Raw genomic sequence first — 119013 nt, 5'->3', positions numbered from 1 at the left:
ATGGTTATGTTGACCTGCCCCCCCCCAAAAAAAAAATGGCCAATGATAGGCCTGGAGGGATGTGAAGGGAGGGGGACTTCCTGATCTTAATCTGCATGACTGTACCACTTCTAGGGTTTCTCAACACCTGAAGAATGTTTCAGGGGTTTATCAATGGTAAAAAAGGTGAGAAAGGCTGGTATATATATTCTGTGCACTACCGCAAATACATAGAGCACTATAAGATATAATTCTTAATATTAAGTGTATAACTAAGCCTTCAAATAACCAGTTTACTCCTGGGCATGTACAATTGTCTCTCACCACCATGGTTGAAACTTAGCCAGCCCTTGTGTCTCTGGAGTGAGGGGAAGGTCTGTCCTTTCAGCCTTCTTACTTTGTCCTTAGGATGAAGAACAACACCCCAGGTGAGCCTGCCAAGGCTTTTGGAGGACAGCAAAGTGGCCATGAAGAAAAGGGGCACAAAATCATCACCACCCCACCGTGGCCAACTTCCTGCGTGGCTGCTGTGCAAGTAGCAAGGGAGGCTGTACTCTTGCCTACTACAAGTTTGCGTCAAAGAGCCTCATAAGCCACTGAACTCAAATATTAAAGTCTTAAATTTAGCTGCTGGACATTTTTTATTTTTTTAATTTATTTTTATATCATTACTTTCCCCTAAATTCCCTGTTCTGGATCTTCATAATAAGATACAGGTAATGAGCATTTTTAATCAGAGCTGCTTCTCTGGAAAAAAAATATTGTGGTAGTTTGTGTGCCTTTTTAAACAGAATACCTAGTCCACGGATATTCAGAAGGGACAGTATTAACTTATCACTTCCCCACACCAGGTAAAACCCGCTTCATTTCTGTTAGGCAGCTGTTAAAGGCAACGAAGCCCTGCCAGCAACACAAATATTGGCAACACTAATTATAGCCACCGTCCCACCAAACATGGCCAACACTGATGGCATGCCCCCATGATAACTGTCCCCAAATGGCTGTGGCGAACAGAGAGCTGGTGAGTGAGTGCTTAGACAACCAATTAGGAGGACAAAAATACCCGGGGTGCACTTCTGTGGGTGTCAGTTTCAGGACTCCTACGGAAAGCAGGCGTCGTTTCCCAGAGTGACCACCAGGTGTCACTCCATACAATGCTAAGAGCGGGGGTTGCGCGACACATGTAGACCAGGCGCTTTACGTACCCTCCGTGTATGTCTGCAAATTGCTCCTGGCTGACGGGTTTTTTACAGGGGAGTAGGAGGGAAAAGAGCCTGATTTGCTGCAAATGCCCGAAAGAGCCAGGAGGCGTCTCAGATGGGGAAGCCCAGCCAGCGTCTGTGTCGTTCGCTGTCCCTCCACCGTTCTCCTCTCGGTCTGTTCTCTCCCTAGTTGCTCGCGTGTGGGGTGAGGAGCTCGGAGGAGGAGCCGCCGCCGCCGCCGCCGCCTTCAGGACCAAGCCTCTCTCGCGGCCTCAGCTGTGCGTGGCTGGCCGGCCGGGCCGAGGGAGGCATCCATGGCTACTCCACCGCCCCGGCTCCTGCAGTGCAGCGTGAAGCTGCTTTTCCTCAGCGAGGAGCAGTTCCTGGAGGGGCTGCATCTCTCCAACCCCAGCCAGAAAGCCTTCCAGCTGGAGGTGCTGCCGCGAGAGGAGGTCGCCGATATGACTGTGACAGACGGTAAAAGTCTAGGAGCCGGGCCCGGGGGGGGGGGGGGTAGGTGTCAAGCTGGGAGCCGATTGGGTCGGAGGGAAGATTTTCCTGGGTGTACCGGGAGGGGGGTTGCTGCTCCAAGTTATTGGTTCGTCGTGTGTGCGTTTTGCAAGTAGTGTTTCCATTTTGGTGTTTACTCTTTCTTGGTTGATACTTTGCAACCTACCTTGGCCTTCTCCGTGGAAAAACTGATGGGGTCATGGACTTTAAATAACTACTACAGTTAGGGGATTTTTTAAAAGGGATTATAAAAGCGCCTGGGGAGGCTGCCTTGGTAGGCTATTCCCCTCCTCCTCTCCCCCCCCCCCCGTCATGAATTGTGCACGTGTCTGTAGGTAATTGCAGTTGGAGTTTCTTCACCTTTCCGTATATATATCCGTATACCTAGTCGCATAAGTTTGCACGTGCATCGTTTGTTTGTTTTTTATGGGCGGGAGGGGTGGCTGCTGCCTACTACCTTACGGAGCAAAAAACTTGCATGGGCAACCGCTATAAACAAGCAGGTCGCTGACTTTTGGCCAGTGCTCGGTGAGATTTTCTAAAATGAGAGGTGTCACAACTCAAGTCAATGTGTAAGGCACAAAGCCTGTCCAGGAATCCTTTCCTTTGTAATGGTTGGCTGGGTGTTACCACTGGGGTGGAAAGGCAGTTTGCACATGCTCAACGTTTGCGATGTGTGGGTTGCTAGTCTCCCACTTATTGCTGGAGTGGCCCCCAGTTTGCCTAATGAGTAAGGAGAGGGCAAGAAGACAGTGTAGTCTGTCATTGGTCAGTTGTGGCATGCTGCAGGCTGAATTAACCACCAAGGATGCCTCAATCACTTATTATGGCAGCTGGTTGTCTGCCACAGAACCGCTGGGAGTGGACCAGAGTGGAAACTGCTTCTCTATGGTTTATAAAATAGTACAGTCCAGGAAAAGATTATATGTCTTGCTGATTCTTTGCTGTGGACCTCCATACATTGCCAGCTGATGGAGCAAAAAGTGTTACTAGGCCCCAAGATGGAACTCGTAGGATATGAGTTCTTACTCTGTGAGCTTGTGGTCATTGATTAAGTATCATAGCTGGAGGAGATATGTGTCCCCAAATCAGCCTTGTGGGACCTTGAGAGTTTGGGAATACACTTCATATAACTGGCAACCTCTGAATCACAAACTAGCTGCAGCTGTTGTAGGCCACCCTTCCTTCCTATTTCACCTGGCTTCCCTTGTTATCAGCATCATAAAGTATTTGCAGGCTTGAGTGCCAAACAATAAAGTTGTATTCTGTTTGGAAATTATCTTGGTATGTAGTTGCTTCCTGCTTTGGGCTTTATGCTAGACAGAAGAGATTGCTCCTTCAAATGTATATCTAACTTCCAAAATGCTTTAGAATCTTTTGTACCATTATTTTCAATTTTGAGAAGTTTAGGAAAAGTGATTCATATGAAACCAGAAATAATTTTATTAAACTATTCCCCTAATCTGAAAGGAGAATGTCTGTCTGTGGTCCTCCATATGTTAACAGCAGTATGGATGGTTTTTGCTACAGTCTGGAAGAATAAGAAAACACCCAATTTGAATACTTGGGGAAATAGAGTTAAAGATTGAATTGACATATCAGAAGAACAAAAATGTAGAGCGATCGAGAGTATCTGGGGACCCACTATGTTAAGAATGGAGAATGCATTAAATGCATTAGATTTTGATTATAGGAATGTATCTAACTAGGATTGGGCTTGCTATTAAGTGTCCTGTTAAATCATTATTTTATTTTTGTAAATTTTGTAATCTTGTATGGATTACCTGTTGTTATTTTGATGTAGGTGGAATGCTGTTCTTAATAAATATATTTTAAAATATTTTGTACCATTATTTTCAAGGTCTTGCTAAAAGAGTACAGAAAATGTGAACTGATGCTCAGAAAGTTTTCAGGAGGAAGGAGACATTTTGGCAGATCTTGAGTTATACTTAAAATTGAGGCAGGGTATAAATGTTTTAAATAAATGAAATAACATCTTAGTGGTTTAAAAGAGTGATTTTTTGTCACCATAACAAAATAATACATCATTTAAAATTATGTATAGACAGCTGTGATAGCAATGGTAACTGGTTTCACTTCTTTTTGAAGTAGAAGATTCCCGTTGTATACAGTTGTATTCATACTGTGTACATTTTTATTATATATTTATTTTAAATGACAAACTTGAAAATATTGCATCTTCCCATATGTATTGTTCTTAACTTAATGAGATGTTGGTTAACTTATAGAAGGCTTAATATTCTCTTTGGTCTCTTACAAATTTGGAACATGTCAACAGGCAAGTTTTGTTATATAAATATAATATATTTCTCTGCCATCATCACATCTACATGTAATTGTCCAGCTGAGCTATTTCCTGTTTTGGGGGGATTTTTACAGGAAGATAAGCCGCAGTGGTAGGTAGGAGAAAAGAGTAAGGAGGTGCAAAGTTGAGCTGTTTTATTAGATCTTCTATACTAGCTCTCCAGATGTCCATGGACTACAATTTGCTGGAGCCCCTGCCAGCATGCAGGGCTCCTGGGAACTGTAGTCCATGGACATCTGGAGAGACACAGTTTGGTCATCCTTGAGCTATGGTATCACATGGACTATGCATAAAGGACATATAACACGGTCAGATCCTAAGCTGTCTCCTGCTTGTTTAACACCAACTATGTGTTTTGTGCATGCTGACAATGTTATAGAAAAATGTTTATTGTCAGTGTTTTCATGCTTTATTGGGGTATGTGGGATTCCATGATTAGCTTGAGTTTGCAAATACTGAATCTATTTAGCAGAGATTAATATTAATTATGATGATATCAGAGCTTTCCCCTTTGCCCTGAATTCATAGATGCCATGGGTTTTTTAAAATTATATAAATTGGGCCTTTGTTTTAAAAGACTTATCAGTGGATAAGATGTTGATTCCTCTCGAGGGGTTGGGCTTTTACGTGGATGGTAAAGGCCACAGGAGTTGTAAGTCTGGAATTAACATATCCCTCAGAAATGCTCTTTTAGTCACTTCAGATATCATTGCGAAAGCACACTGTGGCCCTTTTCCAAGGAATCCTTTTATTTGCCTCTGTGGATCATTTTACATTCCCTGAGCTGCACTGAAAGCTGCCTCTAATGCTTGTCATCTCTTCCCCATGCAAAGTTTTTATGAATAAATAAGTTTGGGTTTTTTTTAGAAATAAAAACTTTGCAGAGCAGCTTGCTGCTAAGGAAACTAGATAATACTTCTAGTGGAAGTAAAACGTTTCTTAATATCCATGCCCATAAAAATTAGTTCCTATGTTGCAGGGAACTGATACCATCCATACCACCACTGATGTAAGGTAAAGGTAGAAGTGGTATATATGCAAGTGAGAGGTAAGGACCATTAAAAACATTCATTCATCAAAATATGCTTATAGATCCAATTAAAGAAGTTTATTCAATGGATATGGAGTCATTAAACTGAAGTTATTCTTTTGATAATACAGAGTCCTAGAGCACAAGGGGCAATGAACACGAGGGGCAATTACAAGACAACTTATTATAAGTAATGATCAAACTTTACAGATACTCAGCTTCCTCCACCACAGTCAAGGACATGCTGTGAAAGCAGGCAATGTCATAAACCAGTGCTCCCCAACCTTTTTATCACCGGGGACCAGTCAATGCTTGACAATTTTACTGAGGCCCGGGGGGGGTAGTCTTTTGGCGAGGGACGTCGCCGCCGCCTGACCCCTGCTCCACTTGCTTTCCTGCTGATGCCCCTGTCTTCCCACCACCCGCTGGGGGGCGCTGCCAACAGCAGCTGCGCAGTGGCACACCGATGGGGAGCCCCAGCCATGGTGGCCACTGGAGAGCACCAAAGGTGAGCTGGCAGCAGAGTGGCAGGGCAGACCCCAAGGCAGCAGTCGGGGAGGAGGAGCCGTGGCCCAGTACCATCTGATCTACGGACTGGTCCCTGTCCCCGGACCAGGGGTTGGGGACCACTGTCATAAAATAAACTGTCATAAATAAAAAGTGTCATAAAGTGCTCATGACTCTTCCTTGGGAGCTGATGTCCTTCATTGTATTCCTGATCTCATTATACAAACCATCAGTTGAATTTATGCATAGCTATATTTGTTTAAAGAATGATAAAGCCTCTCACTTAGCAGCACTTCCACATGCTGTGAACACCAGTACTTACAAAGCACTGCAAAAACTGTTTGGTCTGTGATTGGAGTAGAAAAGGTAAAATTGATGTGATCCATTGGATCAGAATCATCAGGCCACTGTAGGGAAACCAGGGCTGATTCTGCACTTACTTTGTTTATTCCATTGTCAATCCTGCTGAATTCAGGTCATTTTGAACCCAGGTCTTCCTCAATGCTTTCCCCCAACTTGAAATATAAAGTGTTCTGCACTTCATTGGGGAAGCTGAGAGGAGGATGGTGGAGGAAGTTGGCATGTTTTATTTCTCCTCTTTTGACTGCCAGTGGAGAAGTCTAGTGCAGCAAGAGGCTGCTAGTCTCTTTCCTTAACAAGTGGTAGGGGGAGCTGTGCCGAGCCAGCCAGCACAGCAACAGCAGGCTTTCAGAAGACAAGGCAAATCTCTGCTGATTCTAGAGCGCAGTCACTGTAAAACAGATTCTAGAGGGAAACAGGGAGAAAAAAATAAATATTGGGGGGAAAGTTTTGCAACCAGGAAGTCATTGAACTGGTATCCAGACAATCAGGGATAGACTGCTTCTCTACCTCAGTGGCTGGATCCATTATACCGAGTTATCTCCACTCTTGGATATTGCGGGAGAAAGGTAGGGTCACAGCAGCTCAGTCATACATGTTTCAGATGGAAATTTTTTAAATGCCCAAAATCAAAAGTCTAATTCAGCGTAGACGGCAGGGATTTTTTTGGACTGGGAGTGGATAAAAAGCCCGTGCAGACTCCACCCAGGTAGAGAAACCTCCCAACCCCTAGCTGCTCAGTGGTGTATCAGCATGAGCAAAAAAGGAAGGAAGATGCCATTTCTAGTTACAAAATGCCAAACTCCACCCCCCCCCCCCAACATCCCCAGGGGATGCTAACGAAGGGTTGGCAACTCAAGATGTGGCAGGAAGTGTGGTCTGGTTAGACTTTTGAGCCAGGGGTGAGGTCACCCAGATACAAACCCCTAGTCAGTTTGGAAACTACCTGGGTAGTGTCAGTAATAACCCGATCTCATAGGTTTGTGAAGATGAAATGGAACAGCGTTCTGTATACCACCTTGACTTTTATGAAGAAAGGGTAGTATTAGATATGTTAAGCTAGTATGCTGTTTTTTTTCAGTTCTATAGTGAAACGACACAGAAAATGGGCTGCTGTCAATACCTTTGATTAAACCAGCCTCTTCAAATGTGCTTTCTGGGGATGTTTTCCACATCATTGAGTTTTCCAAGAAACCTCTCTGCATTTGCCCCCAAACTCACACTTATTTCTGGAAATTGTGAGCCATGTTTTAGGGGGACACTCATTTGGTGCATGGCATTCATTAGGCCTATTTGGCTTTACTGACATGCTGTCTGAATTTAGAGGGTACCTTTGAGCATAACCTCCATTCAGGTGCCTTTCAGGGGTCAGGTGCCTTTCCGGGGTCCTGGAGGGCTAAGAATTGTTTGCTGCTTGGAGGCACACACATAAGAATGAGGATCTTAAATGATCTGTGAAGGGATTACTACTTTGCCTCCACAGCCTGCGGTAGGCGTCTGTCTTAAAATGTATGCCTTGTAAAAGGCGGCTTGCCTCAAGGAAATACTTGTTTTGATTTGATTTGTTTTTACTTTCGGAAAGCTGAAAACAGCAAGCAAAAGGTGAACAGAAACAGTCTTACATGCCCAGATTCATCCCACACGAGAGTGAGAGAGCGCCTTGGCCTTCTTGAGCTTCTGGCCTTGCCAGGCTCCCCCTTCTGTGTTCTGCCTGGAAAACTTGTGCTGCCGCCACAGACCATGAACTGAAATAGCTCCTACCTGAGTGAACTGAGGCCCTCTGCCCTCTCTGCTGCTGCCTTTGGAGGCTTCAACTTGACTGCACATCTGTGTTTCTTGCGTTGGGGCTGCCCAGACTGAGCTCCCTCTTGTCCTCTCCCTTGGTAAAGTGATTGATTTGGGCTTTGTGGTTGTAGAGACCAGTAGGTCTGTGTTTAGAACGAAAACCAGTTTAATAAAGGAGTAAGTGCTGCACACATCCTTTGCAAGAGCAACAAATTTAGTGAGGATTAAAAGAAACTGGGAGTAAGCCACAAATCCTCTTTCCCTGCCACTCACATGCCCTAAATTATGTTAAAAATAGGATAGGATAGGCTGTTTATTCTTTGAATTGCACGTGTTCAGAATCAATCCATTACCTCGGTTCTTTTGTTTGGGATTCCCCCATCCTTCTTTCTCCTACTCCTTGTGGGTCATCCTTTTCTCATGTCTGAAGGGAAGGGATACTGTCTCTTTTTTTCCACTTATGCTCTTTATTCTACCTCGGCCACAGCCGCCTGAATTTCTACGACACTGAAGTACCCTGCACTCAGTAAGTGAGTGACGTCCTCCTGCATCTTGGCTTGGGAACCAGCAAGGATTCCTTTATGGCTTTAAGCCTGTATAGCGTGGGTACTTTAAGGGTATGGTCTTTAAGCCTGTACATCTGGGGTGTAAGGCATTTCTACACAGAGTAGAATTAAAACAGATAGTTAGGTTTTCTATTTTGCATATATGAAGAGAGAGTGTGAGAGAAGAATGAACACACACAGTTTTCAATTGTGAAGAATTGGGCTTTTGTTTTTAGATTGGGAAAACTGTTTTGTTTCCCCCAAAAAACAACAGTTGATCTCCCCCCCCCCCACGCCCACCCACCCACCCACCCACCCAATAGGCTTTGCCCAGCCTGGCAATAAGTAGGCAACTGGAAAACCCTGGAACAGATGTCGTACTGTTTTATTTTTTTAATAAATTATCCAACCAGCTACTGCTTAAATGATCCTGATGAAAATGCTCCTTTGGTTTCTATGTCTAAGAGCACAGTGTGGTGCTTAAAAGTATAAAAGGAGTTTGTGAAGGATGCCATTTATTTAAGGAAGGTATAAGTTTAAGAGCTTTTTCCTCAAAAATAAGTGCTCTAGTTAAGCTTACATTCTTTTTTGCTAACTCTTCTACTTAGAAAAAGGAAAGGTCCTATTAAATGAATGTACACTTACATATGTAAGTGGCATAATGAGAATATATAGACATGGTGCTTGTGAAATAGTGTCATACCGTATTGATTTGTTACTGTGCTGGCATAAGAAAATTAATTCAGGTATGTGAGGTAATAGATTGAAAAGGGCTGTGGCTCAGTGAAAGTGCCTCTGCTTTCCATACTGAAGGTCCCAGTTCATTCCCGATCATCTCCAGTTAAAAAGCACCTGGCAGTAGCTGATAATTATTGTAAATTTTATTGGTATCCCACCCTTCCCTAATTGGCTCAGGGTGGGTAACAACTGACTTTCAAACAATAACAATTTATACCTTTCTGATGTGGAAGTGATGTGCTAGTGGGTGAACAAGCCCGTAGGCCAATTGCAGAAGCACGACGAAGGAACTGGCATGTGCTAGTGGGAGTAGACAGTATTTATTTATTATATTTATATTTACGGCCCTCCTCTGAGACTCAGGGTGGTTTATATAGAACTTAGCAGGGAACAGTACAGATAATAGTCTAAACAGTAACAATAAATTGACAATAGAACAGTATGATGAAACAGTAGAACAGTAATTTAACTACAGTGTACTGACGGCCCTGTGGGTTGGAAAAATCGGCGGTGGTTTTCATGGGAGAAAGGCTTGAGGGCCAATGGAAGGTGATTTGTTCAGGTTGATCTTGACTAAATGCCTGGCAGAGGAACTCCCATTTGCAGGCCCTGAGGAATTGTTCAAGTTCTGTCAGGGCCCTGATCTCCTCTTGGAGCTCGTTCCACCAGGTTGGGGCCAGGATGGAGAAGGCTCTGGTCCTGGTTGAGGTCAAGTGAGCTTCCTTGGGGCCAGGGATCAGCAGACAGTTGGAGGTAGTGGATCGTAATGTTCTTTGAGGGGTGTAGTCAGAGAGGTGATGCCTCAGGTACACTGGGCCCAGACCACGTATGGCCTTAAAGGTGATTTCCAGAACCTTTAGCCTGATCTGGAATTCAACTGGAAGCTAGTGCAGCTGTTGAAAAGTGGGCCAAATGTGGGCCCTCCATGGTGTTGCTGTGAGGATCCTAGCTGCTGCATCTTCAACCAGCAGTAGTTACTTGATCAAGGTTAAGGACAGACCTGCATAGAGTGAGTTGCAGAAATCCAGTCTTGAGGTGGGTCACTGTGGCTAGGTGTTCTGGGGCCAAGTGGGGCACTAGTAGTTTGGCTAAGTGAAGGTGATGGAATGCCAGCCATGCTACTTTCATGACCTGAGCCTTCATTGAGAGGGAGGCATCAAGAATCATGTCCAGGTTGAGCCACTGATAGCTATACTCTGTCTAGGTTGGGAAGGCATGCTTCCTCGTTTGGACCCTTCCTGCCGAGACACAGGACCTCCATCTTTGAAGGTTTGAGCTTCAGATGACTCTGCTTGAGCCACCTTGTCACTGCTTCCAGGCCTCTGGTTATTGCTTGTGGGGGAGAATCAAGGCGGCCATCCATCAGGAGAAAGAACTGGGTGTCATCGACATCCTTCAGTGGTATACCATTAGATGAGACCGGATCGATCCCATTCCGAAAATGAGGTCCAGCGTGTGGCCTGGTTGATGGGTAGGGCCGACAACATATTGCAAGTGCCCTAGCGTTGCCATGGCTGACACTAGGTCCAGCCATCCAGGATTTCTTTCAAATCTTGCTGAGGACTTTGGAGCCTGAAGAAGACTCCTTAATTTTTTCTCCTCCTAACCTAATCAGGTAACGGGAAGAATACACAGTAATTGAAACAGAAAAATACAGTCTGAAAACCTGGACAAGAAAGTGTTGTCTGCACCATTGCAGAAATATTTTGCAGCATTCTGTAGCTTTCTACATGTTGTTTGCTTTCCAACTGTTAGCTTTGTTTCGAAGCTATGCCAGACATGCCCTGCTGTTGTGTTACATTTTGACTTTTATTTTCCTCCATTAACTATCTCCCTAGTAGCCTTCTGAATAAGAAGCTGCAGTATGGCTCTAAGTTCTTGCTAAAAGAAGTGATCTTTTCACTGCCTCTTCCTTGTTTTCAGAGAGCTTTCTTTATCCTTATCAGACAGGAATGAGAGAGAACAATACTCTGTGTAGTCACTAAATAAGGATACATGTTGAGATCATAGTAATCTAATCTTATCGAAATAGACCATTTATGTGTCAGACATTTCTGGCATCTGTAATGTATACTCTATAGAAGCTGTCACCCATTAAAGATTATCAGACTTTCAAGTCTGACTTTTATTTCTCATACAATATTAGGCTGCAACATATCAATGTGATAAAACATTTAATGACACTGCATTAGGTTTCTGAAAGATTATAGATGGTTTTCTTCAAAGCTGCCATTACGAAGTGTGAACTGGATAAGATGGCTTGGAGGTCATCACAAGCAAAGTTTGGCAATGAAGTTTGGCTCTTCCCTATGAACCTACCCTTCCTCTCTGGTTATCTTTGGAGATGCAGTTTTGGGTGCTTGCACCATCTGAGGCTAGACAAGTGGCAAAGGTTCTTCTTGGTCATGACATTAAAACCTTAGAAGTCCTTCCCCAAGAAAGATTAATCTGTCTCTCTTTATTTTTGCGTTTTCCCAGCAGGTTTTGTTTTGTTTGGCATTCCCTCCTTAACTCACATTAGCTCACCTCCTTGGTTCTGTGCTGTTATGTTTTGTTTGATCATGTAAGTGTATGTGTGTGGATGGATTTTAATTACTATAGTGTTTGAAAAGTTGTAATGTTTTCTGCCTTGGGGCTGTGGGTTGAGTTGAAAGGTGGCAACAATAAAACAAATAAAGCCTAGTACCTCAAGTTATCACTTACCATCAGGCTTGCCAACCTTCAGGTGGCACCTAGAGATCTCTGCTGTTACAGCTGATTTCCAGACAACCAAGATTGGTTTATCTGGAGTAAATAGCTGTTTTGGAGGGTGGATTCTGTGCCATTATACCTGTTGAGGTTCCCTTCATTCCCAAACCCCACCCACCCCAGGCTTCACCTCTTTCGGGTATTTCCCAACCCAAAGCTGGCAACTCTAAATCTTGCCCTGTATAGAGTATACAGTAACTTGATACTTAAAGAAAGCAGCATTCATGGTTTCTTGTTGATTCTTCTCCATACAGACCTTTCAGTATTTAGAGCAAGCCATGTTAGTCATATGAGTCCCTTGCATTTCATGGTAGATTAAAGAATGTGAATTGTCACATGGAGTCATATCCATTTCTTCTTTAGCAGCCTTCTTAACAAATCTTCTTACAAAAATTATGTTCCTCAATAGCAAGCTATTAACTCTCTGTATTCCGGTAAGATTTGACAAGTTTTGTCCAAGATATGCACTAGTTCATATTACTGCTACATATAGCACCCCTTATTCTAAATAACCAAAGGACTTCTCTTATACATAGAAATCTCTTTACCATGCATTAGAATAAGAAGACCCCTTGCTTGAGCAGATTGACACCAGACCATAGTATCTTAGGATACTAGACAATTTCCTGCTTATCTAACATTAAAAATCAAATGCCGTTCAAATTTGGTTTTATTTAAATTTAGTATTCTTCAAGTTAAAACAAGGAATGTGAAGCAGTTTGGGGGGAGCTGAGAACAAGAACTTTAAAACTTGGGAACTTTGACACAGTATTCTACAACAACCTCACAATTCAAGGTGGCTCACAATAGTAGCTTAAAAGATTCTGGTGTAGTCTAGCATCCCTTTTTTGTAGGTCTGGGAGGTGGGATACAAACTTGGAAGTTGGGAAGAGTTCCAGGTTTCTTCGTGGAATTGATTGTTTAAATATATGTGCATATTGTGATTTTATGTATTGGGGTTTTATTGTGAGCCGCAGTGAGCCCTTGTGGGAACGGCGGGATAGAAATGTAAAGATAAATAAATTAAAATATATGTCTGATTTTGACATTTTGGGTTGCCAGCTCTTGGTTTGGGAATACCTGGAGTTTTGAGGGTGGAGGCTGGAAGACTAGGATGTAGGTTGGGGAAGGGACCTTGGTAGGGTACAATATCATTCAGTCCACCACCTAAAGCAGTTACTTTCTCTAGAAGTAGTAGAATAAATGTTTTAAATAATAAGCAATTTATGCAGTATGAAGATAAGTTGTGATTCCAAGAGCTCTCCAGCCCTTACCTGGAGGTTGGTAATACAACCTAGTGCAATTGCTGTGTCTTTGCCTGAAATAGTTCATTTCTGCAAACTGTACATGGGGTGGTAGCTCATCCCCACTTTAGACTGAAAGGGCCACCAAATATCTTAATATACAGAACAAAAGGAAAATAATAGAAAAATACAAACTGAGACCCACCAGGGCTTGAGAGGACCATCTTATTTTTCCTTACCCCACTTTTTCCTCTTTCTTATTCCTAAAAGCCTCAGTAGCCTCTCCCCTTTTCCTACCTCTCCTGATCCACCAGCCAACCTACCTACCCATATTATTCTCCACGCCCGTGCCTCCTCCCCCCCCCCCCTGCAGCTCGGTGCTCCCTGCGCTGGGAGCGACTGGCTGCTTCAGATGCCGAAGCACTGAACCCTTGCAAGCCCTCAATGGACTGTGACCCTCACTGATATAACTCCTGATGTCTGCCAAGTGTTTTTAGAAAGTAAGTGGGGCCAGGTGGAGCTTTTGCCCAGCAAGGCTTTTGATTGGTTGTACAGATTTCTGAAAAGGTTGCAACTGCTACCACAGCACAACAATATTCAGTGTATGACAGATGATAACCTGCAGAAGCCATTTTATACCCACTTCTCCCTTCTACAGCAGCTTTCTTGTGGCAGTCATTTTGTGGTTGCATCTACCATGCTGTTTCAAAATGCCAAAGATGAAGTTTGGTTCATGGACCAATTCGTGCCCATCCCTATTGGCTACCCATAAAAAGTAAAATAAAATAAAAATACCACACAGACACCCCCCCACACACACACACACACAAACCATAAATCCAATTACAACTTTAAGGAATATCCGTCTTTTTTTTTTTTTTGCACATTTTCAAGATGGATGTTCCATAACAGATTTAATTGGAAGTAAACATCCAAACCCATTGCGACCCCATGGACAGTGACCCCATGGACAGTGACATAGGTTGAATACGACCTCGCACCTAACAACAAACATCCAAATGACAAAATTGATCAATTTGTTCCAAAACTTGTTATCCAATTTTCCAAGTGAACATAGAGGTATATTACTCAGGAAAAAAAATACAGATTTTTTTGTTCCCGGGCACCACTTTGGTGATCCATGGACTAGTTCTTAGTATAGTAAACTGGTGTCTGGGATGTACTGCTTCATACTGCAGTTGTAAAGTCCTATAGTCATTCTTACATAAAATCTTCTGTACATTCTTCTGCAAAATCATCTCCCCACAAATCACATAGAAAACTAGAAAACTAGTTGTGTGGGAGAAGGGTCTAGGGTCTAGGCTTTTCCTTTTCTAGGCTTGTGTGGGAGAAGGGTCTAGGCTTTTCCCAAATGTGCTAGCTGCTCAGTGAGTAGGGCTTGTTGTTTTCTATATGGAATCATGTCATCCTCGAATTCATAAAGGTACTGGAACCACACTTCCGAAGATTTTGCATTGTGAATCAGCAAATTAAATAAGCTTAAGTTGTACTGCAACTAGTAGAATGTTGGTTTTTCATTTCATCACACTTATCTTTGATCACAACTTTTGATATAGTCCTCATTAATCCTGGTCGTGTTGTTGGTTGTATATTTTCTCTATAACTCACTCTGAGCCAGCAGGGAAGGGCAAGTCGTAGAAATAAAATGGTTATTATGAAAATCACATTGCTCTGTATCATATGTAATCAAACTGTGTAGATTTTAGATGCTGCTGCTGCCGCCTCCCCCCCTCCCAATTTTATAAAGCAAGTGGTTGTTTATAGATGGTATAAACTCTGATCAGAGAGCTAATATAGTATAGTGTTTAGAAAGCTGGACTAGAATCTTGGAGAAGCAAATTCAAATCCGTGCTGTACCATACAAGTTTTCTGGGTGATCTTGGGCCAGTCATATGTTCTCAATATAACCTATGGCATTTATTTCAATACAAGGCTAGGTTTCTTCCAGATATGTCATTTAAAACAAATTGCTTACAAGTTATAGCTCTTCTCCCCAAAAAACCATGTTGAGTGTATTACATTTTTAGTGGGTCTGTCTTACATTCAGGGTCACCTTCCTTTCAAGTAGCTATGGCACTTAATAGGGCTGTTGTGATATAATGGAGATGGAGAGAATGTTGAAAGCCACTTTAACGCCCACATATCAATAAACTGAAGCTAAGGAAATTTCTTTAAGTGGTCGTGATCCAGTCAAAGTTAGTAATGAGTAGCTGTTGCTTTCACTGGAACATGCAACACAATCTTATGGATATTTATTACTATTAGAAGTAAATAGTACAATGATGCCTTAATCATAAGTAAGGTTGTGCTGTGTAGGTGTCACTTGTAATATTGGTTGAGGAAAATACTATTTAATCATTTTAAACAAGAGAGGAGCTTTTCCCCTAAATGCAGTTACAAGATATGAATACATGAGCGTGCACAGGTTTTCAGCCCTAGCCTCATTTTAGTAGGACTACTGTCTAATTTCTCATCCCTATTGTTCTGACTTAAAAAAAAATTCAGTGTTGCTTTTGGGTTTATATCAAACTAGCAAGGCTTTTTATGATATTTTGTTTCTTCACATCAGATTTCCCCTATTAAAACAGGATATATTGTTTTCAGGATTGTTTGTAGATCATCAATACCTATAAATGTTATAAAATAAGGCATCAACAAAAATGAGTAGTCTGAAACTGTTCCCAGTGCCAAGATACAGAAACAACAATAAACGAGGTAATTCAAGCACACTTGTTCATGCTGGAGCATCTTAGCTCAATTGTAACCATAGCATGAAATTCTTCTCGCAGTAATGCTTCAGGAGAGTACAGCATTTGCTGCAGCACAATCAGTAATGCTATAGTATAGAATCCCAAGTAATTTACCTTCTGGTCTTCTCTACCTTTCAATCCCAATGAGTGCCTTTGGAGAAGAGCTTGATCATGAGAGAAAGAATATGGCTTTATAGCATATACTGAAATATGAATTGTGCTTCAGAATCTGAATGATAAAGCTGTGTTCTGCTTGTGTTTCTATGAAATTAGCCTTAAATCTTAGCAATAGTGCTGTGACCTTGCACTGTGTGCTGTTCTGAGTTGTTTTTACACTGGCATCCAGTGCGTCTGATGGTTTATTCACTAAACATTCTAAGGACAGGCACTATCATTGTCCATGTTTCTTAATTTTTTTCTTGCATGACAGAGATTTTTCTTAATTAACAAAGCACATATTTAATCCTTTACTGTCATGTAATTACTGCAACTCCACACTCTTTAAGTGCAGCTGGATGCTTCTGGGTGGCAAGCTTACAACTTCAAGCTGTTCTCGAAGCGCAAAATAAGTGGGCACAGCCCTCCTAGGTGGGCCTGTCTGGACTTGTGCGTGTCCCAGTTGGCCTGTGGACCAGTTGTGCCCACCCCATAGACTTGCAAGCTCATGATTTGTGTGATATTATTTAGATTTTTGTTTGTCAGAAATAAGTTTTCTTATTCATAATTAAGAATTCTGAGGCTATTAAATTAAGAATTCTATTATAATCAGTCTGAACGAACACTTCTCAGGAAAATATGTGGTTCCTACTGTACAGGGGAAAGTAATAGTATGTGACTCTACAGTTACATAGTATTACTTTAAACCTTCCCTAAATAAGAAAAGTGTGCTCAGGCTCTAGCATTTCTCTGTACATGGTGAGGAACTTTAGTCTTGAACCAGATGGAGCATTAAGCTAAAAGGATTCTGGTGATTTCCTTCTCAGAACTGCTTTTGGAGAAGTGAGAAATGTTTCTTATTATTCAGTTAGATTGGGCATTCATGCTAGGGTTCAGCAGATACAGCTGTCACTGTATCTCCTTATGGCCACACTTTTTGCCCTTCCACAATAATTTTTGATTATATGTACTTGCTTATCAAAATATGCCATTTTGGTGCACAAAGAATGGTCATTCTTCCATACCTAATTATAGACCCAACTTCAATTTAAATGGGGGCAATCAATGCTAGTAGGTGGTGATTTTTCATTAATGGGATTCCTGCTCCATGCCTGCCTACAAAACTCAGATTAGAGGTCCATCATAGCCAGATTCAGGTGAGTTCAAATTTTGTATAATGCCCTACTGTGTTGGGAAAAGCAGCAGCAGCAGACTCTCCATCTTGCGTAGCAGTAGTAAATTTTGACAGTCGCCTCTTTCCCTCAGCTGGTTATAATCTGTAAAGTGAGAGTGAAATAAAAGCCTCCATGTCCTTTACTCCATTCCTAATATGCACACACATTTCTGTAGGCATAATATCTGTTGTGTTTGTGTTCATGCAGTATTTGAACAGAAATCCAAAATCGTAACACATTTTGAATCCTCAGAGTGGCAGGAAAAAACCTGCTTCAAAATCTGTCAGGGAGTTTGTTGGCAGCAATACAATACATTAGCATCATCATAATATATAATTTATTTTGTTCTTGCATTTGTGCTCCTGGTAAATTCGTTGATATTCAGATAAGAGATTTATATTTTTTTTACATTTAACTATAACAGTTATTTCCTATAGAATAGTTTTCTGGTGAGCTAAATTGATCATTCTTTGTTCTTACAAAAAATATGTAAGCAGTCCCATTAATTTCTTTTGCAGGTCTTATTTGATATGCTCATTTGTAACTGCCGTGTTTTATTTTTATTTATTGCAATGATGCATCCTACAGTTTATGGCCATGTGTAATAAAAGCTGGAAAAAAAAGAACCCATGGCTTCATTTTCTCACTGGACATTAAAAATGATGGAATAATCAAAATAACTTTTCCGTGATGTGATGACATCACTTTCAGGACATGGTTTGACCCCAAAAGGAAAAAAAATTCCAAAACTGAATGTGTGAACTTTGTCATCATCCAAACATGAACCTCAAATACAGGGTGTGGGGGGACACACGACCCTTTATCTCCCAATTAATTTTTTCCAAAGTGAGTCATAACTTAAGCATAACGAAGGTTATAATAGCACATGTTTTCTTCTTCCCAAAGAAGAAATTCTTGGGTTGCACTTTAGATTGGTTTTCATTGAATGGGAAGCACTGAAGGCTTAGGCAAACTTTGTAATACTTACATTATTTTCTAATATAAAGGTAGGATATACATAAGGTAAAGGTATCCCCTGTGCAAGCACCGAGTCATGTCTGACGTCACCCTTGGGGTGACGCCCTCTAGTGTTTTCATGGCAGACTCAATACAGGGTGGTTTGCCAGTGCCTTCCCCAGTCATTACCATTTACCCCCCAACAAGCTGGGTACTCATTTTACCGACCTTGGAAGGATGGAAGGCTGAGTCAACCTTGAGCCGACTGCTGGGATTGAACTCCCAGCCTCATGTGCAGAGCTTTCAGACTGCATGTCTGCTGCCTTACCACTCTGTGCCACAAGAGGCTCAAGGATATACATAGAGGCAAATAAATACTTGTATTGGGCAGCAGATCACTATCAGAACCCTAGAACTATTTCATACCCCATGAATACAGAGCACTCAGTGTTTAACATTTATATGTCACTTCAGACTTGTTCAGTATATTTTACAAATGCTACCTTGGTAATCTTTGTGGTGCAGGAGGAAAGACAAACCATGGTAGCAGCAGGCCTTTCACCACCTTTTGAAGTCATGGCAGAAGTGAAATATCAACCGAGGTCTTCCTGGCTCACATGGATCAGACATGTTGCACTACATTTGCCTCTGTTCTGGGAATGGGAACATGTTGTAGGACTAAAATATAAGACCCATGACATAAGTTGTAGTTCAGTGAGAACGTATTTCAGCAGTCCAGTGGCTTTTCTAAAGGTTAACCAAATTTATTGTAGATTAAACTTTGATGACTTAGCTGGGAAATACCTGAAGATTTCTGGGTAGAACCTGAGGAAGGTGGGGTTTGGGAAGGGAATGGACCTTGTTTGTATATAATGCCATAGAATCCACCTTCCAAAGTAACTGTTTTCTCTCAGGTAACTCATCTCAGCAGTAGTTGTAATAGTGGGGGAACTCCAGGTATCACCTGGAGGCTGGCAACCCTAAGATTACTTCATCAATTATATGTGATGGAGAGATCTGTACCTCTCAAAAGCTTACACTGAAGTATATTGTTAGCTTTTAAAAATGCCACTGCACTCATTTTGTTTTATTGGCAACTCATTTCAATTACCATCATGCTGCTATATACTCCTCATTTATTTTGAAATAAACTCTCTAAAGGATTTTTTTTTCTTCTTCCTTGCAGCTGAGGGAGTCTGTGTGTTTAAGTGTTTGGTTAACAAAGATACCGAGTACTGTCGTGTGGGGAAAGAGTCTGTTTTGATAACACTTGGGTACACCAGTGCCTTACTCCAGTTCAGGTCACATTCTGGTAAGTATTAAATGTATTCGGTGAGTTTGACAATCCATCTTTTGACTTCTCTGATTTTCTTCATTGCTAGAACAGCTACCTTGATACATTTTACTGAGATTATTAATGATAATCAGTGGATCCTGCCTTGGACCTCAAGCTCAATCTCAGCAGATCCACATATACAACCATCAGAATAGAGAACTGCAGTTCAAATGTAAGGGGCATAATTTAAAATTTTATCATTTTAATTCTGTATCAGAGAATTGAAAAGGGCATGATTGTATTTTCGTTATTTTTAACTTCATTGAGAGTATTGTTATTGTTCCAGACTTTGTTTCATGGAAAAATTGGGTTTTAACATGCAGTACTCCCAATTTAGTGAAAATGGTAAACTTGCCCTTTTTGCAGTCACCAAAGGAAATTAAAATGATAAATTTGAAAATAGCTTCTCCACTATACTCCCCACCCAGTGCAGCAGAAGCAGGAAGGGAGAAGGGGAAGGAAGTGTGCCCATGCCTTTCAAGTGCTTCATGGTACATCAGCTCTTTACATTTTAAAGGGCCATTTTCTGTGGGTAGACTTTACTACTGTATAGCTTCAAAAAATCATGGCTAGGTCTTCCACCCATAGAAAATAATAACCCTGTCTACAAAAGTAGACAGGTTTCAAACATGAAGTAATGGTTTGTAGCAAATCCTTTCTGAGTATGTAAAGTTTCCATGCACTTACGAAGGCCCTTCATTACTCTGTCCTCAGACATGTAACCTCTCCTAATTTGGAATACTTGCCATGGAGCCTTCACATGCCATGATCCACAATGACTGATATCGAGCCGCCTCGAGCCTTCGGGGGGAGGCGGGGTATAAATATAAATATAATAATAATAAAATAATAATAATATTGCGCAAAATAGAATTTGCTATAATAGCCATACTACTGCTTTAATTAAAGAAAAGACAACTATAATATTTGTAGCTATCTAGAAACCTTCTCTGGACTTTCTGCATGATACAAATAAAAGTAAAATGATGGTTTATGACTTCTTATTTTGTAATTTGCATTTTTTTCCCTTAGGGGCAGTATATAAATTGAATGAATGAAAATCTTAAATAAGAGTTTTATAATCACATTGACTAACGGCTATTGTAATATTCCAGACACCTAACTTTAGAAACAGAATCACACAGAGCTGTAAGAGACCACGAAGGGCCATCTAGTCCAGTCTGCTCCCAATCTCAGGGATGTAAAAATCACATACTCCTGGCAGGTGCTCATTCAGTTCCCTCCTAAAAACTTCCAGTGAAGGAGGCCCTACCATCTTCAAAGGCAGCATATTTCTTCTACAAACAGCCCTCACCATCAGAAAATGCTTTCTAATATTTAAGTGGAATCTCCTCTCCTGTAATTTGAATCTATTGCTCCTAGTCCTTGGCTGATTCTGCACTTTCCCCCCCCACTGTAGATCCTGCTGAATTCAGATTGATTTGAACATGGGTCTTATTCTTTTCTCCCCCCCCCCCCGGAATTGAAACAGAAAGCCTTCTGCACTTGTTTGGGAAAGCTCGGGGAGGGGAGCAGAGCGGTGGTCACAAAGCTGAACTACTTTTCCTGAACTGGGGGGGGGGTCGGGTGACTGCAGCCGGCACTAGTGCTTAATTTCTTCTCTTTTGACAGCAGCAGCCTCTCAGAGAATGAGGCAAATCTCTGCTGAGAGAAGTGTGGGTGAAAGCTCACACCCTGAATAAATCTTTGTTGGTCTTAAAGGTGCTGTTGGACTCTTGTTTTTGTTGTGCAGACCAACACACCTACCCACTTGAATCTATCCTTCTGGAACACAGTCACTTTAAAACAGGGAAGGAAGTCTTGCAACAGGAAGTCTTTGAACTAACACCCTGGCCAATCAGGGAAGACTGCTTTGCTACCAGGCATAGAGCAGTAAGTTAATTTGCAAAAAGGAGACATCTACACTTATACTGGTTATCGGTTTTTCAAATATTGATGCTTATATCCACTCCTGGATATTGCGGAAGAAAGATAGGGTCAATCATGCATGTTGCAGAGGGAAAATTTAAAGTCTCCATAATCAAAATTGAAATCAAATTTAGTGTAGATGGGAGGGGATTTATTTGGACTGGGAGTGGATAAAAAGCCCTGTGCAGGTTCGACCCTTGTCTCTAAAGCTGCAGTAAATATGTTGGCCGTCTCTTCAAGATGACTGCCTTTTATGTAATTAAACATAGCTATCATATCACCCCTTGCTCTTCTCTTCTCCAAGCTGCACATACCCAAATCTCTCAAACTCTCCTCATAAGGCATGGATTCCAATTCCTAAACTATCTTAGTTACCCTTCTCTGAACACATTCCAACTTGTCAAAATCTTTCCTGAACTGTGCTGTCCAATACTGGACACAATATTACAAATAAGGTCTACCTAATGAGGAGTAAGGTGGTATTATAACTTCTCTTGTTCTAGATTCTTTGCTCCTAGCAATGCAGCCTTCTGAGCTGCCATATCTCACTGTTAGCTCATATTCAGCTTATTGTCCACCAGAATTTCTAAGTCCCTTTCACGTGTATCCTTCCTGTTCAAGCAGAACTCAATCTCCTCATATAACTACTATTGTAAAAGAAACTTTGTATCCACCCTCCAGTCTCTCCTTTGTAGTGTGTAATATTTTTTAATGTACTAAACTTAATGACATCCTTTCTCAACTTTTTTACCATTGAGAAACCTCTGAAATATTCTTTAGGCTCAAGAAACCCCAGAAGTGGTGGGATAATATAGAATATGGTTCAGAAGCATAGCTGTGTACATGCCCACCTGGGGCCCTCCCCTTTCCACCTCTTCCAGGCCCATCATTGACCATTTTGGGAGGGGAGGCAGGTCAACATGTCATATCACTCACTAAATGTTTAACAAATTTTAAATATATATTACAAATTAATTAACTCCCACCTATTTGGGAAACCCTTCAGAGACATCAAGAAACCACAGGTTTTCACAAAACCTTGGTTGTGAAAGCCTGCTTTATGGGGAAGAGGAAGAGAGAGACTTGCGGAACTACTATATACAGCAGCAGCCATATCCAATCAGTCCGGTGGTCTATTCAGGGCTCTGAATTGTCAGCCATCAACCATGATACAACACATTGCTGGTGGACTTTGTGCAGTTTAACATATCCCAATGTGCTAATTTAAAGAGAGGAAATAATATAGATTAGAGTAAGCCATTTCCATATTTGCCTTTCAGTTGTGAAGAAAGTTATACACGAAGAGAGGCATTCTACAATTTGCAGCTGATGTACAGTGGAGAATTTATTTTGGTTTTATTGTAAATTGAATTTCTGTGTAGTTTGAGATTTTTAACTTTTTTTTGGATTTACAGGGTCCTGTTCACTCTTTATGATGACATATATCTACAGCTAGCTTGTATTCATGCAGAAAGGTGCTATTCTTGGCCATCTCACTTGTAGCATTTAGACAACCATAAATTATCAGTAGTAGTCTCTGTTTCCGGTAGAACATGTGTGCAACATCTGAATAGTATCAAGGAGGTCATAAAATTGAATGTCTACTAGCTAAGCACTTGTCTTTTAAAGACAATGGTCATCTATTTAGAGCAGTTCAACCAATGAATGTACAGCCCACCTACTGTTTTTGTTCCTACCTAACAAAAATACTATTTAATTAAACAAATCCTTATTATATTTATTTTATCCTTCTTCTAGGGTACTTGGGCCAATGTGCATAATGTCTCCTCATTTGATACTCTTCACAAACCTGTGAGATGGGTTAGAGTGTAATTCTTAGTTCAGGACCAATGTTGTTTGGTCGCCTATATGGCAGAGTGCATGTACGATGTTTTTCCCCTCCCTCACAGGATTTCTCTTTATATTGTTCTTAGCTAAGCAGCCCATTTTCTTTCTTCTTTGTTTTTCTATGGCTGTCCCAACCAGTCATTTGAATATATACTGGCAAAGGATGACACAGTCTAGGGAGCTGAGGGGAGAGACTAAAATCCTTTGTCTTTGTTTTATAATGGCACACAAGAGGCTGGTGGTAAATCAAAAGTAACAAACCGTTTTATTTCACTTTGAGAGAAAAGGGCCATGTAGGAATCAGGTTTTAGACTTAAGAGGTGAACAGGCAATAGGGATGAGGTAATGTCATAAAAATAAACTAGATAATTTGTCACAAACAACTGACTGTTTCTATTATTCATACACATCTTTAAAACTTGAGGAGAGAGATTTCTTGGCAGTCTCTGCTTACAAAAACAAACAGTAGTTAAGTCATTCTGTTCAGCATGAGCAGAGATGAGGTGGCTCAGAGCCCTGAGTCCACCAAACACCCAAATCCCATTAGGAGAGAGGTGGTCACAATGGCCCATTATGCACGGCCGCCAAAACGGCGATTTCGGGTCACATGGAAAACGCGGAGGGGGAAGAAGCGAAGCAACTCGCTTATGCACGGGATGGGACGCAACGGCGGCAAAACCCAGAGTAACCAATTATGCACGCGGCAACCCTGGTGCCGCTTCTGGTTGCGCCCCGGTCACCCGGAAGCTGTGCTTTCTTCCGCGTTTTGCTAACGCGGCTTTTTCAGCGGCATGCACCGAATCTGCGGCCGGTTGCAGCTGGCTCCGTGCGTTATCGGTGATTTTAGTTGCCGCCATTCCACCCCAAATGCGCGCTATCCCCCCCGTGCATAATGGGCCAATGAGGAACAAACAAATATATTCTGCTTTTAACAATATTAACATCCAAAAGAAGACAGGGTGCGGAACTGAGCTTAAGGGTATATGTAACATCCTGATCCCATAGACTAGAATGGGAACTCTGTTATTGGCAGCCAGCAGATTTGGAGGGCTCCTATTGGTGATTCCAAGACTAGAGAATTCCCATCCCCCCTATTGCTTTGTAGTTTAGTAGACATTTTGATTGTGTGGAGACAGCTTATGTGGAATTGCATCAATTCACAAATCACCATGAACTGCTTGAAAGTTCAAGGAAGTTTGTGCTGGTTGACCTGCTATGAAGTTCAGTTTGCAAACCAGTCAAGATTCAATATGAACTTTAGTTCATGAGCCTGTTCATGCACATTCATATTCAGGAACAAGCAGCAGTTTAACACACGGATGTGGGGGATCAGCAACATAAAAAGCTTGCTAGGAATAGTAAAGAGAATTGATCCAAGTGTGAAACATACTAAATGGCTTTTCGGTCCTATGACCTGGATGTGTCATTTATAGCAGCCAGTGCTAGTTTTGTGAGGGTAAGGGGTTAATATTAAAGAAAGGTTGAGAATATCTGGGGAAATGGTGATCTGTTTTTAAAACAGTGAAACAATAGGAGCTGGATATGGAACAATTTATTTGGACAACTTCTGTGCCATCTCTGTATATAGTCTGCGGAAAGTTACTAAAAATCTCAGCATCGTGATTGTTAGCCTTATTTTTGGTCTCTGGAAAGATGATATAAAAGCTTTGAGGCCATAAAACAACATGAAAAAAAAAGGGAGGAAGGATGACCCGGGAAACTACAGACCAATGAGTCTGACCTCTGTTGTGGGGAAGATAATGGAGCAGATATTAAAGGGAGCGATCTGCAAACATCTAGAGGACAGTTGAACCAAGGAAGTCAGCATGGATTTGTCTCCAACAGGTCCTGTCACACCAACCTGGTTTCCTTTTTTGACAAAGTAACAGGTTTGCTGGATCATGGAAATTCGGTTGATGTCGTTTACTTGGATTTTAGTAAAGCTTTAGATAAGGTTCCCCATGATGTTCTGATGGATAAATTGAAGGACTGCAGTCTGTATTTTCAGATAGTTAGGTGGATAGGGAATTGGTTAGAGCAGTGGTCCCCAACCTTTTTATCACCAGGGACCAGTCAACGCTTGACAATGAGGCCCAGTGGGGGGGGGGGTAGTCTTTTGCCAAGGGACGTCGCCGCCGCCACCTGAGCCCCTGCTCCACTTGCTTTCCTGCCAGTGCCCCTGCCTGGGGGGTGCTGCCAGCAGCAGCTGCGCAGTGCCACGCCGAGGGGGAGCCCCAGCCATGACAGCCGCTGGAGAGCACCAAAGGAGAGCCAGCAGTAGAGTGGGGTTGGACTAGATGGCCTGTATGGCCCCTTCCAACTCTATGATTCTATCAAAATATGCTGACCATGCTGCCCAAAATCCACCTAACTAATTCATTGGAAGTAGGGAGTAGGAGGTGGTTTCAAATATATTCATTTCTACATTTTTTGGAATTAAATTTAAATTATGACATGAAATTCCTACTATGTATTTATATATTCTATGTTTTAAATGATGTAATCTGCCCTAAAAGAGTGGAATATAAATCTATAAATAAATGATTACAAGGCATTGTATTTTTCTGCCCTCGTTCTGGCTTTGTTCCTTTTAAAGGTGTTCATACTAAACTGCTTTGCTTTTGCAAGTACAGTACTCTGTTACTGCATATTTCACAGTAATGTGTTTATATGAAGCTGATTCAGGGATGATATAAGACAGCTGAAGGTCATTAGATTGGAACATTTTCCAGAGTAAGGGAGAAAATCTCTCTCTCTTGTGATTGCATACTGGGCTTTCACTCGAGAGAGAACGTTTTTGTAAAGTTTCTCTTGCATAAAACCCTTTATCAGCTGACTCTTGAGTGTGGCTGGCACAGCATCAGTTTAACATTTCAGTGGGCTAGAATAGTATTGCCAGACCACCCAGTCCTCTGCCACCAATCAGCTGGCCAATGGGGGAGGGAGGATTGCCAGTATTGCACAGAAAGTGATAGCATCACGCCAGAGACATCATCACGCCAGTCGGGCAAAAACTCTATGGTAGAAGCCCTGGAGAAAACGGCTTTGAAAGGTACACTCCATAGCATTATAGTCCACTGAGGTCCCTCCCCACTCCAAATCCTGCCCACTCCCAGTCCCCCCCAAAGTATTTCCCAAATCAGTGCTGATAACCCTAGTTTCCGCGTGTAATACTAGTTAATAAAAATCCTATCCTATTATGAAGCATGACACAAATCTATGAGCAACTCAGACATAAGTGGAACAGTTTGCTGGTACACTTGCTTGTGTTGTCATACTGTTCTGTGCTTCCACTTCCATAGGTAGTGAGAAGTCTCAAGGCAGCCTTCTACCATAACTGTTTGGGGTGAAAGTATTGCCTTGCAATCCTGTGCACTGTTTGCTTACAGTAGACCAACTATGCTTAAGTCTGCTAGAGGCAAGTATCACAAATGTCATTTGTTTATAAATTGAGCAAGAAGTAAATAATCTGGCATTATAGGTAAGCAAAGCTGTCACAGAATCCACATTTGTACCCCAAAGGAGCCCCAGCTAAAGCTTCAGCTCACAATCTTAAAACTTCTTGCTATGACCAAATCTGAAAATCCAAAAACATTCTTTCCCACACTGTTGCACACCCTAATGAGTTATTCTATTTGAAGAAAAAGAACAGATAGATTAATCAACATAGAATAGAACCAAGTAATGGAAGGTTAGTAGAATAAGATATTTCATGTTATCTTTTGCACTGTATTTGGGATAGCTCAGTTAGTTACTTTCTAAGTCACGGCCTGCAGCTACAACCTGATGGTAACTTGTATAATATGGGTAATTGTTGTTGGCAGTTTCATATAATTCAAGCTATTTCTTTTAGTTGCCTTGGCCACACCTGCTGTGAATTTGTGTTGCCTACCACCTTGCATTAAATTGCTGTCATTTTAGTTTTGTTGTTTCTCTTTCAGAATATAGCTTGTTTTCAAGTGCACTCAAGAACTGCAGGAATCAGAAGAAGGAGAACTCTGTGTTCAGTCAAAGAACAGAAGATGCCTCTGCAGCTCAATATTTTCAGGTAGCAGTCCATTGCATCACAATCCTATCAGAGGTAAATTCAATATTTCCCAGTTTTACTGCACTTCCTGATCAGCCCTCTTGGATTGCTGGCTTGGGTTTTTACCATGAAGCTTTTGCCCTTGTTTTGTGTAGCGCAGCAGGCAGATTGTAGAAAGCAAACTTTTATACATTTTCCTCCTTGTTTTCCCTCCCCTTATTTCCTTTATAGTTTTATGGCTGCCTGTCCCAACAACAGAATATGATGCAGGATTTTGTAAGGACAGCCACGTATCACAGAGCAATACTACAGAACCACATAGATTTCAAAGATAAGGTAAGCCGTGCTAGAAATCAGATGGCCCAAGTCCAGATATTTGCACTGGTCTCTCTGCCTGCAATGCTAAACATAATGTTGTGATGAGAGCATAATGTCACATCTTCTGGTGCAGAGCTGATAGAGCTATTGCCACCCTTCGTTCTAAATATTTGCATGTTAGCACAGCAGGTGTGGATTTAAATATGGTGTCTTCCATGTGTGGTGCTGCTGGAAAGCTCTTCTACTTACTGATGCTCTATGTGGCTGTTGCAACATTTAAAATTATTTAAATCTTAGACATCTGCAGTATTTGCATACCAGTGCACCTGACACCTGAGTCACAAAGTAGTACAAATTTCTTAAATGTTTCAGTGGCTGGGTAGAAATATGTTAGGAACAGGCTTTTTAGTAGTGCTGAAAACCAGGGACATCATCTTCAAGCTGGCTTTTGGAATCATGTTCTTGAACTCTCCAGTTGACCACATTCTAGGACAAACATAGTATGTCTGAAATACTCTTATATCTTCAGTTAGTTCTTAGTTTACTTTCAGTTCCTGGGAAATTCTATGCTGCTGATCTCAGCATATGAGAAATTGAATGAGAAATTTGTCTGTAGTTGGTCCAGAACAAATTGGTTTATTACTTGATTGATTGATATTCTTTGATCACTTCAGAGAAAGACTACAAGTGCTACACCTACCTTGAATGCATAATGCTTCAGCAAGGGGGCCAATGGGCACAGAGGCAAATGTTATGTCCCTTTAACAGAGATTTAATGAATGGAAAGGAGCAGCTGAAACTTTTCATTAAGTCTCTACTAAAGGGGAAGGGCATCTGTGTCCTGGCAGCTGGCAGTTCCAGGTCTCAGTTCCAATCTCCAGTACCTCTATTTAAAGAATCATGGGTAGCAGAGTTTTAGAGTGTTGTCATTTAGGGGAGACAACACTAGGTTAGATGTATCAATGATTTGACTCAGTATGGCCTATTATGCACGGCTGCTGAAATGGCGGCATGGAGAACGTGGAGGAGGAAGAAGCAAAGCAAACCGCTTACGCACGGGACGGAACACAATGGCGGCAAAACCCAGAGTATCCGATTATGCACGTGGCTACTCCAGAGCTGCTTCTGGTTGCGCCCTGGTCCTGGGAAGCTCCACTTTCTTCCGCATCTCACTAACACGGCTTTTTCGGAGGCATACATTGACTCTGCGCCCGGTTGCTGCCTGCAACGTGCATAATTGGTGATTTTAGCCGCCGCCATTCCACCCCGAATGTGGACCTTCCACTCCGTGCATAATAGGCCTAAGAGATTACTTCATAAGGTCCTAGATAAAGTGGCCTTTAGTAGAACATAGATTCTCTGTTTTATTGTAAAATTCTACGTAATTTATTTCCATCCTTCTAAATCTTTAATTTTTAAAAAAATCAGCATTTGGTATCAGTTGTTTTGTGACATTGACTTCTTCAGCCATAGAATGTGAGCCAGTACCTAGCTAAAACAATGTAATTTAACCTAACAGCAATCTTAGCATGGGCAAAATAAAAGGGAGCTTAACTCAGTTCTGTATAAGGAATTGAAAATAAGCTAAAAGAAATAATTTCAAACTATGTAAAGCAGCTAGGCACTATTTGTAACTCTTATAATTCACTGTGAAATCAGACTGGTTATTGTTGCAACAGTGGCTGTGAAACACAGTCATTAGACTTCAGGACCAGTTTTTACAGAAAGCACATTTGAAGAGTAGTAAACAATTTCAGTTTCCTGGGTAACACTAGTTTTCTTATGCTTGTAGAGAAGTCTCTTTTTATTTCTCAAGGTTAGATGCTGCACTAAAAGTTGGGACTTGAGCAAACTGAACAACTCTGCTAGTGAAAAGCAGAGGTATTAACTCAATACTGCTGTCTGTTTATATTGAAGATAACATGCCGGAACGTTATGACTTTCCAGAACCACATGGCATGAATGCAGTGTAGCATGCTTATAGATTTGCATTGTTAGGCCATTCAGTTTTCTGGGAAAGGAGTTGCTGAGGATTTGGCACATCTTGTATTTCACTGTTCAATGAAGATGTAAAAGTGACTTACTGAAATTCGGGGGGGGGTGTATTAGTTATAGCAGTTTCATTACAAAATGTTTATCTATTCTAGATTTCAAAAAGAGGCTTGCTTTGCTTTAGCAGATTATAAAATTAAAGCAAAAGTGATTATTCAAAGTTACCAAAAGCTTTTCTTTATGTAAATCTACATTTTGTAGCTGTTATATATTGTTATGTCTAACACAAATGAAATCTGACTTACTTATGCCAAGCTGAAAAATATGTTTCCTTTTCAAATAAATTCATACATTGCATACTAAGATACTTTATTCTTAACAGATTTTTTTTCATTTATTTCACTTTTTTCTAGGTCAGGAAATTTTTGCTTTAAAATGTATAGTTAGTGATTTTTGGTATAGTGTACTCACCAGGGAAATCTCACCTTTATTCTACTTTAAAATTACACATAACTTTGAACATGAATGGTTAACTGGTGGATAATCTGGTCCTCGGTATCTGTATGAAATTTTGCTGAATGAGGTGTTGTAAATATATTCCTTGGTTTCACCTGTAATAAAAGAAGCAGTATGATTTCATACTGCATTGTTCTCATGTGTATTCTAGCAAGGCAAGGGACCATTATCAATCTGCCTCTTGGTTAAAAACTTTTAGGAAGCTCGTTCATTCCTCATATTACCTGTGCTCTGCTGCCCACTTTACTATTAAAACTTTATTCTGTGTTTTGGAATAATGACTTGAGTAGCCTCAGTTGGCCATCCCTGGCTTTGAATACATTGGATTTTCCTTTAGCAAAAGGTAATATGCCTGTTTTCCCTTTGCAGAGAAAAATGGCTGTAGTCAGTACTAAACGTGTTTATGATAAATTTCAGTGGACAGCTGTTGCAGAATTCATTACTGCTTGTTTGCTGTCTTTATGGTTACACCATTGGAAGAGATTCAGATATGCATTTGATTTCTGCTCAACATTCTCATGGTGCCTACTCTCAGCCTATTCCACTTCCTGGAGAAGGGGGTAGATGAGGTTGGTTTAGTTAAGCCACTGGGATCTCATGTACCAACTCATGTACCATCTCATGTATCAACCCTTTTTTTTTTACTAGGGAAAACTTTCCAGGCCCCAGGAAAACTCTACTTCTAGTGCTGAGAACCTCTTTACATATTACGAAGTCCCTGTATATGTTGAGCAATGACCTAAATTCTTTAAAGCAGATGTGAAGTGGGAGTTCTGTCTTTTTCTTGTGACTGGGGCATGTGGTAAGGGTTGACATTTGGGGAATGCCTGGAGATTTAGGAAGCAGAGACTGAAGAAGGTGGAGTTTGTGTAGGGGAAGAACTTCAGTGGGGTATAAGGCCTTCCAAAATGGGTGTTTTCTCCAGGTGAACTGATCTCTGACACCTGTAGATTATAATAGTGAGAGATCTCCAGCCACCACCTGGAGGTTGACAACCCTATTATTTCCTTCCATGTTGTTCTCTCGCCTTAATCTAAACTGTAGAACTGTTACTGATTCCACTGCAAAATGTTCAAGTGATGTGATTCTGCAAACGCGGCAAGTAACAGTTCCCTCAGGTGACTTGAGGAGAAAACAGTGCACAAGAAAAGGCTTCCTGAGGCTGCTCACAGCTTGAAAAGAGAAAAGGACATGCTTGAGTCTGGGAGGCCCTCAAGTCCCTTTGAGCATCTGCTTCCAAGTCACTGCTGAACAAACACAAGAATTTGGTAATGGGTAAAGAACAGGTTGGGAAGCTGCTGTGTAGATGGATGTTGTAAGTACATATATCTTAAGTTTTGATTAAGGAAAGGGTGTCTCTTAAGGGATCACATTTGTGTGGTTCCACAGTATGGTTTATCATGGCCCTAGTTGGGAGTGAGAGAGATGAACTCTGCAAGAAACTGGAAACATTAATTACTGTTTAAAATAGTAACTAATTTAGGGGCTTGTTACGTTCACTGCTATGTGAAATTCTTTCTTCTACAAAGAAAAAAATAATCAGAGCTCAACTTCTGACATTGTAAGTTTTATATTATAGCAATGAAGGGGTAATGAAAAGAATTTTTCTCACCCCTGGCATATTTGGTTGATTTTTTATGGTATTACTTTGTACAAGGTTTTGGCAGCTTGTGTGTTCTTAACTGATGTTTTTCCTACAGTTTTTTTGTTATTTTAATTTTATTATGGTGATGTGTTTAATCCACTTCTAAGCCATGATAGGGAACCTATGAAGATGTAAGCCAGAGTGTGAACTTTTCAAGTAAATCAGAGGATGTTTTAATTATCATAATCTTGAAAATATTTGTTCTTGCTCTGCCGGTTCTCAATTATGGCACTGTGTGAGGTGAATCTTAGAGCAGGAAGAAACTGTGCAAGAGTCTTGTAGGAGTAAATGATGGTTAATTTGCACATTTCCAGATGAGGCAGACCATGCTGCACAATTATTATGGTTTCATTACAATGCTTCCTTTGTTTTACCTTTTCTGACAGCTATGAAGAAGCACTTAGAGCAAATCTGATACCATAGTTGTGCCCTTGTTTTTTTCCACTTAGTATGAACTCAATGCCGACATGCTTTGAAAATGTAATGAAGAAACTTAGGCATAGTTCCAATCAGAAGCTCTTTCGAATGGTATGCTTCATAAAAGAATCTATAGACATTCAGCAACAGCTGTTGGGTGCTGCTTATACCTTCTGCATACACAGATAAAATCTTGAAACATAAAGAACACTTTACAAAGTGACATACCCCCCCTTCTTTTGTTTCAAGGTGATCTTAGATGTTGGCTGTGGATCAGGGATCCTTTCATTTTTCGCCGTGCAAGCTGGAGCTAGAAAAGTCTATGCTGTCGAAGCTAGCTCTGTGGCAAAATATGCAGAGGTGAGTGTGTTGGATTTGAGCCAGCTGTTGAATTTGTTTGGCATTCTTTACTGTGTGCCACAAAAACAAGGTATTTATGACACAGTCTTTAGAGAGCTAGCGAATTTAAGTTGTTATCAAGGGCTACTTCTATACAAGCGCTCCCCTCCCAGGAGTGTGTGGGCAATAACCACTCAGACGATTGTGCCTTGGAGCGGGTAACACCTGAACCCATACATTAAATGGAGGTTTTGTTTATTTAAGTAGGACTTGCGTCCTCTTAAGGACTGCAATCCATCATTTCTGCCCTTAGTTGTGTTCCTGCACAGCTTTGTCTTTGGGAAAGAAAAGCTTTTTATGTACAATGGGAAATGCTCAGCTGTAGAAATTATTTACCTCCCTTAGCAGCTGCACGCACAGCCTTATGAAGAGCTACATGATGCTTTTCAAAACATGAGACAACCTTGTATAACTCCATTGGGGCTGGAAGTATTATTAGTGCTGTAGCAAGAGTGACAGAATTTTTAAATGACATTTGACATCTCATTATCTTGTACAAGAACTCCTGTGGACAAGGAGAGCCAGCGTGGTGAGGTAGTTAAGATCCGCAGCTTCTAATCTGGAGAACCAGGTTTGAATCCTCACTCTTCCACATGCAGCCAACTGGGTGACATTGGGCCAGTCATAGTTCTCTCAGGGCTCTCTCAGCCTCACCTACCTCACAGGGTGTCTGTTGTGGGGAGAGAAAGAATAGATGATTGTAAACTGCTTTGAGACTCCTTCACATAATAAAAAGCAGGATGCAAAAAATCCCCCAGCTCTTCTTTTTCATCATCATTACAGTTAATCTATTTGTAGTCTACCCCTCTGTGCCTCTGATGCTTTGCCATATCTGAAACACCTTGGAGCCTTAACTATCTGAAGATCAGCTGCAAAAGGACTTGACAAAGGCAGCTTTGTGTCCTAGATCCTTTTCTGAAACTCTGCACACTACATCACACTAGCTTTTGTGGGGTGGCTGCTGTTGAACAGTAATCATTGGCTATTCCTGAGTGAGCCAGGCAAGTCACATTGTATCATATTCCAGGCCCAAACTGCCCTGGAAAGGACCCTGCCCCTTACTACCTCTTACTGATGAAAACTAGCAACCACTGCACAAGTTTCTTAAAGTATAGGAGCTGCATCTATTATTTGGGGGTTAACTTTTTTTCTGGTTTGTAGAAAGATATGCCTTGTCTGTTCATGAGTCTAGTCTCTGTATTTAAGTATTCACTGATCTGGCCGTGTTTATATATACTATTAGAGCATGAAAGAATATTACCTCATCAAAACAGTATCATCAAAAGCTCTGGTAAAAGGACCAACGTCACCTGACCTACAGCTGTGACAAAGATGGCACTAGACAAAAAGGCAGGTCAGGAAGACTGAAAAGTCCTTCAACAAGCTGGAAGAACTGAAACTTGCAGGAATTGTAAAAGTTGAAAATTATCTCATTCCTATCTGCATTCACTTGTACTTACAGGTAAATGCAACTCTGAAGAAGTACCCCTTACTTTCAGAATAAAGTCTTACTGTCTGAATATTCTGGCTATTTGGATCAATGCAGGTGTACTAAATTGTATCCTAATGTAGTCTGGATTATCATGTGTAGTGTTGTCCTCATGATAGTGTCGCCTGCAAAGTGGCAAAGATACTGCAGACATTGCTCAGTTGAACACAGAAAATTATAAATGGCCAGCTGGTTTGTCTAGCTAGTTCATTGTGCCAAGTTTTCTCTTGCATGAATCTGTGTTATTATCCAGCAGTGGAATGAAACATAGGCTTTCCTAAAGCTTAGAGAAAATCAGATTCATGTCATAACAAAGAAGTTATTGGAGAAGTAGTGTTCTGGATTTAAGCCTGATGAAATCTTGGGAGATACAGTAAGTATAGTTCATGTTGCTGTTATGTATAGCAAAACCATTACATGAATAAAACTGGAGTGGATCTGGAAAGCAAACAGAGCCATGCTGTGATCCTAAATTTAGTTGGAAGCATGCTTTACTTGAAATCACTGGGATGTTTCATATCAAATAAATACATATTTGGGATTAGTGCATCAGTCATTTGTATAAAGCCTAAAAAAGAATGGCTTTAGACTAAAGACTAAATTTATGGAGAGCACTTGAACAAACAGGATATAGGAGCAACTCTGCATGAAAAACAGTTGTCTGTAGGAAAGAGATCAGCTACTGACGGGTTCATTGGAAATAAAAAATTAGCCCTTAAGGAATACAAGCGTGTATGGTATATGGAGTTGGGAAAGAGAGCTGTTGCCAAGATGTATCTTAAGGATTCAAGGATAAGACCAGTAGTTCTTTAAAATGCTGCTGTATTTCTCATAACACTATTGGAAAAACTTATATATAATGAATAAAATAAAATGATCATTATGAAAGGAGTGGAGCTGGAGTTGTGGAAAACTAAGTTGCTAGTTTTGTACTGTGCCCTGCTCTTGTCAGAAGTTTTTGGTAGAACACTTTAATTTTAACCCTACATACTTATGTCAAGGTGTCATCTCTCTCGTGTAGAATTCTCCACACCAAAAACCAGTTTGGATCAGTATTTCCAGGAATGGAAAGAATTCCACCCATGGACTGTGACTTTCTTGACTTCTCCCTCCTTCTGAATCTCAAAATGTGGGCATTTGTGGCTTTGGAGACACAGGGGAGAGGCAAGATAATCATACTGTGCATGTGGAAAACATTCTGTGTAAGTGCTATGGTAGATCATGGATGAAGCACCCTTCATGGTTGTTAGAAAATTCATGTTAATCCAGTTATGAGTAACAAATGAAGAAATTGCAGTTCTGAATGACACTGCTTGCATTTTCATCGAGCTCATTGTCAATATGATTACCATATAAACCATCTGTTTACTTATCTGCTTGTGTTAACTTGGGGTGGGTTTCTGAAGCAGAATTATGGGAACAACAATAGAATACAATTTTACATTGCAATGCAATGTACTCTATGCTGTCAATACTATGTTCAAAAGAATAAGAGGAAAAAACAACTGCTGAACCATTGTTGAGGACAATCAAAATCAATTGATATTTTTGAAAAGCTAGTTGCTGGATAAGCCTCAAAGCTATTTGGAAAAGATTTGGAAAAGTTTTAAGGCTATAAAAATAATCTGTTGTATATTAGCAACAGACTTTCATATTGAACTTTAAACGCAAAGGGAGAGATGAAGGGAATAGGAGAAAATGGGATACCACAATGGGTGGGCCATCTGGCAGTCATGCTGTTAACCATTTGAAAATGTATAGCAGTATGCATGCCAGATTAAATAACAAATTTCTGACTGCTTTATGAAGCGCTGCACAAAGCAGTGTTGTTCTGACCTCATTGTTTTTGCCATCTGATGATTCTGTCTCATTCTTTTATCCTAAGAAAATAGTAACACTGTCTATACCTCTGGTTCAACAAGTCACTCCAGTAGTATTGTAGTTTTTGGACTATATGTTTTGAATTGATGTCTGTTGAACCAATTTCCTTCTCTAGAAATGGACATGTGATCCCCTTGTGTCAATTTAATTCAGTACAGAATGTAATTGTCTTGTTACGCTTGACAGTAAGACATTTATTTATTTATTTATTTATTTACTTATTTAATTATTTGCTTACTTATTTATAGGGACTTGAGATGCTTAACAACATATAAAATACACATAATAAAAGTACAAAAGCTACAACAAATTAACTTTAGAAATATAAAGCAGTTAAAAAATTTAACCCGTTTAAAATCTGTCCACTATCAAGCAGGGAAAGATGTGTGAACGGTGAAGACATAACTGGAGCGTAATTTACCAGTTGCTTGATGGATCACAGTCACTGAAAGGCCTCCTAAAAAAGAGTAGCACTGCATGCCCTGTGGAACTTGGGGAGGTCCTGCAAGGTATGCACCTAGTGTAGAGCACATTACAGTAGTCCAGTCTCAAGGTGTCAGTGCCCACCCAAGACACATAGGGGGCCAGTTGGTAAGCCCAGCATAAATGATAAAATGTAGTCTTTGCCACAGAGGATACATGTTTGTCCATGGATAGCAAATAATTGAACCACACCCCTAGACTCCTGACTGAGTCAACCATAGAAAGTCAGTACCCATTGAGAGTCAGTACTGGCCATCTCAGTGCTTCAGGCTTCCCCAGCTACATGACCTCAGCTAGCCATTCTATCACTGCATCCAGACAAGAGGCTGAGATCAGAATTCATGCCATTGGTTGCTCCTCAAATAAGAGGTACAGCTGGGTGTCATTTGCCTGTTGATTGCACTCAACAAACCTCTCTGGCGACACATATAGATGTTAAATAACAATGGGGAGAGATCAACCCTTGAGGAACTCCACAAGTTAGGGCCTGCAGTGATAACCTCTGTCTGCCATTAGCCTCTGGGAATGACACTGGAGGAATAAGGAGAACCAGTTCAGGCCATGCCCCTCACCTCCAGGGAGGCTAGGCAACTGACCAGGACCAAATGGTCTACTGTGTCAAAGGCAGCTAACAGATCCAAGAGGATCAGTAGTGCCATCCCACCTGCACCAAGGAGATTGACAAGTCATAAAGTATAGACCCTGAATTTACCTGGCGTCCTGTTTGTAAGTCTGCTCGGAGGGGGTTAATCAGGAGGTTTGGCACCATTTTCAACCCAGCTGGCAGCGTGGTGGGCTGCTACTTCTGCATAGTCTCCCCTTTTCTTCTTCCCCTGGCCTGGCCAGTTAGGTGAGTCTAGGACCCATTATGCACGGGGGTTTTAGCGCACATTCGGGGTGGAATGGCGGCGACTAAAATCACCGATAACGCACGGTGCCGGCTGCAACCGGCCGCAGCTTCGGTGCATGCCGCCGAAAAAGCCACGTTCGCGAAATGCAGAAGAAAGCGCAGCTTCCGGGTGACCGGGGCGCAACCAGAAGCGGCGCCCGGATCTCCGCGTGCATAATCGGTTACTCTGGGTTTTGCCGCCGTCGTGCTCTGCCCCGTGCATAACTGGTGTGCGTCGCGTCTTCCCCCTCCGCGTTTTCCATGTGACCCGAAATCTCCGTTTCGGCGGCCGTGCATAATGGGCCTTAGTGTGGCCAAGGGGCATGGCCCAGCCAGTGGACTTTATAGAGGAAGTATTCCCTTGGATTTATGAGTTGGAAGATAAAAGGAAACCCACCATGCTGTTCAGCCACTCTACCTCATGGCTTCACCCAACCAGCCCTATTTTTTTTTAACATTGTTATTGTTTATTCTTGGTTTCTTTTGCTCCTATAGTCACAACTATGGTGGCAGTTTCAGCATGGGGCAGGAGCCATTTCAGACGAAATTCGACCTGCATGCACATTTCACCCCATCTTTGGGGGGGGGGGTCTTATTTATTTATTTTTATTTATTTACTCTAAATACCACTCATCTGGTATACCAGCTCAGGGCAGTGTACAGCATCAATAAAACAATACACAGTTAAAATAATACATTAAACCATTTAAAGCCATCTTCCAGTAATATTAACATCTCAATTATAGCTAGCATTTCAAAGTCAAACAGACTTTGAATAGGTCTGTTGCTGGATTGATGTAAACGTGGATTGTTGTAATCATGGGAAGCTGCTAGCACCCTACCTGTCCTTGGAATGCTTTTCCACATTTATGCATGCAATAGTCACCTCCAGATTAGATTTCTATAATTCATTCTACACAGGCCTATCCTTGTCCTTGACCCGGAAATTCTAGCTGGTGCACAATGTGACTGCTAGGGTCCTCACAGGAACAACTTGGAGTACCCATATCCAGCCTGTGCTGAGGCATTGGTTACTGGTTGTGGCCTGGATCAAGTTCAAGGTTTTGGTGTTAATCTTTAAGGTCATACACGGTCTGGGCCCCACATATATGTGGAATACTTATCTCCTTATGCCCTCCCCTGCAGGACATTGCGCTCTGAGGGTATGAATGTATTGGAGGTCCCTGGCTTGAGAGGGGTTTGCCTGGCTTCAACCAGGGTCAAGGCCTTTTTGATCCTGGCCCCCACCTGATGGAATGAGCTCTCAGGAGAGTTGCGGGCCCTGTCGGAACTCTCCCAGTTTGGCAGGGCTTGAAAAATTGAGGTCTTTCACCAGGTTTTGGTTGAGGCTAGGGCAAGGAAGATCTGAACTCTTCACTGATTTGCAAGATCATCAGGCTCCCCCTGCTATTGTCTTTCTGAGGCACTTAACATCAGAAGGTCTATTGAGCTTGAGGGGGATGGAGTTTTTCACCAAGTGGTTGTTGTAACTGGTTTTTTAATGATCATTTTAAGGGGTTTTACTGTTAATTTAGAGCCTCTTGTGGCGCAGAGTGGTAAGGCAGCCGTATGAAAGCTTTGCCCATAAGGCTGGGAGTTCAATCCCAGCAGCCGGCTCAAGGTTGACTCAGCCTTCCATCCTTCCAAGGTCCGTAAAATGAGTACCCAGCTTGCTGGGGGGTAAACGGTCATGACTGGGGAAGGCACTGGCAAACCACCCCGTATTGAGTCTGCCATGAAAACGCTAGAGGGCGTCACCCCAAGGGTCAGACATGACTCGGTGCTTGCACAGGGGATACCTTTACCTTTACCTTACTGTTAATTTATTGTCATTTTGGGAGCAGTGGTAAATAAATTGAAAATTAATTAATTAATTCACTATCTCATTATCTCCTGAGTGTTTTGGGGTCAACAAGGGGATCACCATTTTGTTTTCAAAGACTCTAGTTACCTTTATCCCCTTTGTCCAAAGATTCCCTCTTTGACGGAAAAGAAGGGAAGGTAGTCACTCTGTTTTGAAGCCTAACAATACTCTCGTCGGTTGGTGGGGAAGACTTAAGGTTTCATGGTGAGTTAGGTCAATATGACATGGATTTATGTCAAAAAGGGCACTCAAATGTGATCTAATTTTTGCAATTGCTTTCCAGTTTGGAATTATTCCTCTGAATTTGAAAATGGTCAGGCAGACCTTAGATGGCTGCAGGACCTGACACTTTATATCACCTATTGATGGTGTCCCCTAGATTTTTCCACTTGCAAAAATCACTAGTTAAATATTGGAGAAAATTGAAATCTACTAGTATAGACGAGAAGGACACAATGCACAAAATTCTAGGTGAAAGTGATTCGGAGATTATCCAAGAAGTAGCCAAGGTATTGTTAACAATACAAAGGGAGAATTGCTCATATCTGAACCCTGTACCAGCTAGAAACAAGCCTCTCTGAGTCCACTGTAGACCATATATCACAATATGGCCATATTGTAATATTTATATGTTATTGAAAGTTTGTACATATCATTTAATTGTACTATTTTGGCTATACCATTTTATCTTCTTTAAATGATTATTATGCAATAAAGGTATTCTGTAATCTGTAATTAATTAATCAAAAATAAATATACAGGGGCATTAGAAGTTATTGGATCACTGGTCCCAACCAAAAGCTTGGTGGAAGAGCTCTGTCTTGCAATCCCTGCAGAAGGTATTTGGGGGTGAAGACTCTCAAGGAACATGTTCTGCTCAGAGGCTGTCAAGTTGTCCTTGCTTTCAAGTGGCAAGGGAAGCCATGTCGTGGTTTACACCCATGTGGAATCCTGCAGAATGCCATTCCATGGCGTCTCCCCAGTAGATGGGCTGGGAAGTGGTTTCTACAGTGGCTGGCAGGTGGGTCAGCCGTTGTCCTGGATTCATTTGCTCTATGCTGCATCAAGGGTCTTTCAGCTATAGCCAGTAATGTTGTGGCCAGTTCTTCTCCAACTAAGTCATGTTTGTCTTCATTACTCAGTGGTGGGGAGCGGGGGGAGTCTACCTTGCGGTACTCTTGCACCTCCCTTCAGAGCTGGCCCACAAGTGATATGGAGGTAAAACGTGAATGAGCTGTGGAATTTATTAAATCTGAGCAGCAGAATCTTTTAGAACCATGCAGTGGCCCTTAATTTAATTGTATATTCAATATTCTATCATTTTAATCACCTTTGTGATTTTCATTATTGTGTGCATGTGCATGTCTGAACTTGATTTTTTAAATTTCTTTGTCATTTTGGAATGTAAGGATGGGAGTTCTAGGGAACTTGTATTGTGCAGTAGACCAGTTCTTAGCTTGTAATTGTTTATTGAAGATGGGTCAGTCCCAGGGATTTACCTGAGCAGATCATTCTCTATACTAATGTCTTCTCAGGACAGCCACAGTATTTATAGTACTTGAATGCAGCCAATATATGAAATCAGTTTTGCACTAAAATGATTTCAGTTTTGCAGTAAATTAAAGTAAGTTTTGTAAGATAGCAAGTGATTTGCTATCTTATTATAGCCTGCAACAAATGAGGTAGTAAGTTATTTCCAGGGTAATTTCTACTCTCTGTTCCCAAAACAGGGCTATCTGGAGCTTGAATCTGACTGTTTCACATGTTTCAGTTGTAAATAGGATTATATTATATATAGGATTATATATATATCACTATGTCTGGGAACACATATCTATTTATAAATCTGAATTTTTAAAATAAAAACTTTTCTGAGGAAACTTTACCACAAAAGAGATTAGAAATGGTGGTTGCGAGCTTCTACCATTTTATCAAACCCGCCTGTAGGAGATGGTTCTTATATGCCACTATTCTCTACTGAAAGGAGTCTCAAAGCGGCTTACATTCGCCTTCCCTTTCTTCTCCACAAAACAGACACCCTGTGAGGTAGGTGAGGCTGAGAGAGTCCTGACATTACTGCCCAGTCAGAACAGCTTTATCAGTGCTGTGGCGAGCCCAAGGTCACCCAGCTGGCTGCATGGGGTGGGCATCAAATCAAACCTGGCTCGCTAGATTAGAAGTCCACACTCTTAACCACTACACCAAGCTGTACATAGATCATAAAAATTAATTTGTTCTGTTATTTTTCTGTTTCCTAATTCCACAGATTCTAGTGCGCAGCAATAATCTTGGTGATAAAATCAATGTTCTGTCAGGAAAAATTGAGGAAATCTCTCTTCCTGAGAATGTAGACGTTATTGTTTCTGAGCCAATGGGTTATATGCTGTTCAATGAGAGGATGCTGGAAAGTTACCTTCACTCCAAAAAATGGTTGAAGTCAAATGGTGAGTCCATGTTTTTTACAGCATTGAGGGGCTGAAGAAAAAGTGCCCATAAAACTGGATTTGCAAAGTGGTGGTTCATGGGCCCTTATGTTTACTGCCACCTTTGTTAAATGTCTAGCTGCCTTTCTTCTATCATATAAAATGTTGGTTGTGTCTTTGTTCATTCACCTTTAACCCAATATGACAAAAAGCAAATGAGTGTACATCTCATCCAATAGTCTTCTGTCTACCCTTGTGTTAAAATACCAGTTTATTTTGGACATAATGTCACATAGAGGAGTCAAGTCATAAGGCCCGAGTACAATCCTATAAAATGATTTAGAAGGAATCCTCTTCCGTCTGGTATTTCCATGATGACTTCCATGTAAATCTTCTGGTAATGGGGAAATGGGAAGATGAAAAAATTGCAACTCATTTAAAATGTGTTTAAAAGTGGAATGTTTCTTCTACAGAACACTTGTTTAGAGTGTTTTGCAGAGAATGTGTAAGCATTATAATGTGGCTTTAAAAATGAAATTATATAACTTAAAGCAAGAGATAATTGGGTTCAACAGAATCAGCAAGACAGGGCAAGATGTCAAATTTTCTGCCATGTCTTCCTCTGTGCCTAGAAAATAATGTTATAAACTTACATTATCAAATATAGTTTGGAATGTTTTGTCAATTGAGGTTTGTATAGTCTGTAATTTTGCTACTCTAAGTTAAAATCCTGCTTTATTTGCCTGGCTGGTCAGGTCTATTTTACTCACTAGCACAATGGACATGTTTTCCCAGGGCAATAAGTATTCTGTTTATAAAGCAGTTACTTGATTCCAGTTTTATAAAGCATTTAATCTAGCAGTGTTCTAAGGACTATAAGATTGCTGTTTTGAACCAACTTACTCTGGATGAATACTTACATCAGTGACAACTTAGAAGTAAAATGTTTTAGGATTTCATCTATGATGGAAACATTTTTTGTAGTTACAGCATTGTTTCTAGACAATGCTTCTCCCATCTCAAACTGTCCTTTAGCTAACATAGAATGGTGCGTTAAATAGATGTATAATTTTCTACGAATGTCATGATTCTCCTCCATATGAACTGGACTTCATTCCAATGGGAAGGCTATTTTGCTGGTTCATCTCTGCATTGCCAGGTGCACTGCTGTTGCTAATTGACTTATGAAAATAAATTCATTTGGATTCTGATGCACACAACATCCAGTTATTTTCCTAGCTGTTGAATTAAGCCAGTGTCATCCGTTATTTAATGGCACTGTGATTTTATCATCTATGGAATGGGTATAAGATTTGAAAAATGTTTTGCAATCTTGATATTCCTTGGTAAAATGCAGTTTTCTAATACTGTCAGCTTTTGAGTATTGCTTTCCATGCATAATTAAAACAGTTGATAGTCTGTTAGTGATATGATACAATTAGATGTAGTATCTGCCTTCAGTTGTTAAAAAATATTATTCTCTTTCTTCAGCTTCAAACACTGGAATAGATCTTGCTTATGATTTCAGGAAGAAATTATTTAAGTGCCTAATGGAAATGCATTAAATACTTCAAAAGTTTTATCAGCTCATGGCAACATTTCTCAATGCTCATTTTAAATGGTTTTGCTGGTGGTCAGGAATTAAATGTGGTCAGGGATTAAAACAAAGTTATCTATTATGAAGGGTAAACTGTTTGAGATGGAGAGTATATAATGCTTATGAGGTGTTTCCAACAAATGTTTAAGTAGGGCTACACAGAAGATTTGAACTTTGCTACTGTATATTATCTTTTGTTTACTAGGAATGATGTTTCCAACATTTAGTGACATTCATTTGGCTCCTTTTTCCGATGAACAGCTCTACATGGAACACTACTCCAGAGCCAATTTTTGGTAATGATTATTTCACTTTTTCTTAACAAACAACGATAAAAGCAGAAAGAAAATATCTTTTGCTTTGCAACTAGAGATCTCCAAATGAAAGAGCCTCTTGGAATCACAATGAAGTGGTAAATTGTACCTATCAAAAGACAGCAGAAACACTTATTTTCTAGTTTAGTTTCTGTTTTTCTGGTCTCTAGCTGTGCCACTTAGGACTTATTCATATGGCCATGTTATTTGTGTGTTGGTTACAATCGCCATATGACAGCCTGATAATAGAAGGTCATCATGGGTTTTGTGGTCTTCTTGATGGTCTTTCCATTAGGTTAGTGAAAATAGCCATGTCCTAACCCTACTGGGTAAGCTTGTTCAAAGCTAGAATAAGAAAAGCATTTTTGTAGTATGTGGTGCCAGTAAGAGTGTACTGTTGGTCTGTTATGGTATTCATCCACCTAGTAGACCAAATCATATGCAGAAACCTCAGAATAGATCAAAGCAATATTGCTGTTAAAAAGTTATATTATGGATATTAGACCAATTCTGCATGGGCAGAAAAGGATGGGCTGGCACCTGTATGGCAGTGGGGCTAATCTCCACTGCCACACAATGTCGGCACCATCCCGTCCCATCCCAGGCCTGGCTTGTTTTAAGGCCTCCATTGCCTTACAGGAATGCGTAAATATCCATGTTCCCTTTCCCCCCGCAGGCACCCTTAGCAGCCATGCTGGGCCAGGCCTGTGTGGACAGAGAAGAGGTGGTCCTTCCAGGCCCAGCTTCTCGCTGCTATGGTGTTCCAGCAGGGACACAAAATGCCCCATTTGACTGCATGGTACTTTGTGGCACTGCAGGGCTGAATGGGGCTTTTTTTTTTCTTTGCACAAAGGTGAGATGGCATTGTTATACAATCCCACCTTTGTGCAAAGAAACCCTCCCCCTGTGTGGCAGAACCTTTCTGCCCCAGCTGTGTCTGTGGGGATGTAGAAATCTGGGATGGACAGGTTTCGCCACCAAAATCACTTCCCTGTGAGGATGCAGGAAGTGGCGGAACATGCTAGTCTGTCACAGTGCACTGGTGGTAGCCCAGAGCAGCTGATGCCATGTGGAGTCGGAGTCAATAACCCATTAGGCCAGGGTTCTCCACATCCTTTTGAGCCTGATGGCTTTTTTTGAAATTTTAAGTAAGGACAGTGAGGGGTATGGGGCCTAGGGCAAATCACAAAATGTTTGGAGTGGAGTTCCTTAAAAAGGGGGGAATTCCATGCCAAACATTTTCCTGTAATGGAGGCAGCTGCTTCCAAATGTATTACTCAAGGGGTGGGGAACATAGATTATGTTTCCTGTGCTTTTTGAAGAACTTCTAATTTCAAAAGTGGAGGAATGCTAGGATCATGAACACACATGAAGCTGCCTTATACCGAATTAGACCCTTGGCCCACCAGAGTCAGTATTGCCTACTCAGGGTCTCAGGAGGAGATCTTCTACATCACCTACTGCCAGATCTTTTCAACTGGAGCTGCCAAGAAATTGTACCTGGAACCATCTGCACACCATGCAGACTCTACCACTGAACCACATTTCTTTGCTTTGGGGAAGAGTTACTCTTTTGTGTTGATATTGAAAGCAAAGGGGATAGTTTGGTCATGCAACAGTCACAGAGAGAGGTTGCCAAGCTCACCGACATAAGGAAGTTTGTGCTTATGGCCAAGCCCAAGGGTACATGGCTATGTCCTGACTCCGCAGGGTGAGCTCAGTTTTTTTACTAGTTAGTCTACAGGTGGAGAGTGACTTGATATCATTTTCTTCCACCCCTTCCTTTCAAGAAACTTTGGATTTTATCCTTAAGCTTAAAGCAAACACAGACCAGGAAACTCATTGGCAGGTGCCATTATTCCCCTGCAGACCACAATGGAGATCACTTCATTAAGGTTTTGTTTTGCCTTCATCCCCTAATCTGGTCTTCTTTTAACTGACTGTATGCTACGTGGTTGACACTGAAAATGGATTCCAAGGAATAATTCACAAATTCTAGATTGAATGGATATAGCCACATCACAGGTTTCTTGACAGAATGTCATGTGTATTAATGATATTTACACTTTTTGTACAATTCACTCTGAAGAAACCCTCCTTTTTATAAGTATTACAGGATATTCAAAAGTTAAGCCAGTGGTCTTAATAGGTAACTGTTGCATCATGACCTTTTCAAGAAACATGCAATTCCTGCCATCCTATGAGCTGGAGCCAGACTGAATTTTCTGCTCATTTAAGGCACTTCTGTCAGTGGAACCGAACATTCCTGCTTCCCTCCTACTACCGCAACTCACTGATCTCACTGAAATGCTACTCCTGGGAGAGATAAATTGAGGGTGTCTTGCAGGAAAGCAGAATTGGTGGAAATTACCCTACTGCTACTATTAGTGGAAAATTAAGTCTGGATCCAGCTCTGTCTGTCTTTAACACAAAGTGTGACATTTATTCCCCTCGTCTTGTTGCCCTATTATGTGAAGTGGCATCTTGCTATAATGTGAAGGCATCAAACCATGAATTATGTTAAATTATGAGGAAGGGACGGAAATAGGAAATGGTGTCAGTTAACATTTGTAGTTCTCCACCATTGCTTTGCATTTTCCCATTTCTCACATTGTCCTCTGCAATGTGTAACCTAAAATATCTATAGGAGCTGCTTCAAAATGAGTTAACCTCATATAAAAATTGGAACTAGATTTAGTTGTAGAGCTTTACAGGTCCCCCCCCCCCCCGTCCCAGTAGACCTATACATGAGGATCTGGTTAATCCAACTTCCCATGGTTTAATTTTCACTAGATCACAGAATTCTACATTAGAGGTTAAAGTTTATGGCATGCCTATAAAAGACTGCATTTGTAATTATTTCAATATTTCTAATATTTAAATGGACTATGATAGCATATTTTATTTTATGTTTATATAAATGACTACCTGCTTTGGAATACATGCATACGGGAGTTGGGGGTCTCCTGTACTCTCATTTGGAAGTGTGAGACACATAGGCAGGCGGTGTGTTTAGAAGAAGCAGGTATGTTATTTGCAAGCTAATTGCATGACTCCTGCTATTCTGATTGCACAGCTTTTGATGCTGCCACAGAGTTGCTATCTGTTGGGAGACCATTGTGGTACTATTTCATGGACCCTTAGATCAGCACAAGCATTCAGTTGCCACCTGTATGGTTAACTAACAGAAGCTGACACTGCTGCTGTTGGATGAATTTGCCCATACATCTGGATGATGTGGTTGACTCTGCATTTGTCTGTTTCAAAACTAGTCTGTGGTTGCATATTCCGAGACAATAAGATGGCATATTTCTTATAGCTGTGAAAAAGGTTTTGTGTGCCGCCAGATTCACAGTAGGAACTGGTTTTATCTTTTTCTTTATTTCTAGCTCCAAGACTAACAAAGCTGCAAAGGAATACTGCCCAGTTTTTAGTTAGTTCTCTGTGTTAGAGTTTCTATGTTCCAACAAGTCACATTAGTAACTCAGGGATTTGTTGCATAGTGAGAATTCGTGCTTAGTGAGCTTACTTAGCTGGGTGAAGCAGAAGCTTCATCATAAGCTTTAAAAGATTAGATGTCTCTGATAGTATCACAGAATTGCACCTTTGTATGGTCTTTGGGTCTCCACTGGGTAGAAATGAAGACTTGAATGGAAATAATTTTGGTGAATGTATTGATCATATTCCTACTAACGAGAAAGATGTGCTTGCACCTTCCCGTAAAAAGGTATACTTGCATTATAACAAGATTCTTATATTTTATGTGGCCACATTCATAAAAAGAAAAAGAAATCTCATACTCTCCAGTAGTTTTGTGAACTTCCTGACCTTTGGTGAAGTTGGTGCTGTCACAGAGAAATGACATCCATATCCAATTACAGCAGAGAAAATATTAAGTAGCAAAAAGTAGTGCCTTGGTAAATTTATCCATAAAGCCAAAGGAACATGACAAAAATTAGATAAATGACAGCTGCTAAGCCTTCCATAACTACCAAATATAGCATTCTGGGTTCCGTTGACTGAAATGAGCCTTCTCTGATTGTTGCATCAATTGTTAAGGTGCTGTAGAATATTCCAGCTGCTCAAAAGTATAAAAAGACACGTGGGCACAAAGCCTAGGGATTTGGGAAGGCGTGGAATACAGAAGAGTGGCAACACTGCTGAAAAGTGTGTCAACCGTTTGATCATGTCTGTGATTCTTAGGTTCAAAGTATTACATGAAGATACTATGAATATTGTCAGCTAGTGAAGGGAAGGATGTCAAATGCTCATTAGACAAACACCCCCCCCCCTTGGATGGATTTCCACGACCCTAGATCCTACTATTTGAACTTGGTCTTCATGCAGATGATTAGGGATAAAAACTGGGGAATTAACCACATAAGGAAAGGATCTCTACCAATTATAAAAGCCTTAAAGAAGTACAAAAGGGGGGTTAGTTGACTTTCATTCTAAAAACCCTCCTGGAAAACTTAAATTGCCTGCAGATGGAGGAGTGTCCTACTACTTATGGAGCTGTTGGAGAGGATGGCAAGTCGAGTCTCAGTTCTGACCCCTGAGTCAGAGGTAGTGCATTTTGTCTGATCTAATTAAGCTGAGAACTTAATTCCTGGGGACATTAGGACCCAATTCACAGCAGGACTGTGTCACATTAGGACCCTTCCTTGAGCCTTTTTCTCTGTTATCCCTGTCTGAAATGGCCCCAGGGAGCTGCAGTTTGCCCCTTGGGGAAACTTATTATGTCTGAATGCATGTTTCTCAGAAAGTACATCTGGTCTTATTTATGAGTGCCTGTGTGCATGAGAGCACTATCTGCTTTGTGGTGGGTACAGGAGATTGTGTTTTTTAATACCTTGCGTGAATTATCACATTCCAATTTCTTATTACTTTTCACTGTTGGTAAATGGGGCTTTATCAGCCATAGTGTTTACAGTAGGGGTGCTGCATAAATTTAAAACTATGTAGCCCATTTGTGAAGAATTTATTGGCTATAAAACTTTTTTGCTCTGCTTTAACAGCTTTTGCACCTCCCTCTTTCCTATTCTTGCTATGAAAATAAAGGACTAGCAATGCCAAACAGTTATCAAAAGATTTTTCTGCATATAGAAACAGAAATAGAAGAACACCTGCAAGATAATTTATTCCTGGCTAGGAGTCTCTGCAACTCTGAGCCCTTCTAAATTATGCAGTGCTCCCCCCTCCCCTCTTGCATAGACAGATGTCTGCCATGAATTGTGAGATGAGGCTGGCTAGCCCTTACATTGTCTAGGTGCTGCTGATCAGGTTATAATTAAAAAGAGAGAGATGGAAGATCTGAAATAATTCATGGTGGTGGAGAGGAAAGACATGGATCAAAGAAGACTTCATTCCTTTCCTTCAGCTGCTTCTCCTGCCAATTTTCAGCCACATCCTTGAATGTAATAATCTCACATTCATTCTCACATAAGTAGGTACATACTGAAGCATGCATATTCTTTATACATCAACTCACATTTACTCACACACCCTGCATATGTGCTGTCTTACACATATGTATACACTCATGCATCAACACACAAGTGCATACAGATAACATGGACTTGTATGAATGCACATGCCCACATTTAACAATATGCATATATACATGTTGGCCTATTTGTATGGATCTCTGTACACATTAGGATCTCTCTACTCCCAGATAGGAGGCCCACTGATTGCTTCAAAGTTGATTTAGCATGCTGAAACATCCTCCACATCTTCATGACATGATCAGCCAGGATGGGCCTGAGAAGTTGTTCTCCAGCTGAAGTAAAAGCAAATGGCTGATGGTTGCTGAGAGGTTTGAAGTCAATCAGATCTAGAACATAAATGGTGAGCAGGGCCTAAGCAACAGGATCCCCTGCATATTGGTCTCTGTTGAAGTGAAACTTGGTCTGCAGGAGAAGTATGCATGGGGTTCTTGTTTCACGTATCTGTTGATCAGGATATCAGTATTTTAAATGAACACAGAATCAGCTTTTGAACTTTTTATTTTGCATGTATGATGTTTACTTGCCCCCCCCATTGTATTTTTAACAGCAGAATTTTCTACCATATGTAGAGCAGAAACCTGCCCCTAACTTATATACCTCCAATTTATATCCTCATTCATCTATATGCAAGTAGATTGACTCTCAACAAGCTTAAATATCTCTGAGGCTTATATGTGATTGCTTCATAACCTTTAAATGTGCCTGGCCATAACTATGTCAGAATATTTTTTTGGAAAAAAATATTTCATATCACTTCACAGTATCTGCATATTAATCTTCTTATTTGTAAGCAGCAGATTCTTAAAAATATATTTTATTAAATTCCCATACATCTGGAGGTCTGTAAAGTATGTTTGGAATTTGGGTAACTCTTGTCTTTCAGGGCTTTCAGCTCTGGGTGGAGTCTGGGAAGGGTGGGGTTTTGGGAGTATTGATAAATAAACTCCACTGATCTATGCAGTGCAGGTGAAAAATCGATTTAAACTATTGGATGCAACAGAGAAGATGCCTGATGAACTGTGGCAGGAAATTGAATAAACTGTTGTTGAAACAGCAGTTAAGCACATACCACACAAAAAACCAGGAAAACGATCAAATTGGCTCTCATATGAAACTATAAGAATAGCTGAATGTAGAAAAGCAGTAAAAGCTGCAAGCAAAAGGGAAGAAGCAAGAAAATTAAATGCGGATTTTCAAAGGACAACAAGAATCAACAGTGAAGCTTACTGGAATCAGAAATGCAAGCAGTTAGAAGATTACAAAAAGGGGACATAGGAGAAATGCTTTTGCACAAGTAAAGAAGTTCTGAATGCTACTTTCTGCTCGAAAAAGCATAAAAGATAAACAAGGGAAGACCAACAGAGCATCAAGAACAGGTGGCGAGAATACACAGAAGAACTGTATATGTGCAGGATGGAAGTTTGCTCTCTCCAAAATGGAAAAAAAGAAAGAAATAGAACTTGAATTGACCATTTTTGAAAAGGAAGTTGAATGGACCTTGAGCCAGTTGCCAAGCAACAAGGCCCAAAACATTGACATCATACTCATGGAACTGCTGAGATGTGTACCAATCAAAACCGTTACAGCTTTGTGCCAGAAAATCTGGGAAACTAATAACTGGCCAGAAAACGAGGAAACGATCTGTGTTCATCCCACTACTAAAAAAGGGTGACTCAAAAAACCATTCCAATTATGTACAATACCCTTCATTTTTCATGCTAATATGATTCTGTTCAAAATCATAGAAAAGATAGCAACAACCATTGAAAGAGAATTATCAGCTGTTCAAGCAGGATTCTGATGGGGGTGTGGTCACCCATGATCACATAACAAATCTGCACTGGATTTTGGAAAAGTCATGGGAATAGCAGAAGGATGTCTGCATCTGCTTTATTGACTACAAGGTGGATCACAATGAGTTGTGTGAAGCCCTGGAAAATTTTGGGGTGCCAGTACATTTGATCAAACTGATGCAGTCACTGTACGGAAACCAAGAAGCCATTATACGTACACCATTTGGTGACACTGACTGTATCAGAGAAAGGAGTGTGTCAAGGTTGCATTCTTTCCTCCTTCCTGTTCAACTTGTATGCTGAGATCATTATGAGAGAGATTGAACTCAAAGAATCAAACACTGGAATTAAGATTGGAAGAAGCAATATAAATAATCTTTGATGGCTGTGAAAGTTGGGCCATAAGGAAGGCCGAGCATCAAAGAATGGAGGCTTTTGAACTCTGGTGCTGGAGAAGACTCTTGTGAGTCCCTTGGACTGCAAGGCGAACAAACCGGTCAGTCCTAGAGGAGATCAGCCCGGACTGCTCCTTAGAAGGCCAGATGCTGAAGATGAAACTCAAATACTTTGGCCACCTCATGAGAAGGAACGACTCCCTGGAGAAGAGTTTAATGCTGGGAGCGATTGAGGGCAAAAGAAGAAGGGGATGACAGAGAATGAGGAGGCTGGATGGGGTCACGGAAGCAGTAGGTGCAAACTTAAATGGACTCCGGGGAATGGTAGAGGACAGGAAGGCCTGGAGGATCATTGTCCATGGAGTCGCGATGGGTCAGACATTACTTCGCACCTACCAACAATAATGCTGATGACTCAAGCCTCCTGTCAGAAACTGAGGAAGGCCTAGGACAGCTGATTACAAAGGTCAATGAAGTAAGAAAGAAATTTGGCCTTTTCATAAACACTAAAAAGACAAAAATAATAACCACTGCAAAAAACCAGACATGTCACAACAACAGTTGATGGTGAAGAGGTTGAATGCGTTCAAGAATTCTTTTTTCTTGGATTACAAATTGATTTGACTGCAGTGTGGAATCACTCAGGGTCACTCAGCAAGAATGAGCTTGAATGGAACATGGAAAAGCAAGGACATTAGCCTGACAACCAATTGTAGATTAATTAAATCTATCATGTTTCCAGTAGCCACTTATGGCTGTTAAAGTAGGAAGATGAAAAATTGGGAAGAATCAATTCATTTGGTGTTGGAGAAGGCTTCTGCAGATTCCATGACCAGCAAAAATCACAAACAAGGAAATACAGCAGTGCATAAAGTCTGATATATCACTTGTTGACAAAATCACAAAACTCTGGCTCGCTTACTTTGGCTATATCATGTGATTCAACTCAGTAGAGAAAGCAATTATGCTAGGATTGGTCAGTAGAAAAAGGAAACCAGTCTGACAGAGGGCATGGTGATTAGACATGATTGGAGTGGGCACTGGCCAGAACACTGCATGGAGGAGGGAGGTGGTGCGGGATCGGGGATCGTGGTAATAACTGTGCCATGGGATCCCCAAGAGTTGGACACAGCTGAATGGCTGACAACGACATCAGTAGAGTATAATGCCATTGAGTCACCCCTCCAAAGTGGTCCAGAGTGTATAGGTGGTGTTCTGAGGGGGGGCAGGGAGCAGGGGCCCTTTGGTCGCTGTTGGTTATATATATCTGGTCTCAACCAAATGCCTGGCGGAAGAGCTCCTCCTTGCAGGCCCTGTGGAACTGTTTAAGCTCCGTCAGGGCCCTGATCTTCTCTGGGAGCTCGTTCCACCAGGTGGAGGCCAGAACAGAGAATGCTCTGGCCCAGGTTGAGACCAGGCAGACTTCTTTAGGGCCAGGGACCTTTAGCTGGTTGGTAGCAGTGGAGTGCAGGTCTCTTTTGGGGGTGTAGGCAGGGAGGCGATCCCACAGGTACACTGGGCCCTGACCGCGTATGGCCTTGAAGGTCATTACCAGAACCTTTAGTCTGATCCAGAATTCAACTGGCAACCATTGCAGTTTATGGAGAATGGGCCGGATGTGGGACCTCCACGGTGTTGCAGTGAGGATCCTGGCCGCTGCATTTCGAACCAGCTGTAGTTTCTGGGTCAAGACTAAGGGCAGGCCTGCATAGAGTGAGTTACAAAAGTCCAGTCTAGAGGTGACCGTCGCATGGATCACTGTGGCTAGGTGTTCTGGGGCCAGGTAGGGCGCTAGTAGCTTGGCTTGGCGGAGGTGGTAAAATGCCAGCCGCGCTACCTTTGTGATCTGTACTTCCATTGTGAGGGAAGTGTCCAGAATCACGCCTAGGTTCCTGGCGGAGTGAGCCATAGAGAGCTGCACACCATCCAGGGCAGGCAAGCGCGCTTCCTCACATGGGCCCTTCCTACCCAGCCACAGGACCTCTGTCTTTGAAGGATTGAGCTTCAGATGACTTTGCTTGAGCCATCTCGTCACTGCTTCTAGGCAGCTGGCTAATGCTTCTGGGGGAGAGTCAGGGCGGCCATCCATCAGGAGGAGGAGCTGGGTGTCATCTGCATATTGATGGCAACCCAGCCCAAACTTCCATACCAGTTGTGCAAGAGGGCGCATGAAGATGTTGAATAGGATAGTTTCTGTTCAGTTCACCGCCACCTCTACACACACGCAATCACAGAGCCTTAGGAATGTCACTGGAGGAAGATGTGGAGAGATCTTCAGGACAGATGGTGCAGTGCCCGCCTAGTAGCACAGAATTGGCCCAGCATCAACAGTGAGGATGAGTGCTTGCAAGAGCAGGACTGAGACAGCCAGCATGTGCCTGATGTACTACAGGTGTTTAACAGCATGGTGCTTAAAAGCAAGGGAGAAGGGAGTGACTGCATGGAAGCAATTTGTCTATTAGCTACTGACCTTGCTGTACCTTCATAACCTTGTTCATGGATTTTCCTTTAGACTTGAAGCTATGTGTGTTGTCTAACCTGTGCCTGAACTTTGGAACTATATTTTGATGTCTCTCCTTGGAATAGTGTTACAAATTCTGATGCCTAGAAACTGTTTCTGTGAGCCTGCTGTGTGCCAGTAAATAGGACAACATGGTTCTTTTGCCACTGGTGTATGGAGCCAAGCAACAGCTCCTGAGCTGGTTATTGTGCTATCTGGGTCCACCCCCAAATCCCTTAAGGGGGTCATGTCCTAGGGGAAGCAGGCATGCAGGCACAACCTCCTCCCCCAGTGGATCCAGCCTAATGCCTTAAACATTCCAAGGCTGTGCCAGGCAAGAAGATCATTTATTATTATGCAGGCAAGAAGGTATTATTATTATTATTATTATTATTATTATTATTATTATAGAAAAGTGTGACAAAACCAGTAATGGGGGGGGGAGAAGGCCAAAGGGTGCACTGCGGGAGCCCAGCAGCCATGTAGCCTTAAGAGGGGAAGGGACAGACCTGTGGAAGGATCCCAAACCAAGGAGCTCTCCCTTGGCCCACCTATCCCAGCAAACAAGGGAGCAGGCCATTGGCTGCCTGGAGGAAGCTGCCAGACACTCCCAGATGACCAGGAGTCATGCCAGCACAAAGAGTCTGTCTCCCAATCCTGCCCATCACCCAGGCCACATAACAGCCCCGGGTAAGTCCAGGGCCAGGGGGGTTTGAAGGGCACTCAGAAACTAGTCCAATTTAAGAATTTTTCTTTTACTAGTTTTTAGCTGGTTATTATTTTAACTACGTGTATACGGGTTTTTATATCACCCCAAGATGGCTGTTGGAAAGGGGTGGCCTACAAATCAGGAAATAATTTTTTTACAAAATTATAACCTCAGTTGTTTTATGTAAGTGGACAGCTGCAGTTCTTATTCTTTGGAGGGCCAGTCATGTATATCAGGAGTTTTTAAAACTGATTTGGGGCTAACTTGCGCTTGTTCACCTCACTGATCCATGGATCCAACTGATTTTTTAACCATATTAGAGAACCTGAATGAATTTTGAGGAGTTTATAAAAGTTCTGGGTGTCAGGTCCTGTTGAATTTTGGCCTATTTTAGCTGAACTGAATTGTATCAGAATGCCCATATGCTGTATGTCTCTAACTTACAGGCTTTTCCAGACATTTTAAAACAGTAAGCTGACATCATGTATATAGATGAGACAAACCAGGCTTCTCTTCACATGCCTTCTTCCTCTCATCACATAATAAATGCATCCTTGTTTAAAGCTAACTTTGATATACAAATGCAGAGTTAATTTTCCGAGTCTGGATTAAAACTTGGTTTAGAATTCCAGGTTGGGGAGGTCAGTAAAGTAACTGCATTTATGTCAGGCACATGGACCTGGCAGCATGCTGGGTACATGCATATGTAGGCTTAGAGTCAATTTGATGTGTTGTCAGAATACAGCCCCAGTGAGCTTCATGGCTAAGTGGGAATTTTGACTTGATTTCCAAGTCCTAGTTAAGCAATTTAATCACCATGCCATGCTGGCTCTACACATGCCAAATGATTCTCTGCAGCTGTGAGAAGAAAAAGGAGGTAGATTTGAGTTGGGATCCTTTGTCTGAACAGTCACATCTTCCTTTAATAAAAACTTATGAATAAAACCATGCAGTAAAGATTTTTTAAGGAGTCTCTACCAGACTTTCAGTTTATCACTCACTTTGCTACACACCTTTTTGTATGGCCATTTATGAGGCTTTCTCTTGTGATTTCTTTGTAATGGGGATGCTTATGAAGATGTTCGTCTGTTGAAACATATATGGTGTTCTTTTGGCCACCTCTATGCTGCTTCTGACAAATGGTACAGGTTTTGCAGCGTCTGAACTTGTGAAATTTCCTTTGTTGATTCTTTCTTTTGCTATAATTCTCTGAGCAGATTTTTTTTTAAGCCTGTTTTTGAATCTTGTAATTTGGGCACAAGCCTGCTGGGAAACATTTGAACAGACAGCATAAATGCTACCAACTGATTTATAGTCTTGAAGCACTTGTGTTACTTTAAAACTAATATATTTGAATATGAAACGTTAGTAGTAAATAGCTTGGTAGGAAGAACTATAGCATGTCAGTCAGTCAGTCAGTCAGTAACCTTTTATTGGCATAAAAACTATAGCATGCATATGCCTCTTTGCTCCAGTTCCTTCTTGCAGTCACAGGGATTCTAGGGTGCTTATAGAATGTAGCCTGGCTGCAAGGATTTCCCAGTTCAGTTTAATCGAACAAAGGGGCAGAGGGCACACAATGCAGGCAACTTCATTAAAACAGCTGAGAAATGCAGTCATTTAGGAGCTTTGCATGGACATCCAAGCACACATGGGACTCTGTGTTTTATAAATGCATGGTTTTATTGACCCTCTGTGTTCCCTGAGAGGGTGAATGCACATGACTTTTAGCTCTGGGTTAGACCTTAATTGAATTTAGTACCTGATAACTGGGCTCTTGAAGTTGCATGTCAACAAGGCTTTGGAGGTTTGTCTGATTTCTTCTGTTGTGTGCTTCTCGTGTGTTTAAACCTTTCAATATATTAAGAAAGGCAACAAAGGTCTCTCCCTGGACGAACTAAGCAGCATTACCTTAGAATTTGTTTTGCAGAGCTTGTTGAGCTAGCAGGTAATTACAAATTGTCAGCATACAGGATAAAGAGGTTATACTGACTAGACTGTCCATATCTTTGCAACTCAGAAGATACTTTGATCAGACTTCATGCTTCATTTGAAAAATTTACATGGATTGGGGTTTATGTGTAGCCTATAGAGCTATTATGTGTTTGTGTATGCAAAGTTTTACAACTGCCATTTTCTTTCTAGGTATCAGCAGTGTTTTTATGGGGTCAACCTGTCCAGTCTCCGCAATGCAGCTGTGGATGAATACTTCAGGCAACCTATTGTAGTAAGTAACATTTCACTCTTTTTCCTCTCTGCTTTTGTCATTCTTCCCCATTGGTTCCCAAAGGCAGCCATTGTTACCATATGGAGGGGAAACATGATCAAAATGTTAAAACCTCTGCACTGTATTGTACTTAAGAGGCAGGTTTACCCAAAATCTAGCTGCTTCTGTTGACTTGCTCCCCACAGTGTCATATGACAGTGCTCCAAGAAAAAGGTGATTTGGTTCTTTACAGAATAGTTATTTAGGATTATAATTAAAACTCATGAGTAGGAAACTAGTCCAGTAGTCACTTTTATTTCCCCAGCCAACAGCATCATCATAATCAGAGCCTTTGGGAGCAGGCCCAAATAATTAAATACTGTGCGCAAATACAGGACATATGCTTGTAAGTGTATTCAAAATTGAGACAGTGCAAAGTTGAGTGGGAAGTAGGAGAGAGATGTGCAGAAATGACAACTGGAACAATCCGGTTTGGCCTGAAGATCAGCTAACTGTTCTAAAGGGTCGACAGCCCTGACATCACACATCTGCTTGGCTACTTGCTCCAATGCTGCTGTGTTTTAATCAGGAAAACCAAACCAAGTGGCAAGGCAACTGCACCCAAATGTCAGAAATATTTTTGTTCCAGTTTGGAGCTTATTTGCAAATAGCCATTGGTCAGTAGGATCCTAACTAATAAAGTTCCAGTTGCACATAAAGTTCCATTCTGACAACAACCTAACTAGATTTAGCTTTGCCTGCAGACCTTGATTTTGTTAAGAGAGGTGGGTGGGGGAGAAGCTGCTGATTTTCCCGCCTGTTGATTTCCAATTCAGAAAATTATATGATGAGAAAGATAAGAGGACCTTGTATCTCACCCCACCCCCAGTGAAAACAGCCTGTGAAGAATGGTTTTGAGTTGGAAATGACCGTTCTGATTAGGCATGCTTTGTTCTAACTATACTAAAAGTTCCAAATGCTGATATTATTTTAAATATAGCCCATGAATTCCCTCTTCTCTTCAGATATTTCAGAATGTGTGCATATTGCAGTGTTTTAGATAAGAAGTGCTATTTCACCTTGTGTAGGTTACTACATAAAACACAAAGAACGCACAAGAAAAATAGATTATGAGATGAACCAACAGAAGATGTTATCACTTGTCAAAGGCAGAATTGAATCCTGTAACTCCTTATGAACTAACAAATTGCAAAGATGTAAGCTTTTGAGAGTCAAAGCTCCCTTCATCACATACTTATATATGACAGATCGAGCTTTGCCTCTCAAAAGCTTGCACCCTGACAATTTGTTGGTCTTTAAGGTGCTACTGAACTCAATTCTAACTGTTCAAACTACACACCAACCTGGCTACTCTCTGAACTATCTTGACAAAAGTGTCTGTCTTACATGTCTAAAATGCTATATCATGTGTATCTTATTTTTTCCAAGTCAAAGTAGCCTTTATTGGCATTAATAAAACAACAGTATCATAATATACAATCAACAAGAGTGCTACAGAATTTAGAGATAAAATCATATAATTAATACTTGGGAGATCAAATGATTATAGCATCATGAAGGAACTTTGCTACGATTTGTTATTTTAAAGTTTTTGAATTAGCTTAACGTCTTTCTATAGATTTTACTCAGCTAAATATTTAGTATTTAATAAGTGCATTTTAGCCTCTTGTGTCGCAGAGTGGTAAGGCAGCAGACATGCAGTCTGAAAGCTCTGCCCATGAGGCTGGGAGTTCAATCCCAGCAGCTGGCTCAAGGTTGACTCAGCCTTCTATCCTTCCGAGTAAAATGAGTACCCAGCTTGCTGGGGGGTAAATGGTAATGACTGGGGAAGGCACTGGCAAACCACCCCGTATTGAGTCTGCCATGAAAACGCTAGAGGGCATCACCCCAAGGGTCAGACATGACCCGGTGCTTGCACAGGGGATACCTTTACCTTTAAGTGCATTTTAATGGAACTGTGCAGTGTCTGACCTGAAAATTGGCCTTGGGTGGTAGGGGGAGAGACTTGGTGAGGAAATAAGATGTGGCAGAGTGAGATAATGGAATACATACGGTGAATGCAAATGCCCAGAGATCGTTGGGGTATGTCATTAGGGCCGGGATGCTAACTAGGGAAGGAGTGGCATGTATGTTGCTCAGATATGGATGCTTGGCTCTTGTGGCCCTTTCTTGCATGCCCAAGGAAATGCCGATCATCACTTTAGGGTTCGGAGGCGAATTTCCTCCAGGCCAGACATGCCAGTGATTCTAGGGGTTTTTTTTTGGGGGGGGGGGGGGTGTCATCTGGACATGGAACTGGGATCACTGTGGGTGGACAGGTAGTTGTTAATTTCCTGTATTCTGTAGGGGTTTGGACTAGATGACCCTGAAGGTCCCTTTCAACTCCGTGATTCTATGATTTCTTGATCTGCATTATCAAGAAGAAAAATAACTTTAAGATAATCAAGAAATTCAGCCAAATGTATTAAAATAGAGTTGAAACATTTAGAAAGAAGCATCTGGTAAAAAAGGCACTGAAGAAAAACAGAATAAGATACATCTTGAATCTTTTTGTACTTTCAGGACACATTTGACATTAGAATTCTGATGGCTCGAACAGTAAAATACACTGTCAACTTTACAGAAGCAGAAGAAGAAGATTTGCACAGGTCAGAGTCTGAGGAAAATTCTTTCTCTCTTTCTGTATCATGTTCCTGCTACAGACACATTTGTCAAGGGGCAATTATATTCTTCTGAAATAGGGTATGAAACCATTCATAGCAGTCATCCAACAAACTCATAATCATATGCTTAAGATGGTACTATAACCACTACTATACTTAGTTGTATCCATCCATCCATCACGTTTATATACTGCCCTCCCTGAGGGCTCAGGCCAGTTTACATGGAACTGAGAACTATACAAAGAACTGCTCTGAGTCTTTGGGGAGGGCGGTATATAAATATGAACAAACAAACAAACAAATAAATAAATAAACCATACATATAAATAATATTAATATTACTAACTGATGATAACAGGGTAACAGAACAACATTAAACAGTAATAATACAAACAGGTCCAGGAGCAGAATGCATTGATGGATTTCTGGGGAGGAAGGAGGAGGAGGGGGCAGAGGTTGTTGGTTGTGCCTGGTCTCAACCAAGTGCCTGGCGGAAAAGCTCCTTTTTGCAGGCCCTGCAGAACTGTTTTAGCTCCATCAGGGCCCTGATCTCCTCTGGGAGCTTGTTCCACCCGGTGGGGGCCAGGACAGAAGGTTTGGGCCCTGGTTGAGGCCAGGGATCATTAGCCGGTTGGTTGGGGCGGAGTGTAGGGCTCTTTGGGGGGCATAGGCAGGGAGTTGGTCCCTCAGGTACACTGGGCCCTGACCATGTAAGGCCTTGAAGGTATGGCCTTGGTTTCTGATGCACACATTTTAAGATTAGGATACTGGTTTCTGAATTATCTATACAATTCTGTTGTTTTTAAATTGTGGATTACCATGGCAACTTTTCTTACTTGCTTCTGCAGAGTGGAAATCCCCTTTGTTTTTCAAATGATGCAATCTGGGCTAATCCATGGTTTGGCATTTTGGTTTGATGTGGCATTTGTCGGCTCACTGTACGTATTCCCCAACCCACTCCATCATATGCTTTAAAATTTCAATTTAAGGGAAGAGGCAATTTTTCTTTAGGCTAAATTACTATCCTTGGTCAAGTTGTCAACTGCTTAGTGTATGGAGGATTAAGCCCAATTCTTGGATATAGTTTTCAGGTGGCTAAATTGGTGTGACTATGATGTACCACCTCAGGAACAAAACAAGAGTTGATCTAGACATGATGCTTGCATAAGAGTTAGCATACCAAACTTGTTCACTAGAACTCAAATACATAACTCACTCCATGTAGTAAAATTTCAGGTTATTGCAAGTGCCTGCCAGTGACTTGCTGCCAGACAACTTCTTCCTGGGGAGTGTGAAGATGCTAGACTAGCTCACATTCTCCATGCATGAGATGAATGATTCCTGGATTCTACCTTTGATGCTTAGTTTGCGCTTTAACTTGATCAGGCAGCAAACAAAGGAGTTGCATCTTGGCATTTTTTAATCCCAAAAGCAGTTGTTTGAGGAGAGCTGCCCTGATTTTAGCTGTGTGGGATTGCTGCTTGCTTAGGTTCCTGGTGTGGCAGGGCAATGTCATTCCTTGTTTTATGAATATATATGCAATAGTTGTTTTTCTCTTGACTTTTGATATATGCTTATTTAATTTCTTGCTTTAAGGGTAACCGTTTGGCTATCAACTGCTCCAACAGAACCTCTGACTCATTGGTATCAAGTACGCTGCCTTCTTCAAACACCTCTCTTTGCCAAAGAAGGAGAAACTCTTTCAGGGAAAGTCCTATTTGTAGCAAATAAGCGGTAAGTAGCCAAACTTTGACAGTGTTTTCCTTGCCAAGAAAAAAGGCTAATTACATGAGGCATTTGAAAGGTTCTGGGAATTAGGAACGGGCATGAATGTTTTTGTGATTTAATTTGTGTTTCATAGCCAACTATGAACCGATTTGCCAGTTCACAAATCAAACTGGTTCATATCCGTTTGTGAGCCATTTAAAGCAGGCGTAGTCAACCTGTGGTCCTCCAGATGTCCATGGACTACAATTCCCATGAGCCCCTGCCAGCAAATGCTGGCAGGGGCTCATTGGAATTGTAGTCCATGGACATCTGGAGGACCACAGGTTGACTACCCCTGATTTAAAGTGCTTTCTGCTCTCCATGAGTTGTTGCAGGGGGTAGGAATTAGGGGTTTCCAAACAGCTGAAGAGGTTGGAGCCATTTAAGCCAAATAGCTGGGCACAGCTGTTTTTCTGTGAATAGCAGAAAACAACAATCAAAAAGATGATTAGGAAAATAATAGCAAAGTTTACACTTGTAGTAAGTGAATCTCCTTTAGATTTTCTGCTGTTAAGCATCTCTTTATGTACTTATGCTAAATGTTGCATAACATGAATTTTTGTTGTGGGAAAATATAATGGTCAAAGCCAGCAAAGAAGTAATATTGAGAATTAATTGCAGTAGATAACTTAATGTGCCTTTAAAGTTACTTACATTCTTTGATTTCAGTTTTGCTTAATATAGAGAAGAGAACAGTGTATATGTCATACTTGTTCTGTATGCTAAATTCTTTTATAAATATAAATCCTTTTAAAGATTTGTTAGTATGTCCAATAAGATTTGAGCATACAGAACTATTTCTTCTTTTATTTTTACATATTGGATGTGCTCAAAAATTAAATTGTTATGACAGATCTCTCGTAGTAGATATAGTCAAATTCTGTGTGCATGGTAATCAGGAGACACCATGGAATTGGGCTGAGATCCATAGCAAAATAAATCTGGTCATTGTGTTAGAAGACTAAAGGAAATGTATAACTTTCATCCGGAGAGCTATATAGCACCTGTCCAAAATTTCCCTGTGCCAGGTTTTCTGTACTGCCCTTCATGGTGTGTAAACAGTTTAATTATTCCTTCTGGAGTACTTTAGGTTGCTTCATGCCACTTCAGAATTGACAAGATCAGCAGGAGTAAGCTCGGATGACCAGATCGAGTCCCCCAAAACTCATCTCTGCCCAGCAAGAAAATGTGCTGGCAAGTTACAGTTACTCTCAGGGAACGTCAGCATGTGCACATTAGGATAGAACGGAGCGAGTTGAACACTTTATTGTTAATGGATTTCTAAAGTTCAGCACCTGACCAAGACTTTGAAGTTTTGATTGTTAAATGTTAGCCTGATTTTGGAGATCCTTTCAGTTTTAAGACTGAACTACATATCATGTTTGACATGTGGTTGCCACATAGACTTAATTCAGCTGTCAGCTGTGAGTTCCTTTTTTGAAATGCATTTCTGTAATGCATGCCTCACCCTCTCTGCTTTTGTCTCAGTTCCACAATATTGCCTAATAGAGCAAGATTTGCCCCATTGGCAACTAGATATGTGCTGATGGGGCTATACATGCTGCTGCCAGTGAACCATGTTCCCACTGGAGGCGGGAAAATGTCTTGGGGGGAGGGGCAGGAATTCCATCTGCCTGTATGCAGCAGTCATAGTCTGAACCAGGACTCTACAAGGTGCTCAAAGCTGGTCTCTGGAAATCTCAGTTGTAATCATGTGTCAAATGAACATGCAGTTCAGCCCGTGGAGGCCTAACTAAAGAGTATCCCACAGAATCCAGAACTGGTTAGGAACTGCACTTCAACAGGATAAAAGTACAATCTGATTGTTCCAAAGCAACTAACCAGCAGGGTCAAATAAGGATCTAAAATAGAGGTGTTAATTTTTTTTCTGGTTCAGGTCTATTGTATCAGAGAAAGTTTCAGCATTTCCAAAAAGTTCTGGGTCCAAATACCGACATGGTTTTAAGATCCGGTAAACCTGAGAAGAAGTTCAGTTCAGATCTTTATTATGGTCATAGACCAGCAGAATGAAAATTAACGGTTGGTCAGCTACAAAACATAATACAGCTAAAAACATAGATTTGCTAATAATATAAAATAGTTTAGACCATAAAACTGCTAAAGCGTAAATTAGATTATACATATAGGGAATTATTCTGATCACAGCTGTCTGAATCAGTTAGGTATTAGTTAGGCCGAATTTTAGGCCGAATTTTCATGACTGCATCACAGAACCTGTCAACTTTATACGTTATAGCATAATTTGTGTCTGTGAGCAGTAAAGAGGTATAATATTGACCTGAATGCCCTGGGAATCTATATAACAATGATGCAATAAAAATTTAACATATATAGAGGAACCATATCCATGGTTCCTCTATATCAGGGGTCATCAACCCCCGGTCCGCAGCCCGGTGGCGGGCCGCAAAGGCCACGGTACCAGGCCGCCGGCAGCCACGCTTGCCTTCCCCCGCCGGCAGCAAGAAGGAAGGGAAGAGGCAGGCGCAGCTGCCAGCATGGCGATGACGCAAACGCGCATGCGCGTTAGCGCTTCCTAGTGGCGAAAACGCACGTACGCAGTTGCCGCGCATGCGCGTTAGCGCCACCTGGTGGCCAAAACACATGCGCGCGCATGGCAATTTCGCGTGCGCGTTTTTGCAGCACCCGGGCCGTCGGCTCTTCCCTCACTCCGGAGGCAGTCCCTGACCTGAGAAAGGTTGGGGACCGCTACTCTATATATTTGTGAAACAGCCTGGGGGGTGGGACGTATCCGGCTCTCCAAGTTGGAATACGGCCAGTCAGGGTACAGCCACCAACACTGGCTTGTATCCTTATTGGCCCTGCCCCTACAACTCCCTCCCTGGACGCTAGCCACTTTCCTCTCAGATATGCCAGAGATAGAGACACACAGAGCCCTGCCAGACCGAACACGAGCCCTCATTCCCTCCTATCGCTCCTGCTGTGAGGGAGGCAGAGAGAGACACAGAGAACGCTGCCCCAAGCTGCTGACAGACACATAGAGAGCCGCCCCTGCTGCGATGGAGGGAGAGAGAGACAGAGAGCTGCCCCAAACTGCACACCCGCCCTGCTTTCCTCCTACAAAACAACCCCTTGATTACCTGCTCTGCCTCCTGCTGCGAGGCACACCAAGACAAGTAGTGAGAGGGAGAAAGAGATACAGAGAGAGATCTGAACCTCCTGGTGTGCTCTGGGTCCTAGCACCCATTGCATTGCAATGGGCTTTCTTGCTAGTATCATTATAATACCGACAGTGAAGAAGGATATGTTCCATTGTTTCTATTTGACCAGTGCCACAGAGGCACTTCCTTTCAGCATAAGGAATCTTCTTATATCTCCCTTCAAGTACAGCTGAAGGAAGGGCATTGCTGCAAGCTAAAGTAAAAGCCCTCTGGTGACTAGGTACCTCAAGATAAGCCATGGGAGCTGTGAGATACCTATTGCTTTCACTAACAATAAAAGCAGAGTTACTTGCTGCATCATGTTGACATTCTATGTCCACTACTCGCTGTTTAATAACTTCTTTAACCTAGACCTGAGAAGAAGAAAAAAAACATTTTTTAAAAAAAGCAAGCAGTTTAAACCATGCCATGGGAGAAGTTGACCCCAGGATCTTTGTGCAACGGGGAGGTCTTTTGCCTCTACAACATCTGGGGAGTGTCCAGAATTATTCATCTCACACCACTCCCTTTTGGGGGACTTCGGGATGGGGTTCTGGAATTGCTGTTTTTCAACTAAACTGCAGGGACCCTCGTCCTGCTTGTCTACTGAAGACTGCCCAAGTTTCAAGCAAATTGGATCAATGGGTCCAATTCTACAAGCCTCCGAATAACACACCTCCAGCCAATCTTACTTATCTCCATTGTTTCCTATGGGGGGAAATTCAAAGAAGCCAGTAGCCAAACAAAGAACAATCACTGGCCAAAAGTTTTCAAATGCGAACAAGCCCAACAGAACCAATATCAAGCAAAGAAATCCCAGCAGAGTCACAATCTATGTGGTAAGCCCAACAGAAGCAGTATAAAGCAGAGTATCACAGCAAAACCAATTTAAGCAAGGGACACTTGAATGCCCATTACAACTAATGTCAAACCAGATAATCCCAGCAGAACCCAGCACCAATGTAACAGACCCAACAGCTCTTCCTGGTCTTGAAAACGTGCAAATTTGAAGAAAAACAGGACTAGGAGCCTTAAGATGTCAGCCTCAAACATTTTTAGATATTTGCAAATATATCCAGAATATTTGAGGAATCAGTATCTGATATTCCTGAGAATCCCAGATATCTCTCAGATGCTCAAATCCCCCCCCCCCCTACACACACACACACACAAAACCGTCAATAAACAGTTTTTTTGTTTGGTCATATCCGAATGCACATCCCTATCAGAGGGGAACTTTCAAAGCCTCTCCATCCCAAATTCAATACAATCATTAACAAATACTTTTTGCAAGGATAGTTCTAATGAATTGAATCAGTTTATTAACAGCGGGTTCTGATTAAGTTAACCAATGTTATAATAGTATGTTATAATAGTATGTTTGATCCTAAATTGTATGCATCGAAACACAGAGCACTATTTATCCTGAAACCTTTCTACCTGATAAAAGTTATTATACACGTAAATGTCATTTTTAAAAGTTTTTTTTCTGATTTATGATACAGGCAGAGTTACGACATCCAGATTGTTGCTGTAGTGGATGAGACTGGCTTTAAGTCAGGCAATGTCCTTGATTTAAAGAATCCATTTTTTAGGTAAGAAAGGCTTCTACCAAGGATTCATCTTTGGCAAATACATTTAGTAGCCTCCACTGTGTGGAACAGCCTCTATGAATGTAAGAAGGCCTCTTTATTTGAAGGCCTTCAGGAAAGGGTGTAAGATGGAAGTTTTAGAAGGACATTTAAGAAGTCATTGAAGGGCAGTCGAGTGGTAATTTTAGCAGAAGACAGTATTTAAGAATTGCTGTTCTATCTGCTACAATATTTTAATTGTGTGTTTTAAATTATATGTTGTTACCAGCCTTGGGCTTCAGATTTCTGGGAGAAAGACAGGTTTTATAGGTATTTTAAATCAATAAAATCTGATCCTTTAAAAAGAATCTGAATTAATTCTTGCCTTTTCACCAGACTTAGTTAACAGAAATGCTTTTTAAATTTTTTATGTTGTATTTGCAACATCTGAATATTCTACAATCTGAATATTCTGCAGCACTGAAATGTGTACTGGCATTTGTTTCAGTGTTTGGGATGAGGTGGTTAGAAAGACGTAGTGATTGATGTTCACTTCAGAGAGCATACTTCACCTGCCCACTTTAACCAGTGGCCAGCAGGAATCTACTCTGGAATCAGAGTGTACAAGGTTAACAGATGCACAGTGACATGATGGGAGGCATTAGATCAAAGCTTGGGCCCTTTCTTGAATGCAGCTACTGGATGGTGGACAAGTTTGATACAGCTGGCCCTGGTTGATGTTAGTACATCAGTAGAGGCCAAAGTAATTATGTGGTCAACTGCATGGAATCAGTGGTACTGACTGAAGTATAGATCTTAACTAAATAGTTAGGTGAGCCCCATCCACAGCAGTTTATATGTATGCACACATTTATATGTATAATTTATGTGCCTAAACTGTGTCTTTTTCATGGGCTCTGTGCCTTCTGACATAGGTTCTTCACCCATACAGTTACGGTCAAAATGTTCTATTGTGGTTCTCCTTCAATGGAGGAAGTCATCCATCTGGTTAAGTCATGCCTCGTCTTGCTCCAGGCAGGGCGTTGACAATTTTGTATTACTGTCCTGGGCTAGAGAAGAGGCTGCCCTTCCAATTTCAGTAGCCCTGCAGCTCCAGCAGGACACTTGAGCTCAATTCCACTTCTTCTTCTTAATAATAATAGTAATAATAAATCTTATCTCTTGGATTTTACTGGCATGGAGGTCTATGAATTTTCCACTTCCCAGCAGCAAAAACAAATGAGGGTGGGTGGGATGTGAGCAACAAAAAAGGGAAAAAAGAAAATGTAGTTTTGGAGCTGGACTATATGATCACTTGAAGGACAGCCTCGCTCGGGCACAGGAGAGCCATCAAACATTTGCATAGCCCTGCCTGGAGCAAGAGGAGGTGCAGCCAAACAACTTGGGTGACTTCTCTCCACTAAGGACAAGAAACATTCAGGTAAGTCCAATATTTTGCTTTCTGTATAGTTAGACTGCACAGGTATTTCAATTTGTATTGTTCTGATACTTTGTCTTTAGGTATGCTTAGATAATGCTTGTATTTTCCTGCTGGAAGAAAAACTGGGATTTACAACCAAACCAAGAAGCCTCTGAAGTTAAAAGCGTGAATACAGAACAGTCTTCTTCTGTGAAATCTAACTGTACATATCTGAAAGGAAATATTTTATGCAAACTGTATAATAAGGAAGGATTTGTGGAGCTCCACCTTTTCAAACTAGCAGCCAGATCTTAAACATGTCTGTTTGCCAAGTATTTTCTTTTGTGTTCAGTGGTACTTGCCATTTACTTTGAAACCTCTTCAGCTGAAATACGGGGACTGTAAATGTGTCAAACGTGTATAGGGACAGAGTGCCACAGCCCTCACCCCCCCCCCAATTTGGAAACCTGAGTTCTTTTGTTTCTTTGTTCCAATTGCTCAGAACTGTGCCATGGTCTGTTTCTTGACCCAAACAATTATTCTTTGGGTAGAATTTTATTGCAAACTGGTTTGGCAGACTGCTGAGGATGTATAAAGCAATGTGGGGACTGTGGCCTCAAACCAGAGCTCCCAGGCCCTGGTGCCTGTCCTCCTGTCACACCAGAGCAAGGATCAAAATCACCTGGGTGGGAGATTGTGTTTGACTCCCAAGACTTTTTGCTTTTTCTTCCCCCAAGGAATATTCTTAACAAGGCCTACCTCATGCTTCTCCATATATGTAATGTAAACTATGCTTATATTCTGTTTCAGTATTTTTGCAAGGCTTTTAAATACTTGCAGTTTAGCCTCAGCTGGCCAGTATTAAAAAGTTGCCATCTTACAGCATGGTGGCACTGAGCCTTGGCACATGTTCCTCACCTAAATTTTATAATGGTTGAATGAACCCAGATTGTTCACATCAGCTGACGGGCTTGGCTTCATACAGTCAGTTCGTGGGGTAATTTCTTGACATCTGTATTTCTGTACATTTCATACATGCTGTAGATAATACAACTGCAACTGTACATTCACTCTTTACAATAAAATTTAAATATAAAATGCAATGTGATTGTGGTCTTCATTTCCAAGAGAGGTTATTGTGGAAAGTATTTCATTTTACTTTACAGTAAACCTTTCTCACTGAGGCTCAAGGCAGACTGCGCCGTGTAAATCAGGGCAATCAACTGGATGCGAGATCTAATAAGCAGTATAACCAGACCAGGATTGCAGCAGTAAAGTATTAGGCATGATATGTTAAGAGTACAGGAATTGGTATTACATTAGAAAACAGTATAGTGGGAGCAGGATAAATTGGACAACATACTATACCCAGTCTAATAGTCCAGAGTCCTGTTCCCTTTAGAAAAGTGACTTCTGAAGATAAATTGCGCACAGTCATTATTCTCACACACACATGTGTGGCTTTCTGTACTCCTAATCTGTTTTTCAAGGTTGTCATTTTAATCATTTGCATGAAAAGGGAACTGGCAAACGGAGATGTGAGCTTAAGTATTTAGCCCTGGAGCACTGTTGGATGCTGCAGAGTCTCTCTAGGGTTTTGCCAGTGATTATTAATGACACTGCTCAACAACACACAAAGAGAAGTACACAAACAACGAGCAATGAATTTACTATGAAAAATGAAGTCCAAGTATCTTCCTGCTCTTTTTAAATTACTGTGCTGCTGAATCCAAATTTCCAGTCTCTCATCTGTAATGAAAAAGCAGCACTGAATGATGATTGTAGCCTGCTAGGAAGTGAATTCATCTGCATTCCTTGAGTTACCAGCTATAACAGCCAGAGGAGGAACAAATCAAGATGACCAATTATTCATTAATGGTCAATGAAGAATAAGCGAGGAAGGTTGTGTATGGCTGCTAGAACAAATAGTTAATCTTATCTGTTCAGTTCCCAACCAGAATTGTCTCCCCAGTTATTGTCCAGAATCTATATACCACTTTTTGGATCATGTACCATGAAAAAATTGACCATTGATACTCCGTCGCCAAGCTGATACAGAGGTGTGCTGGTTATAGCAAGGGGGGGGGCAACTGTGTTAGGCTTGGACTGCTCAGCCATCTGGGCAGAGAACAGAGGAAGCATCACCTCAACAAGGGGATCAGAGCCACCATGATCCTCTCTGTTAGGCACGGTGTGGTCCTGACTGGAACTGCATCACAGCCCTGAAGGCTGGATCCTGCTTTCGTTGTTTTCTGATCCTTGTGCAGAAGATTTCTTATGTGAATACCCTTTGCTGGATCAAGGATTTATTCCTTGTCACAAGATGAAAGATTTTCTGTACCAGCAATAATGGCCTAGGTCACAGTATTTACAACAAACAGTTTATCAGGATAATATTGGAAGCTTCCATGGTGTAAAGCATGGGCATGAGTCCAACAATTGTGATCGGTATGTGTGCGCAAATGTTTAGGACTGTTGAGGGGTTTGTTGGTAACAGAAATTACTGTAGCAGTGAGCCACATGCTTCCTTCTTGTAAATTTGAACAAGAAGTACTGCAGATGTTTCAGTGATGCTTGATCAAGAAAAAGCAATTTCTTTTTTTAGGTTTCTTATAAAATCCACCTAAGTAAATCCAGGTGCCCCAGCAACACAGAGCTCTGCACTTGCTTCTCCTCTGATTCAGGCTGTGTGGTCTCCGCTCAGTGCTTAGCAGCCACAGTTGGGAAACGGATGCGTGCAGGAATGCTGGAGCGGGATTGATCCAGGAGTATTGCTTTGATTTGTGCTGCCTGCCTACTGATTGTTTGTCTGCTGCTCTAACTAGCCTTCTGGCCTGGAATTTATATAACCCAGTAATATAAACACTTTCCTGGGATTAATCTTTCTCAGTCAAAGTGCATGCACACTTTTGTGGTTTTCAGATCTCTACATTCATGTAAATTCAAAACTGTTTCTGAGAAATGTCCTGTTTAACCAAAGAAAATTCAAATTAATTTCATTGGATCACCATCATCACTATTACTATGTATGTATGTACGTATGTACGTATGTACATATGTTTGTGTAGGGTGTTTCTGACAATGTGCAAGCCCTCTGATTGTTCCTTGGGGGGGGGGCCAGCATGGTACTGAGGCCATGCCTGCCTCCTCACAGCTGCTGTGGCCTCAGAAGGCTGCCTACCTTCTCTGCTGAGGCTGCTCCACTGCCACCAGCCCCTTTGTACCTACTGGGGCCTGGGAATCCCACCTGCCTCATACCACTCACATGTTCCCTGCCTTCCCAGCTGCAACGTGCTCCTTGCCTTCCTCACCTCAACACCATTCACTGGCTGCCCACATCCGTTTTGCCCCACAAAGGCTTTTCATGGGATGGGATCATACCTGCTGCTCTGGCATTGGCCTGCTCTGGCCCTATTTGTTGCATGCAGGAAGAGGAGGCGACAGAGAGGCATAGGCCTACGCTGGCCCTGCTTCTGGTATTGAGTCAGGACAACAGAGCGGCATAGGCCTACCCCAGTTCTGTTTCTGATGTGTTGGGGGGGGGGGAGGCTGGTGATGGAGCGACATAGGTTTGCCTGGTGAACTGGTTAGCCAGGCAGTGCAAGTATGGTTCTGTTCACAGATCATCTGACAATATTTGTTTTCACTTCTTGTGCTGTGGGGAGTGGCCTGGTTATGTCACATCTGGTGGGAGTGTCTGGGTGATGTCACTTCTGGTGACAAGGGACTTCCAGGGGTGTGGCAGGAAAGTGTGGTCTGCTGGCATCACTTACGGAGTTTCTCAAGAACTGAAGAATGTCTCAGGGGTTTCTCAACAGTAAAAAGGCTGAGAAGGGCCGGTCTAGTCTAAGGTCCTCCAAATCTCTGTTCTCTGCTTGGAGAAGGGCAGGGGAGGCTTGACTATCCCATTGTCTATAGTTGTACCAATTAGCATTTCTTAATAAGCCAAAAATGGATTTTTAAATTATTAACAGAAGCAAAAGCAAGGATCCAAAGAGCATCTCTAAACAATCTCAAAGGCTTCAAAATATCTGAACACCGCCTGCGGCGCCACGGGCGCCACGGACTAAATTAAACAGTGAGGGCTTTAGGGGTGGGATGTGTCCGGGATGAGGAAGGGTACGGATTGGACCCTTCCTCCGGACAGACCATCGGAGGGACCAATCAGCAGGCGCGAATCAGGCGCGATTTCCACCCTGGAGCGCAAAGCGCCTCCCGACGCGTCAGGCCGCCACCAAGGGAGCGGCGAGTGCTCCTTGCCCGGTGGCCTGATGCAGCAAGAAGCACGAAGCGCCTCTCGCCGCGTCAGGCCGCAGCCCAACGAGCCCCCAACAGCCGCCCTGAGCCTGGCTGCCGGGGGCTCCCTTGCTTAGCGCCCGCTGTATTCAGAATACAGCGGGCTTGAATACTAGTCACATAGAATCTCCTTCTGCCTATGCTTGAATTTACAGGCTCCTGTTCCATTACCACAATTAACTTTTAAACCTAGTGTCAAAAGTGTGTCAGGTAGCTTTTTTTAAATTGGTTTTGTTCTAGCTAAGAAATGTGTGTAGGGTTGTTTGTGTGTGAGTAGGAGAGAGACTGATTACACAGTTCCACAGTTTGCCAGATTGCATCGGATTCTAAACATAGACTCTGAATTTGTGCCTGGCATTCTGCATCTGTGGTTTTCTCCCATCACTGGTCAGGACTCCAATCACAGCATTTGTTTTTCATTTTCCTGGAAGAGTGGGAGGTCCTGCTTCATGTCATGCTTCCCCCTTTTGGGGGGGGGTCTAAGCATGCACAGTAATGTAATCCCGCCATAACACAATCAAAAGTTTTTATAAATTTAAAACTGCACCCCCATCCCTCAGTTCCCATGGCACTCAAATCACCCAAACAAGTAGGGATGTCCTTGTGTTGATGTGCACTCAATCACCATGCACGTATGAAAACAAAGTACATTGGCCACCATTACACAACTATTCTCCTGCATAAAAGTTATGAAGCAGTCCGTTGCACTTTAAGTAATGTGCATTTAGATGCTGGAGGTGGAGTCCTAATTTTTTTACTTTTAATTTTCTGGAGTGTCCCCCAAAAGTGGCCACTATTGTTACTACAAATTCATATTGTGACGCGATCATGATTAAAAAAAAACATTAAATACAGAGGGAAGGGTGGGAATCAAAGAGAAAGCAGACTTGAATCCTGAGCTTCCTTGTTGGAAAACTGTGAATTCCCTCCCAGGAGAGGAGGAGAAATAATGTTTTCCTAGGATTCACAAATCGTGCACCAAACAAGGAAAATATTCAAATCTACACCTTAAGAAATGGGCCTCTTGTGGCGCAGAGTCGTAAGGCAGCAGAAATGCAGCCTGAAAGCTCTGCCCATGAGGCTGGGAGCTCAATCCCAGCAGCCAGCTCAAGGTCGACTCAGCCTTCCATCCTTCTGAGGTCGGTAAAATGAGTACCCAGCTTGCTGGGGGGTAAACAGTAATGACTGGGGAAGGCACTGGCAAACCACCCCGTATTGAGTCTGCCATGAAAACGCTAGAGGGCGTCACCCCAAGGGTCAGACATGACTCGGTGCTTGCACAGGGGATACCTTTACCTTTATCTACACCTTAAGAGCCCAATTTTTACGTGGAAGTTTTTGAATTCTATGGGGCCTGAGAATTCCCCAGTTTGGAGAACCTCTCCTTGTTTTTGGTCTGGGGGAACTTATCAAGCATGGGGAGGGAAGAAGCAGGAGTAAATGCAACATGCTGATATCATCCAGAAGCAATGCAGGAATCTCAGTCACATTAGGGGTGACACTCTGGTTTGGGGGCAAAACTCTATGGTAAAAATCTAATTCTACCATAGTGTTTACAGCCAAATGCCAGAGCATTGCCCCCGATGTTGCCAGTGTGGTGACATAACTTCGAGCTGACATCAGCATATGACATCAATTTTCAGTGCTTTTCCCTGCTTCTGGTATGCACACCCCCATTCCCTACTGGCAGCTATGAGGGACCTTCCAGCCCAATACTAGAATTGGTTTTTATATGCTGCTTTTCTCTATACAGAGACGTCTCAAAGCAGCTTTCAATTGAATTCCCTTTCGTCTCCCCACAACAGACACCCTGTGAGGTGGGTGAGGCTGATTGAGCCTTGATATTACTGCTCAGTCAGAACAGCTTTATCAGTGCCATGGCAAGCCCAAGGCCACCCAGCTGGCTGTATGTGGGGGAGCATGGAATCAAACCCGGCACGCCAGATTAGAAGCTGCCTCTCTTAAGCGCTACACCAAGCTGGCATGACGCTAAGGGCGGACCTTCCCACAGGGCTCTAATTGAGCAGCTGCTTACAAAACAGATTTAAAAGAAAATTAGGAACTGTGAAGCTTCTACAAACCAAACTTTCCTACTTGCTCTCCCTTTTTCAGCCATTCACATGAGAGTATGTAGTATGCCTGGGTACACATGACAGCTGTGGGACATGGGAATCAGGGCCTGATTGGCGCAAAACAGCATTTTGCTCAAGCTGATTCCATTGTAAAAGCTGACAGATCTCCCTCTGCTGGCATACCAAAGCCTTAATACTGGACTAACTCAATTTCCCTACCTAAAGGCCTAGCTCCTTATTTGTTCCCAGTGTTTGAGATGCTGCTGCCATCTGGTGGTAAGCATGTTCCTCCACTGTACATAAAACTGAGGGCCATTCCGCATGACTTAAATGTAGCAGAAGTCTTACCTTTGGAAAATGCTATTAATTCAACGTTCCGCATGACGTCGCACCCAATCTGCAACACTCCTGCAACACTCCCGCAAAAAGCGCTTCGTTGTAGCGCTTTTCGGGGAATCGGGAAAAGTAGATTCCCCCTGAAAAAATCGCTACACTTCTGAGCACAAGCTGCAACACATCAGCGAAAGACATGTGCGTTCTCAATGTAGCAATAGAAAGAATGTCCCTCCCCCGCTCTCGGCCCCTAATTTCCGGAGAAGCGAATGCCATTTTTTCCCCCTTAAACTGGGGAAAGCAATGAATACACGAGCACCTGGCTTCCTAGTCCAAACCCCATTAACAATTAAACCCGAAGAGCCCAAGGGTAAAAAAAACCTCCCCAAGTTTAAAAATATGTCCAGAACGCTGGATCCTGTTCACCACCGCCTCTAACTTTGGCCAGCACCGGCAGCATACTTCACGGATCCTTTTTAAAAAATTCTTTAAGAGCGTGCAAACGATTAATTGCTTATGGCAGCGATAAAATTGTTTTGACCTGTGTGCTTGGGATGGGGAAATGAAGAGGGCAGTTAACTTCGTGTTCATGTGCTTGCTATGGAACACTGGTATGCTAAGGAGGCGTGTAAACACATAAGCGAATGCGCGTAGATCGCCAAAAATCCCCCATCCCCATCAGAAAATTACGGAAATTGATAGGTGGCTGTTTGTACTGCTACACTGGCTTTATCTTGGGCAAGAAGAGGCATCCCTTCAGACATGCTTTCCTGCATAAATATGTCAGTTCAGCACCACAGGGATGGTTAGGCAAGGATTCTGTGCCGTAACTAGTTTAACTGTCAGAAATTAAAACATGTTAGGGTGGAACGTCATAGTCATTCTGCAAGAATAAGTAACAACCCTTAATTTGACCACCAAAGCCCATAGAAATTCTCCTGCTTTTCCTGCCACAACTCCCCCCCCCCAGTTGGCTGGCAGAACAGGCCTTATTTGCTTAATTTATACCCCACTTTACCTGCCAAAGGGGACCAGGTGAGGCTGAGATTGTGTGACTGGACCAAGGTCACCCAGTGAGTTTCCATGTCAGAACCTAGATCACCTAGTCTGACATTCCAACCACTACGCTACACTGGTTCTCATGATCTAACTCCTACTTTGCCAACCATAAAATTATTTGTAGTACCTTTGGGAATACTGCATCTCAGAAAATGTCTCAAACAATAACTGTCTTTAGACCCAACCTGTCTTAGCAGAGCTACCTTTAGGTCCAGGAGAATTAGGGGGGAATGTGATGATTTCTTATAGGAAGTTGTTAAAATTTAATACTAAGTATAATCTTTCTTACTCCCAAGCTGACCACAACTACAATAAATGTAACGGGATGCTCTTACTATGATTGCCTTGCCAAAAACAAAGCCCCCAAATCAAGGCATGCCATGCACAACTGCACATGTGATGTAATCTAAGCAGGAATGAGAGCATATAAGAATTTAAAGTGCTGATTGTTATCATTAGGTAGCAAAACCTAAAGGAGTCTTCTAACATCTTAAATATTTGTCATGGAAGAATCTTTTGAGTGGCCTTTGTCAGTTCTTTTAACACAGGCTTCAGGGATAAACTGACAAAGAATTGAAATCAATTTACCAGTTTACCTTGGCAACCGGGCTGTCCTATGCAGAAAAATTTAGGGGGTCATTTTCCTCTCTTAATAATGCATAATATCACTCTTTCTAAATATAGATGAGAGCCTCTTGCGCCGCAGAGTGGTAAGGCAGCCGTCTGACAGGTTTGCCCATGAGGCTGGGAGTTCAATCCCAGCAGCCGGCTCAAGGTTGACTCAGCCTTCCATCCTTCCGAGGTTGGTAAAATGAGTACCCAGCTTGCTGGGGGGTAAACGGTAATGACTGGGGAAGGCACTGGCAAACCACCCCGTATTGAGTCTGCCAAGAAAACGCTAGAGGGCATCACCCCAAGGGTCCGACATGACTCGGTGCTTGCAGAGGGGATACCTTTACCTTTTAAATATAGAAGCATTTGTAAGGCATTTTGGAAAAACATTACAGGTGGTAAAATAATAGCATAAGCATACTTCTGTTTCACTGGTTTTGCTAACTATCCTATGACCCTGATACAATTCTACTGGCTACTAGGGATGGGCATGAACCACACTTCTGCAGTTTTGTTCATGGCTGAACCACTAACCAACAGGCCAGTTTACAAACCAAACGAATTCATATAGGTACATGAACTATTTAAAGTTTGAAACCCTTTGCTTTCTGCAAAAATCAACAGAGAGCAGAAAGCAGGTCTTTAAATGTCTCCTGGCCATTTCACACACAACTTTCTGCTTCCCATTGGGCTTTTGGCGGTGAACAAAAATCAGGGTGAAATACCTCCCAGCCATTTCACTCAATTTTCTGCTCACTGTGAAAAGCCACTGTGAGCAGAAAGCTGAGGGTGAAATGGCTCATAGCCATTTAAACACTTTTTTTTTGCTCCCCACGGCTTTTAGCAGTGCAGAAAGCAGTCATTTAAATTACTCTGGAGCAATTTAAACCAAATAGCTGAGGGGCAGGAAACTCCCCACTACTCCACTGTTTTTTGTTTGTTTTTGTGAAGAGAACACATCACAAACACTATCAAAATTTGTGGAAGTTTATGACAGTTCCTCAGTTTGTGAACATCACTTCACATACTACAAACCAGTCAAATGTTGCGACAAACTGTAGTCTATTGGTACCCATCCCTAGGGGCTACTGATCCACTTATGAGCCCAATTCAAGTTGTAGATTTTGTCCCTTGAAGCCCTACAAGGTTTGGGATCTGGGAATATCTTCTCCCATTGGTCCCTGCCCGGGAATTAAGACCATGGGAAAAGCTTCACCAGGTTGTCCCAACAATCAAAGGCACACAAGGGCCTTTTATGTGGCACCATCCTGGTGGTGAAACAACTTTCCCAAGGAGGTGGACCTGGCCCCCTAACCTTGACTCTAGGAGGCAGCGGAAGATTATGTCACTTAGATTATGTCACTTATGTCATTTGACTTAATTTGACGGTAGTCTTAAACGGTGGCTTCAAATTCTCGTGGTTTAGAATTGTAATCGCCGCAGTTCTGCTAAGGCTGGAAAAGCAGGTAATACGTGTTTTAAATAAAGAATCCTAGAGGAATAAGAACTCCCCCGCCGCCCCCGCCAAGATCTCCTCTGCAGCCAAGTGGCCAGTTAAGACCAGGCAGACGCAGGGCGCCGCCCCCTGCCCGCCCACCGAGACCATCGGAGCTCCGCCCACCCAGACGTCACAGGGACGCTTAACTTTCAACGCCGGTTTCCCCGCTAAGGCTGCCACGTGCGGGATGGAGGACGCGAAAGAGAATCGCGCAGCAGTTCCGCCATTGGCTGATGCCCTTGATAGGGTTCCCAACAAAGATTAAAAACACGCGTGATGCCCGAGCGAATGCCATCGGTCCTCGAAGTCCGATTGAGAACCGGAAGTGTCTCTTAGTTTTAGTTTTGTGAGTTCTGTGACTCTTTGCCTTGTTGCAGAGCTTTGCTTTACGGCAGTTCCCTGCACCGCTCCGCGTCGACCAATTAGCGGCCCGCTTCATCCTCCGGAAGTAGTAAGGGAGGAGAGGAAGGACTTGGGAGGGGGCTGCCGGGGAATGCACGTGTGAGGTGAGTGGGTCTAAGGCTGGACCGGGTCCGAAAACTTTGAGCTTATTGGTGCTTCCTAGCGGAGCACGTGGAATATAAAATCTCCGTATCTGCCTCGGTACGTGGCGAGGGCTGCGTGTGGTTTTCTGGTGGTGCCTGGCTGTGAAGCTCCTGGTGTGTCCCTGGTTCTGCTGTTCGCTCCCATATCCACACTAAATGGTGCCTGCAGGAGGTCGCCTGGCAGCTGCAACCCATAGTAGATATATAAGGACTGCCCCCACCCCCCGACGTGCCTCTTGTAGTCGAGAGTCGCTGCAGTGGAGCATCTGCTCCGGGCGTGAAACGTCCTCGTTTTAGTTCTCAGCATCACCGGTTAAAAAGTGGTAGGTGATGTGGAAGACCTCAGTGCCCCCAAACTTCTGTTAAGCTTGAAGTATTTTGTAACTGGGACAGGGCGGGCTACTCAAGTGCCCTTTTCTTCATTGAGGAGTTCTGACCAAAACAGTCTTGTTTTTGTTGTGATGATGGATGGAGTTTGTGTTTCCTTCTCTGCATTAAGTATCATCTTCCTATTTATGTTTGCAATTAATATTTCTGCTACCTTTAGATGCTTCATTGTATTGACATTTTTAGATTCCTTGTGGTACATTTTTCTGTTTAAGAGATCAGATCCTTACCAGTAAACGAAGGAACCAAAAATATATAAATGGAGAGAACAAAAATACTAGTATCTTTGCACTACTCATCTACAACGGTCTGAATTGGGTACCTGTATAACCCTCCCTTCCTCAGTTTCACAGACCCGACCTTATGGAAGCCAAAGGTAAAAGAAAATTCCAAGGCAAAGGTGCAAAATCTGGACCTGAAAAAAAGAAATTGAAACAGACTAGTGGTAAGTCTGATGTATTGTGTTTCCTAAAGTCCCTGTAAGGCTACAAGCTTTAAAATTCAGTGGCTTTGAAATATACAGAAAATGAGATTTTGAGGTGGTGAAAGTAAGATATAAAATGTTACCTGTGTTTCCTTCCCATGTTGTATAACTGGGTTGGATCTTACAATGTTTTCTATTGAAATGGATGAGGGGTCACTTTTGACTACCCAAAGAGTCCTTGCTGGGATAAAGGGATGTGCATCAACAAAAGCCATCTGAGAGAAGGAGGAAAACTGGGTGATAACGAGCAAAAAAGCTGGCTAGATCCAGCTTCTTGTTTTCAGGAGGTTGTAGGTGGAGGGAAATATTAAACTTTATTGAGTAAAGTGCTTTAAAATGTAAAACCTTATAGACAGCCATAGACACTGATACTGACTGTTTTTGTTATACTTTTACAAATGTCTTTTAAAAAACTTTGTTCTGGCATCATAAAATTAGCTGACCCACATAACTTTTCCCATGGATAGTGCCATCATGTGTAACAATTTACAGCAGCACCTACATGTTGGCTGTTCAGTATGAATTGGAAAGTTAATAGAAAAGACAATTTATTTTCTTTTTATGTTATTACGTTTATAAATTGCCCTTCCTTTACACAACACATATAGAATTCACTGCCCCACATGCCATTGAAGTCATTATTTGTATAACTTTAAAAGATGACTAGAGAAATTCATGAAAGGTCTGGTATTATTAGTAGGTATTAGTCTGAAGATTTCCTCAAGGCTAGGAGGTGACCCCTTGGTCTAAAAAGCTTTTTTCCTGGATTAAATATTTCTAATGAAAAGTGCTGAAGAATCTTTACTGTTTGTTGCCTTGTAGATGTATGCCTAGATTTTCTTTGCAGTTCACAAGCATATTTTGAGCATGAACACATTTATGTGGTAATAACTCTGGATTTAATTGGAATTTGTTTCTATGTGGCTGAGGTAAAACTCCAGGCTGATATAATGTTAACAACTAAATCATGTTACTAAATAAAGGCATAAATTAGTTACTTTTAAACCCATTACTTAAAGGTCAGATGCTGTTTGGTTTAAAATTGTTTGTAAATGTGCATGTATGATTTTATATATACTATATGTATGTGTATATTTGCCACACATTATAATTTGTGTTCATTGTTTCCTGTGCTGGAAAATGTTATTTGGTGTTGTGTAAAAAATCAGTGTATTGGTTTTCATGTGGCTTTTGACTATTGTACTTATTGGGTAGTTAATTTATAGAAAAATTAGAAGTACCTTGCATTATAACACAGGATCTTGGCTTTAAGATATATATATATAGAGAGAGAGATACATTTTATACCAATTCTAAAATCTGTTCAACCTCTAACATTGTGTATAGATGCTGGTCTTCCAAAGAAATTTAATAGAAAAGACGGAAAGGATGGCAAGCCAAAATTTAAATCTAAAAAATTTGAAAAAGGAAATGCAAAGCCTGGTAAAAATGGTGTAAAACAATTCAAGAATAAACAACTACTGGGCAAATTGTCCAAAAAACGAAAACTACAAGTTGGCAGTGAAGGTTAGAATGTTTTTTTTCTTCATTAAAATGTTGATTGATGCAAATATGCCATTGCATTATGCTGAATATGTAGTGATTTGGGGGGATGCACTTACTTTAAAATCTGATGTATGAAGATGCCTTGAGTTATGGATTCTTCTGGATCCACAACTTATTCTTCAAGAGCTGGTAGTGTTTCATAGTGGCAGGAGCACAGATTGTGAGTCATGTTCAGATATCAGTTCATTCACTGGTTTTGGGTAAACTGTGGGGTTAACTGAACTATCCCAAATAAAATGTGTATGTGTGTGGCAAGTTGTATTTGATGTCCAGTTAGCATGGTAGCCAGCTATGCTTGTCACGCTTTGGAGGGTCCCTATTGGTGTTTCCAAGGGTGAAAGAATTCCACCCCCACCATTGTTTGGGAATTTGATCTGTTGACGCTGGGTTTTCTGGTAAATGTTTCCACTTCCCAACCAGCCCCCAAAGTTCAGGCAATATTCAGGGAGCATGTGCTGCATCAAACAATGCTTCTGGGCCAGCCAAAGGTCAGCACAGATTTTACTTTGTGCACTGAATTGTACCCATCCCTATAGGAGACCATGGAGGAGCTGTTGCTGCTTAGGGTAAACTGGAGTGGTAGTGGATTGGGTTGGGCTCTTTAAGACTCACCAACTATTGGAACATCATGGGTGATGATTGGTCGACATAGCCCAGTGGCAGGCATACTGTTATGGAAAAGGATTGTTTTTTACCGCTGTGCTATTTTTGTCATTTTTTAAATGGGGTTTTAATGAGATTCTACTGATGTGGGGTTTTTCTCTTGTAACCTGTCATGAGCCGGCGTGCCAAGAGTGGCAGATAACAAATATTTACTTATTCTAGAACTTATAGTCTGCCCGATCTTTGGGAACTGACACCAAACCCCGGTATAAAATTTAACATTCAGATTAAGAACAATAAAATATTTACAAATCTCTGTGGGAAGTAGGGGGTTCTTCAGAACTCGAGGGCAGTGTCTCAGTCTGGTTGGGGTCAGGCAGAGAGGCCAGCAGATTAGATGTCAGTCCTGGCCTCAGTTAGAGGCCTGTTGGAGCAATTGTGTCAGGCCAGCCCTGCTGAACTGCTGAAGGTCCCACAGGGCTCTGGTATCATCTGATAGAACATCCCATCAGGCCAGGGCCAAAAAGCTCCTGGTTCTGGTTGAGGCCAGTTTAATTTCCTTAGGGATGGGGACACTTGGCAGATTTTTTTCGCTTTGATGTAGTGTCCTATGGGGAACATACTGGGAGAAGCAGTCCTGTAGACATAATGGCCCAAAGCTGTTTAGGGCTTTAAAGGTACCCGTGCCTGGAATCTAATCCAATCTTTAATTTGGAACCTGTGCAGCTGGGACAGTACAAGTTGAATATGGGCTCTCCATTGGATTCTGGTAAGGACCCTTGCAACCATGTGCTGGACCAGCTGGCACTTCCTCAAGGGTAGCCCTACATAGAGCAAGGTACAGAAATGTATCCTGGAGGTGTCTGTCAAATAGATCGCAGTGGCTAGGGCAGGTGCTGATAGATAGGGTGCATATTACTCATGTGGTGGAGATGGTAAAAGGCCAGGCAGGCCATGCTTGTGATCTGGGAGGCATCCAGAGTCATACCCAGACTCCTGACGGTGGCCAGTGGTCTCATTCCATATTAAGGCAGCTTTGTATGTGATGAAGTACTACTTGAGAATGAGCTGTTACACACCAGAATGTGTTCTTTTCCCAAAACTCTGGCCTGTTGACTCAATCTAGAATGAAAATGAGCCACAGGCTCATGCCCCCCCCCCCCCCCACACACACTTTGGACTTCACTTTCCTTCCCTGTTCTAACTTTACATGCCATCAGGTCCAAATAGGTGAACTGCATGGAGTAATACTTTCGGAATCCGAACTGGAACTGACTTCAGACCAGGATTTCCAAGTACTGGCTAGTTGGGATTTGTGTGCTGACCAGGAGAATGCTAAACAAGAAATTGAAAGGGAAGCTATGTGCAACTTGTGAGGAGCAAGTTGTCTCTAGTTTTGTCTGAATGGTAACACTTGGAATTGTGAGCAAAATCACAATGATCACAGATTAGATTAGACAAGCGTTGTTATTTGGAGAGATCCCATGAACAGAACAGTTTGCATCAATTAATATTTTATCAGCATCATATGCCATCTGTTAGTATGCCATAAAACTATGTGCCTTTATATATCTTTGTCAGGACTGAAGCCAAAGAAGCCTAAGTGGGATGACTTCAAGAAGAAAAAGAAGGAGCTCAAGCAAAGCAGACAGCTGAATGACAAATCCAACTATGACGCAGTGTTCAAGGCAAAGCAGATTTGGGAAGCTCTGAGACAGTAAGGACAACTTTGGCTTTTTTTTTTTTAGTAAAACACTGTGCTTTATTTTTCTCCCATGAGATGATGGTCAGACTAGATGTTACAGTGGCCACAGGTCTGGTCAGTGGCCATCATAATGTTAAGCTTGTCTCAGAGACAAAAACCCTGTGCTGAAACCTTTATTCAGCATAGTACATGCATGTGGCCTGTGTTACTCCTTTGTCCGGTAGAGCCATTTAAGGATGTAGAGTTTTGAATATTTACCTTTTTAAAATCACTGATGTTAGGCATGTTGGCTATTCTTGAACGACTACATTTTGCCAGGAGAAATCTTGGGAACGTGGGTTGGGCCCTCCGGAATCGACCATCTAACAGAACGGCTAGGGGTTTGCCTGAGCTGCAAGAGACCTGGGTTCAGATTCAGTTGTAAAGTTTACTAGATGATTTTGGGAAAGTCCATTTGACCTACCTCACAATGTCACTGTGGATAAAATGGCAGCCCTGTTTTCACTGCCTCAAATTCCCTGGGGGAGGAGAGCCTAAATGTTAGCAATGACCATAGCCTGTTTTAATAATTAGTCATTCTGGGGGTCTTCCCTGAAATCTGAAGCACAATTTACTTTTGGCATTAAAGTACAAGATTTCATACTTTCACTACTGTTTGATTATTCAATTCTGGCATTTGTGAGGATAACCTAATGGCTCTTTTATGTAGGTGTTTGCAATAAGCAAGTTATGAAATGTTGTAATTGATTTTTTTTCATGGATGGGAACAAATATGTTGGATCCATGCTTCTAATGCTGACTCTGGAGAAAACTACAACTCTTCGCAAAATGGATACACTGATCCAACCCACTAATCATCCTGAACCTCTGGGGTGGTGGGCGGGATAGAAATAAAATAAACAAACCTTTAATTCTTCTAGATAGTAGTTTAAAAACTTGCACTTAAATCTCATTAGATGCCGTCTGTCTAGATTATTTTCCATTTATTTTGATATTTTAATTAGCTTTCAAAGAACAGTAATTAACAGATAACTCATTTAAAAAATTTTGTAGGAAAAAATGTGACCTTGAGAAGCGCAAGAAACTATTAGATGAACTTCAGGAGCTGCTTCGTGGGAAAATAAAAAGTGTAAGAAATATAGTAAAAACCTGTTTTAATCTGACAAACTGCTACAATGACATTGGCAGAAGCAGCACAACCCAACAAACACAATCTCGCTATTCACAAAAAGGGCAATGTTTGAGTCGTGCCCAGGGGGTTATATCGGCCTCACCCATGTGTCATTGTGGAGTCCTGTACTAGGTTCTAAGTAAAGTTGTGCCACTTCTGGAAATTTTAAAGCCATGTAACGAACTTTCTGTTCTGTATTTTTAATTGAAATATATATAGTACTTGGTTCTGTCAAACCTAAATTTATGTTACTGATTTAACAACATAAAGTGGATCTTATAATTTAGGATTTCAAATTGTATAGTTTGGAATATTTCTGGAATTTAAAATTTGGAGAAAAGATGTAGTCGTTTATTTATTAAGATATTAACCATTTATGCACTGGAGGTTTCATGCTGGGCTGCAGGCTGGAGTTTTAGTCATGGCAGGTGGCCCCACCTTTTCCTGCATCCACATGGGGAGAATTTGGCCCGGTGCACCTTATCCGCCCCCGATTTGTACTCCTGGATGAGAGCTAGGGCAGTGAAGTTCCCAGTACATAAACGGTCATTGTGTCCTGCTTTTCTCCCCAAGCTTAGGGGAGCATTTAAAGGGAATGGTGAACCTGTCATTATCAGCTGTCTGATGGGTGCTCTCTCCCCCTTCTTAGGTGCTGCCCAAGAAAGTGTGTGTGGGGGGGGTGAGGCATTTAAATGGGCCAAATCATGATGTGGCCTGTTTTAATGCAGGGACTCTTGTGTGCTCTTACAATTTTTTCTTTCTATTTCCTCATAGTTATAGCCTCCTTTTGAGCAGCCCTGCAACAGCTAGCTATAAAGATAAATATAATGAATATAATACTACCCACACGACCCTATACTACTACCCACACGACTTGGAGTAACACACTGATTTTTCTCCCCAGATGGCATTTGCTCATGACTCTACTCGTGTCATCCAGTGTTACATTCGGTTTGGCAATGAAAGGCAAAGGCAAGAAGTATTTGAGGAATTAAAAGGTATAATTTTCACACAGAGAGCTTTTTACATGTAGAGTGTTTCATGGTTATGGCTTCTCAGTATGTTTTCTTCTCTTTCTTACCTTAACAGAGAGTTTTACTGAACTAAGCAAATCTAAATATTCCAGAAATATTGTGAAGAAACTTCTTATGCACGGGTATGTATATTGCTTATGTGTATACTTAGTTCTTGTGGGTCTCGAAGCTGTTCCCTTATCTCAGGAACTGTCTCCTTCCCTGTGTTGTTGTGCCCCACCTGCGCTCAACAGGCAGACACCTTTTAAGGCAGCCCACCAGGCAACAGCCAGAGCCTAGGCCTTATCCCTCATGGCTCTGTGGAATGGGAGCCCTGAAGAGGTATGGGGAGGCCCCTGTTTGGAAATCTTTGAGTTGCTACATAGTTTGCTTGCTTGCCAGGGCTTTTTAGGGGGGCTGAATGGCAGACATCTTTTAGGGAGGGGGGGGGGAGATTTAGGATTTGCTAACTTTTAAAACTGCAAATGTTTTAACTATTATTGTAAGCCTCCTTGAACTACAAGGAAAGGTAGGATATAAATACATTTTTCTTGAATTCTGATCCTGCCTTCATCTCTATATTACATTTATCTTGTAAATTAGACTAGGCTGAAGAGGAATGACTGGCTCAAGGCTGAGGCTCTTGAGAAGATGAATAGGCTGACCCTGTATGTATAAACTAACTTGTTGAAGGAAGGGTGGCATAAGAACATAAAATGGATTGGGTCTCTTAAGTAATTGCTTTGGAGAACTCCTGGGCCTTATTTTTTAAATATTTTAACTTATATACTGCCACTCTCGAAGACTAGTGGCTGTTTACAATAAAAGAATAAAACAACCTAACCCATAAAATCCCCAGTACATTTTTTAAAAGTACATTAAAAAGGTGGCAAAATTATACAGAAGAACTATACAAGAGCGAGCTTAACATCCCTGATAACCACAATGGGGTAGTTACTGACCTGGAGCCAGACATCCTGGAATGTGATGTCAAATGGGCCTTAGGAAGTCTGAGCAACAATAAAGCTAGTGGTTGTGACAGCATTCCAGTTGAACTATTCAAAATCTTAAAAGACGATGCAGTAAAAGTGCTACACTCAATATGCCAGCAAATTTGGAAAACTCAGCAATGGCCACAGGATTGAAAAAGGTCAGTTTACATTCCAATCCCAAAGAAGGGCAATGCCAAAGAATGTTCAAACTACCGCACCATTGCACTCATTTTTCATGCTAGCAAAGTTATGGTCAAAATCCTACAAGCTAGGCTCCAGCAATATGTGGACCGAGAACTTCCAGAAGTACAGGCAGGATTTCGAAGAGGCATAGGAACTAGAGATGAAATTGACAACATATGCTGGATCATGGAGAAAGCTAGGGAGTTCCAGAAGAACATCTACTTCTGCTTCATTGACTATGCTAAAGCCTTTGATTGTGTGGAGCACAACAAATTGTGGCAAATTTTTAAAGAGATGGGAATACCAGAACATCTTATTTGTCTCTTGAGAAACTTATATGCAGGTCAAGAAGCAACAGTGAGAACTGAACATAGAATCACTGATTGGTTCAAAATTGAGAAAGGAGTTTGGCAAGGCTGTATACTGTCGCCTTGCCTATTTAACTTGTATGCAGAGCACATCATGAGAAAGGCGGAATGGTGGAGGACAGGAGGTTCTGGAGGATCACTGTTCATGGGGTCGCAATGGGTCGGACACGACTTTGCACCTAACAACAACAACATTTAAAAATGGCTGCTCTTTGGAGTTAACTCCCCATCTCTCCTACCCTGTCAAGCAGCAGTCAGGATCTCTTTCCTTGGGAGCGAGGGTCTTGATTTCATTAATGGCTCCACCGATGGTAACTCTGGAACCTCAGTCCAACCTCCACCATGCGCTTGGCGGAAGAACTGCATCTTGCAGGCACTGCAAAAAGCTGATAACTCCAGCAGGCCCCTTAGTTCTTCCAGGAGCTCATTCCACCAGGCTGGGGGTAAGGCCAGACAAATGTTCCAGGGCCCGGGACAACCAGCAGGTTCATACCTGCAGAGTGGAGTGCCCTGTGGGGGGCATAGGTAGACAAGCAGTCCCGTTCATAAACTGCTCATAGACTGATTTTCTAGTCTGAGTGACAGTGACTCGTCACCTCTGACTGGAGTCTGGCCTCTGAAGGTTTCTGCCACAAGGCTGAAAAAAAGCTGGCATGTAAAGTACTTCCTGATGGGGTTGACAGTCTCTTAGGTATCAAAATAATGCAAATAAACTCAATGTGACACTCAAGAGAGTGTTGTTGTTTCAGACAGTTTGCATGAATGATCTGTTGCCCTCATTGATCCTATCTTCTAAATATTTACACAGTGTTAAAGGTTGACTCTTTCTCCCATTTCCCCAGTGTTTTGTGTTTGTGCTGGAGCCTTAGGTCAGTGGTATCGGAAGGAGATGGCTGGCCACTAAGCAGAGCCCAACAGTGCTTGCCGTCTCTAATAGTACAATTCTTTATGGAGCTAGCCTTGTCTAATCCTGTGGAATTCGGTGGTGCTAGAATAAACTAACTGCACAGAGTTGCATTGTTAAGTTACTTTCCAGCTAGGATAGATTACCTGACCCTGGGATTAAACTTGCTGATCTGGACACACTCATCTTTTTCTGAACAGGGGTATTCAGTTAATATTTGATAGCTAAAAAATAAGTGCTCTAATTTCTCCTTTTATATTTATCTGCTGTCTGATAACCCACATTTATTTCTGCAACAGAACAAAACCACAGGTTGCAGAAATAATCAAAAGTTTTAAAGGTGAAGTGAGAAAGATGCTACGTCATGCTGAAGCATCTGCAGTAGTGGAGTTTGCATATAATGACAAAGCCATTTTGGAGCAGAGAAACATGTTGACACAAGAGCTCTATGGGAACATATTCCAAGTCTACAAGGTGAAGTATTGACACCCCCCCCTCCCACCTTTGCAGTTTTCAGCCCTTAAACAGTTCTTCATTCTGAAAAACAATGTCAATAGAAGATGTAACAGTTTAGTAGTTTGAAGGATTCAGGGACTGGCCCGTGTCCTGTGCATATGGCTACTATAACTGGTAGCCCCACCCTACCAATTCAAGTTCACTCTGATGCACTGAGCTGATACATACTTGCATAAATGGGTATAGAGAAAAAGGTTTTGCAAGGTGGCTGTAAAACATCGGAGGTCTGAATATTAAAGTGGTCAGAATAATGTCTGTTAAACTAAGGTTTAGTGAAATTCCTTCAGAAGCTATAAAAACCATGACTACTAATGTGCAATTGGGGGGGGGGGGCTGGAATTCACAGAGTAGTTCAGCAGTGGAACAGGCTGCCTAATGAGTTGGTGAGCTCCCCCTCACTGGCCATCATTAAGCAGCTGCTGGACAGCTACATACCCTGTATGCTTTAGGCTGGTCCTGCACTGAGCAGAGTCTTGGATTGGATAGCCTGTATGGCCCCTTCCAACTCTATGGTTCTACTTCCATTGTTCTGTTTTTAAGTTCTATTTTTAGCGCATGCAGTGTGCTATTAAAGAGGTAGAGAGCATTCTTTGTGACTTTCTATGGTGGAGACCAATTAACTAGGAACTTCCTCTTAGCTTTCTGATTGGAAACCATGTAGTCCTTTGAAATAGTAGCAATTAATCCTATATTTTTATAGGATTGCTGGAGACCCCTTTTAAAAACTTTGTGTGAGTTAACAGACCATACCCAGCTTTTCTTTGCTTCTTCTTATTTAGGTTTGGTTGTGATCCTGAATAAACTTGCATAGAAGCTGGTTCTGAAGGGTGTAGGTTTAATTCCACTCTGTTCAGGTCTGGCCCTGTAAGCTGTTCTTGTCCAAACAGGATTCTCCGTCCACTGCAGTTTCAGAGTCTGCTCCCCTTGTTTCACTGATGATATGTGCAAGGAGCTCTTGCAAGTGTTAATTTGAATTGGGAACCCCCTGTTCCTGCATGTGAGAGCCTCTGTGCAGGCTCTAAAACTCTGGATTGATATTAAGGAGATCCCACTGACTGACTTAAGACTAGAGACTCTCTTTGTAGTATGATCAAATCCCTTTCCTGTAATTTTACTGAATAGAGCTTCACATAATGGTGGTTCTTTGTTTCAGTCATCGGAACACCCAACCCTTGACAAAGTGTTAGAGGCACATCCTGAAAAGCAGGAGGCCATTATGGATGAAATGAAACAGATCCTTACTCCAATGGCTCAGAAGTAAGAATGAGAACTTTCACAGCATTTATCTGCACCTTGTGTGTATGTGTGTGTGACTCATTGTCTGTGCATAACAAGTAGGATTGGCATATATTTTTATAGTAGATCTGTTGCAGAAGTATATTCCCAACCCCTCTTTCAGCTAGAAGAATTCAAAATAACGATATTTAAATTGGTGAGAGTGCGGTGATGTTCACAAAGGGCCTCTAGACGCCCGGCCATTTAGGGCAGGATTTGTCCTCCCCGAGGTTGGCTAGCAGTGTGCGTTGGGAGTGGCTGGTGAATGAGGGGATAGACGGGATTATACTGTCAGGGATTGTAGTTCTACTGTTTTATTGGCGTTTGTTGTAAAGCGCCATGAGCTGGCTGGGTCTGGGAGTGGCAATACGTTTAATAATAATACAAATAAAAGGTGACTTATCCAATCCAGAGCCAGAGTGGGGTGGTGCTTAAAAGCAGCAGCCTCTAACCTGGGAAACCGGGCTTGATTCCCAACCCTTCCACATGCAGCCAGCTGGACGGCCTTGGCCTATTCACAATTCTTAGACCTGTTCTTACATAGGAGTTCTCTCAGAGCTCTCTCAGCCCCACCTACCTCACAAGGTGTCTGTTGTGGGGAGAGGAAGGGAAAGGTGTTTGTAAGCCATTTTGGATAGTAAAAATCAGGGTATAAAACCCCAGCTGTTCTTTGTCTGATGTTTCAGATAATGCCAAAGACTGTTCAGAAATACTGCCAATTATTTCCCTTTCCACTCTGCTTTCCCTTCCAGGATTTTTTTTTAATGGAGAAACAGTATTCACCTATTAAAATGGTAATTTAGGAATGCTGTGAAGCTGTTCAGAGTTGGACACAAGTCCTGTGTGCATGTAATGGGGATTCCTAATTGCTGTAGTCATAACTTAGCTGCACTTTACTGACAAGCTCTATACATGCTACTCTTTAGTGATGTGCATACAGGCTTATTTACCTCTCTCCCCCCCTGTCCCACTTGTCCTACAGAGAAGCTGTAATAAAACATTCATTAGTACATAAAGCATTTTTGGACTTCTTCACTCATGCCACCCCTAAACAGAGATCTGTAAGTATAATAATTGTGTATTATTGTTTGTCTGCTTTCACTTTATAAAATATGTTGTAGAATTGTAAGCCCAGCATTTGTTAGGACTTTGGTGCAAGAACTTGTGCCAGTTAAATATGTAACGTGAACCTAAGTGAGCTGCCGTACAGACTTCACTGGTCAGATCGGCCGCTGAGTGTGCCTTGGATTTTGGATGCAATTGGTTTGCTTTACAGTGCTGCAGTGGTATTTGTAGCTGAAGACCTGAAGTTTTAAAAAGTCGGTCTTATGGCAAACTGCAATCAGTATGGGCATTACCAAAGTGAACACAGTAGTCTCTTCCTGGTGTCAGGCAACAGTTTGTTTGAGTGAACTTGGGTGTTAAAAACTGGATGCCTAGGTTCTGGATTAATAGAGACTAATATATCTCTGTCCATTTTATCTTATGCATGGGGCTAATTTATATTATATTCTGAGGGAATTTGGTAAGATTTATGCTGGTCTCTGACTATAATAAAGATTGATAGAACAAAGCTAATTTAAGATTGTGGCTCTTTCTGTCTAGGAGATGACGGAAGCAGTCCGAGAAGCTGTAATCTACTTAGCACACACACACGATGGAGCCAGGGTAGCCATGCACTGCCTGTGGCACGGGACCCCCAAGGTATATTGTGTGAAGTAGCATTTTTGCGTCAAGGCATGATACCTGAGATGAACGTGCCTGCCAGTGCATGACTCTAAACTGTTACGCTAGAGAGTTTCCCCCTAATGTGGTTGCCAATTATTCAGTTAGGTCTGAGTTTGGCAAGTGCCTATCCAGTTGGGTGTAGGTTGCTTAAGTGATGCTGAAGAAGCCTTTAAGCTAGATGGGCTACAAAAATGACAGCAACATCCATCTTGCTTTAGAGAGCAGAACGGAAGACAAAATTACTTGCTTTCATCGTGCAAATAGATGAGCTGCATTGCTACCAGGACTTGTGTGTTGAGGTTCCTCCAGGATTTCATGGAAGACAAAACAGTTCTCTTACGTTTCTCAGTTGCTGTAGGGCAGGCTTGTAGGTAGCAGGCTCACTGTGGACTAGTCCTGTCGTGCCCCCTTGGGAGATTATCTAAGGCTTCTCAAGGCTCTCTGAAGTGTGGAGAGGATGAGAGAGTCTCTGCATCACTCCTCCTCTACCCTGGGCCTAGTTGTGGCAGCATTGCTGAAACCCAATTCCTGGGAAGCCTTATGTGCTGCCACTTAGGCTCAGCAATGAGGAGCAGAGATTGGGTGGGGCGGGAGAGACCTGGACAGAAAGCAAAAATAAAGACTGAAAGAAGGAATGGGGGAGGGTTACACATGTGCCTACGTAGAGATTTATATGGGGAGGAAAGGGACCCAAGATCCCGGGTGTGAGAAAAGAGTAATAGATGGGGCTGCAGTTTTGGCCTGAAGCAATAGAAGAAGGTTGGAATCCGGTGGCACCTTTAAGGGTGCTCTGCCAGGTAGTTTGCCATTCTTCACATGGAAGCAAATCACACAACTCTTTCTCTCATTCTGTAACCCTGCAGTTCTGGTTTGCTTTTTCAAATATTTTAAACTCAGAAAATGCAACTTGGTAAAATGTAGTGAAGCTAATTGTTATGATGGGTTCATTGGTGTTCCTTTGTCTCTTTGAATAGGACAGAAAAGTCATTGTGAAAACCATGAAGACCTATGTTGAAAAAGTAGCTACTGTGAGTATTTTAAAAACGCTGCAGCCCAAGTAATCAATAGTGTTTTTGATGCTATGGTTTTGGTTCAAGTTTGCAAACTAGATTAAGTACATGATTGCAATGTTTAGCAGAAATGCTGAACAAAAGGGTTATAGCCCAGTTTATGTAACATCAGTACCAGCCAGTATTTGCATCTCAGGTGTACGTTGCCATGTTTATGGAGATAGCTTACCTAAGATAGCTTTTCATTGTATTGAAAGTTGGTAGCCAGCTAAGCTGTAGAATAAATCAGAGCTTTTATAAAGCAAGTCTGAATCTGCAATGGATTTGTTTTATATAACCAACTTTAAAATGACAAGTAGTTTACTCTAATACATCATCGTGTGCAACTATCTAACAGCAATCAGCAGAATATTTATTTGGATATAAATTCCAGTACATTCCATGGGTCTGGTTTCCTGGTATGAAGGCACAGCTTAGAGGAATATTATCTGTCTTTCCTGTGTTACTATGATGTGATCTGAGTTAAACTGAAAACAGCCAGAGAATAAAATCACTAATTGGTCATTCATGATGGAAATAAGCAGATATTTAGCAAATGAATTGATATGCATAGGACAGTCTGCTTTGGACAGTCAAGGTTGTTAGTTTGTGCATTAGTTTCCGGTTCATATTTCAGGGTGAATTCTCACATTTGGTTTTGCTGGCGGCTTTTGACTGCATTGATGATACCAAGCTTGTGAAACAGCTAATTATATCTGTAAGTAGCTTCTTAAAATTTTCCTTTAGATGCTTGCAATTCAGTTTACAGGAAGATACAAATGAGATTAAAACACTGCAGGCCTGGTTTTGAGCTGCTTATTTCTGTGCTTTTAAAATATCAGTTAATTTCCAAATTGTTCTTGTAATTTTTTTTCACTTTTCCTTAAAACACTTGAGTGAAAATCTGCTTCTTAGTTTGTCTATAGCTCTGTTCTTCAGCATGCTGACAACTGGACTCTGTAATTCTCCGTTGATCAGCTACTTACTAGATAATATGTTGGATTAAAGTACCTTTGGTGGGGAAAGATGATACTTTGCCTTTGAAGAGCAGTATTTAATGTAAATCGTGGCAGGATGTATTTAAATCAAGATCCAATTTGTTCAAGTAGTATCAGTCAATGTGTATCATGTGCTAGAGGTGACTGAGGCCCGTGTCCAGGTGCAATCTCCCCCAGGTATTAGTCTGACATTCTGCTCACTGCACTACATTTGACTGTCTTTTCACTAGTTACTCTGTAGTTTCACATGCATTTTGGAATTCTAGAGCCAGTTTGGTGTAGTGGTTAGGAGTGTGGACTTCTAATCTGGCGAGCCAGGTGTGATTCCGTGCTCCCCCACATGCAGCCAGCTGGGTGACCTTGGGCTCGCCATGGCATGGATAAAACTGTTCTGACCGGCCAGTAATATCAGGGCTCTCTCAACCTCACCCACCTCACAGGGTGTCTGTTGTGGGGAGGGGAAAGGGAAGGATGCTGTAAGCTGCTTTGAGACTCCTTTGGGCAGAGAAAAGTGGCATATAAGGACCAACTCTTCTTCTGATTTCTCTTTAGTGGCCCTCATTTAATGTAGTTTTGATAATTACAGATTCTTCTTTTCACTGTCCCAGAAGACATTCACGTTGCTAGGCTCTTGAAACTGTTCATGTCTATTGAATTGCTCAATTCCTAAAAATCTGTTTAATAATACTTGTATTTCACAATCCTAAGTAACCTACAGTACCTATCTACAACAGAGAAATAAGTAAAATAGTCTCAAGAAGTGAATATTCACATGTCATGTGCCCAAAAAAGGCCTATCACAAATGTTGCTGCCCCCCTCCCCCTCAAAAAAACACTTTATGTCACTGATGTAGGAATTTTCTGCAACTTTCCATATAGGCCATTAATTGGCCATTAATTGGCCTTTATAATTGATAATAGTACGTTTGAATAACTTTAATTATGGCTTCTTCCAAAAGATCTTTAACAATCATCAGTGAGAAGTAAGGGTTGTGCAGTGCTTATTATGTTTTTCACAGTGTGTTCTGGGGATTATGTCAACACAAGGACTTCCTGCTCACCTTTGTAGTGAACCGACTGGAGTGAGCTTAACATCTGAATGTATCCTGCCCCATTCTGCCCCTTTCTTCCTTCGCTGCCTGTTGCAAACTCTGAAGGCTCCCCAACCAAAAGGCAAAGGGGGCTACAGAGGATAGAAAACCGTGAGGATGACTCGAGTGTCTCTTCTCTGGGGATTTCCCTCCCACCTTTCAAAGTGGATTTAGCCATTGCTGTTGCAGGTGGCAGTGTTGTTACATTTGGCACCTTCACATGATCCTGTTGCTTGGCCAGAAGTGCCTGGAGAAGTTACTTATCTTGTTAGAAAAATAGCACAAAGTAGCACTTAGTCTAAAGTAAACTCATGTAGCAAGGAGGTAAACTGGTATCTTGTAAATCCACTGATGGTTTAGTTTTTCTTCTTTAGCAACACATATACAAAGATCATTTGTCATTTAAGTCAGCTTCCCAATTCTTTAGGCGAGTAGTCTCTGTTTCACAGAAGAAGAATCTGAAATAGAATTAACGACCTCCTGGAGATTGAAGGGAGACGTGTGAGAGAGGATTGAAAGTTAGATGCCTGGTTAGACATTCATTGTATATGCAAGGTAATTCTTCTAATCAGGAAACAAGATAGGGAATGGACAGAACTGGATTTTTCAAAAATATGGGTGACTGACCCAGGGTCCTTCATGAAATGATAGAGATCATACCTCCCATTGTAATTTGGCGTGCCACTCAGTCTGGCCCTAGCAGGATTCTTGCAAGTTTGCACTAATTGTGCTTTTGATCAGGTATGTTTTTCTTTTAATTCTGCTCATGACCCCAGTGTACAATGAACTGCAGAATTTGCACGTGTTTTCAAAGAGTTTAAAATGGAATTGTTTAAGCACTTTCCTCTTATCTCTCCTCCTCTGCTTCTTCCTTTTTCAGGAAATGAGTGATTCATTAGCCAGTGTTATAAACAATAAATATGGAAGAAAGGTCCTGCTGTATCTATTAAGTCCAAGGGATCCTACGTATTTCTCACCAGCAATAATCAAAATCCTGCAACAGGGTGATGGAAATGCTTACAGGTAATGCAGAGTTGAAGTTTCTCTAGCACTGACAAGCTTGCATCATATTGTGCTCCTAATTTCTTGCCTGAGTTGTTCATCCTCCGTAAATGTCATTGGAATGAAAAGGAGCTGCGTGAGAAAATAGTAGGGGTGAAATGTTCATTAGTTTAAAAACAAGGGCAGTGACTGCATTCAGTCCTCACAAAGTCCTGTTTGCATGTAACTGTTACCAACACAGCTTGCTTCCTACATGTGTCCCCCTCTCCTCCACCCCCGCGCATAGCAAAGCCTTCAGACAAACTTTGCAAACTGGAGCTTGCTTCCTCCCTTCCAAGTAGGATGCTAACTCTTGACACCTTGCTTCAGAATTTGCCATGTATTTATTCTCCCTCCCCAGCTAGTACTCACCTCCCTGTGCCTTTGTGCTTGTGCCTTGGCTCTGTGCCATCCCCCTTTCTCTATGCCCCCCTGCATGGTGTCCCACATCTCCTTCCCTATTTAACTCTCGCTCCTCTGTTCCAAGCCAGGCCTAATTTCCTTGCACACTCTCTCCTCGGTCACCTGAAATCTTTGTTCTGCATCTTTTTCCTGCACACATTCTCTTGCTTCTCCATGGTGACCGTGCGTGCACACCCAGGTGGGTTTCCTGCGGGATAGCTGTGGGTGGCCACAGAATTGATTTAACTAGGAATTGTCAGGTGGCATTTGGTTTAAAATTATCTGCAGTGCCTTTTGGGGTTATTTTGTGTGTTGCATTTTGAAATTTGCCTCTTTAATTTCTCTATCCACTGTGGCATCTAATAATTTTGTAACCCGCCATGAGACAGCTTGTTCGATAGTGGCAGGCAATAAATCAAACACATAAATAAATAATATTGATCTATTTAATTAAGAATAAATAAATTAATAAATAAATAAATAATATTGATCTATTTAATTAAGAAACCTCTCCCCTGCTCCCGGCACATCCTTGATCCTGTGCAGACTTAGAATTGAAAGCCAGGGTCAGAAAGGTGTATGTGGAGGGACACCTGCAAATGTAGCAGAGAGCCCCCATGGGAGGTAAAGGCCAGTCCCATGGGCACTCTCATTGTTACTTACATGGATGGCTGTAGGTAAGAAGTTCTCATGCCTTCAAATAGAAGAATGATTCTCAGAACTGGCAATTCATTATAAATGTGGAAGAAGACACAGAATCGCAGATCTTGCAAATGTGCATAGGCTTCCTTGTTCATTTTTATGGAAGGAATTTTCCACTAGGCATGTTGACCCTACCCCCTTCTTTTACAAGTGCAGCCTCTCTGCACTGCCTAGATATGGTTGTAATGTAAAAATATCATCACAAATTTTGTTAGATTTCTTCAAAAAACAAGTGATGACTTGTTCTAGGAAGAAAATGAAAGGCTGCCTTCAAGCTTGGATTTTATGCAGTTCTCTGTAGTTATGTTGATCATTGTCTTCATGTTATTCCACTAGTAAAAAAGATGTAGATGTTCGACGTCATGAGCTCTTGGAAGCTGTGTCCCCATCTTTATTGAACTACTTGGACCTACATGCTGAAGAAATGGTGATGGACAAAGCTACCTGCATTATGGTGACTGGTATCCTCAAGGCCTCTGTTGGTGACATCCAACCTGCTTTGAACGCTGTAGCTATCCTGGCTGCAAAAGAAATGATTCCAGGAGGTGAAGATGGGCAGGTAATTATCATTTTTGTTTTCTGCTGTTTCTGTGAGGTCTGCCGGGGTTTAGATATTCAGCCAGGCTAAATTAGGAGCCTACTTAATATGAAAGGTGTTTTGTGTCCTTTGCGAAGCTCTTGCATGTCGGATATTGAAGTAAGGAGATCTAGCTGATAAGATGAGTTTGGAATTATGAATTCTCAGGAACTGAAGGATTATGTTTTGAGGAACTCCATATTTAATGTAAATGTGGCAAAGCAGAAGATGAGAGAAATGTTGAAGACCCTGAAATCATTTTTTTTTATCTGTCTCTTGAAAGCTGGGGCATAGAACTTCTTGTACTTGAGTTAGCTTGCTATTCTGCTATAGTCTGTTGTGTTCCTGTAGATGTGAGAGCTGATGAATATGTGCATGTAACTTTATATAAAGAACATCAACAGCATACCTTCTTCCAAATATTGTGTGCAAAGGATCTTGTGACTAAATGGAGTTGGTACAATGGGATGTTTCCACAATGTCCAGTGCTCCAAAAGATATGGTGGCATTCTAAATCTTAAATATATCTTGGTTGTCCATCATGCATTGGGAAAAGTATGGAAGATTCCTTGTGAGGATATATATAATTTACACTCCACTTTTGAATAGAAAAAACACACAATGCAAATAAACCCATAAACAAAGAACACAATTACATTTCTGTTCTGGGACAGTCACACATTCAGTAGCTGGTTCAATTGAGGTCCCAGGCTGTAAGCCATGCACCAAGAGCCAAAGGATGTTTATGGAGCACTTTCAATATGCTTTAGCCCAGGGATAGTCAACCTGTGGTCCTCCAGATGTTCATGGACTACAATTCCCATGAACCCCTGCCAGCAAACGCTGGTGGGGGTTCATGGGAATTGTAGTTCATGAACATCTGGAGGACCACAGGTTGACTACCCTTGCTTTAGCCTTCATCTAGAATTAACAACGTGGATTGTGGACTAAAAAGTGTTTTCATCTTTGGTAATCTTAAAACATGTCTAATGGTAGTAAAATCCTAAATCTGGTGACTTCCTCTCTAAATCAACTCAAGAGGAGCAGGAGACAGAATGGTAAGGTAAAGGTATCCCCTGTGCAAGCACCTAGTCATGTCTGACTCTTGGGGTGACGCCCTCTAGTGTTTTCATGGCAGACTCAATACGGGGTGGTTTGCCAGTGCCTTCCCCAGTCATTACCGTTTACCCCCCAGCAAGCTGGGTACTCATTTTACCGACCTCGGAAGGATGGAAGGCTGAGTCAACCTTGAGCCGGCTGCTGGGATTGAACTCCCAGCCTCATGGGCAAAGCTTTCAGACGGCTGCCTTACCACTCTGCGCCACAAGAGGCTCTTGACAGAATGGTAAAAAGATGCTGATTAATGAGAAATGAAAATAAGTGGCCTAAATTGGGTTTACCCTGTTTCGGATGGTCCAGGCTAGCCCAATCTTGTCAGAAGCTAAGCAGGGTCAGCCTTGGTTAGTACCTGGATGGGAGGCCACTAAGGCCTATTATGCAGCGCCGCTGAAACGGCGGCATAAAGAACGCGGAGGAGAAAGAAGCAAAGCAAACCGCTTACACATGGGACAGAACGCAACAGTGACAAAACCCCAGAGTATCCAATTATGCACGCGGCTAATCCGGAGCCGCTTCTGGTTGCACCCTGGTCCCGGTAAACTCCACTTTCTTCCGCATCTCGCTAACGCGGCTTTTTCGGCAGAATACGTTGACTCTGTGCCTGGTTGCCTCCTGCAGCGTGCATAATTGGTGATTTAACTGCCGCCATTCCACCCCGAATGTGGACCTTCCACTCTGGGCATAATGGGCCTAAGGCATGGTTGCTGACTATGCAGAGGCAGGCAGTGTTATCTCATTTTTTCTTGCCTTGAAAACAGTGCAAGGTTGCCATGTTGGCTGTGACTTGACGGCACTTTCCACCAGCAAAGTGGTTTAATCTAAATCTTTGTCTTTAAATGATATCCTGTTTGCTTATAGCTGATTATTTGGTAAGCAAACAGCATATTTATGCAACTAGGAGACAATAGAAATGCTGTGTGCCTGGAGCACCTTCAATACAGATTGGCTTTCATCTAGTTCTAGTGGCTCAGAGTGTAGCATATTGAAGAGTATAAAGCATTTTGAGGACTTGACTATTCTCTTTTAAAGCTTCATATTGCAGAACATCCAGCAGGTCATCTGGTTCTGAAGTGGTTACTTGAACAAGATGAAAAGATGAAAGAACGTGGCAAAGAAGGTATGTTGGAGAATCAGTGAGTGCACATGCTTTGGGAGCAAATTCAAGGTCATGCAAGTTTCTGACCTGCCTGGCTGACAATTTCATTTATCAAATGGTAGATGAACCCACAAGAGGTTCAGCCATACTGGACTTAATACTGACCAACAGGCAAGAGTTGGTGGATGAGGTGAAGGAGGTGGGGACCCTAGGGGGAAGTGACCATGTCCTCATAGAATTCCTTTTGAGATGGGGAGCCAAGGAAGCTTGTAGCCAGACGCGGATGTTGGATTTTCGTAGGGCAAACTTTAATAAACTCAGAGACATGATGAGTGTCATACCATGGACGAGAATGCTGGAAGGGAAGGGAGCATGTGAAGGGTGGACGCTACTCAGACAAGAGCTATTGCATGCTCAATCAATGACTATTCCAGAAATACGAAAACACTGCAGGAGCTCTAAGAAGCCTATTTGGATGAACAGAGAACTTCAAGAGGAACTAAGAAAGAAAAGGAAAATGTTCAGGAAATGGAGGGAAGGACAGAGCTCTAAAGAAGAGTACCTACAGGTTACTAGGCACTGTAGATCAATCATCAGAAAGGCCAAAGCTGAGAGTGAGCTAAGATTGGCCAGGGAAGCCCATTGTAACAAGAAAAGATTTTTCAGTTACGTGAGGAGCAAACGTAAAGTAAAGGAGGCAATAGGCCCGCTGTTGGGTGCGGATGGACAAACTCTAACGAAAGATGCAGAGAAAGCAGAAAGGCTTAGTGCCTATTTTACATCTGTTTTTTCCCACAGGTCTAAGTGTTTAGGCACATCTAGAGATGGCTGTAGCCAAAGGATAGTGTCTGGGTGGCAGGTTAACATGGATAGAGAGGTGGTCGAGAGGCATTTAGCTGCACTGGATGAGTTCAAATCCCCTGGTCCAGATGAAATGCACCCGAGAGTACTCAAAGAACTTTCCAGAGAACTTGCACAGCCCTTGTCCATCATCTTCGGAACCTCTTTAAGGACTGGAGATGTCCCGGAGGACTGGAAAAGAGCAAACGTTATTCCGATCTTCAAAAAAGGCAGGAAGGATGACCCGGGAAACTACAGACCAGTGAGTCTGACCTCTGTTGTGGGGAAGATAATGGAGCAGATATTAAAGGGAGCGATCTGCAAACATCTGGAGGACAATTTGGTGATCCAAGGAAGTCAGCATGGATTTGTCTCCAACAGGTCCTGCCAGACCAACCTAGTTTCCTTTTTTGACCAAGTAACAGGTTTGCTGGATCGGGGAAATTTGGTTGATGTCATTTACTTGGATTTTAGTAAAGCTTTTGACAAGGTTCCCCATGATGTTCTGATGGATAAGTTGAAGGACTGCAATCTGGATTTTCAGATCGTTAGGTGGATAGGGAATTGGTTAGAGAACCGCACTCAAAGAGTTGTTGTCAATGGTGTTTCATCAGACTGGAGAGAGGTGAGTAGCGGGGTACCTCAGGGTTCGGTGCTCGGCCCGGTACTTTTTAACATATTTATTAATGATCTAGATGAGGGGGTGGAGGGACTACTCATCAAGTTTGCAGATGACACCAAATTGGGAGGACTGGCAAATACTCCGGAAGATAGAGACAGAGTTCAACGAGATCTGAACACAATGGAAAAATGGGCAAATGAGAACAAGATGCAATTTAATAAAGATAAGTGTAAAGTTCTGCATCTGGGTCAGAAAAATGAAAAGCATGCCTACTGGATGGGGGATACGCTTCTAGGTAGCACTGTGTGTGAACGAGACCTTGGGGTACTTGTGGATTGTAAACTAAACATGAGCAGGCAGTGTGATGCAGCGGTAAAAAAGGCAAATGCCATTTTGGGCTGTATCAACAGAGGCATCACATCAAAATCACAAGATGTCATAGTCCCATTGTATACGGCACTGGTCAGACCACACCTGGAGTACTGTGTGCAGTTCTGGAGGCCTCACTTCAAGAAGGACATCGATAAAATTGAAAGGGTACCGAGGAGAGCGACGAAGATGATCTGGGGCCAAGGGACCAAGCCCTATGAAGATAGGTTGAGGGACTTGGGAATGTTCAGCCTGGAGAAAAGGAGGTTGAGAGGGGACATGATAGCCCTCTTTCAGTATTTGAAAGGTTGTCACTTGGAGGAGGGCAGGATGCTGTTTCTGCTGGCTGCAGAGGAAAGGACACGCAGTAATGGGTTTAAACTTCAAGTACAACGATATAGGCTAGATATCAGGAAAAAGTTTTTCTCAGTCAGAGTAGTTCAGCAGTGGAATAGGCTGCCTAAGGAGGTGGTGAGCTCCCCCTCACTGGAAGTCTTCAAGCAAAGGTTGGATACACACTTTTCTTGGATGCTTTAGGATGCTTAGGGCTAGTCCTGCGTTGAGCAGGGGGTTGGACTAGATGGCCTGTATGGCCCCTTCCAACTCTATGATTCTATGATTCTATGATTCTAAGGTGAACGTACTCTAAACAATTGAAACCAACACTATGACCCATTATGCACGGGGGTTTTAGCGCACATTCGGGGTGGAATGGCGGCGACTAAAATCACGGATAACGCACGGAGCCGGCTGCAACCGGCTGCAGCTTCGGTGCATGCCGCCGAAAAAGCCGCGTCAGTGAAACGCGGAAGAAAGCGCAGCTTCCGGGTGAGCGGGGCGCAACCAGAAGCGGCGCCCGGATCGGCGCGTGCATAATCGGTTACTCTGGGTTTTGCCGACGTCGCGCCCCGCCCCGTGTATAACCGGTATGCGTCGCGTCTTCCCCCTCCGCGTTTTCCATGTGACCCGAAATCGCCATTTCGGCGGCCGTGCATAATGGGCCCATGCAAAACATATAACCTGGATTACCTTTTGTGATTCCACACTTCCAAGTTAAACACCTTTCTTCCTATGGGGTTATGCCATTTAGATAGGTACATGAATTATCAGGACCTTCTCAAACATAGTGATGTTCTTCATGATTTTACAAGTATTCATTGGACACCTAGACATCCATGTTCAACTTGTTAAAACTTTTGTCATGTCAGTCATACTTCTGTAACTGAGATCCACAGAGTTGTGCAACTCAATTCTGCACTGCCAAGCCATCTTGACCAGTAGGTTCACAGTCCACACAGCGTAGCTCTTCCCAGAGCAGGTTTTGCTGGTAGCCGTGGGTGTTTTGATGTTCCTGCTATGGATCCTAGCCATTAAATTTTACATACAGGACTTTGTTCAGCAATATTAAAATGCTGGGCCAGAGTGGCAACTAGGCATGCATATTTGGATATATAAATATAGCGCACAGACCAAGTATGGCTGTGTGGATAGTAATTGGAGGTCTTTAAAACAATTGAAAAAGTTTCATAGGTCTATGCAGCCATGTCTGATTTCTACTCTTAACAGCTTGTTTTGCAAGGACATTAGTGGAGCATGTGGACATTGACCATTTGAAGCGCTGGGCAGAAGTCAATCGTGGAGCAATTATTCTTTGTCGGTATGTAGGATCTTTTTTTTGCCTCTAATTAGTATCCATTGAATCCATTTACCTTTTTAATAACAAAAGACCTTTGTTGTAATATACTTTTATGTCTTCCTTGAGTCACACCATTTCCAAGCTTTCTGCGAATTATATAATTTCAGGCAGACAGAAACCTTGTAGCTTTGCTGAGTTTGTTTCTAAGGGGAGATGTTGCTGTGTTCCATTCAAAGAACTTTGCTTTCATGTCACTTGCCTGAAGGCCTGCAAGGAATTCTTTACACCAATTGTGCAGTGTTTCAAGGTATTATTTGATGATACTGGAGGTGATGCCTTACAGTCTAGGGGTTTGGTTTTCAAAAACTAAAGGAGCATCAATTCCAATTTCCGTATTATAGTACTGCATTAACTTCACTGTGACCACATCATAAGGACTCCCCTGTGAATTATGCCTTTTTGGGTAGCTTGTGCTGATTGAGAGACACTGCAGTTCTTACTCTGGAGCCATTCTCTTGTAGTCATTGACACAGGCCTGGAGCCAAGTGGCCAGAGAAGGAACAAGACCTGACCCCTGTTAATAGTTTAACAGTCCAGTTAAACTGAAGTACAGTCATAGCTTTGTTATTTGGTACTTGACAATCCAGAATGCAGAGCCTAGGGAACTGGCTCCACCCCCTCAGTGACCATCTTCAGGTGCACAGACGTCCCTCTCCTGCCTCTCCAGCTGGCCATCTTAATGGCTCTAGCCTTTGCTGGGCTTCTGACACCTCCCAGTGCCAGTTGATGTTCTCCTCAGGCACCATCCTTCCCCACAGCCTGCCTCGAGGTGTTGGGAGGAGTCTCTGCTGGAGGGCTCCTAGGCAGATGTCTAGCTGCTGCCTAGCATGGCTCCATGGAAGATCCCTGCCTGCCAGCTTTGTGGGAGTAGGCTGTTCCCAGTAGTGTGAGGTTTGGTCACAGTGGATTCTTCTGGGTAGGGTAAGCTTGATAATCCAGTACATTCAGTTAACTGGCAGCCACCATTCTTCATGAGTGCTGGATAACAAATGTTCTAATGTAATTATAAAAGCACTTAAATATATTAGGTGCTACACATGAACAAAAATCTCATTGTGTTAGTGCTGAAAGACCAGGATTTCTCTACCAGACTTTCGTGAAACCCTGAAGTTTCTTGACAGCACTGGAAGGGTTTCCTGAATGGTTGGGAATTAATTTTTTATATATATATTAAATTTGTTAAACATTTATCAAGTGATAGAACCATATATGGTAATTAACCTGCCCTCCCCCCCCAATGGCCAATGATGGGCCTTGAGGGGGTGGAAAGGGGAAGCCCCCCAGGTGAGTATGTACATAGCTTTGCTTCTCAACCATATTCTGCCCAATCAAGCCTGAAGAATGTTTCAGGGGTTTCTCAATGGTAAAAAAGTTGGAGACAATTTTTTTTAAATCCTTGCTTTGAAACCACTAAATATGTTGCAAAGTTTATTTTTAATTTTTGCTGTTGGGATCACTATGGTAACAGGTACTTTAAAATGGGAAGTGAGCTCTCAATGAATATATTCACAGAGAATCAGAAATGTAGAGAGAGAAGAAATCTAAATGTCCTCTAATGTCCCTCCCACCTATCAAAAGATCAGTTCTCCCAATCTCTATTATTAGCCTGACATGTTGCTTGAAGAAGTGACTAGGGCCAAGCAAAAAGACTCTTTACAGACAGGGAATACATCTAATAAAAGGAAACTAAGGTGGTTCAAGCCATCTTCAGCTTTAGTTTATCTGCTCCTGCCGCAATAGTCACCCTGACCTCTATGACCGAATAGAAAATACAGATCCCAGGAAAGTAAAATCTGCTTGCAATGGGTCAGCCTTTTTGTGCTTCCTAGGATTCCATCTCTGATTCTTTCAATCACCAGTATTCTGACAGAGAAGAAAATAATATTCCTGACTCTCTAGGTCTCTACAAAAGCATTAGGCTTAAATTAAGCAACTTTTCAAAGATTTATCATTACGGAGTTTATTGCCAACTTGCCAGCTTTCCAGTATAGATCTATATTGTTTTCCCAACTTTTTAGAACTGATCCTTTGCATTTGACAAGAATATTTAATTCTTTTTAAAATCCCTAATCGTGCACACAGCTGTTAAGCAAAGATTTGGGAAGAGCTGCTCTGGCAAATACAGCAAATACGGTTTTTTCCCCTTTAAGAAGAAATGAATTGAATATTGAGTCATTCTTGCCTCCTGGCTTCCTCAAAAGTAGATCTTTAAAAACATTATTTTGGCACAGTGACAATTTCAAATGCACTATCAGTAAAACTAATGGTATTGGATGGCAGTCATACTGATTACTGGTCTTGTTCACTTGTGGTATTTTTGTATGACTTGTTTATGTTTCTGCTCATACTTTTCTGCAATGGGGAAATACCGTATATACTCGCATATAAGCCGAGGCACCTAATTTTACCACAAAATCTGGGCAAACCTATTGACTAGCATATAAGCCGAGGGTGGTAAATGCTCCATCATCACAGGTTCCCATCCAGCCTCCCCCCCCCCCCCAACAAATACAGAGAAGTCAAGAGGATGAATAGCTGCTGGTTTTTGTACCCTGCTTTTCACACATAGAAACCAAAATAATAGTTTGGAATAAGTGATTAAGCAGAGGAAGAAGTGAAGGCAAAAAGGAAAAAAAGATCAGAGTCCTTCAGTCAAACCATTTATGTCCTACAAGCTGCCAAAGCAACAGTTGGCTGGCTGGAGCAGGCTTTTATTTCAATTACTGTATATACCCGCATATAAGCCGAGGAGGGCTTTTTCGGTGTGGAAAAAGGTGCTGAAAAACTAGACTTATACGCGAGTATATAGGGTAGTTGCATAACTGGACATCACTTAGGCTTGTGCTTAATGTGATCTAAAGGTAAAGGTATCCCAAGTGCAAGCACTGGGTCATGTCTGACCCTTGGGGTGACGCCTTCTAGTGTTTTCAGGGCAGACTCAATACGGGGTGGTTTGCCAGTGTCTTCCCCAGTCATTACCGTTTACTCCCCAGCAAGCTGTTATCTAAGGTGACACTAATATTTAGTAACCTTCTCTTAATATTGAAAGGCCTCCCAGTTGCTTTTTTTCAAATAAGCAACAGTCCATCTGCCAAAGTGTGGGGAAGACACCCACACTGAGGTAATACCTTAAGTATCAGCAAAATAGAGAGATCAGCAAATTGGTTTTTATTCTAGCTACATTACAAATATAGCTGCAAAAATCTCTTGACTTGGCCTATCAAGGCTCCAAGTGACTTATCCTGATCACAACACAAGCAGTAATAGATGTTGCAGTCGCAAGGAGGGGAGAATAAAGTTAATTTGCTTTCTCCTTGATTCTTTGCCCAGTACACATGGAGAAGGAAGTGAATTTCCCTATTTCCTCATGAATGGTACAGTCCATGCAGAGCAATAAACAAGGTTCTTCTTGACTCTTCAAGAATACTTTCAGGGAAAACTCTTCAGCTGGATCTAATCCAGTTTGCTGTTTCGGCAAAGGTGGATGTATCCTCAAATTCATTTATTTACATATCAGCGTTTTATCTTAATCTTTGATTTTCGAAACTTTTTCTTCCTTGCAGCCTTCTTCAGAGCTCCGACCAAGAAGTGGCAAATCAAGTCAAAGATGGACTAAAAAGTCTTATTCCAAAATTGAAAAAGACTGAAGATGCCAAAGGAGCAGTGAAAGTACTGCTAGAGAAACTATCATCTTAATTTAAACTTATGAAATGGACATGTTTTAATATGTGTAACCAAATATATCATTTTTCAATAGCAAAAAGAGAATGGGCTAGCTTTCTGGCAACAACCTTGTAATTTTTAATACTTGATCAATTAAATTATTTCAGATGTTGGGTTATCATTTTGGGCAGTTTTGGGGGTTTGTTCAGTCATCTTTTAGTGAGATTGTATTTGAGGCTATGTGAACTGTTGAATTCCATAAATCTGTTCCACTAACAGTGATGCCTTCCTTTGGGGCTCGGAGCTTGTTCTGCCAGGTGAGAATTCCTGGCATCAGTCAGAAGAGTTATCCTCGGCGGAACCAATTTCCAGGATTCATCCATCTGTTTTTCTCCAACTTTCTTTTTACCCATTAGTAGCACCTAATACTGCTTCCCATCATGCCTCCCCATTTAGTGGTTCTCCCCCCCCCCCCGTCTTTTCATTTACTATCCATCACCCCCAAGCTTTTCCTTTCTGAATTAATTCACAGTGCACATTTCTAGAGAAGAAGTGAAAAAGAGTGAGCAGGAGATGGTGGGAATTATTCTTCTAACAGCATGGGTGTAGGCTCAATGAGTTTGGAAGAAAGACTGATTAGAGCATAAGACTGGAGGCTGGGGTACTATGCAGGATATGGGGAGAAGAAGTCTCTCAAAGAGCAGTATAAACATGTGGGATGTCAGCCAGTTTCCCTAGTGGCTCTGATCCAGCTTTCCATGTGTGCTGCCTAAAGACAAGCATGCAGAATTGTGCATAGGAAATGCACCAAGTTAAGGTTTAATGTGGGCTGTAGGAACTGTATGGTGACTCATCTTGGGAATAATTGGCTGGTAAATTCAGATCCCCTGCCCCTCTGTACTCTGAGGCTGGATGCAATGTTAGTTTAAAGTCACAAAATAGCTGCTATGGAAGTTAGAGCCAACCATATAATTTCAGGGAGTAAAGCTAGGCATAATAACTCTAATAATAACCTGTCAACATTTTATGCAGAAGCTCTGTTTAACATGGTGCTTTAAAAAAAATAATGCTTTAAAATATTTTGTTGCGTATACAGTTTGTCTTCAGTTACACATTCCTTTTTGGGTGGTTACAGCTGCTACCAAAGCATAAACATCTGCACAACCAATCAGATCACCAATGGCTAAGCAATAGGAGGAGTGTGCATTCTGCTAAACTGGAGTTTTAAAAATCAGAATAATACCTTCTAAGTATTTTCCAGTAATTCTTTCAGCATGCTATAGATTGGGGCTGAATTTCAGCTATCTGAAATATTCAGGATTGCCAACTTGAATGGCATTTAAAGGGATTGCAGTCCCTTTAAATGCTTTCTGGTGAACTCACCACATAGATAAAGTATTTAAAAGGACCGTGAGTCCTTTAAATGCCTTCAGAGTTCACTTGTGACTTGCAAAAGGCGTTTAAAGAGAGACTGTATTCTTTTTCAATATCTTTTTAACCATTCCACTGAACCCAATGGAGAATAAGGGCACTAGCAGCTATATGTGGGGGGGGAGGTTGAGGAGAGGCACCAGCAGCTATACTGCAAATTTGATGCCTCTATCTCAAAAAAACAGTCCCCCGAGATACCTGTTGATCAGTTCTTCATTATACTGTATAAATTCCCAAATCTGAATACCATGCAGATATTGGGATTTAGGAAATTTTGGGATTGATATTTTTCAGATTCAATATACCCTAACTTGAAAAATTCAATTTTTGTTGTTTGCCTCGCCCTGCCAGGCAAAAGCCCTACCTGTCCCTATACACTTTCTAAAAAGACTTCGTGGGTACCATGCCTGCATGGGCACTATATTGGGGACCTCTGATTTAAATCCTTTGCAATACTGTACACTTAGTAGTAGGAAGAAAAAGCAGGGAAGGCAAACATTTCTTTTAAAAAGACTGAAACTAAAACAGTACATTGTAGGTATACTCTTTCCATTCAATATCAACAGCTGTGGGATGGCCCTTCAGCCTTGTGCAAAACTGGGAGGAGACTTAGCACATGATGAAGAATTCAACCTTTTCGGGACACAAAAATGTGAGTCTGCATATAATGGTATCTCGATAAACCATGTGGTAGAAAACCATGCAATATGGCATGCTACTTCCCTGTGCCTACTGTAGTTTACTGTGATGTATGCAGTGGCATAGTCATAGTTAGCACTGACCAACATTGCTCTTAGACCAGACTAAAATCTATGTGAGCCTAAGGGGGGGGGAGCCCATGAGCTCAGTCCCAGTAGTAGACTGGGTGACTCCTTGTCCTGGATGGACACCAGAGTAGACAGGATTCATGTCCATGTGGAAGTCTTTAATGTATAAATGTGCTCTTTTTAAAAATTTGGCATTTTTGGTAAAATCAGTATTTTCGTTCTGTAAAGAGGAATGCAACTGTTTCCATGGAAATACCTTGTTTTGAACAGTGTGGATCACAGGTGGTTGGTTTCTAAAAAAATTAACTGTGGCATAAATGCCCATCTTTGTTCAGATATTTTTTCATTTCGGGCTATATGCTGCTCAGTTACCTTCACACGTGCAATGCAGAAAAGGGCGACCTGCAATGAAGCACCAGCAGCTTTGCCAGTGTTTGTTCAAGGCACACCACTGACCCCAAAAAGAACTTTGGCTGGGGATGCCTGCCTGCCAGCAAAGCAAATAAGTTTTATTCAGTATCTGAAAATATCAAAAATATATGTGTAAATTAGCTTCAGAATTAACAATGTAACTTTATTTCAGGTTTGGTTGGCATGTTGTGAATAAATTCCTGCCCTGCTTTTTACCTTGGATTGTGACTTGTGAAAATGGACTAATCCTGTGTTTGTTAAGGCTGAGGGTGAAATCTCAACTGCCCACAAGCTCAGAGTTGAGGCAAGGCTAATATGCTCATTATATGCTTGGCACGTATGTGTTAACGTAGCCAAAAGGACTTGGGCTTTTGAGAGCAATCTGTCTACTGATAGGGCAGTGTGATTCTGGCTCTGCCTTTCTACAATCCACTTACACTTTATTGACCTATAAAGGTTAATCTCAAAGAGGCCTACCTGGCAGTGACAAAAAGTGCATCCATTTCAAGAAAGGCCATTGCAGCTCCCTGCTCACACTAAAAGGATTTACTTTAGTGACAGTGAACCTGATAACTTGGATTGGCATCAGCTAAGGAATTTAAAGGCTAGCAAGAATGACTCCACATTCTGTCTTGTCCTATTAGTAACCGGCTTGGAAATGTGAAGTAACATTTGTGAGAGACTACAATGGAGTTGTAAAGAAATTGAAATATTGTTTCAAGGGGCAGCAGGGGTTGTGGAGTGGGATATAGCAAAATGAAAGTAGCTTTTGAAACAATTTTCAGGCTCTCCTACATACATCCAAGCTTATTGTGCATTTTAGCTCAGTAAGAGTATCAAAGGTTTAATCCAAGTAAAGGCAAAGAAGTTTATTTGGAGACAAAGAGAGGGTGCTGAAATTAAGTACAAATCTAATGGGGGAGACTTAAAAGAACTCCAACATTCACAGCAGGTAAAAAAAAAACAAAAATATAAATACCTCAGCTAGCTAGGGCCTGTTTCCTAGCAGCCTAAATATCTCCTAGCAGTGCCTGCCCTTAGAGACCAGTCTCTCTCCCTGTTTTGCGAGCATGGATGGATCAGAAGAGCACAGGGGGAAAACTCAATTTAACACAACCAGATTCGACAAAGCCCAGTGGTTGGTGGCCTTGTTGTAGGTTATTTTAAACCTGGCACCATGCCATCCCATTCAATTAAATCTCTAGCACAGAATGCACTCTGCCCCCTCACCAAATCTGGTGGGGAATCCATAGGCTAGTTGAGGGGAAAGCTATTCACAAGTGCCTCTGCCCTGGTTAATTCTGTGTCAGACTTAGGTCATCTCGATCTTTTCTTGGATGTGATTTCTGTGTAGAGTCAGCTAGTGGCATCCTGGGGTTTTGGTGACACAAGCAAATGAGGGAAAGAGGATTTTAGGAGGGCGTGGCTAACCTGTCATCACAGCTGGAGTGAGATGACACAATGTGGGCTAGGTTTATCACCCCTTCCCCACACTGTGTAGTAGAGTTCTTGTGGTAACTAGTTTCAGGGATATTCCTTTGCTGCTTTTGTGATATGTGTTTTGTCCCTTGAAAGAACTGAAGATGTGCCTTTTCTTTAATCCCATTTAACTAGACTTTCTTTTTTTAAGTCCATATTTCCCTATGCAATTGAGAGTTTCCTGCCCTCAGTTTCTCTTTCCCCATGTTGGTGAGTTTTCTTGTATTGTTGCTGTACTGGTAAATGTGAGGAACTAGTGGGAACTTGTAAAGGCTTGTGGGAATCATCTGATTTCCCCCTCCCTCACTATTTCCTTTTCCTGAAAGCTTCAGAGCCTCTCCCCTTTTCCTGCTTCCTTATCTCCCGGAGTTGCTGACTTCCAGGTGGGGTCTAGTGACGTCGAAACAGAGATCTACCTAAGAAAACTGTGTCCCAATTGTGTGATGGGCTGCAGAGCCAGCCCGCTTGTATGGTAAGAATCCTCAAGGAATTGTGGGGTAGCTCCTCACTTTTCCCTGTATCTCCATCCATGCACTTTTTTTCTTTCCCTCCCACAGGTAACTCCCATATCCTCTTCCCTTTCCCTGCCTCATTCTCTTAATTCTCTGCTCAGCCGTTTACCAACCTTCTTTGATCTGCCTCCCATCTTTACTTATATTTATTGATGTGGGGCTCATCTTCTGGCGGGCCTCATCAAACGGAAATGTAGATGGATGTGACATCTGTTGTCCCGCCCACGAAGATTGGTCAGTTCACCATTAGAAGTTAAGAAGTTCCAAGACAGCTTTACATTCATAAGATAACTGGATCTTTCTATAGAACTGAACTTCAGCTGTGAACTTGGCAAGGCTACTTGTTACTTATTTCCTTGACTTACATGAGTAGCTAAAACTCTATCCTGTAGCTCCTGTCAATGGAATGATCCAGATGGGCCTGTTCAGCACTGGACTTTGTTGCAGTTAGAAATGCAGTTCACATTGTCAGTATTAAAGGAATGACCAGGACTGACTCATGCTGGCTTTTCAGTAGATCCTAGATAAACTTACCTTGTTTATCATGGGTGCTGTTGTGCTTTTGGAAAACTTGTCTCTGCTATCTGTTGTAACTTCCTTTTTGACCCAGTAAAGCTATATGTATATCTGTGTGTGAGCTTTGTTTTTCCCCAGAGAAGATTTACAGACACCACTGGGGGAACCAGGAGATCTAGGAATATCATTGAATTGTTCTGTCCTTTTATGATTTTGTAAATGGACAAAATAGGGCTTTGCTTCATCCCTGCACTGCAGAATGAACTATCAGTCCCTAGGCACTCTATTTCATTAATGTTTAGCAAGGGACTTTATTCCCTAGAAGATTTCCTGAGTTTTTTCATTGTTTTAGATGCCGACTTACTCATATGTATTAAATGTATCTCTAATGCCCACCCCTTATTTCATGAGGTCGCATAGAAATTAAATAATGTTGCTGACTGTTACGATTCTGTGTCCTTTCCATAGTGCCACTTAGGTGCCCTGAAGACACTTTAGGCTGATGTTCATTTAAAAGCTCTTATGCAATAGATCCATGCTGCATTTCTAAATTAAACACACAGCCTGGCTCAAGTCATTGTAAACAATTCCCTTTGTTACTCAAGGTTTGTTATTTGGCAACAGAAATTGCAACTATTCTCTGTCACACCTGTAAAGTGTTACTAACTTATTTTCAAGTGTATTGTGAGAGCTTTGGAGGAAAGTCTCAAAAATTTCATAGTGAGATATGGTGTGTCCCTCTAGGTGTCTTTGGTCTCAGGTCTGCCCACTGCAGAAGGCTGACATTTATAGAGTTCCACTCAGGATCGAATATAACATTGTATTCCCAAAACAGCTCTCCAGTGCCTGCATCTTTGAGTATGAGCCATAATGGCTTAATGTTCTCTCTGGGTCAATAGACTTTCTCTAATAAAGGCATCTTTAGGAAAGTAGAGCTCTTGCTGTTTAATCTATAGTGCTCTCATGCCAGTCACAGGCAAAGCTCTGTCTCTCTACTGCTCATTTCCATATAGTTCCTCTTTCCAACCTCATAACAAGATGTGCCACCAGAAGGCATGCTTCTCACACTCCCCTGACTATTCTGCTCCATTAAATACCAGATATATCCAAACCTCAGGTGAGTATCTCTCATTTTTGGATGCTAAATTCTATAGGAGGGAATTTACACTAGTGAGGTGCCCAGCCTTACCCTGGAGGGACATGTTAAGAAAGTTCCAAGAGCTGAAAATTCTAGGGAGGTCAAGTCCCTTAAACACGTTTCCTTCTGGTGTCCTTTTTTACACCGGCGAGGACCTGGTTATCCCCCCCCCAAAGGGATGCCCCCAGTTGTACAGATAAAGTAAAAATCAAACTCCTATGGAGAGGAAAAGCTCCCATTGCCTCAGAGGTTGCTAAATACTGTGCTCATGTATTCAGTGTATGTGAAAGACAAGGTTATAAATGGTGATGACTTTAAATTTTAAGAATCCTTTTTGTTTACTTTCTTTATACAGAATGCTTGTATTTATCTATTGTATTATGTCGATCAACTTGCCTGGCCAAAGTACTATATTAAATAAATACAAATATAAAACCCACCCTTAATGCACTGTAGAGCATTCCTCTAACTCAGCTTTCTCAACTTTTTTACCATTGAGAAACCCCAGAAGGGGCGCAATCATGCAGAATATGGTTGGGAAGCATAGCTTATAGTTTAGCTTTCATTGCATTGGAGTTCGAGGGCCCTGTTTATTGGGTGACTTGTTCTCAGAAGGTTTGTGGAAGATCAAGGGAAGTGAATGCATTGCAAGTCCGCCCCCCCCCCCCCAAAAAAAAATTGGGTGTTATTCAATGTAGGTCTGTACCAATTTTGATGTTGGGGATGAAGAATCACTTTCAAGGGGGCTGAAATGTACTTTTTCATGGCTATGAACAGCCACAGTCTCCTCTCTTCAGCTACTTGAAGCTCTGTTTTTAGGACTTTTCCTCCTTTTCTACAACTTGAAAATGTTGCCATGAGACTAAGTAGTGTTGGGACATGATAAAATCACTAAGGCCAAAAGAAGTAAATTAAGAGCCAGAGCATTGATGAGTAAGAGAACACTTTTGCTGCATCTCAGTGTTATCCCTGAAAAGATTGTTGCAGGGATCATTTTGATGCAGTCGTGCCTCCATGTGATATGGTTATTGCAGTACAAGGCCAATCAGTAGGAAGTCAGGGATGAGCAGAAGTGTGGTTTTATATACCCTATACTACCATTTAACAGTGCCTTGGTTCCTGATCAAGAGATAGCAAAACCTAACCTGTAGTGTTCCCATCTCTGTAGAACCTGGCTTTTAAATCTGAGCTACTAATAGGGAAAATTTTCATGCCACAACATTGAACAGTGCTAACAACATTCTGGAATTTCTCTTATTTGCACAATAGAAGGGGAAAGAGCACTTGCACAGGCTGATCTTGGATCTTTTCAGTGAAAAGTGGATCCCTGAGAGCAGGCAGGCAAGGAAGCAACGTGTAATGAATGCCTGTGGAAGTGGAGGGCATGATTAGCATTACGGATTTTTTTTTAAGTTTGGATATTTGCATGGATCAAGAATCAAGTGAAAATTCAGAAGAGTTGTTTTTTATTCTACCTCTTCCCTCTGCCCTAAGGATTCTCAAATTGGCTTTCAATCGTCTTCCCTTCCTCTCCCCACTGCAGACATGCTGTGAGATAGGTGGGGCCGAGAGAGCTCTGAGAGAACTATGACTGGCCCAAAGTCACCCAGCTGGCTGTGTGGAGGAGTGGGGTATCAAACCCAGTTCTCCAGATTAGAGGCTCTACCATGTTGGCTGTCATATAACAGACCAGCATCACTACTGGCCCAATTGCTTTACAGACTTGCATTCTTGGTGTTCTTTTCCCACCTCCCCAGTGTGATTCTTCGTCAAGGGATCAATAAAGATTGTCCTCCTGTAACATTTGATAGTGGATGTTTTGAAATCTCTCTGGTAATATTTAGCATAAGAACACTTTAAGCTCATACTGTCAAATGTCTTTTCAGCTTGTTTCTCTGTAAACTATAGCCAAGCCGTATAACTTGAAACATTTGCTGCAAAATAGGTCTTACTGAATCCAAAGGGTTATATTTCCTAGCGTGTGTATGTAGGACTGAACTTTAGGGAGTTACCAATATGAGCACTTCAGATGCTTTTATCTCTTCTCCCCAAGCCCAGTTTAAGTATCTGCAGGTGCCTAACAAAGAATCTGCTGGTTCGATACGATCAAAGCCAACACAGGGATGTCCATGAACCAACTAAAAGAAGCAGTCATTGATAGAGACGAGTGGTGCAAACTTTCTTATAGAATCGCTGAGGGTCGGACAGGACTGAACGGATGACATCATCATCAACAGAGCACAACTAGTGCTATTACTTGGACTGCACAAGTAACAGCAGGACACTCCTTCCAGGGAAACAACTGACACCTTCACTTTGTGGAAAGCATTCCTTGAACCTTAGTGGGACATACAATCATAACGCTCCAATATCTAAGGGGACTTATGCGACTTGTGGCTAGTGCAGACAGGATGTTAGGGGGAGCATTGAAGGGTGGCTGTGGGGCATGTGGTTCGGGCGTGGGGGTCATGGCTGCCCGGGGTCACAACTAATCCATGGTGGGGAGGCACCACATGGGGCCCTGAAATCGTGGGGCCTGTAGCATGTGCTACATGGATAAACCTCTACTGCTTTTCCCATTACAGCCAGTGCTGCTTTAGCCTGATGATGACTGAAGGAAATTCTCCACTCACTCACATTGGCCTTCTTGTTAATATGCTTTCTGCTGCTGTTCCCTAGCTGACTGGAGAGCCTCCATCAGCCCTGCCATAATCACAGGACCACTTTTTAAAATTAAAAGGATCTCTGTGTATGAAACCATGGGGAGGGCAGGTATTTAAAGGGAAGAATGTTCACATTTAATCAGCAAGTGTTCTCACAAATGGTGTCTGTTCCACATACAGTGAAAAAAGGGTTGATAGAATGCCTTGTCTTTTAAAATGCCTTTTCCAAGCTAACCAAATGAGAGCAAATTTAGTCACCCTTCAGTTCTCAAAATTCCTGATTGTGAGTGCCTATCAGCCATTTCACAGCACAATCCTAAGAATGTTTACACAGGTATACGTCCCATTGAGCTCAGTGGCATTTACTCCTTTGTTTAGTGTTCTTAGGATTGCAGCCACTGGCACGTGGATGCCAAGACCTCAGGTTCACACCTGCCATAACCCTGAAAGTATAAGGATGAAATGAGATATTCCCATCAAACCAGCCCTAAATTCCTTAGACAGCCAGTTTGGTGTAGTGGTTAGGAGTGTGGACTTCTAATCTGGCATGCTGGGTTCATTTCTGCAGTCCCCCACATGCAGCCAGCTGGGTGACCTTGGGCTCGCCACGGCACTGATAAAACTGTTCTGACCGAGCAGTAATATCAGGGCTCTCTCAGCCTCACCCACCTCACAGGGTGTCTGTTGTGGGGAGAGGAAAGGGAAGGCGACTGTAAGCTGCTTTGAGCCTCCTTTGAGTAGAGAAAAGCAGCATATAAAAACCAACTCTTCTTCTTCGAAAGTACAAACATTACATTGTACACATCAAGATACGCTTTCTCAACCAGAGTTTCATGAAATCCAGGAGTTTCTTGATGGCCTTGGAAGGGTTTCCTGAGTAGATGGAAGTTAATTAATTTTTATATGTTTTTAAAATTTGTTAAATGTTTATTGGGTGATATGATTGCTCATTCTGTTGATTCTCCAATCACATCTGGAAACAAAGAATCATGTATCAAGAATGCATTTGTATTTTTCTGTAGATGCTTCTAGCTCTTTACTTTGTGTTCCGTGCGTGGTTACATACTTGTTGTTGTTGTTATGTGCGAAGTCGTGTCCGACCCATCGCGACCCCATGGACAATGATCCTCCAGGCCTTCCTGTCCTCTACCATTCCCCAGAGTCCATTTAAGTTTACACCTACTGCTTCAGTGACTCCATCCAGCCACCTCATTCTCTGTCGTCCCCTTCTTCTTTTGCCCTCGATCGCTCCCAGCATTAGGCTCTTCTCCAGGGAGTCCTTCCTTCTCATGAGGTGGCCAAAGTATTTGAGTTTCATCTTCAGGATCTGGCCTTCTAAAGAGCAGTCAGGGCTGATCTCCTCTAGGACTGACCGGTTTGTTCGCCTTGCAGTCCAAGGGACTCGCAAGAGTCTTCTCCAGCACCAGAGTTCAAAAGCCTCAATTCTTTGACGCTCGGCCTTCCTTATGGTCCAACTTTCGCAGCCATACATTGCAACTGGGAAGACCATAGCCTTGACTAAACGCACTTTTGTTGGCAGGGTGATGTCTCTGCTTTTTAGGATGCTGTCTAGATTTGCCATAGCTTTCCTCCCCAGGAGCAAGCGTCTTTTAATTTCTTTGCTGCAGTCCCCATCTGCAGTGATCTTGGAGCCCAGGAAAATAAAATCTGTCACTATCTCCATTTCTTCCCCATCTATTTGCCAGGAATTGAGAGGGCCGGATGCCATGATCTTTGTTTTCTTGATGTTGAGTTTCAAGCCAACCTTTGCACTCTCCTCCTTCACCCGCATCAACAGGCTCTTTAGTTCCTCTTCACTTTCTGCCATTAGAGTGGTATCATCTGCATATCTGAGGTTGTTGATATTTCTCCCTGCAATCTTGATCCCAATTTGTGACTCCTCTAATCCCGCATTTCTCATGATGTGCTCTGCATACAAGTTAAATAGGCAAGGCGACAGTATACAGCCTTGCCGAACTCCTTTCTCAATTTTGAACCAGTCAGTGATTCCATGTTCAGTTCTCACTGTTGCTTCTTGACCTGCATATAAATTTCTCAAGAGACAAATAAGATGCTCTGGTATTCCCATCTCTTTAAGAACTTGCCACAATTTGTTGTGCTCCACACAATCAAAGGCTTTAGCATAGTCAATGAAGCAGAAGTAGACGTTCTTCTGGTACTCCCTAGCTTTCTCCATGATCCAGTGTATGTTGGCAATTTGATCTCTAGTTCCTCTGCCTCTTCGAAATCCTGCCTGTACTTCTGGAAGTTCTCGGTCCACATATTGCTGGAGCCTAGCTTGTAGGATTTTGAGCATAACTTTGCTAGCATGAGAAATTAGTGCAATGGTGCGGTAGTTTGAACATTCTTTGGCATTGCCCTTCTTTGGGATTGGAATGTAAACTGACCTTTTCCAATCCTGTGGCCATTGTTGAGTTTTCCAAATTTGCTGGCATATTGAGTGTAGCACTTTTACTGCATCGTCCTTTAAGATTTTGAATAGTTCAACTGGAATGCTGTCACCACCACTAGCTTTATTGTTGCTCAGACTTCCTAAGGCCCATTTGACTTCACATTCCAGGATGTCTGGCTCCAGGTCAGTAACTACCCCACTGTGGTCATCAGGGATGTTAAGCTCGCTCTTGTATAGTTGTTCTGTATAATTTTGCCACCTTTGTTTAATCTCTTCTGCTTCTGTGAGGTCCCTACCATTTTGGTCCCTTATCATACCCAACTTTGCATGAAATGTTCTCTTCATATCTCCAATTTTCTTGAAAAGATCTCTGGTCCTCCCCATTCTATTGTTTTCTTCTATTTGTTTGCACTGTTCATTTAAGAAGGCATTCTTATCTCTTCTAGCTTTTCTCTGGAATTCTGCATTCAATTGGGTGTATCTTTCTCTTTCTCCCTTGCCTTTCACTTCCCTTCTCTCCTTAGCTATTTGTAAAGCTTCCTCAGACAGCCATTTTGATTTCTTGCATTTCTTTTTCTTTGGGATGGTTTTAGTTGCTACCTCTTGTACAATGTTGCGAACCTCCGTCCATAGTTCTTCAGGCACTCTGTCTATCAGATCTAATTCCTTAAATCTATTTGTCACCTCCACTGTGTATTCGTCGGGGATATGATTTAGTTCATACCTGAGTGGCCTAGTGCTTTTCCCTACTTTCTTCAATTTAAGCCTAAATTTTGCAACAAGAAGCTCATGATCTGAACCACAATCAGCTCCTGGTCTTGTTTTTATTGACTGGATAGAACTTTTCCATCTTTGGCTGCAGAGCACATAGTCAACCTGGAAGTGATATTGCAGTGCTGCTGATGGCCACTCTCCATATCCCCTCCCCTTAGTCTCCTGCCAGTTGCCCGGCTGCACTCAAGAGCCTGAGATGAATCCTGGATGAGCTAAGAGTCAGGTAAACAGGTATTTCCTATGATCTTTTCCCAGCTTTTTGCTGATTGTTAACAGGCGATGCAAAGTAACTGGTAGATAACACAACAACTAATGTGTTTGATTGGCATGATGAGCAAATGTTTCCATAATATTCAAATTAGACTTTCTGACTTTAGGGGAATGTGTCTATGGCAGCCCCTTATAAACCAGGTCTTTTTATACAGCTTTTAGCCCTCACGCTCCCAAGCAACCTTGTACAGTTGTCTATAGATTCAGTTAAAGTGTACAAACATTTCTCTCTGTAGAAAAGAAGATTTGCAGTGTGTGTAGTATAGTGTAAAATGTACACCCACTGAAAGGGACACCAGTAATCTATCACGCTGTTGTTCAGCTGCTAGAGAGGCAGTTTGGAGGGAGTGATAGAGCCAATTTGCATCCTGTCATCGTCATTCCCCGTGCAAAAGCAGCAAGGAATCTTGTGGCACCAGAGCTAACAGATGTAGTGTGGCATAAGCTTCTGTGAGCTACAGCCTCCTTGCTCAGGGGCACGAAGCATTATCTTCTGTGAGTCAACTGATTTCAAAGACCATAAGAAGCAAGGGGAGCCATAGATCCATGGTGTTTGCATGTCAGATTTCTGCTAGAGGTGCAAGTTATTATTCATATCCATATTCTATAATATCTGCATATGAAAAGGAATGCACAACACAAAATCATACATGTGCCCCAATTCCGCTCTGTACCGCCCAAAACCATTATTACATGTACACATTCAGACTGTTTTTGTGTGCCACAGGGGCACTCGCCAGCTCTTTCTGGTTCTGTTAAGCGCATGGCTCTAAAAGCTGTGTTTGAAGTGAGAAACAGCAGATGGTCTTGTAACATATATTGGGGAAGGAAAGAGAAGTGGTGAAATCATTTGTTTCCATTGGATAGACAAGTGAGGACTCCCATGTGTACCAAGCAGCATTAGCTTTTGCAGATATTTCACTAGTCTGA

The 119013-nt window shown here is 42.0% G+C and overlaps 2 protein-coding genes across 6 annotated transcripts; both read left to right on the top strand.

Annotated features, from left to right (window-relative positions):
- The first annotated feature begins 1158 nt into the window (after positions 1–1158).
- On the top strand, positions 1159–68237 carry LOC143841119 (histone-arginine methyltransferase CARM1-like). 2 transcript variants are annotated; one of them, XM_077344909.1, is made up of 13 exons: positions 1159–1658; positions 19220–19345; positions 27088–27194; positions 27405–27509; positions 32311–32421; positions 41333–41510; positions 43292–43382; positions 56453–56534; positions 59097–59182; positions 60046–60135; positions 60794–60931; positions 65649–65738; positions 67236–68237. In XM_077344909.1, exons 1-13 carry the CDS (start codon positions 1496–1498, stop codon positions 67243–67245), a joined length of 1377 nt encoding a protein of 458 aa, XP_077201024.1. In that variant the 5' UTR covers positions 1159–1495; the 3' UTR covers positions 67246–68237. The 2 variants fall into 2 exon arrangements, with proteins under 2 accessions (XP_077201024.1, XP_077201023.1); XM_077344908.1 differs by having other exon boundaries at positions 1161–1658; positions 27088–27227.
- An 8974-nt stretch (positions 68238–77211) lies between these two features.
- Positions 77212–110935, top strand: PUM3 (pumilio RNA binding family member 3). Of its 4 annotated transcripts, none has more exons than XM_077344904.1 (18): positions 77212–77510; positions 78282–78381; positions 79768–79947; positions 82171–82306; positions 83348–83423; positions 84370–84463; positions 84555–84621; positions 87225–87399; positions 88595–88698; positions 89699–89777; positions 90322–90420; positions 91419–91472; positions 92131–92211; positions 94463–94605; positions 96064–96286; positions 98453–98540; positions 101917–102007; positions 105610–110935. In XM_077344904.1, exons 2-18 carry the CDS (start codon positions 78300–78302, stop codon positions 105740–105742), a joined length of 1905 nt encoding a protein of 634 aa, XP_077201019.1. In that variant the 5' UTR covers positions 77212–77510; positions 78282–78299; the 3' UTR covers positions 105743–110935. The 4 variants fall into 4 exon arrangements, with proteins under 4 accessions (XP_077201019.1, XP_077201021.1, XP_077201020.1 ...); XM_077344906.1 differs by having other exon boundaries at positions 77403–77510; positions 78152–78381; XM_077344905.1 differs by having other exon boundaries at positions 77465–77607.
- Positions 110936–119013: the final 8078 nt, after the last annotated feature.

Source organism: Paroedura picta, chromosome 7 (genome assembly GCF_049243985.1).
Source record: "Paroedura picta isolate Pp20150507F chromosome 7, Ppicta_v3.0, whole genome shotgun sequence".
Lineage (NCBI taxonomy): Eukaryota > Metazoa > Chordata > Lepidosauria > Squamata > Gekkonidae > Paroedura > Paroedura picta.
This window is presented reverse-complemented; position numbering and strand designations above follow the sequence as displayed.

Excerpts from the sequence above, each read along its gene's own strand:
- PUM3 (XM_077344904.1), top strand. The coding sequence starts at position 78,300 with ATGGAAGCCAAAGGTAAAAGAAAATTCCAAGGCAAAGGTGCAAAATCT. Across the intron at positions 79,948-82,170 it reads ACTACAAGTTGGCAGTGAAG|GACTGAAGCCAAAGAAGCCT; the intron begins GTTAGAATGTTT and ends TATCTTTGTCAG. Across the intron at positions 90,421-91,418 it reads TGTGGCACGGGACCCCCAAG|GACAGAAAAGTCATTGTGAA; the intron begins GTATATTGTGTG and ends CTCTTTGAATAG.
- LOC143841119 (XM_077344908.1), top strand. The coding sequence starts at position 1,496 with ATGGCTACTCCACCGCCCCGGCTCCTGCAGTGCAGCGTGAAGCTGCTT. Across the intron at positions 27,228-27,404 it reads GCATCACAATCCTATCAGAG|TTTTATGGCTGCCTGTCCCA; the intron begins GTAAATTCAATA and ends TTTCCTTTATAG. Across the intron at positions 56,535-59,096 it reads ACTTCAGGCAACCTATTGTA|GACACATTTGACATTAGAAT; the intron begins GTAAGTAACATT and ends TTGTACTTTCAG.